Source organism: Erpetoichthys calabaricus, chromosome 18 (genome assembly GCF_900747795.2).
Source record: "Erpetoichthys calabaricus chromosome 18, fErpCal1.3, whole genome shotgun sequence".
NCBI classification, from domain to species: Eukaryota; Metazoa; Chordata; class Cladistia; order Polypteriformes; family Polypteridae; genus Erpetoichthys; species Erpetoichthys calabaricus.
In genome coordinates, this window is record NC_041411.2 from 35,881,797 (window position 1) to 35,998,090 (window position 116,294).

Below are 116,294 nucleotides of genomic sequence, written 5' to 3' on the forward strand. Positions count from 1 at the left end.
TCATGCCTAAGCCATTGTATTTTTTCCTTTAGAATAGATAGATAGATAGATAGATAGATAGATAGATAGATAGATAGATAGATAGATAGATAGATAGATAGATAGATAGATAGATAGATACTTTATTAATCCCAATGGGAAATTCACATTCTCCAGCAGCAGCATACTGATACAATAAATAATATTAAATTAAAGAAAGATAATAATGCAGGTGAAAAACAGACAATAACTTTGTATAATGTTAAATGTTAACGTTTACCCCCCCTGGGTGGAATTGAAGAGTCGCATAGTTTGGGGGAGGAACGATCTCCTCAATCTGTCAGTGGAGCAGGACATTGACAGCAGTCTGTCGCTGAAGCTGCTCTTCTGTCTGGAGATGACACTGTTCAGTGGATGCAGTGGATTCTCCATAATTGATAGGAGTCTGCTGAGCGCCCTTCACTTTGCCACGGATGTCAAACTGTCCAGCTCCATGCCTACAATAGAGCCTGCCGTCCTCACCAGTTTGTCCAGGCGTGAGGCGTCTCTCTTCTTAATGCTGCCTCCCCAGCACACCACTGCGTAGAAGAGGGCGCTCGCCACAACCGTCTGATAGAACATCTGCAGCATCTTATTGCAGATGTTGAAGGACGCCAGCCTTCTAAGGAAGTATAGTCGGCGCTGTCCTTTCTTGCACAGCGCATCAGTATTGGCAGTCCAGTCTAATTTATCATCCAGTTGCACTCCAAGATATTTATAGGTCTGCACCATCTGCACACAGTCGCCTTTGATGATCACGGGGTCTATGAGGGGTTTAGGCCTCCTAAATAGATAGAATAGATTCATTACTACAATTGTGAGGAGAACAGGGTGTTAAGTCAAATGGGTTTGTCCATCCTATTCACCATGATTGTCCATGATAACATCTAGTTGAGATCTGAGGGTCCCTAAAGTTCTACTTTCTAGCACATTACTTGATCATTTATTCCATGTGTCTGTGGTTCTCTGTGTGAAGAAAAACTTTTTTTTTAGTGCAAAAATATGCCCTAAAGTTTTCAAACGTGTTCCCATTGAAAGTTATGTTTTAAAATAACAGCTAGGATCCACTGTACTAATTCCTTTTATAATTTTAAACATTTCCATCATATCACCTCTTAATCTCTTGTTTCTTTAAACTGAAAAAATTTAACTCTTTCAGCCTCTCATCATAACTCGTACCTCTCAGTCCTAGAATCAGCCTAGTCACTCTTCTACTTTGACTTGTACTCCATCCCTTGTGCTATATAACCTAACATCTTATTAATCTAGTTGATTATTTCTGTAAACAGTCTAGATGTAGACAGTGATGAGTCCACTATGACTCCCAGGTTCTTCTCTTAAGGGGCACTATCAAGTTACAGGCTTCATATTGTTTGTTTAAATGTAACATTTCTACTGCCTGTGTGTAATATTTTACATCTACTTACATCTGCCACAAATCTGTCCAAGTCCTTCTGTAATGATTCAGTTGGTTTTAGATTATCTGCCCTTTCTCCTAGTTTTGGTATCATCTGCATACTTAACCAGCTTGCTGATTTTATTCTTGTCCAGATTGTTTATGCATATTAAAAAGAGCAATGCCCCAGTGCTGATCTTTGAGGGACCCCACTTTTAACATCACTTGATTCTGATAAAGTTCCCCTCACTTTACTCTTTGCTGCCAGTGTTTGAGACATTCTCCTACACATTGTGCCCTGAATTCCCACCTCTTTTAGTTAGTTTTATTACTAACCTTTCATGTAGTACCTTATCAAAAGCCTTCTGAAAATCAAGACAAATATTACTGTATTCACCTCTCTTATCATATACTTTTATTGTTTGAATTCCAGTATATTAGTGAAACATGATGGTCCTCTGAACCTCTATTCCTTAATAATTGCTTTTATTAAATTTACCTGTGATGTGTATTAAGCCTACTGGCCTATAGTTACTTGGATCAGCCCAATCACCTTTTTTTAGAATCTATCTTACTAACAGTTAATATATGCACGGCGGACGCACCGAGGCGCATGCGCACTGCAGCCTTGGCGCCCGCCCCAGAGTCCAATGCAGCGGCTTTCCAAAACGCGGCGGCTTCCCAGAGTCAGTAGGTGGCGCCCAAACAACACAACCTGTAAACTAGACTTGCTCTAATCCACTGTGCCAGTAATGTAGATCACATAACGGTCATTCAGTTTGGCGCCCGCCCCAGAGTCCAGAGTCAAACGCTGCGGTGTCCCAAAACGCGGCTGCGCCCGCCCCAGAGTCAAACGCAGCGACTTCCCAAAACGCGGCGGCTTCCCAGAGTCAGTAGGTGGCGCCCAAATAACACAACGTAATGCGCCGTGGCGCCCGCCCCAGAGTCAAACGCAGCGACTTCCCAAAACGCAGCCGCTTCCCAGAGTCAGTAGGTGGCGCCCAAACAACAACAACACTTGCTCTAATCCACTATGCCAGTAATATAGATCACATAACGGTCACAGACTCTAACCCAGCGGCTTCCCAGACTCAGTGGCTGGCACATGAACCCCACAACCTGTAAACTACACTTGCTGTGCTCCACTCTGCCAACAGTTGGTGTCAGCAAAGGCAACGGAATCACGTCTCCACAAAACGAGACCACTTTACTACAGATATGCTTATGTAATTAAATGACATTTCCCCAGACACACCCACCCTCCATTATATGTCATCCATCCAGATATCGGACGGAACAGAAACTGATTACCATTCTTGGATTTCCGATTAACTAGAGAATCGCGGGCTTACTTGTGAAATAATATTTGCTAGTCTCCAGAATTTCCTCAGTGTGCAGAGATTTTCAAGAAACATATGCTAAGCGTTTATATATGTACTCATTAACTTACTTAAGCACTGGAGGATAAGTGTTATGTGGACCTGATGATCTGTTAGATGTCAGCCTTTTCAATCTAAGCAATACTTCTCCCGGTAAAATTTCCAAATCATTAAGTACCTTCCTTAGTAGTCCCTTTATTTTTGGGAGGTTATCAGCTTCTTCATACATATAAACATCAATAAAGTGCAAGTTTAAAACATTTACTGTTTCATTGTCTGTATATTATAAACTCACTTTTACTATTTCTAATACTTTTCACCTCCTCCTTGACTATTCATCTTCTACTAAAATATTAAGAGAAGCTCTTTGGCTCACTTTTTCTTCAATATTTCTCTCCAACTGCCTTTAAGTCTTCCTATGCTCTCATATGCCCCATAGTTAGCAATGGACTTATCACTCTTATATGATTTAAACAGCTAATTTTCCCTTTGTAACTTCTTTTTTTTAAGCTCCTTACTTCTTCATCATAGAGTTCCCTTTAATTTTTTTATATTTAGATATAAATTTGTTCATTCTTACACTGGGGACTGGTGCTACATTCATGTTCTAAGTGGTATGAAAAAAGACCTACCATAGATTTAGCCGAGTGCCACAGAGACCTGAAATGGCCTTGTTGCTGATGCATCTCAAGGTTGAGATTCAGAACATGGAATGATCTTTACAGGTAAGGTACAGGGAAAAAAACAGTTGAGAGTCTGCTACCTTTATGGCCCCACCACCACTTTGGCCTGGATGCACAGATGCCAGTAAAATTCTGGGCTCATGGAACTGGGAAAAAGCATGACAGATTGTGTTGCCTCTGACCCCTAGGTGAGCCATGTGAAGCAGGGCTGGTGGTAAAACTGTGTAGATACTATAAAGATGAAGCAGACTGTAGCAGTATTTAAGAGCAGCAGTAGAAGGAGAGTCTCAAAGCTAAGATCCTGGCTTGGAATGATGCTTGCAGTTGTCATTTCAGTTAAAGAAAACAGCCAAGAGGCCAGTACATCTGCAGCTCCAGACAAAGAGGTTCACCTGCTCGCTTTCAGTCAACAGATCACCGCACACAAGTACAGTGTTTAGCACCGAGGCTGCACAGCATGACAGCACAGCACTCAACATTCATGCTGTGCCACCTGTCAACAAAGCGCTCACCATCCCTGCTGTTGTACTTTTCTCACCGGCCACACGAATGCACTAGAAGCAAAGACCACTTGTTATTTTAAGCAGTTGGAAGTGATTGCTGGGGGTAGTGACTTTAAAGGGAGGGTCATGTAACAGCACTGACAAGTTGTACCAGCCAGGGATCAGTCACCAAAAGTATGGGCTGGCATTTCAACTTTCAAATGAGCAGCTTCAGAGCTGCACTTCTGTAAAAGTCTCAAACAGAATTCCATCTAGTGAATCAACAGTGAGCAGTCCTTTTAAGGATAACAAGAGCCATATAAAGTGCAAGAAATCCATATTGGCACTTCATGCCGGTGCTACAATTTGTAAAACATATACCTTTAACTATAAAGGTACATACAAAAACACATAAATACTGTACCTTTAATTAGGCCCCACAAATTTAATTTGGTCAAAAGTAATAGCTTTGTAGGCTTATTTTCTAGATCAGGGGTCCCCAACCCCTGGTCTGCAGCCCACTACCGGGCCGCAGCCGACTGACAGCCGGGCGAAAAGAGAACTGCTGGCAACGGAGACTCACTCAGACTTTTCAGAACGCTTGACGGGCAGGGTTTTGCAGCGGCGCAGAGAGAGGAGAGACACCGAGGTGAGAGAGTATTACAACAAAGTATTTTTATGGTCCCGACAATTTCCCCATATGACACGAGTCTATAGAAATCTCGTTACTACGAAGTACATTCAGCAGATACATTCATTACAACGAAGTGACCTTGAAATGCTTGAATGAATCATCCACAGAGCAGTTAGATCTGTGGTCGCAGCTCAGTTGTACACATTTGCACAACGATCCCCAAACAGAAACGTTGTAAAGATAATTTTTGTCTTGTACTTTCCTGTTTTTTTTTTTTTTTTTGCTGTTTTGTTTTCTGTGATTTTCAGTGATACCTTTTGCTTATTGCTTGTCAACATTTGAAAAACATCCATTGAAATTTAACTCATTGTCACCCTTCTATAGAAACAACAGGCACAAAAAAACGGTAACAGTGTTAGTGATGTGCAATCTGTTGGAATGACAAATGCAATGCGTATGTCTTTGTTATATGCAAAAAAAAGAAGAAAAATCTCGGGTTGCAAACGTAGGCGAACTGCTGCATTTGAAGACAGTTTTTATGTGGTTCAGTGATGTTCGTTCAAGAAACATTCCTATTAATGCGGCACTCATTCAAGAAAATGTGAGGTTTCTAAACTCTCTTGGGACCTCCGTCAACAGGACAACACACCGAAGAGCACCCCGAAGTGTGATCACCACGTCTGTTTAAGATAGATAGATAGATAGATAGATAGATAGATAGATAGATACTTTATTAATCCCAAAGGGAAATTCACATGCTGGAAAGGCTGCCACTCGCGGCGGCACCTGGATTTCACGAGTTTAAGACTGTTTATCTGTTGCAGGGGCAACAGCAGGCTCACAGCTCTACTGTGAAGCAATCGCGCTTCGGGACGCACTTCAGTGTGATGTTCCTGTTGGGTGTGGGGATCCCAAAAGAGTTCAGAAACCTCACAATATTAACTGGCATTAAGGCACTAGGGCACCCCACCTTTACCCACTCTGCAGAATCTGTATCCAGCCAGGCCTGAGGAGTGCTGGAGGAGCCTGAGGAGGAAAATCTGAGGCAGCGGTGGATCAGCAGCACGTGGGGCAGAGGCAGCAGCAGATACCCGTTGTTCAAGTTGGCAGATAAAGTGGCTGCATTCAAAGCCAAACTTGATTTATGGGGCCGACAAGCGAAGATTGGAATTTTTGATATGTTTCAAACGTAAGCAGAGGTTGTTAAAGATACCCAGCCAGGGCCTTGTTTCTCCCAGCTGGTGTATGATCACCTATCTCAGCTTTCAATAGAGTTTAAGCATTATTCCCAACCACAAAAGACCCCTGAAATGGGAAGAAATGGATCTGTGACCCATTTGTGAATAAGCCAGGTAAATCAATTTTGTCTGGGCTTGAATAGTTGCAAATGATGGTGGCCTTAAAAGTATGTTTGAGACAACTTCAAATCTCCATACGTTTTGGATTAAAGTCAAGGCAGAATATCCTGAGGTTGCCACAAAAGCACTGAAAAGTCTGCTTCCATTTCCAACATCCTATCTTTGTAAGGCAGTGTTTTCTGCAGCGACAGCAACCAAAACGAGATTACGGAGTAGACTGAACATAAGCAACCCACTTCGTGTGTCACTGTCTTCCATCGTCCCCAAAGTGGGATCGTCTGGTTGCAAGAACACAAGCTCAGGGCTCCCACTGATTCTGCATTATGGTAAGTTGTATAATTTATAATACGATATTATAACTTAATAATTTTAGAAATGTAAAGTGTGTTTAAAACTGCACCTACGAACCCGCCCCTAATCCTCAACCCCTATCAAAAAAAAATTTGCTTCTAGTAAAGTTGTACTTGCTGTCAAAAAGTTTGGGGGCCACTGTTCTAGATAACAAGGCAGTTAACGGTAAGAGTTATTTTTTGTGATAATAGAAAACAAACTCAACAACGCTCGCAGCGAATCCATCGATTGACCGAGTCCGTTATTATTTTTTACATTAATAATTCTACAACGTGAAAGGTAACCCTGACGCCCCAGACAAGGCTCATAAGGGCGGCTTTGTGATCTCCGAAAAACCTCACTGGAGTCTAAAACTTCAAAAGGCATTCACTTGAGATTTCCCACTAAAAAACTCGGCTTTTCCGTCTGTCCGACTGCACGTCAACGCAGCATTACAACGGAGTCTATTCGCCGAATGTGTGTCTAAAATTACACTTAAAAACTGCGCGTTTTTCGTTTATTCGCAGACGTCAGCACAAATACTTAGCAGGCGGAGTACCATTAGTATTGAGCATGCGCGCGGCAAGCACCTTTGCGCATGTGCTTTGGGCCACCGGCATCGAGAGGGGCGGTTATCAAGACGGAATGATGTACGCATGCGCTCGGAGCGGATGGCTGATGGTCGAACCTTAGCGTCGAGTCGGTCTGTCAGGTTGAGTAGATTCTGCGGTATACAGACGGACGCGCATTGTGGCTCGTCTGCCCTCTTCCGAGGTAAGCACTTCTGCGATTTAAGGGCCTGTGCCGCAGCTAGTGGGCTGACACCGGCTGTCGTTGTCGCAGCTCCCGTTATTAGAAAACTCATTGAGTGGTGTCCCGTTGTTCAGGCCGTTTGGCAGCAGGTGCACTCCCTTGTGCTTGTGTCGAATCTGCGTATGAAAACAGCTGCACGCTGCTGGGCTCATCTATCCACGACACTGTGTAAGAAGACATTCAATGATACAAGTTCGAAATGTATATATCTTGTGGCCGGATCGACTTGCTATCACCCATGTGTGCATGTGGACAACTACGGAATGCTGCCTTTATACTTAATGCTTGATCTGAAATCATTTGAGGAAGAGAAGCCTTGTCAGTTTGTAATACATTATGCTGGGTTAAACAGTGGCTTGTTCTTATGGGAAACACCCTTCCCAGGAAGCCTAGAATATTTTGCATTGTCCAGTATGTATTATGGAGAGATTCCAGTCTGGTTTGCTTTGCATAGGATGAGGGTAAGCGCGGCTTATTTTTTTTAGATAACACTAAGATGAATATGCTTTGTTCTGGGTCCACACTAGTTTGATTTCTTGGGAGCACCTTTCACAGAATGTGTAATAGTGAGCCTAAGTCTGGTAAGCTTTGTGATCAGCACCCTTGTTTCAGCCGGGCTTGCTTGTAGGCATCATTTGTAACAATATATCTTTTCCCCTGGGGCTTTCTAATGCTTGCTTCACAGGAAATTGTGCTGTGATTTCCTCACCAGTACTTGACTGTTCTCCCTTTCTGAGTCTTTTGAAGATCCCCTAGGCACCAGCTGTTTGCTGTCACGTCATTCTGATGCAATTCGATGCTCCCAGAAAATTCGACAGCAGGTGATGCTGGTCTCTGTTAATTTGAATGTGACAACAATTTGCCAGTCAGGTGTCAGGGCCAACCTCTGAGCTGTAGTGGGACCAAGGGCTGCTGTTATGGCGGAGGCGGCTGGCTGTAGTTACTTGGCACACCGTTTCTTTCTTGGGGTTATGGCATTACTGCCTGCTTCAGGGAGCATTTTGGGTTATGTTGCTGTATGGAGATACACAAACAGATTTATGAACACGCCCTTATCTCTCCTGGGTGAATGAATGCACTAGATAATGCAAATGGAACCAATAGCAGCACATAGGAGTGAAATTAAGCAGTCTGTAACAGGATAGGGGCTAGAGTGGGAGGTTTTGCTGATCTCGGCATCTGTCTCTTGTTTTCACTGATGCACATGTACTGTAGTGTACATCATACTACCTTAGCATGTACAACATACAAACTAGATCTGCCTCTTATATTAATATTTATGTCAGACAGCAATAGTGTATGTGGAGCCAAGTGTTTTTACTCTAGCTAATAAGTGCACATTAGTAAAGAGCTCATTTTAGCAGCCTGCAACTACTCCACATCAATAGCGACCACAAAAAGATCATTGCAAAAAGCATTCTCAAGTGACTCTGGGGTTAGTAGGAGGAGTCATTTTAAAGCTGCTCAATGATGGCTTTTGTTTAAAATTTCTTCAATGCCAAATAATTGGAGGTTCATTTGACAAGGTCACCATGAAGACAAGCAGGCTTGCTCTGGCATTTTTAGAAGCACCACCCAGATGCAACAGTTGAAGGGGTGAATTATTTTACCCTGTGGAGCATATAATATTGGGTGCTGTGGTGGTGGAGGCCCTCTCACCCATTCCCCTTCTTTTTTTTCTTTAGGCCGAGTCCTGCACCAGTCTGCCTCCCACAATGTCAGTGACTGCATCTGCACGTCTGCTTCTGTGTGTGGTGGCTCTGAGCTCTTGGCTGGGCCTTGCTGAGGTGGAGAAAGGGGAGCCCTGTGAGACCTGCCGACAGCTGACTGAAAACTTCAGTAAGGTATGGAAATTGACTACTTTGTGGGGGATTGGAATGACCTGGATGGCCAGGCTGAGTTAAGGGCATTTAATCAGCTGTAGTGCGCTATAAATCTGATAATAGTTGACAGATGGGGGAAAAAAAAGTTTTCTCCAGCATTGTCCTCATTTTAATGGCCAAAGTGCAACATCACGGTTTGTGATTAGATGAAAATATGTCATTTCTGGACAAAGTATGCTTGCAGTAATCAGCTAATTTTACTATTTCAAAAGTTACAGGAATTAAAAATATCTACCCAGTCATTAAAATCTGTACTGGTGATGTTTGTTTACCAAGTTCCTTTATTTGACAAAAAAAAGTTTTACAACATATTGTTACTAGTTTAAAACATGTATAATTTTATACACTTACAGTGCATCCGGAAAGTATTCACAGCGCATCACTTTTTCCACATTTTGTTATGTTACAGCCTTATTCCAAAATGGATTAAATTCATTTTTTTCCTCAGAATTCTGCACACAACACCCCATAATGACAACGTGAAAAAAGTTTACTTGAGGTTTTTGCAAATTTATTATAAATAAAAAAACTGAGAAATCCCATGTACATAAGTATTCACAGCCTTTGCTCAATACTTTGTCGATGCACCTTTGGCAGCAATTACAGCCTCAAGTCTTGTTGAATATGATGCCACAAGCTTGGCACACCTATCCTTGGCCAGTTTCGCCCATTCCTCTTTGCAGCACCTCTCAAGCTCCATCAGGTTGGATGGGAAGCGTCGGTGCACAGCCATTTTAAGATCTCTCCAGAGATATTCAATCGGATTCAAGTCTGGGCTCTGGCTGGGCCACTCAAGGACAGTCACAGAGTTGTCCTGAAGCCACTCCTTTGATATCTTGGCTGTGTGCTTAGGGTCGTTGTCCTGCTGAAAGATGAACCGTCGCCCCAGTCTGAGGTCAAGAGCGCTCTGGAGCAGGTTTTCGTCCAGGATGTCTCTGTACATTGCTGCAGTCATCTTTCCCTTTATCCTGACTAGTCTCCCAGTCCCTGCCACTGAAAAACATCCCCACAGCATGATGCTGCCACCACCATGCTTCACTGTAGGGATGGTATTGGCCTGGTGATGAGCGGTGCCTGGTTTCCTCCAAATGTGACACCTGGCATTCACACCAAAGAGTTCAATCTTTGTCTCATCAGACCAGAGAATTTTCTTTCTCATGGTCTGAGAGTCCTTCAGGTGCGTTTTGGCAAACTCCAGGTGGGCTGCCATGTGCCTTTTACTAAGGAGTGGCTTCCGTCTGGCCACTCTACCATACAGGCCTGATTGGTGGATTGCTGCAGAAATGGTTGTCCTTCTGGAAGGTTCTCCTCTCTCCACAGAGGACCTCTGGAGCTCTGACAGAGTGACCATCGGGTTCTTGGTCACCTCCCTGACTAAGGCCCTTCTCCCCCGATCGCTCAGTTTAGATGGCCGGCCAGCTCTAGGAAGAGTCCTGGTGGTTTCGAACTTCTTCCACTTACGGATGATGGAGGCCACTGTGCTCATTGGGACCTTCAAAGCAGCAGAAATTTTTCTGTAACCTTCCCCAGATTTGTGCCTCGAGACAATCCTGTCTCGGAGGTCTACAGACAATTCCTTTGACTTCATGCTTGGTTTGTGCTCTGACATGAACTGTCAACTGTGGGACCTTATATAGACAGGTGTGTGCCTTTCCAAATCATGTCCAGTCAACTGAATTTACCACAGGTGGACTCCAATTAAGCTGCAGAAACATCTCAAAGATGATCAGGGGAAACAGGATGCACCTGAGCTCAATTTTGAGCTTCATGGCAAAGGCTGTGAATACTTATGTACATGTGCTTTCTCAATTTTTTTATTTTTAATAAATTTGCAAAAATCTCAAGTAAACTTTTTTTACGTTGTCATTATGGGGTGCTGTGTGTAGAATTCTGAGGAAAAAAATGAATTTAATCCATTTTGGAATAAGGCTGTAACATAACAAAATGTGGAAAAAGTGATGCGCTGTGAATACTTTCCGGATGCACTGTAAGTGTATAAAATTATACATGTTTTAAACTAGTAACAATATGTTGTAAAACTATTTTTTGTCAAATAAAGGAACTTAGTAAACAAACATCAGCAGTACAAATTTTAATGACTGGGTAGATATTTTTAATTCCTGTAACTTTTGAAATAGTAAAATTAGCTGATTACTGCAAGCATACTTTGTCCAGAAATGACATGTGTTCATCTAATCACAAACCGTGATGTTGCACTTTGGCCAGCAATGTTTCCCTGTGCCCCTCAAACATTCTAGGTCAGTATATTGAGCAGAGAGCATGTACTTTGGCAGTCAGTTCAGTTCAAAGTAACTTTATAGGTAAAACTAGCATCGTCATATTTTCCCAAAGCAGTATTGCTAACAAGAATGTGAGCATAAAGATGAGAATAAAAGATAACGAGGACTATAGAAGGTAATATCACAGAAAATAAAAAAGTATGCATTTATGGATGATTCATTCTATTTTGGGCCCATTTTGTTTTCTTATTTTGGTTTCTGGCTGGCAAAAATGTATCTGGTTGTTTTCTCTGCCTCTCCCCAGAAGAATGGTCAGCATAATAAAAACCGGCCAGTGCTGGGAACTCTTGATTGCTTCTGATAATGTGATGAAGCTGGAATCCCTCACTGGCCTGTATTTGGGGCACTGCATTAGGAAGTGCTGTTTGTCTCCCACCTCTCTTAATTTGCATCGCTCACACGGTCTCTGTTACCTCGGTCTCCATATTTGATGGTGATGACCAGTTTCTAAAGCCAGACTGTGGCAACTCAGCTTGTACTGGCTCAGTACCTGTCTGTCCTTGAGGTCTTTTTATTGTGACCAGGTATGGTGCCAAAGTGTAGTCCTGCTTCAGGTTCTGGTAGCATTCTAGTTTGTTTTGGTGTTGTACGTCTTGTCACTATTGGGAGATATGGCACGTTTTGTGTTTATCTGCAGCTTTTCTGATGCTGATGCCTGCAGTATTTTCCTTGACACTAGTGTGGTTCATTGCTGTGATAGCACATGGTTTCGTGTTTGACTCCTGGCTCTGTAGTGCAGAGAAGCAGTAGGGAGTGTAGGATATTTCACAGAAGGTGGCAGTATTTGTGGGCCCTCTTCTTAATTGTGCGCCACGATGCAGTATGGGCCATTTCAGCCCTGCAGCCATTGTTGGTGGCTCTCCTGCAAACACAATCTCCAGATGCACAGAACTCCAGGTGTTGGGGCTCTTGTGGACTCGTGTTTTAAAGAAAAACAAATGGGAATAAACACTATGAAATGGCATAGCTCTATGTGTGTTAGTGTGCTCAGTGACAGGTGCATATCTGTCTCCTGCTTGTTTGGCCTTTGAGTCTATCATTGGCTCCATACACCTCTGACTGTGTATCAGTAAAACAGGTTTGGAAAATGAATGAACAAATCAGTAGAAGTACAAAGCTCTTCTGTAAATCTGTTTTGAGAATAATATGGGGCATATTTATAAAGCATTAGGTTAGGATCCCCAAAACTATCATCTCTTTGTGAAGTATACAACGGTGAGCCAACACATTATGACAACACCCATCTAAAGTGAGTGACACCAGCTATCTTGTAACAGTGGCAGATGTCAAGATCAGGGATATATTAGTCAATAAGCTGACATTAGGCACTAATAGTCGACATATTGAATGTAGAAGAAATGGGCAAGTATAGAAGACAGATTGACTTTGATAATGGCCAAATCCTTATGGCTAGACCACTGGGTGAGAGTATTTCTGAAACTGCATCACTTGTCGGACGCTCACGGTTCATTGTGGTGAGTAACTACCAAAAATGGTCAGAGGAGAGAAAAAAAACTTAAGAGCCGCCAAGACTCACTGATGCATGAGGTCTATCCCATCTGGCACAAATCAGATTATTTTAATGATGGTTATGGGTGTAATGTCACTACACACAATGCATGAAATTTGTTAGGTCAGTCAGAGTGCCAATGCTAACCCATGTCCGCCATAGAAAGTGCCCACAATGGGCAGGTTGGCATCGGAACTGGACCTGTACTTCATTTACCTGTGGAGGAAATGGCACCAGGATGCACTGTGGGAGGAAAACACGCCTATGGAGGCAGTGGGATGCTTTGGGCAATATTCTTCAGGGAAAGCCTGGGTCTTCGCATTCATGTAGATGTTAATTTGACACGTACCACCTACAGTATCTAAACCAGGTACACCCCTTCATGGCAGTGGTGTTCTATCACTGAAGTGATTTCTTTCACTAGGATATTGCACCCTTCCATACTGCATAGATTACTCGGGAATGGTTTGGGGTGATGATGAAGAGTTCAAGTTGTTTCACTGGCCTCCAAATGTCGGTCCAGTTGATCCAAGGTGGTTCAACCTTGCAACTTACAGGAGTTAATACATTTTATTTATATAATGCCTTTCCCATTTGCAAAGCACATCACAGACATTCACAATAAACAACGGAGTAGAAGCAGAAAAATGATCAAATACAAAATACTATCAACATAAATTACAAAATAAAAATTAATACAGCAAACACAAAGCTTTTAATTAGAATAAGAGTTGATAAAGTAGAATAAAACAAAAATACTATAAGAAAACACTGAACAAACAACTTAATTTGTGATACAAAGGCATATAAACCTGAACACCTGGACTCAGAAAAAAGGGTTAGAATGTCAGGATAAGCTAAATGTCTTCCTGAACAAGGAAAATGAGGTTTAATTTTTTTCTTTAAAACAATAAATTGAGTTTGCTGGAAAAGATACACTGCAGCTGCAATAGCCCAGTGACTTCACCACCTTCTGACAGGTCCCACCATATCACACATAGTAATGTCGGCTGATGTTGAAGTTGTGCACTGTGGGCTAGATTATGAAATAAACCTGACCATTTACTGTTACAAACCTCTGCTATTACAATACAATACAATTTATTTTTCTATAGCCCAAAATCACACCAGAAGTGCTGCAATGGGCTTTAACAGGCCCTGCCTCTTGACAGCCCCCCAGCCTTGACTCTCTAAGAAAACAAGGAAAAACTCCCAAAAAAAGAAACCCTTGTAGGGAAAAAAAATAGAAGAAACCTCGGGAAAGGCAGTTCAAGAAGAGAGACCCCTTTCCAGGTAGGTTGGGTGTATAGTGGGTATCAAAAAGAAGGGGGTCAATACAATGCAATACATATATTGTACACAATATTAGTTCTAAGCACCTTAATGAACTGGTGTATTAATTTTATATACTCGTACTCGTCTAGTGTTGTGTTTTTTCTTTTCTTTTGTAGTTGTTTTTTTAATTCTGTGGTGTATCATTATTTCATCTTTAAAGCCACAGATGCTTGGAATGGCATTATAAAATAATTGTTTAAACATTTAAGCCGTATGTACCACCTTTTATTGTTTCCATTGTTATCTAGTACTCTTTCGTTACACAGCCTTTGTGATGGTCTTATAAAACCATTTGCATCAGCCGCCAAACTAATGCAGCAGTCTAAAAAGAGGATCGTAAGTAGTATGATGGACCCGCGTATGCAATTTGTATTTGTTTCAGTTTATTTCAAAGGTAGCCTACTATCACCAGCTGAATGCAGTATGAATTGTCATGAGAGGAAGATTGTGTTATGGTATGATGGAGGATTGGGGGCTGTTGAATCTAAAGGGTGCATCATTCCATTGTTAATTCATTAGCATTTCTCCACAGAGACCCATTAAGGTATACTTCTGGTTTGTGTCATCCTCTTAAATTGTTATTTATCTACTTTGCTGGCTCTTCTACATTACTTCAACACCTATGCTTCCTTTCAAGGGCCTTGAAAGAACAGCCAACAAGAATTTTGGTGGTGGGAATACAGCCTGGGAGGAGGAGAAGCTGGCTAAATACGAGAGAAGGTGAGTAATCCTGACTCTGCTCAGTCACTATTATTATTTATTTATTTTGCTTTTTTCCCCCTCTAAGAATATTTGTTATTCTGCTTTGTTAAATATGAGTTAATGTACTTGGTTTTGGAGTACTTTGAATCATAGTGTGAGGTTAATGTTCTTCATTCTTCTTTAGCTTTGCTTTAGCATGGTTTTACCAATTCAGAGGATTAAGCATCAGATTATTAAATCAATTGCTGACCATTTTATGTGTTGAATTTTGTCTAGTTTGTTGGTTTTACGAAAGCCGTGCCCTTATGTAGTTCATTCTGGTACCTATGCCAGTATGCACCTTACTGCAAGCGGTCAACTTTGGCTTGCTTTGTGGGTGGCATCCTTCCTTATTTATATCTTGCTTTTATCCGATCTGGCTCACTTGTTGAGCAACAATCTTGGAAAAAATGGTATGCTTTCTCGTGGAGTTCATCTTGACATGCTGTGTGGGAGGCGCCCCTTCCAGTGTGTATTTTGCTAGGGTCTAGTCCAACCCCCATTTTGTTTCCCCAAACAGTCACTCTTGTGGTATATATCAGGGGTAGGCAACGTCGGTCCTTGAGTGCCACAGTATGTGCAGGTTTTTGTTCCAACCCAGTTCCTTAACGAGAACTCAATTATTGCTGATGAAGCACATATTGCTTAAGTGACATTTTAATGCTTCATTTTAGTGGTCTCGCTTGTTAAGGTTCTCCAACCTTAATTGCTTATTTCAATCTTAAACTGCTGCATTCAGTGTTTTAATTGCTCCTTATTAGCAATAAGATGTAAAACAGGGGTAGGCAATGTCGGTCCTGGTGAGCCGCAGTGGCTACAGGTTTTCATTCCAACCCAATTGCTTAATTAGAAACCAATCATTGCCAATCTCAGACCTTATTTAATTTTATGGCTTGTTAGTCTGTGCAATGTAAGGCTTTTATATCGTAGATTTTTTTCCTTTCCAAGGATATCATCCAAATGATTTGAAGCCTAAAACAGATCATTTTCAGTCTGTCACATTTTTCTATTAAGTGTTTTATTAAATCAAACCGTGCATGATGAACACACACAGATGTAATTGGAAAAAAGCTAGCTGGAGAACTGCTGGCTGCTTTGTCTTTTACATCTTATTGCTAATAAGGAGCAATTAAAACACTGAATGCAGCAGTTTAAGATTGAAATAAGCAATTAAAGTTGGAGAACCTTAACAAGCGAGACCACTAAAATGAAGCATTAAAATGTCACTTAAGCAATATGTGCTTCATCAGCAATAATTGAGTTCTCGTTAAGGAACTGGGTTGGAACAAAAACCTGCACATACTGTGGCACTCCAGGACCGACGTTGCCTACCCCTGGTATATATAATGTGAAGGATCATTATTCATAATGTACAAGCCATTCTCCCCAGGTTCAACTTCGCTTGATTTGTCAGCAGCCTCCAGTGTTGTTCGCTACATGGCAGGATCCAGTCCCACAGCCTTTATAGCTGATTTCAAGTCCCTGCCTTGCACATCACAATTTCTTTAACTATATCTGAAAGTGCAAATCAACAACTAAAGCAAATTATTATGTTTCGTCTTGTATTCCTAAGTTATTTACTACTTCAATGTAAATTAAGATAAAACTGTTAACAGTTCAATTAATTTTAAGTTCATACTGCTAGTATTGTCAATGTCCCATTTTCTTAGTAACATACACAAACACTGATTAAGAAAGTACAAAGCTCCATTCTCTGATATGTCTTTGCCAGGGCCTAATGATGTACTGTCACGATGGACTTAATTAAAGATTCAGGCATTTGAAAGTCAATATAAAATAATTAACTGTAAAATATTAACACGGCTGAAGTGCTTGGTACTCCACAATCAGCTGAACTAAGCTTGAGTTTGAATTTTATTACCAGGCACACCGGTTACTAGGAATTGCTCTTGGCGTTACATCCACACACAAAACAAGGCAAATACAATGCATAAAACATTATAATAACGTAAAATTGCACTCTCACCTAGTAATATTTGAAGTAAGTCCTTCTAATGTAAACGGAAATTAAACAGGGAATAAAAACATAATTTAGATTGATGGAGGAGTTGAGAAATCGGGGGGGAAAATACAGAGGTGAATCAGAGACTGTGTTTAACCAGAGTGACTGTAATAGAAAGAAAACTGTGTCAATCTCTAGTAGTTCATTCCTTTAGTTACTTTTAACATTTCCTCAATGGTGATATCTAAAGAAAGTGGTTGTCCAGGCAAGTGTTGTCTTTAATTATATTCCCAGCAAGTGTCTTGACCTGTGATGTATACAAGAGTTTGATGGAGTCCAGCCATATAAGACAGTTATGGAGAAAGTGAGGATGCTTTCAATAACAGCTCCATAAAGATGTACAAGCACTTATTGGGACAGGTTTAAGTCTTTTAAGTTCACGGAGAACAACACATCCACTCCTGAGCTTTTTTTGACCAGTTATGTTTTCATCCCATTTCAGACTGTGAGTGGCAATTATGCCAAGAAATTTAAACGAGTCTACCCAGTGACACCATTTATAAGTAGGGGAGAAGAAAGTGAGGAGTATCTCCTAAAATACACAGTTAACTATAGTGGGAATCTAGCATGTGGTGCAGCCCAAATACATTGCCAAACAACATATTTGCTAGGAATTTGTCTGAGTGTTACAGTTCTGTATTTAACACCAGTAACATAAAACAATATAATTACAACATTACTGGCAGCAACAGGAAATCATAGTAGAAAGTAAATACATAGTAGGTTGTAGAATTTTACTTTTGTCTCATACTGTACAAGTTCCTATAAGTAAAGAAATGTATGTTAGTTGAGCTGAGAGCTAGAGTTAAATTGGAATTTACCAAGGGAGATACCCATTGCCTGGAATATTTCAAATTTGTGTCCTTGCCAAAGTAAAATATTTATAACAATGCTGTCTGCATTGAAAATTAAGTTTTATTGTAAAACAGATTAATGGACCATGCTGGTAGATTAAGCAAGCTTGATGTCTATAGGTTAATGCTGGCAACCTTGAGACCCTTCTTGGATCAGACACACTGGATGTTGTAGACGTTATTAGGCATATCCAAATGAATTCATCACTTCCTTTGTTTATGACCTGTCAAGATTATTGTTTCCATCACATGAGGCATTACAGTCCTGACATACAGTCTTAGGCTATTGCATAATCTCGGTGCCTATAAGATTCCCTTATCAGTGGAACCTCGGTTCACGACCATAATTCGTTCCAAAACTCTGGTCGTAAACCGATGTGGTTGTGAACCGAAGCAATTTCCCCCATAGGGTTGTATGTAAATACAATTAATCCGTTCCAGACCATACGAACAATATGTAAATATATATATTTTTTTAAGTTTTTAAGCACAAATATAGTTAATTAAACCATAGAATGCACAGCGTAATAATAAACTAAATGTAAAAACATTGAATAGCACTGAGAAAACGTTGAACAACAGAGAAAACTAACACTGCAATAGTTTGCGCTATAGCGCTACCAACCGCTGGCTAAAAACACTTTTTTAAGAGTTTTAAGCACAGGGAAAAAAATGAACATTTGAAAAATCCGTAATTTAATAAACCACCAAGAAAAGTAACATTGCAACAATGCAGGCTACGAACCGATCGCTGTGAACAGAAGTGAAAACAAAATCAAGCCCAGTGCATTCTTTAACTGCCTTCCTACCTTATGTGTCCAGCTCTCTCTCACGCTGCCTGTGTGTGTGCGCGTCTCTCTCTCACGCTGTCTGTGTGTGTGCGCGTCTCTCTCTCGCGCTGCCTGTGTGTGTGCGCGTCTCTCTCTCGCGCTGCCTGTGTGTGTGCGCGTCTCTCTCGTGCTGCCTGTGTGTGTGCGCGTCTCTCTCTCGTGCTGCCTGTGTGTGTGCGCGTCTCTCTCTCGTGCTGCCTGTGTGTGTGCGCGTCTCTCTCTCGTGCTGCCTGTGTGTGTGCGCGTCTCTCTCTCGAGCTGCCTGTGTGTGTGTGTCGCGCTCCCTCACTCTCTCTCTAGCTCGCTGCACAGGAAATGCACAGGGAGAGACTGAACATGTACAAACTGAAAAGGAAACTGGCTTGTTTGTATACCGAGTGTGTGGTCGTGAACCGAGGCAAAAGTTTGGCAAACTTTTTGGTCGTAAACTGATTTGTACGTGTACCGAGATGTTTGTGAACCGAGGTTCCTCTGTACAGTAACTGGAGAACCAATTTTGAGCACCAAGTCATGAGGCAAATGCACCGCTTCTAAAAGTTCCTACGTCGCCTTTTTGCTGAGAGTGTAGAGGTGGGTTTTGGTTTTCTTTAAACCCTTAAAAATTGGTAGGTGAATGATTTGTTCTTGCTCATGTTGTGGTGTTCAGTAGTTCTTCAATACTATTGAATTCTGCAGTCTCATTAGTCAGATGCATAGGAGGGCTTTTTACAGGCAGAGTTCTGTAGTCATTGACCACCTCCTTTATTAAAGCAGAGCCCCTAAATGTTTTGTTGCATTTGCTTCTATAGTGTTCTGATGCATGAAGAACAGTCAGAGAAACATCCTTCTTTAGTTTGGTGAGAGGTAGCTGTGTGCCAATCTCATATCTGTACCTTGAAAAAAAAATTGTCTATTTATATATTTAAAAAAAACCAAAACGAGATTGAGCTTTATTTTATAGATACAGAAAATAGATCTAATATGTAATATTCTTAAAGCTGGTTTGGGGGGTGTCAGAGGGTATGAGCATTGTTGTTTGTATCATAAAGAGTTTAATACACACTGTTTTTATTGGTATTGAATGTGGCACATAAAGGTAACAGTGGACAGAGAAAGGTGTCCTTTAATATCGGCAGCCTATGGTGACTGTCCTTCAGCTCAGGTTACGTCTGCCTCACTTATGGAGTATGAGCTATATAGGAAGCGCTCATTTTATTCATCTGTTTTCATTCTTTATCTTGCATTTATCTCAAGTATGTAGTTATCAATTGTGTGTGTGTCTGTCTGTCATGTAATACTTGGAGAGTCATCAAAGAAAAAAAAAAAAACAAGTCAAATTCATTGCATGTCAGTATACTTGCCCGATAAATCAGCCAAGAATACAGTCAAAATCAAAATCACATTTATTTCTGTTTAGATAAATGTGGGAATGTTGCAGATGGTGTACCAATGTAGTTATCGACCTCCTCCTGGATGAGAGCACAGTCCCTGAAAGTAGAGCTGGGCAATATATCAAATTTGAAATTAGATATTTAATAAAAATCAATATGCAAAAGTCATTATCACTATTTTCCACACATTTTATTTTCCACAACTTCTTTGGAATGTTAAATGCGATCCACAAAGACTCCGGTGCTCTTTTTAAGTGTATTTGTGTCAAGTCCATTCAAATTTCCTGGTGGTGATGAGCGCACAAAAATGATTTGATTTTTCCTGGAGTGACAGTTCATACAGTAGAGCATCTAAACATGTTATTGCATAAAAAATAGCTGTCCAAGCACGTGCAGCGCCTGCAATGTGCTCTTCTTCTGCCTCCTGCTTAGGAAAGTTCATAAAATGTTGCGCTCAGAAAATACTTGTACTTTGTCAGTTGTCAAACAACCACACCAATTCACATAACAACAGAAGTGAGACGTCCACGCAGCGTGAAAGCCCTCATCAGTCCATTTCATGCGTTCCCTGTTACTGAACCGTTACGAGTAGGAATAAAAACAGCCTTCATTGTTTTTGCTTTAACCCCCCTTTCAATTCTTGTGTATCAGTTATGGGGTAAATGGAATTACTGGTCATTTTATTGTCATTTTGAGTTTGTGTTTGTTTGTTTAGCAGGTGAATTAAGCTTCCTATTGACTGTGATAATGTTGGTGTTGAATGGTTTAAAGTTAAGGTGTTGTGTTGTCTCCTCCCTTTTAGTATTCTATGATGTCCTTATGCACTTACCGTTCTTTGTGTCTTTGTACTTACTTTGTCAAAGTACTTACTGCACTTTGTGTCTTTGTGTCGCATTAAGAAAACAGTGGACTGACACCTTTAACGTTTTCCACTATGTGCATCAATATTTAAGTCAAAGCATAGAGTTAAAAATTATTCTCAAAGATTAGCTAATGCGTTTATGATGTTTAGCATGGGTATCTTTATTTATGTAATGTCTCTAAACATGGTATGTGCTTGTGGCACTTTTTCGCTTCCCAAGTATCTTGTGCCTTTGCAGATTAAATACTAATTATTTTATTACAGGTTCAGTTAATTGCTAGATTTGTTTTGTAATTTTGTTTTAAGAACTGACAACTTTTTCAAAAACTCAAGCAGTCAAAAGCACTTTATTATGTTTTACTCGTCGTTTGTTATAGTTTAATTGTTACGTATCATTATTTTAGACCACACATACAAATAAAAGTCATCTGACTGGAGAATCAGATTCCTTTATTTTTAGAAAAAGGACAAGTGTGAATTTGCCATTGGGATTAATAAAGTTATCTATCTATCTATCTATCTATCTATCTATCTATCTATCTATCTATCTATCTATCTATCTATCTATCTATCTATCTATCTACAGTATTACATATACAGCCACCCTCTATGCTCTGGTCTGTGAATCTGTAACTGGAGAACAATTACAAGTAATGTAAGTCATTAAAAAAAACGTTATACACATGTACATTATGATCTGTGTGTTCCTTTGTTTTTCTTTATATAAAACAGAGAGACATGTTTATTCACTGGCTGACACAGATTCCAGCAAGGAGGGAAATACATACAATAGAACCTCAAAAATAAGTACAGGAGATGTAAAGCAAAAACTGTTGGAAAAAACAATTAAATAAAAGAAAAAAATTATTTGCTACTCCTTGATATTATTATATAGAGAAAATATACCAGGTTTTGGACTCTGTATAAAAATGTGTGTATACATTTCTATATAGTGCCGATCTTCAATCTTGAAGGTGTTTTGAGAACATACAGCATCAAGATATATTGAATATTGCATTTTGGTTCAAAATAATCACAATAACAATTTATGTTCTTATTGCTCAGCCCTACCTAAATGGTAAGGGATAAACCGACATACAGATAATTGAGCTTTATAGATATTGAGATGATTGATCAGAGTAGCTGATGTAAGGAAATATTGGCATGAAGACTAATTCTTGTTTTGAGTAACCGTGGATATTTTTTGTGAAGGTAACATCTGAAAAAATAGTTAACTGGTTAAGCAGGTGTTTGTGGTTGTTTTGTCCATTTGTTTCCTGACCCAGGATGACCTAGTGCAGTTTCACACCTACAATCCTTACTGCCAAGTCAGAAGTTATTCTTTCTTTAAAAATGTCTTCCTTTTCAGTCATTATGCTGTGTATTCATACCAATGTGTGTGTGTGTTTTTATATACAGTATAGAGATACACTAGAAGGTTCGCCCCCTGCTCGCTTCGCTCGCCAACCCCCCTGGCCTTTGCTACGCGCCAGCCACTTCACGTCTCTGCTGCTTGCATTGTAAAGAGGGGAGCTGAACGCACCCCAAGGAGATGCAGTCGCTCCTCCGAATCCCCCTCTTAAACGGTGATACAATGGGAAACAAATAGTTTTTTTTACCTCCTCTTTGCTTCGAACATTTAAAAGCCTGTACAGCAGCTATCCCACTCATTGTCTTTTATTTCTGGCCCCTGGGGTGATTAAATCTCTTGGCACAAAGTCTTGTCTTGCGGAACGTGAGTTCTTGATATTTTTTAGTTTATAAATCAATAACGGAATAAGAATCATAAAATCTAACAATATCACATTAAAGTTCGATAAACTCTGAAAAGAATGATACCAAACATATGTATGTAGGATTTAAAATACTCACAATTTAAAGTGTGACATAAAAGTCACATAAAATCGTTGCACAAAATCTCTGCACTTTTAGGCTTAGGATTTTATATATTAATATATATATTATTATATATTATTAGTATATAAAATCGTAAGCCTAAAAGTGTAGCGATTTTGTGCAACGATTTTATGTGACTTTTATTTATATATATATATATATATAGATATATAGATATATATATATATATATATATATAGATATAGATATAGATATAGATATAGATATATATATATATATATATATATATATATATATATATCTATATATATATATATATATATATATAGATATAGATATAGATATAGATATAGATATATATATATAGATATATATATATATAGAGAGAGAGTAGATTACACTACCAGTCAAAAGTTTTAGAACACCTCATTTTTTTAATTAAATGTAATCATTTGAAATGCAGTGAATGACCTAAAATGGTGCAGTTGTAAGCAGTAAATTGTCGGATGCTTAAATTTAAAGTTTAGTTTAACAAAAACTGACAAAAAGGAAATTTCAGAATGTTGCAAGTGGGACTTCTTCAAGGAACAACTAATAGGTTACAACCTACAGGTGTTCTGCAGCAATTAAAGTAAATTAAGCTTTGCAAGGTGAAGCAAACCGTTTGCACAGGTGTCCCAACTTGTGTGGATTACTTAAATCCTCTGTCTGTCTTAAAGCAGAGTGGGAACAGACCGTATTACTACACCCTCTGAAGTACTACTTGGACAAAAATTTTTTTTTTCTTTATTTTTAAACACAGTTTCTCTAAATGAAAGGCCTACACTTCTAAGGGTAATAATGCTCTGTCTCAGTTCATTTGTTAATTGCTGATATCTTGCCGTTATCACTGGAATATTGTCCAAGTAGTTGTAAATTGATATGATCTGGTGACGAGATCTGCAACTGCAGCCAGAAAGTCTGACTTATCACATGACTAGAAGTTGTTTAATGCCTCTTCGTCTCTGCCAGACTCTTGAGGGCAGATTAACTGACCAGTGAATTCACCTCCGTCTGATATAGCACATCGGATCTGTCTGATTTCAAGCCAGTCCAAGTGGTGTCATCAGCAGACCTCAGCAGTTTATAGATGAGATATTGGAGATGCTGTCATTGATAGAGAATAAGAATAGAAGTGGGAATTAAAGAAGGCTTCAGAGGGGACCTTGTGTTCAGCAACCAGAATAGTGACAGTTGTCTTCTCCACAGAAAGTCTGAGCAAGTCCGTTTGTTTAAATCTGTTGTAGTTTTGTTTGCATAGAAGTGTGTTAAACATTAAACTAATTCCACAAACAGCATTATGTTCTGTATACATGAAAAGTCTAATGCAACAGAATGTAGAATGGGAAAATAGGGAGTGATTTGTTATAATCCGGTATCGGTGTATTTTCATTGTGATATATATCATCAATACATTGAGAATCAGTATCTGTAATTAAGTTATTTTTATTTTTTACAACTTTGCGATATATGTTGGCGTAAGAATCATTGTAGCAGTGCTAATGTTTGCCTAAATTCTATTTTGGAGAGTAAATATTAGGTCAATGTTGTATCATGCTTATTGCAAATTTTTTTCATGATCTATTGGCCCATAAAGAAAACTGGTGGAGTTCAAGACTAGAAATCACTGGCAGATTTTTGATGCAGGAGAAATAGACTTTCAGATATTTTCATTATTAGAGAGAAAATAGTGCCACATAATTGTAAACATTAATGCTGGAAATATTTTGGATTTTTTTGGGCTTAACAGTTATAATTATGTATGCATTAAAACACACAGGAAGCACTGCACTGAGCTAAAGACTGATTAAAAAATGTGTGTAAACACAAAGAACTTACTTGAAAGAATGTCTCAGCCTCAAGGGAGAGGCATTATCTGGGCCACCTGCTTTACAACGTTGCATTTCACTTGCTGAGCAAATGTTTTATGATGGAGAGTTGGGTGGAGTATTTGCACCGGGTAGCATATGGACTCTAAGAAGAATAACTGATACAAATAAACCAATTTACAGTTAATGCTCAGACCATCCAGATGAGGAGATTACGTTCATTCCAGTTCAGGCAGTCTGGTTTAATGGTTAAGACTTTTGACTTCAAATCCCGCTACTGACACTGTGTGTTTCATCGGCAAATGACCTGACCTGCCTGTGTTCCAATTGGAAAGCCGAAAGAAATGTAACCAATTGCATCTTAAATATTGTAAGTCTCTTTGGATAAAGGCATCAGCCAGATAGGTAAATGTACTGTTAATGTAATGTACAGTGGAACCTTGGGTCACGAATGTCTCGCAACACGTACAAATCGGGTTACGACCAAAAAGTTTACCAAACTTTTACATCTGTTCACGACCACACACTCGGGTGACGAACAAGCCAGTTTCCCATTCGGCTTGTACGCGCTGATGATTTCCACACGTGTCCAGTCTCTCCCTGTACATTGTTCTCGGTCAGACGTGTGTGCATTCGCTGTGAACTCTTTGTACTCTATTTCGTGTGCTTTTGCATTAATTTTGCAATTAACCATGGCCTATAAGCAAGTGAAGAGTGGTAGTGTTGGTAAGAAGAAAGATTCAAAGAAAACTGAAATCGAATTAAAGAAAGAAATTATTGAAAAGTATGAGCGTGGCATTCGTGTTACTGATCTTGCCGCGGAGTACAAGAAGTCAAAATCTATGATTTCGACTATTCTAAAGCAGAAAGAGGCAATTAAAGCAGCTGATGTTGCAAAATGAGTTACAGTGTTAACCAAGCAGAGGCCTCAAGTGCTGGAAGAGGTGGAAAAACTGTTGCTAGTGTGGTTGAACGAAAAGCAACTTGCAGGGGATAGCATACGCGAGGCGATGTTATGCGAGAAAGCCAGGAAGATTCATGGCGATTTGCTGCAAAACTATCCTTCTACGAGTGGCTAGTTCTTCCTCCTCACTTCCTTCATGCCAGACCTAGACTCGTGCAAGGTTAGTTTTCTTGGTTGTTTATGGTTAGTTTTTGTATAAATTAAGGATTTTTCAAATTTTCTTTTTTTTCCCTGTGCTTAAAACTCATTTAAAAAAAGTGTTTACAGCGAGCGGTTCGTAAGGCTGTAGCGTGAACTTGCAATATTAGTTTTCTCTGTTCAAGGTTTATTCAGTGTTATTCATTGATTTTACATTTAGTTTACTATTACACTGTGCATTCTATGGTATAATTAACTACTTTTGTGCTTAAAAATCTTTAAAAAAAATATTTACCGGTACATACAGTGCGTATGGTCTGGAATGGATTCATTGTATTTACATACAATCTTATGGGGGAAATTAGTTCGGGTCATGACCAAATTGGGTTGCGACCAGAGTTTTGGAACGAATTATGGTCATGAACCTTGGAGTTTTGGAACGAATTAGATGGATAGATAGATACTTTATTAATCCCAAGGAGAAATTCATATACTCCAGCAGCACCTTACTGATACAAAAAAACAATATGTAATTAATTAATTAATTACGGTCATGACCTGAGGTTCCACTGTACTGTCATTTTGTTGCATCACTGTTGAGCAGCATGTCCTACCATACCCTTCTTTGTAGTTGCTGCAAAGATAAGATCAGTTAACTTTGAAAAGATTACACCGAGGAAGACTGTTGGCTTTATCACAGATTCAGTCAATCAGCCAAGCCATAGAAAAGCAGAACACTAAAGTGGTAGAATAATTTGTTTCTGAAGTTCACAAGTAATTGAAGCACATTCACTTTATTTTACAGTTTTACTGGACATGTGAAAGAAACATTACCAGGTAGAGATGGGTGAGAGTGATGTCTCCTGAACTGGAGAGGAGCCCTAGAAGACAATAACACATTTGACGCTACACTGTCTTCATTAAATATAACAAGCGACAGCAACAACATTTTTTTCTATTGTACATTTTCATACATGATATGTAGCTCAAAGTGTTTTACAAAAAGTCAAAAAAATAGGTAAGAATAATCATGAATAAATAACAATAATGGATTATACGCCGAGGAATTTGAAAATTGTTAGTTTAATTTTACATTGGCAGTAGCATTCTTAATGTAATTAATAGTTACATATTAAAGATGAGACATTCATTGTGTTTTTCTTCCCTCATCTTGTATGCAGTTTTCCTCTTGGTGGAGATGTGTTTTACCTACAATCATCTGCAAACTAGCTGACCCAAATGGATGTTGGCAATTATTACTCAAGTCCATAAATGTTTTGGACAGTGACACCATTTTCATAATTTTGGCTCTGTACACCACTACAATGGATTTGAAATAAAACATGCATTATGTGAATGAAGTGTAGACTTTCAGTTTTAATTTGAGGAGTTTTACCAAAAATCGTATGAGCCATTTTTCTGCATAGCCCCTCCACTTCCAGGGGCTCGAAACTACTTGGACATTTGACTGATAAGCTGTTCCATAGCCAGGTGGGAGCGGGTACATCATTATTTCATTGACTATTAAGCAAGTAAGGGGTCTAGAATTGCATTTGGAAGCTGTCACTGTGAACTCTCAATATGAGGTCCAAAGAGCTGTCCATGCAAGTAAAAACAGTCCATCATTAGACTGAGAAAGCAAAACAAACCCGCTAGAGAGATAACAGAAGCACCAGGAGTGGTCATATCAACCCATTGGTACATCCTTAAAAAGAAGGAAGGCACTGGTGAACTCCAGAAGGTCTGGAAAAGCAAAGAAGACAACTGTGCTGGAAGAACCCCTTCATAACATTTAGCCAAACCAAGAACACTCTGCAGGAGGTAGACTTATCATTGCCAAAGTCTACGATCAAGAGAAGACTTGAAAGTAAAGACTGAGGGGTTGCCACAAGGTGCAAACCACAGGTAAAACTCAAGAATAGGAAGGACAGATTAGACTTTGCCAGAAAACATTTTTTAAAAGCCTGTCCAGTTCTGCAACAATTTTCTTTTGGACAAAGGAAACAAAGATCAATACCAGAAAGATGGAAAGAGAAGAGTATGGAGAAGAGAAGAAATGACTCAGGATCTAATGAATACCACATCATTTGTGAAACATGGTGGAGGCAATGTTATGTCAGGATCACGCATGGCTGCGAATGGAAGTTGGTCACTTGTCTTTATTGGTGATATGACTGCTGGCAGAAGTGGCAGGATGAATTCTGAAGTCTAGAGGGCTTGGAGAAGGTCATGGGTTCCAGGCTTCAGGCAGTTATTAACTGTAAAGTATTTTCAACCAAATATTGAAAATGATTATATTTATGTTTATCTTATTTTGAGCCCCTGGAAGTGTGGGGGGCTATGCAAAAATATGGCTGTCATTCCTAAACGGCTTATGCAATATTTTTGGCAAACCCCATGAATTAAACCTGAAAGTCGACACTTCAATCACTTTTTTTCAAATCTATTGTGGTGGCATACAAAGCCAAAATTATGAAAATTGTGTCACTATCCAAATGCTTACAGGCCTCTCTGTAGCTAGTATCCTGACATCAGGTTCATTATTGTTCAAAAAATGCCTTCATGCCTATCTTTTGAGCTGAATGTTGATACCAGCCTGAGCACAGCACATTTGTTGTCGAGACATTTGTCTATTGCTGCATTTTTCCAGAATTTGCTATTTGCCCTCCTCTTTCATTATGACCTTCACCCTGTCAACTTGACCAAATTCAATTATCTCCAACGCTGTGTTTGCTTACATCTGTCACTTATGCGTTTCGGGAGACAACTGGTGAAAATAGATTTTAATTATGATGTTATATATCATTGTGTGCCCATATTCAGAGTTTTAGCAGAGTCTCGATCAGTGAAATGAAGCATGTTGGCTCTCTGCTCTACGGTTTACTCTGAACAGCTGTCATTTTCTCACAAACGCAAGCATGTTTACATTCAGATTAGGGAGTAGTTTCAATGTTCCAAAGTAAGTCTAAGGTTATTTTGTTCAGAGAAATATGGCTGCCAGCACGGACAGATCCATTTCTTTATTTAAAGATTACATCTAACTCTACCTTTGGGTTTTCAGGGTATTGAATGTGCTTGTATATGTATTGTGTGATGATGCTGCTGCTTTGAACACTGGCAAGAGATTTCTGGCTCTGAAACAAAAGTTTCTCTTTTGTTTTCAAAAACCTACTCTGTTTTCTGTCTCATGATTTCCTTTATCGGTTTATTTTCTTTCTCTTTCCTCTTGAACCTTTGTGAACTTTGACAGAACTTTGAACTGTTTCATGGCCCTCCCAGGAATGCCAAATAAAGGTAGGAAACTGTGAGAAGAAGAATTGATTAATTGATTGGTGTTAATCAATCTATATTACTAAACCACAGTTTTAATTTATGCGCAGATGCACCGATACGCATGCGCAGTGCGCCGCGGCACCCCAGAGTCAAACGCAGCGGCTTCCCAGAGTCAGTAGGTGGCACCCAAACACCACAACCCACAGTCAAACGCAGCGGCCTCCCAGAGTCAGTAGTATGTATGTGCCAGCAGTCTGTGTGGCATGTTTGAATCACATAACCGTAATTCAGTAACAGAGAAACAAAAACGAGAGCGCATGGATACAAACAATAAACGGAGGCACCTACCACAATTAAATGTGAATAACCATATAGCCAAAAGAGATATAGCTGTTTTTTAAATTGTTGGTCATCATTGTGCGTAATGTGTCTTGTAGCCACCGAAGTATAAGGCGAGATCAAGCTTGGGTAAAACGCGTGCCAAAAGAAATCTCTCGGTCCAAAAGTTTGTTTTAAAAATATTTAGTGAAAGTTAAAAGCAAATAATCCACACAAAAATAAAGAAAAAAGTAGTTACACATGTAGAATAAAAGGCAAAAAAAAAGGAAAAATATATCTTCTCTAAACTTAGCTTTTCTTGAGAAACTTTAGTTATTTCTGTACTTAAAAGTTCTTTACTTCTTCTTTCTATACTTAAGGATTCTTAGCTTCTTCTTCTTCTGTACGCTTTAAACGTACGGCACAGTACTTAAATAAGCACTGTTTTCTTAGAGTTATTTCACACACTCAAAGGCCCGTGGGCCCGTACGCACGGTTTAAAACCATATGCCTTCTACACCTTAGACATGGCAAGGCTGGTCACTAACTGAGAATAATATTTAGTCAGAGCTGAAAGAAATAGCTAGAATATACCAACTTTACTCAACTTATGGGGGTTATAGGAACCTCCCATAGATTATGCTTTGTCATTCTTAGTAAAATATTTATGAATCTTATATAACTAGGAAAATGGGTCTTACATGTCTTTTAATAAAATTATTATAAAATACGTTTTTAAAAAGTTCTCATTCCATACATGGAGCACATATGCTTAGAAAAAAATACCTGTTGCCCCGCAGACTCAACCATCCGGTTCTTAAAAGCTGTTTGTTGTCCTCTTGGCTTCAGGTAAGTGCCCATTTAGTTTCTGTTAAACACCCATCACCCTTTGTGTGATGGAACATCTTGTCTTGAATGACAGGCATTAATCCACTTATGTACACAAAAAAAATTTTTTTGTGAATTTTCACAAAAAATATAAAATGTCCTGTTAACCCTGCAAGCAGGTAAGTCAGAGATTCCATTTCTCCCGATATTTTTTTCTTTGTTAATAAACTGGTTAAAATGAAAGCCGTCTGCCTCTCTAAGCTCAAGGTTTGCCCACACCAGTGTGGGTTAATGGATTGTGAGACGTGCTTGATATTCACTCCATGGATGAAGGTCTGTGACGGCTCTGGCTTTTAAAATAAACAGCGTAGTTTAGCTTAGGAGATGGGGTGCAGGTGTGTGGTAGCATGGCGGAGTAGACCAGGGGCTGCAGACGAGAGAATTGGCGTGCTTGCGTTCACATATAGACACACATGGTCCAGCCAGTTTCCTCTGTAGCACTCCGTGGTGCGTAATTAAGTACTTGCACTTGGAGAGACCGGACAGTATAGGAGAAGTTTGGAGAATAAAGAACGGAAACCTCCAGGCGAGATCAGGTGACCAAGCAGGCGAGACAGGGCAGTTGGGGGCCTGCAAGGGAGCAAAGGCAATGTGAGGTTTTGCGTAAGAGCGTTCCAAGATCCAGGTAGAGCAATACAGAATATTGGATGATGGAGGGCCAGCTAGGTTCGCCTCGGGCAAAGTTAAAGCGGGCAGGTGAGACAGGAGTTGGTTGATGGCGACGGCTGCTGTTGACATCTCCTGCAGCTGAGCGGACCAACTGGGTTAAGCCGGAGAGACGGAGAGAGAGCTGTGCTTCTCTTGCTGAGGAGTTTTTTTACCTGATTCCTGGGAGTATTTCACTTTCAGATTTGAATGTATTTTTAATCTTCAAGAGAGCACTGTGTTTTTTATTGATTATTTAGTGACGTGTTTATTCCTTTTTGCACTTTATTATTCTAACTTTATTTTAATAAGCTTGCACTGTGCACTTTGACTTGTTGCTGTGCCCGTCTCGGTTATGAACTACTAGGGTGTCAAGTGGACAGTTTAATGACAGGTATGCCACCCGGACATTGACCCGTGACAGTTCATTTTATCCAGTTTTAGACAGATTCCTGTATTTTTCCTATCAAAAGTAGAGTGGGTTCAGAAAGTGTTCAGACCTCCTTAACTTTCTACATACTTTATTGTGTTAGAGATTTAATTTAAATGAATTAGCCTTGTTTGCTCATCAATCTGCACTCAGTAACCCATAATGATAAAATGAAAACATTTTCAAAATGGCTTGCCAAATTATTAAAAATCAAAAGCTGATATTGTGTTCAGGTGCACCCTGATTGTTTTAATTCTCCTTGAGATGTGTCAAGGACCTGATTGGAGTCCACTTGTGACAAACTGAATTGATTTAGAAAGGCACGTGCCCGAGTATAGGAGGTCTCACAATTCATACTGCATGTCTGGACAGAAACCAAGCCATGAAATCTATGAAACAATGTGATCAAGTTGTTGAGTATCTAAGATCAGAGCGTATGGAGTATGGAACCATTTCTAAAGCTGTGATTGTTCCTACTCTAAGCTGTGACCTTAATAATTGTGAAATAGAAGAAGTTTGGAACAACCAGGTCTCATCCTATAGTTGGCTATCTGATCAAACAGAGTAACTGGGCAAGATGAGCCTTGGCAGGTAGGTGACCAAAAACCCAAAGGTCACTCTAACTGAACTTCAGAAGCCCTCTGCTGAGATAAGAGAACCTGTTAGAATAACATCCATTTCAGCAGTGCTTCATGTCAGCCCACTTTGGAATTTGCCAGACAGCATTTAAAAGGCTCTGTGAGCATGAGGAAAAGATTATTTGGTCTGATGAGGCAAAAGGTGATCTTTTTGGGCAGAACAACAAACACTATGTCTAGGAAGACCAGGCACTGCCATCACGTACCTAATACCATTCCACAGATGAATCATTGTGGTGGCAGATCATGCTATGGGGTGATTCTCAGCAGCTGGGACACTGAGACTGAGGAAAAGATGAAAGCACCCAAATATAGAGAGGTCCTTGAAGAAAACCTACTCTGGAGTGTACACAAGCTCAGACAGTAGTTGACAATTCACCTTTCAGTATCGGAATGACCTGAAGCATATAGCCAAGACAATTCTGGAGTGGCTTTGGGACAAGTCTGTGACTGCCCATCCGTAGCCCAGACTTAAACTCCATAGAACATGTGTGGAGAGACCTGAAGATATCCGTGTGCAGACGCTTCCCTTCCATTCTAATAGAGCTTGAGAGGATCGGCCAGGAAGAATGAGATAAACTGCTCAAGTGAAGGTTTGCAGAGCTTGTAGAGACTCACCTAAGAAGACCTGAAGCTGGAATTGCTGCCAAAGGGGCTTCTACAAAGCATTGAATTAAGGGTCTGATTGCTTCCATAAGTGAGATATTTCAGTTTCTGATTTTTAATAAATTTGCAAACCTTTCTGAGAACACGTTTTCACCTTGTCATTAGGGGTTATTAAGTATAGGTTGATGGACATAAATGTCAAATTGATCAATTTAAAGTTAAATCTACAACACAGTAAAGTGTGTAGGCAGTGAAAGGGATCGGAGTATTTCCTTAGTCCACTGTAAATAATAAATTTGGTAGGAGGTTAACTGCATTTATCATGTAATAAAATGGTGGGAAAGTAATAGACGCAAGGAATACAGTGGGCAGTAACATCACATTTACATATTGCTGTGCCTAATTTCATAAATATGATTATTTTGTAATGAAATATTATTTTTGCTTCTTAGTAGACCTAGCCAGTCCGGTGAGGTCATGAGTGCTCTGCCATGTTCCTGACTCTTGAAAATTTAACAATAAGACGACTCATTTTTTTAACAATTTAACAATAAGACGACTCTTTGTTTCCCAGTGAGACGCGTCTGTTGGAGATTGTGGAGTCTTTGTGCCAGAGTTCAGATTTCAAGTGCAATCGGCTTTTGGAGCAAATTGAAGAACATGTGGAGACCTGGTGGTTTAAAAAGTGAGTATTTGAACTTGATGCATTACAGGGATGGTACTATGGTCAAGATTGAGTGGTAGGACAAATCAGCTTTTCAGCAGACAGTGTAGTCTGGTAATATGAGAACTGCACTTTTAAATATGTGGTCATTTGTAACTACTGCCAACCTGAATCACACGAAGCACAAAGCATTCAACCAGCTGAACGTGTATCTCTTGTTCTAAAAGTAATATAAGGCAATCACTATGCAAGAAGCCATATAAATGAAACCCCTTCTTTTGGGCAGTGGAGCTTTGTGCCTTAATAAATATATTTGTGGAATACATAAATAAACTTGTGGGCAAGTTGGAGTAATTGGATGTGATGCTGTAACCTTTATGAATAATGTAGAAAGGTTGGGAATAAACTTGTTCTTCCAGGTGTCCGTTTTATCAGCTAGATAGTTGCTTACTCACTCATGTGACATGATTGCAGAAAGAGATCTGACGATCACTGATGTGACTACTAAAGTCAGAGTTCCGTACTAACAAACAAACTACCACCAAAACATGAGCCTTGCACCCCATGTGATTCAGTACTTACATATTACTTACTCCTTCATTTTAAGGATCTCTAGGGGCCTTATGTGGGGCTGTGAGTAGCACCTGTGGCTCCTGGCCAGGGTGTTAGCCAACTGGACTACAATGTTAACATAAGAACATTAGGACAATTGTGACGAGCAGGGCTGGATTAAAACTCTTCAGTGCCCCGGACATCAGCACTTAATAGTGCCCACCTCCGCACACAGAGACCAATTAAATGCAAACATACTAAAACAACTAAAATGTCAAAAAACAATTAAACAAGGTAATAAGCCAAGACTTCCAAAGACAAAGAAACCTGGGCCCTGTATCCATTTTGTTCAATTCCAAATGAAGGACAATAGGATCTGTACAATTATCACTCTTAAAGATTTGTGAATCACAGTTTTGTTGTTCATACCAACATACACAAAATGTAGAATATGGGCAGACCACTGCATGAGTTTACTGTCATTCAAATTATCACCTTTGGATTTTTAAGAATTTTCTTGATCTTCCTTTTATCCAAAACAAAGAAAGCAAATAATAAAATAAACAAATAAATAAAATGTAGATTTGGCAAAACGCTGTGCAATTATATTTGAACATTGAACAATCTAGATGAGAACAGGCCATTCAGCCCAACAGAGCTCACCAGTCCTCTCCACTTAATTCTTCCAATGTAACATCAAGTCGAGTTTTGAAAGTTCCTAAAGTCCTACTGTCTACCACACTACTTGGCCACTTATTCCAAGTGTCCGTGGTTCCCTGTGTGAAGAAAAACTTCCTAACATTTGTGCAAAATTTACCCTTCGGTTTCCAACTCTGCCCCCGTGTTCTTGATGAACTCATTTTAAAGTAAGTCTTGATCCGCTGTGCTAATTCCCTTCATATAATTTTAATCACTTCAATGATGTCTCCTCTTATAGTCTTCTCTTTAAGCAAAAGAAGATTATTTTCTTTTTGAAACTGAAATCTTTTTTTAAGACTTTAAATCTTTCTTCACAATTCATCCCCTGTAGCCCCGGAATCAGCCTAGTCGCTCTTCTCTGGACCTTTTCTAGTGCTGCTATGTCCTTTTTGTAGCCTGGAGACCAAACCTGCACACAGTACTCAAGATGAGGCCTCACATGTGTGTTATAAAGCTTGAGCCGAACCTCCTTGGACTTGTACTCCACACATCAGGGCGCAATATAGCCTTCTAATATGTGCTAAAGCAGGGTAATAAAATGTGAACAAAATGCAATACAAGAAAAAGGGACATTAAATAGAAAAATAACTGTAATTATTATAATCCAAAATATAGCAAATTGGCAACATGAGGAACCGATACAAGTAATACATTTTAGCTATCTGTGCGAAAGCAGGATTATCTGTAAATCTGAACAGCGTGCAGAGCAAGAAATGACAAAATGGCCTCCTCCTGAAATGAAGACTCTTGCCCAGCAGCCACGTCCCTTATTTGCTTTGTATCTGCTCCGCATTATGCTGGGTGTACAGAAATGCTGTAAGGTTTTGCTCCTCATCTTCCTCATCATTGGCAGTGTTAGCCTCTTGCTTTTCTGTAGTTGTGTCTCTCCCATCTGTGATTGTCATAACATTAGCCAACCCAAACATGTCAAAACTGTAACTTTAGCTTCTTCACTGCTAATGTGACAGACATCCTTAATCTGATGAGGCTTCACATTTTCTAGGAGACGCCTAGTGATTTTGGACACAGAGAGTAATTTGTCTGCATTTCTTCTTCTTTTTAATATTTCTTTTAATGCACCCACTAATCCAGGGGTTTCAAACCTGTCTTTACTGAGGGCCGCCGTTCTCACTGTCCATAAGCAAAGTAGGCTGCACAATACGAAATCAACATGATTCCTTGAAAATTACACTAAATATTAGTCTTGCACATAAAATATCCCCCTGGTAATAACTTTAATATGTCTTCAATAAAAAAAACAAATCTTCATTAAGGATACCAATGAAGAAGATCACTGAACAAAGAGAACATCCATCCATTATCCAACCCACTATATCCTAACACAGGGTCACGGGGGGTCTGCTGGAGCCAATCCCAGCCAACACAGGGCACAAGCCAGGGACCAACCCCGGTCAGGGCGCCAGCCCACCACAGCAAAGAGAACACCTTCTTACAATTTGCAAGAACAAAACCAACCCCATTTATTTAAGTGATAATTAAAAAGTCCCTCTACAATTTATTTAAGCACCTATTTTTAAATAAAGTTAAACAATCTCATGTTAGTGCGCCTCCTTCTGCTGTCTCAAGGAGATGAATTCTTACAGCAGGGAGAGCGGCAACTTACGCCACAAAGTTGTGATTGCAGATTACCATGCGTGAGATGCAACTTCATTTATCACATCTCTGTTTTCTAATTAATAAATACTGAATAACTCAATAAATGGTAACTGTACTTACTGACTCGAATAAAGAAAAAAATTAAACTGGGAAGGACTTTTGTGGGAACTTTTTTGTGTTGGAATTTGATGAAAAAAGGATGACATAGAAGAGTGTTTGCACTTCCATCTTCTTTGGAGACATTCTCACAGTGTTTCAAACTGAGAAAAAGCCCACCTGAGCAAACAAGCAAAGAACCATGAGGTATAGGATGGGAAATTCCAAACCATTGGGTAATCCCAGCATGCTGTATGTCAAGGCTGGTCCTTGTGTGCAATTTCAAATTATTTGAACCCATAACTCTAGAAATTTTTGTTCAATGTGAAGCACTCATGAGGCATCGTAAAATGTTCTGATAAAATGATTTGGCAGTCACACAAATTATGACAGGGTTACAAGCCTTTACATACAGTATGGTCTGCTGTTAAACATCCGCTCAACAGAAGCATGAGGAGAAAACACAAATGATTTGAGATTGCATGGCAGGAATATCCAGGAGCCGTGCGGGCGACATGCTCAAGCGAGACAGACTGTGCCTTGAGAACTGCTGCACTAAGCTGACGCTAGTCGATTCCATGTTATCATGTGCTGCCACCACAGACTGTACAGAAAACTTCAGTTATTTATTGAGGAACTTTGGCTTTGTAATTATTTGTGAGGACTTCTGTTTTAATTTTAATTGAATTGTCGAACATGGCTGAGCAGACACAGCCATCCTGAAGAAGCTTGAATCTGGTGTTTTGTGTTTAGGTTTTCTTGCCCTCAGGTCCTGGTGCCCCTGGACATTCACCTCATTGTTAGTTAATCCAGTCTTGGTGACGAGATCAAGCCATTCTGCCCCATAAGCTTGTCCATCCTGCTCACCAACATTGTCTAAAATAACACTAATTTGAGATCTGAAGGTTCCTGAAGTCCTATTGTCCACCACACTAGTTGGTAATTTTATATTTTTGTGTGAGCTTAGCTGTTTGAAGAGTTAGTATGGACTGTGAAGCTTTAAGATGCCCCTCACCCTGCCACTGTGATGCCATAGCAGTATACTTAGATGGAGGTCATTTTCTCTGCCTTTGTCTTTATTTATTTAGCAGACATGCTAAATCTAGTTGTGCAAAAGGCTTACCAATGCTTTTTCTGCAAAACTTGTGTCTGTGTCACAACTTTTCAGCATTACTGCTTTTTTTATGTTGAGTAAAAGACAACAAAGACGAAAGAAAAAGAGTTGGAGCGAAACTGCGACCCTTTATAAAATAATTGAAAAATATTAAAGACTTTTCAGCAAAATAATGTCCCTTCGGACACAAGTCTCAGACCAGACTGGCAAAAATGATGACACTTCCTGTTAAGTACAGACCAGGCAGGAAGAGGTGGCTCCAGGGGGACGGACTCCAGAATTGACGTCAGAGGTTAATTGGGCTGTCAATCATCTCGTCTGTCAAGGGAGGAAGAGAAGAGACGTTGGTATACACCGCCACCTTGTGGCTCAGCATTGAATGACAACCACTCCGAACCTTTAAGCTGTCCGCAAGACGCACATACAGGTATATGACAATTGACTTTATCATGGAACATATTGTTGAGAAGAAAGGGCCCCCTCAGACAGTCCCCAAATTCAGTGCAATGCCAGAAGAGTCCAAAGGTAAATTTAATGAACAAATGCATATTATATAAAGAGAATTTTTGGACAGGACTTGGTCCAAACACCCATCATGCTCTTCATTATCTTCTTGCACCTAAACTTGTCTCTTCTTTCTCCTTGTACTTCTGGTTTTCTTCTACCTCCTCCTAGCCACGGAAGCCCTTGTCACCAACTTCCACCTAACTTTAAGGAACCAAATTTTATTTTAATGGGCAATCCGAGAACACCCCTGGGGTCACACCCAACTGAATGGCAGATGGTTTTGGGTGTTCCATATCCTATTGAGGGGCATGCAGCTACAGTTAGGTCCATAAATATTTGGACAGAGATAACTTTTTTCTAATTTTGGTTCTGTACATTACCACAATGAATTTTAAATGAAACAACTCAGATGCAGTTGAAGTGCAGACTTTCAGCTTTAATTCAGTGGGGTGAACAAAACGATTGCATAAAAATGTGAGGCAACTAAAGCATTTTTTAACACAATCCCTTCATTTCAGGGGCTCAGAAGTAATTGGACAAATTAAATAACTGGAAATAAAATGTTCATTTCTAATACTTGGTTGAAAACCCTTTGCTGGCAATGACAGCCTGAAGTCTTGAACTCATGGACATCACCAGATGCTGGGTTTCCTCCTTTTTAATGCTCTGCCAGGCCTTTTCTGCAGCGGCTTTCAGTTGCTGTTTGTTTGTGGGCCTTTCTGTCTGAGGTTTAGTCTTCAACAAGTGAAATGCATGCTCAATTGGGTTAAGATCAGGTGACTGACTTGAAAATTCAAGAATTTTCCCCTTCTTTGCTTTAATAAACTCCTGGGTTGCTTTGGCTGTATGTTTTGGGTCATTGTCCATCTGTATCATAAATCAATTAGACTGCATTTAGCTGATTTGAGCAGACAGTATGTCTCTGAACACCTCAGAATTCATTCGGCTGCTTCTGTCCTGTGTCACATCATCAATAAACACTAGTGTCCCAGTGCCACTGGCAGCCATGCACGCCCAAGCCATCACACTGCCTCCACCATGTTTTACAGATGATGTGGTATGCTTTGGATAATGAGCTGTTCCACGCCTTCTCCATACTTTTTTCTTGCCATCATTCTGGTAGAGGTTGATCTTGGTTTCATCTGTCCAAAGAATGTTTTTCCAGAACTGTGCTGGCTTTTTTAAATGTTCTTTAGCAAAGTCCAATCTAGCCTTTCTATTCTTGAGGCTTATGAATGGCTTGCACCTTGCAGTGCACCCTCTGTATTTATTTTCATGCAGTCTTCTCTTTATGGTAGACTTGGATATTGATACGCCTACCCCCTGGAGAGTGTTGTTCACTTGGTTGGCTGTTATGAAGGGGTTTCTCTTCACCATGGAAATGATTCTGCGATCATCCACCGCTGTTGTCTTCCGTGGACGTCCAGGTCTTTTTGCGTTGCTGAGTTCACCAGTGCTTGCTATCATTCTCAGGATGTACCAAACTGTAGATTTTGCCACTCGTAATATTGTAGCAATTTCTCGGATGGGTTTTTTCTGTTTTTGCAGCTTAAGGATGGCTTCTTTCATCTGCATGGAGAGCTCCTTTGACCGCATGTTGTCTGTTCACAGCAAAATCTTCCACATGCAAGCACCACACCTCAAATCAACTCCAGGACTTTTATCTGCTTAATTGATAATGACATAACGACGGACTTGCCCACACCTGCCCATGAAATAACCTTTGAGTCAATTGTCCATTTACTTTTGAGCCCCTGAAATGAAGGGATTGTGTTCAAAAAATGCTTTAGTTGCCTCACATTTTTATGCAATCGTTTTGTTCACCCCATGAATTAAAGCTGAAAGTCTGCACTTCAACTGCATCTGAGTTGTTTCATTTAAAATTCATTGTGGTAATGTACAGAACCAAAATTAGAAAAAAGTTGTCTCTGTCCAAATATTTATGGACCTAATTGTATGTAGCCAGTGTAAACCCGCAACCTCCTGCTGCCCCCGAGTGGCTGGGAGGACTAACTGCAGCCTTTATCTCCTTTAACATCACATCCAGAGTGTCCTCCTCCAACTCCTGGTGACACCCTGACTTCCTGTTTGGGAAGTGGTCTAACAGTGTTTCGTGAAAACTAAAGGATTTGATTTAGGAACAGTTATGATAGGTAGAATGTGATGTTTTGGCCATGAAACCCCTGCAGATTTTTTTGTCCACTCCAGCTCCTTGTCTTGTTGCTATTTATTCTTTAATATTATTGCCTAATCTTAATTTGTTTTGTCATCTTGTAAAGCACTTTGAGCTGCATTGTTGTATGACAATGTGTTATAGAAATAAATGTTGTTGGTGTATAAATGTAACGTTGGTGGGTCACAACCTGGACTGCTGCCGTTGGGTCACAGGTTGCCATCGATGGGTGTGTGAGTGGGGTGCAGTAGGTCACTTTAAGTGATTGACAAGACTGCACAATATTTATTATAATAATAATAGTAATTTATTACATTTATATAGCGCTTTTCTTATTGCTGTTTGTACCACAGATGTTTCACAAACCTGTAACCCAAGTAGTTACTTATTTTATGCATGTACTCTTCCAGTTGAAGCTGCATTAAACATTAGTATGAAATATAATTAATGCATTTATTGGAGTCTTCAGGGCTTTTTCCCAAACTCATTGGAGCTCAGTTTTCCAGGAACACATTCAGCTTATTAAGCATGGCCACCTCAACTGAACATCCTAATAAAACCAGAATGAGAGGTGTAAATGTAGGTAAGGCAACTTGGTGCATTTTGGGTGATTTCACAATAAAACTTTTGACAAACAAGATGAGACCAGTCAGTCCATCAGGTTTGCTTGGTTAGATAGACTGACAGACATGCTGCTTACCATCCAAACTGATACCCTGCCACAGAAGTTTTAATGAACTTCTGAAGAGCTTTAGGAGGACAATCCTCTTAAAATGTGCTATATAAAATAATAAGTGATTGATACAGAGGGGGTGAGTCAGTCATTTTCTAATCTGCTTAGTCCTGAACAGGGTGCTGGGGGTTCTGCAGGAGCCTATTCCAGCTACCATTGGGCACAAAGGAGGAGCAAACCCTGGACAGGGTGCCAGTGCATCGCAGGACAAACACACACACCCCATCCACACACTAGGGCCAGTTTAGGATTGTCAGTTCACCTAACTTGCATGTCTTTGGGCAGTGACAGGAAACCGGAGCACCCAGTGAAAATCCACACAGACACGGGGCGAACATGCAAACTCCGTGCAGGGAAGACCCAGAATGTGGACCCTGCTCTCCTTACTGCAAGGCAGCAGCACTACCACCGCACCACCCTGATACAGAGGGGCCCAACTCTGATTTTTTTTTCCCTCTATGTTAACAGGCAGCAGGAGGCCCCTGACTTGTTCCACTGGCTCTGCATTGACACAGTCAGAGTGTGTTGCCCCCCTGGAACTTTTGGCCCTGAATGTGCAGGTGAGTGTTCCCATATACAGTAGACTGGCAAGGAGATAAACAACATAAGAAGTGGCAGCAATCTGCTGGACTGGAAAGCTTTCTGTCTAAAGTAGATGAAGAATGGAAGTGAAAAGAATCTACACTTATGGGCCCTTTCATGCAGACACTGCGTTCTCCCGTGTCTTTTGTCAGTTTGTTTCTACTTCTACATGGGCCTTGGGCTGTGTGAGTGGTGCTCTTGTCTCCTCACATTTTGGCTTTTGTTTCAGCATGTCCAGGGGATCCATCAATGGTGTGTGGGGGACTGGGAACCTGTGATGGGGAAGGCACACGCTCTGGAAGTGGTCGGTGCCTATGTAACAATGGCTACTCAGGTCCGCTCTGTCAGGATTGTGCCATTGGCTATTTCAGGGGGTCATCAAGCAATCAGACCCAACATTCAGTGTGCACAGGTAGGTATTTTACTGTGTTGAAGCACCCTGCAGTTAGTCTATGGTAATCTCAATATTTGGTTCAACAATGGGCATGTCATGCCTGGCGTAAGCTAATGTTCCTGCCAGTTCTACAGTGGGCAGCACCTTTTGAGCACCACAGAATCTTGATCTCATTTTTTATTTCTAGCTTGTTACCATGCATGTAGCCGCTGCATTGGACCCAAAGAAGATCAGTGCTTGGCATGTAAGAAAGGCTGGCAGATCCACAATCACAAGTGCATAGGTGAGCTCCCCATAAGGCAGGTCTGATGTGATGAGAGGTTGATTGCCATCATAAAGCCTCAAATTTTTTTTTTTTGGTTTGCTCCCAGATGTAGATGAGTGTGGCACTGAACTTGGTCGATGTCCAGCGAACACCTTTTGCTTGAACACTGAGGGCTCATATGAGTGTCGAGGTAAAGATTGGAAATGTGTTTCTTTTTTACAGAATAACTGTACACCCCCAGTGTAAGAGGAGCAGAGGGAATGTGATTCAGAGGAAATGTGTTTAAAACTGTTTTTTAGGAATATCTAGCAGCTACAGTACAAAAGAACCAATTATTGTTACACTTGTTAAAACATTACAACACTAGAGAAGTTGTGACGAGGACAGGCCATTCAGCCCAACAAGTTCGTCCATCCTGTTCTCCTAGATTGTCTAAAATAACATGAAGTCAAGATTTAAAGATCCTTAAAGTCCTGCTGGTGATGGTGTGGGTTGGCTTCACACTACCAGTTGCATCTTGGGATCCTCTTGAACCCGCCACCATCTGTAACGTAACCATAGCTCATACCTCTCAGTCCAAGAATCAGTCGCACTCCTCTGGTCCTTCTCCAGAGACGCTATGTCTCTTCTGTAATATGGAGACCAAAACTGCATGCAGTGATCCAGATGAGGCCTCACTAGTACGTTATAAAGCTTCAGCAGAACCTCCTTGAACTTGTAGTCCACACTTCATGATTTATAACCTAACATCCTGTTAGCCTTCTTGATTGCTTCTGTCCACTGTCTGGATGTAGATAGTGATGAGTCAACTATGACTTCCAAGTCATTCTCATAAGGGGTTCTTTCAAGTTTTAGACCTCCCATGGGGCTAGTCCCAGTGATACTGGAACCTTGACTTGTCTTTAACATTTTATTTTTTTTAAATAAGGATGTGATAAAGCATGTGTTGGCTGCATGGGGAGTGGGCCAAGCCGTTGCAAGAAATGTTCCAAAGGCTACAAGATGGTGGGAGCAAAGTGCTTGGGTAAGAGCAAGTATAACCCATTTTGTTTTGAGGATGAGACCAAAAGAATCCCAGAATGATGACAAGTTCTTCTTCCTCTCTCTGACAGATGTAGATGAGTGCAGCCAAAGTGAACGTAGTCCCTGTCCCGGTCTGAATGAGGCATGTGTCAATGAAGAAGGCAGTTTCCGTTGTGTGTGTGCAGATGGCTTTATGCGGAAAGACCAGATCTGTGTGGAGAACCACCCGCCATGTAAGTCTATGTAGGGGTTTTCTTTTTGTCCCAGTTTCTTCTGTCCCTTTACATTCTCCTCTGTTGCCAGGCTATAATCTGGCAACTTTTTACCAATTCAGTGTATCACCACAGGGACTTGTTTAGTTTAATTATTTAATTAGATAGAATATAGTAAATGCAGCAGTTGGACCTTTGCTCCCATTCACAAGCCTGTATATCTTCTGAAGACAATTATTTCCATTCTTGCTGTATACGTTTTTGTCCTTATTGGAGCTTCAAGGGTAGTAGATTTAGCAGGCTAATGTGTCCTGGAATTCCTCTTGTGTTATCACATCTGGTATATCTCCCACATAACGATTCCAAACTGTCTCAGCTAGCCCTCCTGGTCTTAAGCAGCTGTGACATCCTCCCTGATTGTCAAACTCCTCATCCTGTCATGAAGTGTGATCCTCACAACCCTGCAAATCTCTCTTTCTCTAATTTTGGCTCCTTGTACTCATATTCCTAGTTTTTTTTGGGGTTTTTTTCCCCCTTCCCAAAGCTCATGACCACAGGCAACAACAGGAATGTAGATTGGCTGTGAATCTGCAGGCTTCATCCTAGAACTTCGCTTCTGATCTCTTTGTACCTCCACAGGCGCATAACATGCAAAGCGCTACCACTACTGTAAAATCTGTTCATCACAGTCGTCTGGGCTCCACTTAAAGTGCTTAAATGAGTAATTACAACTGGTAGAAAAGGGGATCCTGCCTACTGTCCACCCATTGGGCAACTCAAAAGATGTCCTTGAAGGCCGTATTGGCTGCAGGTTTCCATTGCTGCCAATATCAGAATTGGATATCATTTCACATCTTTTTCTGTCCTCCTGGTTGAGTCCACGTCTAGAACATTTGGTTTAGTTCACCAAGGTAACACAAAATAAGTTATTGTGGTGACAGATGCCATTTAAAATATTTCTAAATAATGGGCTCAATCAGAAGGGCAGACATAGCTGCAAAGTACTTTGCTGTAGAAGAGTAACTGTTTATTACACCAGTGCTTCTTCAGCCTACATTATGTGCATTTTATTAGACAGATAAAACTTTATTTGTCCCCTGGGGGAAATTTGGCTTTTTACAGAAGCTCTTTAAATAAATACATAAATAAGTCGATAAAAAAATATTTATACACACACACTAAGGTCTGAGCACACACCAGAATGACTAAAAAGGAAGAAAACTTCGAACTTGGCTGTCACAGTACCACCGTGTCATTGCTCCTCTACCCATAAATTATAAATAAGTTAAACTTTCATCCCCAAAATAAAACGACTAAAATTAAATGAAGCTGAAGTATTAGAATTGGCATTAAACATTTACTCATAATCCTGTTTATTGCATCCTCAATAAATATGCAAATAAGGCATCATCACCATCCAATCAGTGGATGACATTATAGATCAACTGGGGAGAACTGTTCACTGTGCCAGAGTGCAAACGGTTAATGCACGTTTTAATGTCAGCGCATTTTACGGATGGTTATACTTTGACTGAAATCGGCCTTTAGCAGCGCTCCTCTCCCTCTTTTCCTTTTCTTCTTTCCTCTGTTCCAGCCTCAATAGAGAAAGGACTTTTTGATGACATCACAGACGATGAGGTGCTCGTCCTGCAGCAAATGTTCTTTGGAGTTGTCATCTGTGCGCTGGCAACGCTTGCAGCAAAAGGCGACATGGTATTCACGGCAATCTTCATCGGGGCCATTGCGGCTATGGCTGGCTACTGGCTGTCTGAGAAAGGCGACCGGCTGCTGGATAGCTTCCTGAAGGGGCGCTAGAGAGTCAGAAGTGCAGGAAGGAAGCATTCATCACAAGGAGGATGGACACTGGGAATTTACTTTTGGTTGGGGTGCAGCTTATAATGACGAGACATCAGTTCATTTTTGGGAGAAGTCCTGCACCTGCGAGGACCTCCTTGTCAAACCTAATTTAAGCTGCCTTTTCACTACAGGAGAAGATGGCTGCGTTGCAAGCACCCTAAGGACCTCCGTCCATCCACAACTGTATAGACTGTTTAGTTAATAATAAAGTGTAGGTGACAGCAGGCAATCAGTCTGAAGGCAGGAGCACAAGATCACCTCATCGCTACCCCCCAACCCCGAGAAGCTTAACAGCACAAAAGCTGGCGTCTGAACCTGAGGACTCGCGGCTTTGTCACCCACTGTCTGTACAGCAGTCCGACGCCAGGTTCCTGCACTCTTCCTTGGGACTACTGGTGAAAAATGGAGAAAAGTGCTGCACCTTTCTGCCAGGAGGTGGTGCTCCTGTTCAGTGACTGGAATATACGGACTGAAAATTCAGAGCTAAAGGATGTTTGTCGTTTTTTTGTTTCTTCTTTATTTTTTGATGACCCTGGGTGCATGGACTTGGTTGTGTATCGTCTAGTCTGCATGTTTGTTTCCTCTTTTTTTTTTTCTTTTTCGTTTCTGTTCCAAAGAACATATCGTATGTTGTTGATTGGATGACCACCGCCACATCCACTGACCCCTCTCTGCTGTCCAGACTAAATATTTGGCCTTGTGCTGTTTTTGGCGCATGTAACCTCAGGAAGGATGAAAAGCAGGTTGCAGTGAGACAGAGCAGATGTTCAGAATTGGGTTTTCAGGACCCCCGACCCAACTTTAACCAGGTGTCAGAGGATTTTGGTGGGCTTTCTCACATGTTCACTTATAAGCCGACTGTAGCGTAAGTCACAGTGCTGTCTGGTAACCCAACGAATGACAAAAGTTTATCTTTAATTATGAGGATGGCACCGTGATGAATATTTTGGCCTGCAATGGCTCACTTCGAGTAGTCTGTGGTGGAACACTGTCATTTTATTATTTATATTGCGCCTTTGTCCCAGGGTGTAGCCCACTTCTCACACTGTGGTGCCCATGTAAGAAGGAAAATGCTTCTTCCCTGAGTGACCGGGTCGGGCTGTGTTTTCTCACAGAGGTGAAGAGGGGGACCCAACGTTGTAGAGTGTTCACGGTGAGCTTTCTTCAGAATGCTACTCAATGTCACCGAGAGCCTGTCAGAAACCGACTTGCTGCTCTCCTACTTGTGCGCTCCTGACTTGGCTGACAAGTGAGACGGAGCTGGGCACTGGTAAGTAAGGTAGCAGAAGCCATCACTGTTTTCAAACTGGAGGCCGTAAACGCCATTCTGCATGTCTCACAGTTTCCTGCTCTTTATTCGCAGCAGCGTGTAAGACCCTTGCACTGCTTTTAATTAAAAATAACATTGAAGAACGGCTTGTGTTGTTCTTACTGAGCTGGAAGGGAACACAAGGTTCATTTTGGTTTTTTTTATCCCCAGATCTGCGCCAGAATCGGCTTTTCTCTTCTGCTCCGCCACAAGGTAACTTACAAGACAGTGAAAAGAGAGCTGAAGCCAGGATGCTTCTTAGTGAACAGATACTGTAATTCACACTCCTTGCACAGAAAAGATGCATCACAACAAAATTCACCCCATAAAAAAATAACGCACTGAAGTATCAGTTCTCATTACTGCTCTTTTGGCACCCGTCGAAAAACATGTTGGCAAAAAAGGAAGAAAAAGCGCACACTCGTCATCTGTGACTCCTCTTTGATCAGGGTGTGTGGATGTGTACTGTGATTCACGGATTCTGGCACACGATGCATTGTTGGTTCTCCATAACCTCAAATACTAGGAAAGTGAAGAACAGTAATACTTCGACTTAGACAGTTGGCACCGCTCTATAAATGCCCGCATATTCGCTTCTTTACTTGTCTTCTATCATAGTTATATGGAAAAAGCATGTAAGTAACTACAGTGTATTAGTTACATATAGTAAATAAAATTTGAAAATGACAGTTATTGATTGGCACAGTTCAGCTTTAACCCAATGGGGCTGCAGCTCCGCGTGCCCACTCATGGTCACTAGTTTTGGTTTGTGGCACATGAAGGAAATAGTATTGGCCACTCAGACGTATATGCCAGTTTCAGTAGTGTGCTAGGCTCTAACCCAGGGGTCCCCAACTCCAGGCCTGGAGGGCCTCAGCGGCTGCAGGTTTCCATTCTAGCCTTTTCTTAATTGGTGACCTGTTTTTGCTGCTAATTAACTTCTTTCCCTTTCATTTTAATTGACTTGTTTTTTTAAGATTTGTTCCCCTGAATTTCTTCATTTCCTTCCTTAAAAGGCGCCCAAATATGAAGTGAGTGAGCCAACAGAAGACCAACTAAGTCAGGGCCTCAAACTCCAACCAGTTTCACTCCAAGCAGTTGCTTAATCAGGCGCAGAGTCTTGTTGTTATTTAAACCTGTTCTTTAAGTCCATTACTTGTTTCTGCTCTCATTGTGCAATAGCAGACATTTCCAAAATTGTTGGTTTTCTCTTTTCTGAGAGCGCTGATAAAATGTTTTATGGACCTGAGCAGATTAACATTCCTGAGACCTTCACCTTTCTTAATTTTCAGATATTGTATGATGGACACAGTTTTCTGCTCAAGTTTTGGCTCATTTTGTATCTCATTATTGTTTGGCTGCTAATTAAGGAAAAAGAAACAATGATGGGGTCTGAGTCTTCAAGAGCAAGTCAAATAAAATGAATTAAAAAGAAGTTAATTAGCATCAAAGAAAGGGTCACTACTTAAGAAAAGGGTTACAATGAAAACCTGCAGCCACTGCGGCCCTCACAAGCAGTAGAGACTTTCCTAGCTGCCTGATGAGTGTTGTCAAGTTGGGCATACGGTCCACCTCGATGGTCATGGGCCACAGAGCTTAGATGGCAAAAGGTGTTACACGACCCCTGTGGATACTGCATCGCACCTCAGAAAGACTGGGCTTGCCTCCATCTGAAAAGCAGGGGCTGTGGTTGACTATTAGATATCAGTGGTAGATATATTGTGTTGCGGTGGGTTGGCACCCTGCCCGGGATTGGTTCCTGCCTTGTGCCCTGTGTTGGCTGGGATTGGCTCCAGCAGACCCCTGTGACCCTGTGTTCAGAATCAGCGGGTTGGAAAATGGATGGATGGACATATTGTGTGTGTGTGTTAATTAATGTAAGGCTGCTGCATTCTGGTGCCATGTCATCTATTTCAGGATGCCGCGCCAGTTGAGGGGGTTGTACTGCAGCAATTCTCTTTCCCTTGTGGTCTCCTGTGCGAGACAGGCTCCTCTGGTGCCTTATCTGCTCCATGAGCTGCAAAGAAGAACAAAAAGGGAGACCATGAAGAGAAGCAACGACTGCGCTGAACCCCACTCTCTCCCAACTCATGAACTCTTTTGTTTTCATCCCGAAAGGTGCGGAGTATTTGCGCGTGCGCGACATTCTGCTAAAGATCGCGGCTCAGGGCCAGACAGTCCGCTTCTTGCGCTTCTTCCGCCTCTCTCGACAAGCTGCTCCGTAGTTGTCTCTGCTGCTCCCATTTCTCTAGCATCTGTCTTTTAAGGAGATCTCATATTTCCTTCCTGTGAACAACATTGAGGTACACATTGACACCACGTTTCCAAACACCAACGAGACAGCGACAAGATACTTACCGATACTCCTCCTTTTCTGCCCGTGAACCATAAAAAGGTCTCTGCCAGCTCTGGTGATACCTGAGCACACAAAGGTCAAGCTGTCAGTTACACAGAACCAGATCCACAGAGAACAGCCGAGTCAGCACAAGTGTAATAAAAATAAAAGAATAAATCTTAAGAGCAGACATAACGTGCAAAACAAAAAAAAAAAAGATGATGGGGCTTTCAGGGCAAATTAAACATTAAGCTCTCTTCAGTCATGCAAGTTGATTCTACTACTAAATATTTTTAAATGGGTGCAAGTAAACTCAAGACAAAGTCCTGCAAAATAAGAAACTAAAAATGTGTGTCAGAACAAAACTATAAAAATGAAGGATGCCCCTTCTCACCACTGCTATTTGCAATCGCCATTGAACCACTGGCAGTTCACTGTCGAAATATGCTTGGGATTTTCAGAGAAGGACTTGAACAGAAATTTTCTCTATATGCAGATATGCTAATGTATATATCAGACCCACAAAATACTGTGCCTGTGGTCCTAACAGCACTTACAGAATTTCAAAAGATCTCTGGTCTCAGAATTAATCTGATTAAAAGTGTACTCTTTCCAGTGAATTCTCAAGCATACAATATTAGATTGGACACCTTCCCTTTCATCATTGCAGATCAATTTAAATATCTAGGGGGTAAATATCACAAGTAAACATAAAGCCTTTTATCAACAAAATTTTGCCGTCTGTATGGAAAAAAGTAAGCAAGACTTGCATAGATGGTCAACCCTTCATCTCAGTCTAGCTGGAAGAATGAAAATTGTTAAGATGAATATCCTTCCTAAGCTTCTCTTTTTATTTTGAAACATTCTAATATACATCAATAAATCATTTTTAAGCAATTAGATTCAAAATAACCTCATTTATTTGGAACTCAAAACATCCGCGTATCTAAAGAGCGACCCTACAAAGACCTAAAGCAGAAGGTGGCGTGGCTTTACCTAACTTTCAGTTTCATTACTGGGCAGCAAACATACAAGCTATAATAACCTGGACACAAACATAAATAGATGAACATACACAGGCTTGGTCCGCAGTAGAAATAAACTCCTGCAGTACTTCTTTATATTCCCTGCTTTGTGCCCCAATAAATGCAAGTTAACGCCGATATACTAACAACCCAATTGTGCTTCACTAACTCAGAATATGGAACCAATGTAGAAAGCATTTTAAGATGGGGAAGCTTTTATCTGTGGCACCTCTGCAAGAGAACCACCTTTTTCAGCCCTCGCAAACATATGCAGTTTTTAATATGTGGAAAACATTTGGGATTAAGTTGCTTAGAGATCATTATATAGACAACATCTTCGCATCCTATAAACAATTACATTCCAAATTTAACTTTCCAGCAACACATTTCTTTCACTATCTTCAAATTAGGAACTTTGTTAAACAGAACCTGCCCGATTTCCCCCATCTCGCACCTTCCTCTATGCTGGAAAAAATAATGCTCAGTTTCGAGGACTCGGACAGCATTTCTGCAATATATAAAAATATTTTACAGTCCCTCCCTTTCAAAGATCCAAGAGGACAATGGGAAAAGGATCTCTCACTCAACATATCAGAAAAGGAGTAGCAATGCAGAGAATTCACTCGAACTCCATATAGATAGATAGATAGATAGATAGATACTTTATTAATCCCAATGGGAAATTCACATTCAAAGTAGAAAAATATGAGCAAAGCATACAATTATTCAATTCAAAAATATATATCGAGCACATCTGTCTCGCTTAAAACTGTCCAAAACGTTTCCAGGGCAAGATCCAACCTGCGAACATTGCAATCGAGCTCTAGCCTCACTGGGTCACATGTTTTGGGCCTGCGCCAAATTAACATCATTCTGGACCAAAATTTTTAAGTGCCTTTCAGACAGCCTTGGTGTCACAATCCCACCTAACCCTTTAACAGTTGTGTTTGGTGTTCTTCCAGATGGGTTTAAAGTGGAGAAGTTCAAACAAACTGTGATGGCCTTCACTACACTATTGGCACGCAGACTTATTTTGCTCAACTGGAAGAATCCTAACTCTCCTCTTTTAAGTCAGTGGGTAACTGATGTTTTATACTATTTGAAATTGGAAAAAATCAAATTCTCACTTAGAGGATCTGTGCAGAACTTTTTCAAAACCTGGCAGGATCTAAACAATAACATTTTAGAATAAGCTCTTAAAGATTCTCTTCCCATTTTTTTTTTATCTGCCTATTAAACTTATCAATCTATTTATTTTGACCAGCTTTAAGATTTACTCCTCTGACCGTGCTCTCTTTCTCAGGGGTAGGGGTTGGGGTGATTTGTTTTCAATCCTATTTTTTGTTAAAATTTGATCTATCTGTATGCAATGAGGGCGGCACGGTGGCGCAGTGGGTAGTGCTGCTGCCTCGCAGTTGGGAGATCTGGGGACCTGGGTTCGCTTCCCGGGTCCTCCCTGCGTGGAGTTTGCATGTTCTCCCCGTGTCCGCATGGGTTTCCTCCGGGCGCTCCGGTTTCCGCCCACAGTCCAAAGACATGCAGGTTAGGTGGATTGGCGATTCTAAATTGGCCCTAGTGTGTGCTTGGTGTGTGGGTGTGTTTGTGTGTGTCCAGCGGTGGGTTGGCACCCTGCCCAGGATTGGTTCCCTGCCTTGTGCCCTGTGTTGGCTGGGATTGGCTCCAGCTGACCCCCGTGACCCTGTGTTCGGATTCAGCGGGTTGGAAAATGGATGGATGGCTGTATGCAATGATTACAGTAAAATCAATAAAGTTGAAAAAAAAAAAGAATTCCTAAGTGCACTGAATGCTTCATGTTGTGCGTGTCTCGGTCCTCCTTCTCTCTTTCCTCTTTGGATTCAGGCTCTTGACTCGGTTAACTCCTTCTGCCTTAAATTAAAATGTTCTGCATAAGTCAGGTGTATTTTCCTGCTTCTCGCTTTATTCTGTTAACTCAGAAAAGTCGACACACACACATTATATGCACCACAAAATTTAATAAGCAAATGTTACTAAAGCTCAGCGGTAGTTTTTGGACTTCATTATTGTTTTGTTTTTTTCAAATTGGCCTGCACTTGCAAAAATAACAATGCGTGCCTTATGATGGTGCTAGCAAATATTGAAAAAGGACTACGTGACCACACCACACGAGTAAAACCTCCTCCCTGTCTGGAGTCTCTCACTCTGTATATGACAGAAGAAATGAGCGGCCACATCAAGCAGGATGTTTACTTAAAGCTCACATTGGCCGGCCTCCAAAATCGGAGACTTGTGCGGCTGTAAAAGCCGTCCACTCTGTTTTATGAAATCCTTACCTGTTGTACTCTTTCTGTTGCATGACTACAGTCCTCTGTTGATTAAAATGGTGAGCTGCCAAGGTCTCCAGGCTCACTGAAGAAGGACGAAGGGGATTCACTCGGGCACCACACTGAGGGAATTGCAAAGAACACATCAGCCGATGTCCTCACAGTGACTGTAAAAGCCCACGGCGGATTAAAAGGTTTACCTGATTAACGGACAATGGGATCACCGCTGGGCACACAGCTGGCAGGGCCAGGGGGGTGACGGCATACTGGCGTCGAGGTGGCGCTGCAGCCAGAGATGCCACCCCTGAGATTGGTGTACTGGGTAGAGACACCCCAGCTGCAGAAATAAAAGCAGAATGCAAGGAGGGGTTTATTGATAAGAGTGCATCAAACAAACGTGGAGAAGTGAAGCTGGACAGAGCTGATATATATTTTTCATATGTGCAAATTATCATTTCATTCGCAAGACTCAATAATTATTTTGTTAAGCACTTGTGTTAAACACCTTCATTTAAATATTTTCTGGGGTGACATGACATATAGCTTAAGGTGTAGAGGACTACAGCCATTATGTTCAGGCATCCAGTTTAGAACATCACAGCCAATATCTGTGCTAACTGGACTAGTGCTCTGAGATTTAAGGAGGTCTTTGTACGTGAAGAGGGTCTGCATAATGAACTCTCAGAGAAGTGCGACAAGGACCAAGTCTCATTACACTCACAGACACACACACCCTTTTCTACACAAACATTTCTCCAAGACTGGCTCTTACTTAAGCGCATGTTGAAGTGTGGTCTGCAGCCCGTCTCAAAGACGTCTCTTGGAGCTTAAGACAGGAAAACAACAACCCCTTGAAGAGAAAGAAAAAAGTATGGCTTAGTTATTATGTTTATACATAAGCATTACAAAAGAGTGATTAGCACCTTCTTCAAAACAGAGCAGAATCAAAGGCCCGCTCTGCTGCCCATGTTGTTAGTAACTCAGCACCATGTCATCAGCGTCAGACCTGGTATTCAGGAACTGTGACTTTCTTGCTGGCGGTGCTTTTAATCTTTAAACAAAATCTCCCACCTTGTAAATGATGGAAGAATGTGACAAAGGAAAGCATCACTTTATGCCTCTTACCTGTAGCTGAGCAGTCCATGTGAGGATGTGCAAACAAATAGCGTTGATCACAGAAAAAGTGAATAACAAAATAAGTTCAGTACCCAGAAGCGAGATTCAGTATTGTCCTGTCTTTGTATTGTGTGATATGTTCGACATGCACTTACCCCTCATCTCTCATCGACCAACTGCCTGGCACCAAGCTGATCAGTGACTCTCTGTACAGCTCTTTGTATTCTGTGTATTATTAAAAACTAGACAAAGAGCCCGTTTCGACAACGTAAGATGAAACGGGCACGAGTGGAATAGTATAATATATAAGAAGTATAAGCACCACAAACCTGATATAAGTGTATTGAATGAATGCGTAATTAGGCCTCGAGCTGTAGTCGAAATCACCTTTCAGGCCTCTAGAGCTTTAATCGAAGTCGCCTTTCTCTTTGAATTTTCGTGGCCGTAAATCCGCCGCCTGCCGTATTCGGCTTCGGATGGGCGTGAGTGAGTGAGGAGACTGGCGAATTATGTATTAAGGTGTGATCACATACAAATGTTCTTACCATATTGGTCATCAAATCCAAATTAGCAGGACCACCAGCAGATTTTCATTCAGAACATAGCGGGTTCATTTGTAGCAAATCCAATTACCTTTCCTATTTTAGTCCTTGCATTTTTAAATCTACTTTTAACATGAAGTGTGGCCCTTTTGAAAGGTGAAATGGACCACAAGCATTGGATGATTTGACTGCTCATTTGCCTTCACACGGATTAGTAATTACGATGCCCTACTTGTGTAGTAATAAGGGCCTTCTTACACTTACTACAATCAGCACAGATATTATGGTTTCAGTTGCATGGCAAAAGAAAGATATAGTTGGTTACGTTACAATTTAAAAGGCAGTGCTACTGTTTAGCTACGAGTTAGTGGATGAGGAGTTACCAATATGGAAGTCGTGTCAGAGATTCACGGGATCTTGACCAGTCTACAGTTAACTCATCTACATGAAACATTCAGCGAGCTAATTCATATTGTCACGGCAGATCTAAAGTGACTTTTTACACATATACAGGTGCAGATGAAAATGCCAGAATTAAGGAATTGTTAAATGTGTACAGAAGATAGTGTGTGTGAGGGTACTGTAACAGGGAGATATTTTATGGTTTTGTTTTCATTTATTTATTTATATATATGTCTTTAATGAGTACTGTGTAGTAAAGTGTACGCTTGCATAATTTAACAAGCTGCTACCTTATGGTTTCTCGCACAGCATGTGTATGATGACAGATGGAAATAAGCCATCATCTGTCAGCGGTGGTCTTTGTACACAGGTCTGTGCTTTGGGAAGAGTTGGATTTCATTATAAAGTGTTTTCTTGTATGCACATTTAGTAACGTGACAGATTAGCCAGTGAATATCCATCCTCCTACAGTGGTTTTCTTCACATCCAGAACAAACGTGCTAATACAGATCTTGCCCTGATGACAAAACCAACATCTTGCTAAGAGCTGACCTTTCATGAATTAGGAGATACCCGGTGAATCTATTACTGTATCTGGATTTCTCTCATGCATCAGACAGCTTCTTAATTTTTGGTCTCATTATCTTCAGCATCTCCTACACTCCCATCTTTGCTTAGACTTCTGCCCCAATGACTCAGACCAGATTGGCTGCAGAAAATGAAATAATGGATGGATCATTTTATCACAGAAAAAGTGAAGGAATTTTCACAGTCTGCAGTGATCAGGTCAGATGCAGGCTGACGTAATTTATTAGCCACAGATATGGACGACATGGATGGCTGTGCTCTTATGGCTAACACACACACGTAAAACACTCTGGGGCTAACGTAGTGTCGCCAGGTCACCTAACCTGCACGTCTTTGGACATTGCGAGGAAACCGGAGCACCCGGAGCAATGCACGGGAAGAACAGGCACAGTACTGTCTTGTGAGCACGGATGACACGTTATAAAATGTTAATATCAGAACTAGGAAACATAATATCAGCTTTTAAAACGCTATAAAAACAATTTGAATTTTGATATCATTAAATTCTGAAAAGGCTTCCCATACGCGTAGATAGCGCTGGCAATACCAGCGGCAGAAGACTGGCGGCCATCTCCACCTCCTCTAAATCCTATTGGATAGTCGTAGCAGCCTATCGGGTTCAAGTGCTGGGCGGTGCCGCCCCGTCCCCTCTTCGCCCATTGGGTGCAGTCAGACTCAGTTGAAAATTAGTGGAAAACGGGCTCACCTGTGCGAGGGGCGTCGCCTTCGGCCTTTCACACTGACCGGTCACACGAAACGCTGGGAGTTATTTTATGTTTTTCCTAAGAACTTTAGTGGTTTTATTAAACAATTAAAGTTTAGTTGAGGCGAGGCGGCCGGGACCTGCTTACGTTCCTAATTTTTAAACCTAAGCCAGAAGCAAGAAGAGTTCTGTTCACGTCAGCAACGCGAAACAGGTAATTGTTATTATTATTATTATTATTTGTATTATTACAGTAAGTGAGTCAGATGGAATTCTGCATCATCGCCTGCACTACTGTGGTTGTTGAAGCTAAAAGAAGCGGCTCATCCGAATGAGCCGACAGCACAGAAGATAAGGTGACAGGTAACAGCCAACGCAGAGCTGCTGCTGAGCATAAAAATGTAAAACTGGAACAAATGGACAAATGTCGAGTCTTCTGACTGGCACGCATTGTTTCAGTTACTCGGACGTATGTGATGTGCATGGCAGGCATGTTGTTTAGTTATGAAGTGAAGAGTCTGCGCATTCATTGTGTTACTAAGAAAGGCTTCTTTTTGGCAATGAAGCCGATGCAGGGGTTTTAAATTTTAAGTTATAATAGTGATGGCGCTGTCCAGAAGACAGGGGTGTGTCAGTGGACAGGTCGAGCTGTTAGATCCCGAGTTGTGTTTTGGAAGTGATCTTCAGAGATTCCAGTAAACCCTGATCTGCTGTACGAGACACTGAAGGTGGGTTTCTACCCACACTTCCCAATTTGGCAGACTCCACTCGGATCACACGGTGTGTTCGAGGGAAGACCCTCGGAGCTCTGCCTCCTTCGAGATGCCCTGGACTTGTTTCTGTTCAAGTTCCTCCGCCACGTTAGGAGCTTTAAATAACGGGACTCTTTAGAATGTTAATATGTCTAAGTGACTGTTTTATTTGAATGGGTCTCATGGATGGGAAACGATGTTTATAATGCCGCATGTTCATGATCACCTGTTATTAAAATAAAATACAGTTTTATAGCCCCCTTTTGAAGCTATAGTACCTTTGTTGTCCTGTAGCAGAGCGAACTAAATGTGATAACAAGGAGGAGCGGATTGAGAAGTAGCGAGCTGGATCTTCTATTTTGTTAATTAATTGTATAGAAGATAAGAACGAGAAATTTGACAAACGATAGGGGAACACTCAGTCCATCAAGCGCGTTTGTTTAGCTAATAGCTTTTTTACTTTTTTCCAGTATTTATATTTATTTAGTGTTTTATGTGAATATAATTTTGTATCTAATATTATATTCCTTGTTGCTTTTTTCGAATTCCTTTATCGATCTTTGAGCATGGGAAAGGCGCTATATAATTAAAATGCACAATTATCTTTTTGTATTTCTTACTGTTTACCATGCTTTAAAAATGCATAATGTTCAGTTTGCTTATTATGATTATTAAAAGTAAGTATTGGTTTCTGTTTTCCTTTACAGGTCAGATTTCCTCCTGCTGATGGTAAGAGGAGGATTCGAACCCGCCGCCTGTTCTTGGCCGGTGGGTTGTCGGTGTTTATCCTGCTGAGCTACTCTTTGAGTCCTTTTCGCCGTCGAGCGTCAGCATATTTGACAACTGATCTCCTCTCCATTGACACATCCAGTAAAAGAGTATTCTTTTTGGGTCGTCATTCTTGCGGGCCCTCAGCTACTCGGGGCGCCCAGGTTCGGGTCACTCTTCATCGCGGGGCCGACTCGGTTGTCGGTCTCGCACGCTCTTGGTCGCCCTGTCCTGGGCGGCTCGCTCTTGGCTACCGGGGTGGTCTCGATCGCGGGGCCGACTCGGTTTTGGCAGCCGTGGTCGACTGCTTGTTTCGCTGTGCCACCGAGGGGGTCCCCTTTAGAAGAAGGGTGTAGAAATCATTTATACCGTTAACTCCTCGGTGGCCCCAGCAAATAAAGAGCTTGCCATTTATTTCAGTTGCTGCTATGATTTGGAGGGAGACGCGAACCCGCACTCCTCTACGCTCCATGAGTGGTCCACCCGGTTGAGCTACCGAGTCTGCCTGTTGAGTTAGCTGATCAGACACATTTAATGTTAACGAACGGATTTTAATTTAATGTAAAGAAGTAGGTGGGCCTCTTATCACGACTGGAGAGGACGGGGCTCGAACCCCGCACCTCTGCACTTTACTGGGAGGACTGAATCGGCTCGTCTACCTCGGTGAGCTACTCCTCCGCGTGGAAATTACAAGAAATCTTTCATATCATTGACAGAATGGAGGGCGCTACAACTAAACGGACACTTTGTGTGTTGTGAATACTATGGGATGGATGGTGGGCTTGAGCTCAGGGCCTCCTGTGACCGGGGTGGTCGGTCTGTTTCCAGCTCTTTTCACGGTGTTGCCCTGCCGGCCCCTTTAGCGGTGTAGTCTATAAATTATTTTAACCTTCAACCCCACCACATAAAGAGACTACTCGTGACGGGACTCGAACTCGTAGACCCCGGGCAGTGGTCGGGTAATAGCGGGGGTCTACCGGCTGAGCTACCGCAGCGGACACAACACCCTGCCGGCCTGTCGTGCTTTATACCAGCGACAGCTCAGTGGACCCCCTAAATAAACGAGTTCCTTATTACGACTGGACGGGTCGGCATTGGAGCGGGCGGTTGAATTGGCCCGTTTACCGGGTGAGCTAATCCTCTGCTGTGAAGTGCAAGATTATCGTAAGATGGAGGACACGGCATGTAAACTGGTAATTAAATAACTTGACGTAAATCCTATAACGCGGGTATGGGGTCTCGAACCCGGGGCTTCTGTCCAGAAAGGGGCGCTTATCCTCCTGAGCTACTCGCCGACCCTTTGGTAACGTTAACGGCTCTCAAGTGATGTGCGACTCAACGGGGACTCGGCAGGCGACGCGGGGACGAAATCCGCTCGTTAGAATCTGCTCAAGTAAAGCGAACAGCGACAGCAGGCCGAGGTGAACGTTTGTCAAATCCTAGCGCTTTGCTTTCTAAAGGGGTCTGTAAAAGTCGCCTCGGATAAAGGGGTCCGTCAAATAAGAACTAATAACACAGCCGTTGTGGTGTTGTGTGTACAGAATCCCACTTTGATATTCCATCCCTGTGGCTGTGTGAGCGCAAATCCCCCCAGTAATACGGTGGGACCCCCAGAGAGAGAATTCAACTGCTTGTGCTGCACATGAAAGGAAGAAAAAGAGCGCATTGGGTGAAGGAGTTGAGTAAACATTCATAATCAGCGACTGAGGATGAAGTGAAGAAGAGCGAGCTGACTGAGGAGTAGCAGGCCGGGCCTTCTGTTTAATGAATCGTTCATCTTTGTGTTTCTTATATTTATGTTTATTTAGTGTTTATGTGGATGTTGTTTTGTACCCCATGTTGGATATTTCCTGTTGTTTATTCTGTAAAGCACTTTGAGCATGGGAACGGCACTATATACATAAAATGTATTCTTATTATTATTACATTTGTGTAATTGTTAGCATTTGCTTACTTTTAAAAATACAGAATAGCATGTTATCTTTATTATTATTAAAAGTAATTCTAATTATTAAAAGCAAGCTATTGGTGTCTGTTCTTTCTTCCAAAAGCAGCTTTTCTCTTGCTGAGGCTAAGAGGTGAGAACTCCATTGCAGGTCCAGCTCATTGTGGGGGTCCTTCTGTCAAAGCCTTAACCCCTACGCCACCAGACCGCAGCTCAACCCGCGTAAAGACTCCCGAATTCGGATCTCCTTTTAGGTGACGCACTTCACGCGGACCCCCAGGACCCTCTTCTTTTAACAGGCCAGTTCAGGGTTCTGACAAAAGTGTTGTCGCTCCTTGTGACGTGTTATTGTTGATTTATTATGAGATAGTGGATGGCTGATTAATGACGAGGGTGAGTGTATCACGAGCTGTAAAGCGGGTCCTGCATGCTAATGGGGTCCTGTCACAGATTTTTACTTTTAGTACCCCATCCTACCCTGTGGTGGTCCTGTTCCCTATGCTTGCTGGGATCGTCTCCAGCTCCTCTGGCCAGAATAAAGCAGGTGTAGACGATGGATGGATGGATGGGTGGTCCCGTTCTTCTCTTTGGTTCCCACCTTCTCTCTCTCGGTCTTTTATCGCAGTACTTTGAACGGGCAAAGATGTTAACGTCAGACTGGTTGGCGACACCAGCAAGAATGGGAACCAAGAAGACTTTGTTTTAGCTACCCATTGGCAGCAGTAAGATCACCGCACACATAAACTCTTATTTTAAATTTCTTTTTGATATCTCCTGATGTTGACTCTACTTCATCTCTCCATTCTGAAATATAAAGTGTGTTTTTTCAGGGACGTCTTGCTTTGCTTATTTTTTTTTAATATTGAAGTCACTACTTGAACTGTGTTAATAACAAAAACAGCAGAAATAAAGAGAACAGTTTTTCCACACTGCATCTCTACAACCACAGCAGGTACATAAAATACCGAAAATCTGTTACTGGTACGGCGAGTCAATGAGAGAGACGGACAGCGGGCTTGGACCACAGGCGCATCTTCAATAGAAGAGATAAGCATTTATGGGCTGCAGTTTTATATATCTACCACAGGAGGGCGACAAGATGGCAGTTTTGCCTTTTGTTGTTTCTCATCATCGTTTACATTTACTCTCGTTTCTTTCTTACTTTCTGTCTTTTTCATTTCATATAGCGCCTTTGATAGATGACAGTGTTATATACTACTTCATGAAGGTCTAGTCGTTCTCTTTTTTCCTTTATATAGACTTGTGGCCGATTTTAAGTTGTTTTTTCCTTCTCTTTAGAAAAAGAAGACATTTCATTTATGTAGAACTTTTCAAGATACTTAAAGTGTTTTATACAGACAGAGGGGAGCCACTTCAACCTTCACCAATGTGTAGAACCCATTATATATATATATATATATATATATATATATATCTCTGAGTACAGGTCAGATGAGTGTTCCAAAGTACACCATCAGACTGATGTATGCGAGGTTTTCTCAGCCCTAAATGATGGTACATTGAGGAGCTTCACCTTGAGTGTACCAGAACCGTTTGTCCATAAAGTGAACATTAACCAAATGACAAGGTACCAGAAGGTTGTAAAAATGAATAACCAAACAGTAGTATGACAGCTGGAATGAGATCTGGGCCATCATGTCAATGAACAATGCAGAGAGCAAACACTGAAGTGGTGCTGGAGATGATAACGTTAGGCAGCACCAGTCTGCTGATTTAATTTGACAGCAGAGAATGGCTACTTGTTTAATGGTGAACAAACACATAAGTAAGAGCTTCACTGTACTGTGGACAAATGACAATACGACTACTACTGCCTCCTGCTACTGGATATGAGAACCTAACGTAACAGAAAATGCAAAAAATAAATACATAAATAAAACAAGGCCGAAAACTTCAAACGGAGCCTCAGGCTTTCCTACTTGTAGACAGCAACTTCACAATACCTAAATGAGGCCTTCACTCCTATTTCTAGCCTCAGGCTTCCCTTAGGCCTCCTCCCACTCTGTAAGACACAAAATGGGAAAGACAAGATTTAAAACAATCCTTAAGAAATATTCAAAAGGAGGCTAGGAAACCTGAAAAATTCTGGTTCAAAAGTTAATGAAATATAGATCTTTGAAAGTATTCAACGTTTATTACAAAAAAAAAAAAAATGTAAAAAAATGAGCAAAAAGAGGATGTGACAAAAGGGCAACCCCACCAAACAAAACGAGTCCAAGTCTGAAAAACAAACAAATACCACAAGACTAGCAAAAAAATGAAGAAGACCACAAATATCAAACGCTTACAAATGCAGACTACAAAACCAAACGCCACGCCAGTCTGTGTCTGGAAATAGACAGGCAGGGGCACTCCTCTAGTTGAAATGCCGTGGTGCCCCCACCACCCTGAGACAAGGCACATAACTAAACAAACTAAAACATAATACACAAATAATAAACAAACCAACAATCAAAACATAACATACATGAGGACAAAAAGCATAATCAGTGACAAAATATACATAATAGTAATATTTAAAGATTACCAACCAGATCACAGATGATTCAAGTCCACCTAAAGCAGGGCTGAGACCCTGGATGCCATCAGGCAGGCCACAACAAGTGGGGCATCAAGTGGGCAGCAGGTCACCTGAGCAGCGTGGAAAGCTCCTGCCTCCCAGCAATGACTGCATGCCAAGGAATCAGAATCCTAAAATCAAAGGTGCTGCTCCTCTAGTTTGTGGGACTGTGGAGATTAAAAACTCCTCAGCCCCGTCCCATGTGGAGTAATATTTTAATAGTTGGTCTCTTTATTTACGAGTGTGAAGACATTCAAAGAAATGTCCTCATAGTCCCTAAATCTGACCACTTACCTTAACTGGGCCCATTCTTTATCAAACCCCCCCAAGCATTTTAAACCTGACACTCGGTCAAGTTTCATCAAATATTAGCAATTAATTAAATGATCAAAATGAAATTGAAGCCTACGCTCCAAACAGAAATAATCAGATTATTTTATTTTAGCAATTCCTTCATAACGGTGTGCCCTGTTGGCCGATGTGTTTCTTCTTTATCTTCACTTTTCTTCCACTCTTTTATGTTTGATTAGTTTTCGGTGCTCAGCCTTCCATTTCCATGAACTCCACTGAAGACCAGCCTGGAGTGCAGCTCTGAGAAGTGGAAAACCCAACCGTGATGTGACCTCATAGTCCACAGTGAAGTCAGATCAGGTCTTCTGACAGTGAGCAGAGTCCTCCTGGTGGAGGAGAAGTTCCACCACGTGTTCAGCTGCCTGAGGAGAAGCAAAGCACCAAAGCCAGACTGGCACTCCGGACTTGGCATCCGCAGAAAGTGATCAAACAGTGGGGCATTAGCAACACCACCATTTGGTCAATGCGCCATTTTTCACACACTGAAGCTCATATTTGCAGATCAGTTTATAAAGCTACACTCTCATTTACTAAATATCTTGAAAAATGTGAGCCATTTATTTTGGAAAATTCTTTAGAGAACCAATTGTAATAAAACACATTTTAATTCTGGTGATCATTTGGAGTTACGCAGGTTAGGATCAATCACTAAAATGTCTTCCCTGTCATAAGCCCCATTTTACTTTACTATGGTAGCCCACCTTGAAATGTCACAGTAATTTCAATATATCATATTATTATAAAACGGTAAAACAAGTACACAGTGTAGACCCCTTTGACTTCGCTCTGGTTGGGGAGATGCTGCCCGAGGGTCTGTTACAATGCGATGGAGTGTCTCGGACCTCGAGAAGGTGACACTCAGTGACAGGACGGAGTATTCTGGTCATGGCTTTGTAGTGTTAACCCACAATCCTGAGCCCTGACCCCCGGTGTGACCCCGAGTGACTCACTCCACATTCGACTTCTCAGAAACATGAAACCAGAACATTGACAAACCGGTTTAATCCTGTTCTGGGTTGTGGGTGCTGGAGCTGACCCCACCAGCACTGGGCACAGGGCCCACTCACACACACACACACACAGGGCTAACTCAGAATGGACACTTAACACAACATGCAGATCTTGGGGTTCCACTTGTGCTTTCCAAATTCAATTTGCTGACCATTGTGTTAAATGACGTGCCATACTTGCCAGCCAACTGCAACAACGGCTGTGGGGACACAAACCTGTGCAGTGTGTCCTTCATGCAGGAACAGGCCAGAGCTTCTCCAGGCTGTGTCCCCTAGAATGTCAAGTCACCACATGCAAACAGAAATGCAAAAAGGCAACGTTTATAGAAGTTAGAGAATAAAGTCATTCATTATATTATTTCTGATGAGGTGTTAATGTAATTAGATTTTTTATTTACTTTGTTACGTTTTACTTGTACTTTTTTTGTTTACTATGTTTTATTATTCATTGGTATTTCAAATAGACAGTAGTAGTGAAATACTCAAGTATTTCTCTCAATAATAACTAAGAACCAAACCGTTTTCCTCTCTTTAAATACAAATGGAGGAGCGCCCTGACACCCTTCAAGTGGCTCCGCCATGAAGCCCAAGGGGGTTGGCAAGCGAAACAAGCAGAGGGAACAGCCCCCTAGTTATTTTAAATATAATTATTACTTAACAAAAAGTAGTCACTTGGCAGTTTATTCCCCCCCCCTTATAATCCTCTGAAGGAGTGTCACTCTGGTTTGTGTGATGGAAGCTCTCCGCATGTTCATCAGAGACCGCTCCCATGTTCTTGGGTTTGGGGGAATCCAAACAAGATTCTTGGACATGGATTGTTAAATACACGTTGTGCCCAAGTTCTAGGTAGGAAGAGAAGCTCCTCAGCTAGGTCCTGCTAGCGGTTTGCCTTTGTTTTCCCCAATGGTACACTGGCACAGCTTTTCTTATTTTGTCCCCAGTAATGGGCAGGGGTTCATTCTTTTACTGTTTGCTTACCTGCCACCTGGTCAAGACAACAGATGGAAGAATGTGATCTTGCATATTTTTATAAAAACCATCTAAACAATGACCTCTCTCTCTCTTCAGGACAATAAAGATGTAACGGCCGACCCCTTACCCACACCGGCCACTACACTACCAAGACTTATTCCTTGGATTAACTGAGGTTTCTTGATCTAACAACAAGCCGTACTCCTTGCAAGTTGTCTCACTTTTCCCGTCACGACGAAATAACCAGAAAACAGTAACAGATACGTACAATCAAACACGTACATATTGTAAATTGAAAAGACAAATATTCAATAATACAGTATATATTGAAATTGAAAATGTGATGAGAAATGAGTCCAAAATAAAGTCCGGCGGTCATGAAACTGGCTGTAGTGATATTGTGCTCCTTCACGAAAACACAACGACCTCACCGTGAAAAGTCCTGGCAATGGCTGGAATGAACTCGAACCCCTGGGTTTGTCAGCTCCGGCTGTCGTGATGTCCAATCAGCTGTAGAAAAGCAAGCAGAGGAATGAAGCAATAAACGGCCGTGATGACTTTGTATGATCTCTCTCTCTCTCTCTCTCTCTCTCTCTCCGCCTTCGCTCCTCTGTTTTTAAATGCTGCAAAATGTCCCGGATGTAACAGGTGGATCCAACAGGTGATTTCCGTCTCGGACCTGCGGCCTCCCTCTGCACTTACGGGGACAACATTCACTGACGCACACATAACGGACAGTAAACGGGACGATGGAAACAAAACGCACACAGCACTGACATTGAACATACTATTATTATGTAGCCCCGCTACAACGGAGTATCTTCAAACCTTCTAAATTTAAATTCCTAGCTAGTCTGAAGGAATAAGAAGAGATGAGATACTGATCGAGAGTAAAAAAAAACAAAAAAACTGTGTAGCAAATTTCTGATTTTGAGTCGTTTCCACCTCAAATAACATTAACTACTGTATTAGGAAGACATTTTTTCAGCTCAGACTATGCTTCAAATAATATTAGAGCATAAAAATAATTATGCCATAAAAGAAATGTAACATTTAAAAGAAAATCAAGTTTTTTTTTCTCCCTCAAAAAGCCTTTTTTTTTCACTAACCCAGATGTCTCTTGGAATCGGTTTGTGGGAGAGAAATTCCAATTTCAGAAATGGACTGAGCGCACTAAGTTTTGCTTTTGCGCAGTAGAATTTTGGTGCAGGCCGGGATTATTCTAGAGGGTCAAATGGTGAATCTGAGTCAGTGTTTGAGATTTCCTCTTGAAGTAGTGGGCAAGAAGGCAAATGTTGGGGTCTTCCACTTTTTCTTTCTGTGTGTCTTTGAGGGAGGTGGTGGTTGTTGTTTGTTATAATACTTAATAGTAATAATTAATTACATTTATATACTGCTGTTTCTCACTATTCAAAGTGCTCGCCACACATTGAGGACCGGAGATGCAAACCCCTGATCTCCTTACTGCGAGGCAGCAGCGTACCACTGGACCACCTGTGTCCGCGTTTATCTGCAGACACCTAAATGCCCCCTTGGGACACACACAGTTCTGTCTGTCTGTCCATTTTGTTTTTTTCCTTTGACTTGTACTGCACCTCCCATGGGTGGCACGTCTCTATTGTGACCAGCGCCGTAGAGGAACTTCAGTTGACCTCTGTAATTAGTTTGGCTGCAGTGCTGCCATGCATCCTGTAGACGTTTTGTTTGCCCAAGTTTGACCTCTCAGTCTGCCTGCCTGTAAGTGTTTGTCTTTGCTGGTGGTTAATTAACATGAAGCGTTTGTCAGTGTTTAACAACTCATCAGTGTTGAGGTTTTGATGGTTTATAAAAGTATTGTGCTGAGTGTATTACGTACTTTAACAGGACATTTCCCATTTTACTGTAGAGGCAACTGAGTCGTTTCCACAATTAATAAAGATTTAAATATAGACTGACTTATGGGTTATACTAATTAGGGTAATAGAATTATACCTATAGGGATATGATTTCAAATTTCAGAGAAATATAAATGGCAGAATTGAATTACAATGCTTAATATTTTGCAAAATATAAATGGTGGTTTTACTACACAGTCTACCATTTCGATGAATTAGACAGTCGCATAGGACTGCAAAATGTGGAGGGGCGACATTTAATACAGACCTTTGTCTGACTTCCCATTAACACAATTGTCATGTTTTACATTATTTTCTCACATACTAGTGAAGACTGATTTAACATTTGTCCACCTACATGCGCCCTTTACAAGTGGTCTGTTGGGACTGTGCCCCCTATGCAGCCCCTTAAATCACCCATCCATGGGCCCCGGTGGAGCTGAAGCCTATCTGAGCAGTCATTGGGCACAAGGCGTGAACAACAGCTGGACAAGATGCCAGTCCATCACGTGGTGCACACACATGTAGGGCCAGTTCAGCATTGCCAGTCTAACTAACCTGTGCGACTTCACACTGTGGGGGTGGCGAGGTTGGGGGGGACTGGAGCGCCCAGAGGAAATCTATGAGGACACGGAGAAAACATGCAAACTCCACACGAGACAAGCATCCGGAACGCGGATCCCGGTCTCCTTATTGAAAGGCAGCAACGTTACCACCGTGTCATTGCTCCTCTACCCATAAATGATAAATAAGTTAAATTTAGATCCCCAAAATAAAACGACTAAAATTAAATTAGAATTGGCATTAAACATTTACCCATAATCCTGTTTATTGCATCCTCAATAAATATGCAAATAAGGCACCATCACCATCCAATCAGTGGATGACATTATAGATCAACTGGGGAGAACTGTTCACTGTGCCAGAGTGCAAACGGTTAATGCACGTTTTAATGTCAGCGCATTTTACGGATGGTTATACTTTGACTGAATCGGCCTTTAGCAGCGCTCCTCTCCCTCTGTTCCTTTTCTTCTTTCCTCTGTTCCAGCCTCCCTAGAGAAAGGACTTTTTGATGACATCACAGACGATGAGGTGCTCGTCCTGCAGCAAATGTTCTTTGGAGTTGTCATCTGTGCGCTGGCAACGCTTGCAGCAAAAGGCGACATGGTATTCACGGCAATCTTCATCGTTCATTTTTGGGAGAAGTCCTGCACCTGCGAGGACCTCCTTGTCAAACCTAATTAAGCTGCCTTTTCACTACAGGAGAAGATGGCTGCGTTGCAAGCAGCCTAAGGACCTCCGTCCATCCACAGCTGTATAGACTGTTTAGTTAATAATAAAGTGTAGGTGACAGCAGGCAATCAGTCTGAAGGCAGGAGCACAAGATCAGCTAACAGAAGCTTTAACAGCACAAAAGCTGGCGTCTGAACCTGAGGACTCGCGGCTTTGTCACCCACTGTCTGTACAGCAGTCCGACGCCAGGTTCCTGCACTCTTCCTTGGGACTACTGGTGAAAAATGGAGAAAAGTGCTGCGCCTTTCTGCCAGGAGGTGGTGCTCCTGTTCAGTGACTGGAATATACGGACTGAAAATTCAGAGCTAAAGGATGTTTGTCGTTTTTTTGTTTCTTCTTTATTTTTTGATGACCCTGGGTGCATGTACTTGGTTGTGTATCGTCTAGTCTGCATGTTTGTTTCCTCTTTTTTTTCTTTTTCGTTTCTGCTCCAAAGAACATATCGTATGTTGTCGATTGGATGACCACCGCCACATCCACTGACCCCTCTCTGCTGTCCAGACTAAATATTTGGCCTTGTGCTGTTTTTGGCGCATGTAACCTCAGGAAGGATGAAAAGCAGGTTGCAGTGAGACAGAGCAGATATTCAGAATTGGGTTTTCAGGACCCCCGACCCAACTTTAACCAGGTGTCAGAGGATTTTGGTGGGCTTTCTCACATGTTCACTTATAAGCCGACTGTAGCGTAAGTCACAGTGCTGTCTGGTAACCCAACGAATGACAAAAGTTGATCTTTAATTATCAGGATGGCACCGTGATGAACATTTTGGCCTGCAATGGCTCACTTCGAGTAGTCTGTGGTGGAACACTGTCATTTTATTATTTATATTGCGCCTTTGTCCCAGGGTGTAGCCCACTTCTCACACTGTGGTGCCCATGTAAGAAGGAAAGTGCTTCTTCCCTGAGTGACCGGGTCGGGCTGTGTTTTCTCACAGAGCTGAAGAGGGGGACCCAACGTCGTAGAGTGTTCACGGTGAGCTTTCTTCAGAATGCTACTCAATGTCACCAAGAGCCTGTCAGAAACTGACTTGCTGCTCTCCTACTTGTGCGCTCCTGACTTGGCTGACAAGTGAGACGGAGCTGGGCACTGGTAAGTAAGGTAGCAGAAGCCATCACTGTTTTCAAACTGGAGGCCGTAAACGCCATTCTGCATGTCTCACAGTTTCCTGCTCTTTATTCGCAGCAGCGTGTAAGACCCTTGCACTGCTTTTAATTAAAAATAACATTGAAGAACGGCTTGTGTTGTTCTTACTGAGCTGGAAGGGAACACAAGGTTCATTTTGGTTTTTTTTATCCCCAGATCTGCGCCAGAATCGGCTTTTCTCTTCTGCTCCGCCACAAGGTAACTTACAAGACCGTGAAAAGAGAGCTGATGCCAGGATGGTTCTTAGTGAACAGATACTGTAATTCACACTCCTTGCACAGAAAAGATGCATCACAACAAAATTCACCCCATAAAAAAATAACGCACTGAAGTATCAGTTCTCATTACTGCTATTTTGGCACCCGTCGAAAAACATGTTGGCAAAAAAGGAAGAAAAAGCGCACACTCGTCATCTGTGACTCCTCTTTGATCAGGGTGTGTGGATGTGTACTGTGATTCACGGATTCTGGCACATGATGCATTGTTGGTTCTCCATAACCTCAAATACTAGGAAAGTGAAGAACAGTAATACTTCGACTTAGACAGTTGGCACCGCTCTATAAATGCCCGCATATTCGCTTCTTTACTTGTCTTCTATCATAGTTATATGGAAAAAGCATGTAAGTAACTACAGTGTATTAGTTACATATAGTAAATAAAATTTGAAAATGACAGTTATTGATTGGCACAGTTCAGTTTTAACCCAATGGGGCTGCAGCTCCGCGTGCCCACTCATGGTCACTGGTTTTGGTTTGTGGCACATGAAGGAAATAGTTTTGGCCATTCAGACGTACATGCCAGTTTCAGTAGTGGGCTAGGCTCTAACCCAGGGGTCCCCAACTCCGGTCCTGGAGGGCCTCAGTGGCTGCAGGTTTCCATTCTAACCTTTTCTTAATTAGTGACCTGTTTTTGCTGCTAATTAACTTCTTTCCCTTTCATTTTAATTGACTTGTTTTTTTAAGATTTGTTCCCCTGAATTTCTTCATTTCCTTCCTTAAAAGGCACCCAAATATGAAGTGAGTGAGCCAACAGAAGACCAACTAAGTCAGGGCCTCAAACTCCAACCAGTTTCACTCCAAGCAGTTGCTTAATCAGGCGCAGAGTCTTGTTGTTATTTAAACCTGTTCTTTAATTCCATGACTTGTTTCTGCTCTCATTGTGCAATAGCAGACATTTCCAAAATTGTTGGTTTTCTCTTTTCTGAGAGCGCTGATAAAATGTTTTATGGACCTGAGCAGATTAACATTCCTGAGACCTTCACCTTTCTTAATTTTCAGATATTGTATGATGGACACAGTTTGCTGCTCAAGTTTTGGCTCATTTTGTATCTCATTATTGTTTGGCTGCTAATTAAGGAAAAAGAAACAATGATGGGGTCTGAGTCTTCAAGAGCAAGTCAAATAAAATGAATTCAAAAGAAGTTAATTAGCATCAAAGAAAGGGTCACTAATTAAGAAAAGGGTTACAATGAAAACCTGCAGCCACTGCGGCCCTCACAAGCAGTAGAGTCTTTCCTAGCTGCCTGATGAGTGTTGTCAAGTTGGGCATATGGTCCACCTCGATGGTCATGGGCCACAGAGCTTAGATGGCAAAAGGTGTTACACGACCCCTGTGGATACTGCATCGCACCTCAGAAAGACTGGGCTTGCCTCCATCTGAAAAGCAGGGGCTGTGGTTGACTTCATTAGATATCAGTGGTAGATATATTGTGTTGCGGTGGGTTGGCACCCTGCCCGGGATTGGTTCCTGCCTTGTGCCCTGTGTTGGCTAGGATTGGCTCCAGCAGACCCCCGTGACCCTGTGTTCGGATTCAGCTGGTTGGAAAATGGATGGATGGATATATTGTGTGTGTTAATTAATGTAAGGCTGCTGCAGTCTGGTGCCATGTCGTCTATTTGAGTGTGCCGCTCCAGTTGAGGGGGTTGTACTGCAGCAATTCTCTTTCCCTTGTGGTCTCCTGTAAGCGAGACAGGCTCCTCTGGTGCCTTATCTGCTCCATGAGCTGCAAAGAAGAACAAAAAGGGAGACCATGAAGAGAAGCAACGACTGCGCTGAACCCCACTCTCTCCCAACTCATGAACTCTTTTGTTTTCATCCCGAAAGGTGCGGAGTATTTGCACGTGCGTGACATTCTGCTGAAAATCGCGGCTCAGGGCCAGACGGTCCGCTTCTTGCGCTTCTTCCGCCTCTCTTGACAATCTGCTCCGTAGTTGTCTCTGCTGCTCCCATTTCTCTAGCATCTGTCTTTTAAGGAGATCTCATATTTCCTTCCTGTGAACAACATTGAGGTACACATTGACACCACGTTTCCAAACACCAACGAGACAGCGACAAGATACTTACCGATACTCCTCCTTTTCTGCCCGTGAACCATAAAAAGGTCTCTGCCAGCTCTGGTGATACCTGAGCACACAAAGGTCAAGCTGTCAGTTACACAGAACCAGATCCACAGAGAACAGCCGAGTCAGCACAAGTGTAATAAAAATAAAAGAATAAATCTTAAGAGCAGACATAACGTGCAAAACAAAAAAAAAAAAGATGATGGGGCTTTCAGGGCAAATTAAACATTAAGCTCTCTTCAGTCATGCAAGTTGATTCTACTACTAAATATTTTTAAATGGGTGCAAGTAAACTCAAGACAAAGTCCTGCAAAATAAGAAACTAAAAATGTGTGTCAGAACAAAACTATAAAAATGAAGGATGCCCCTTCTCACCACTGCTATTTGCAATCGCCATTGAACCACTGGCAGTTCACTGTCGAAATATGCTTGGGATTTTCAGAGAAGGACTTGAACAGAAATTTTCTCTATATGCAGATATGCTAATGTATATATCAGACCCACAAAATACTGTGCCTGTGGTCCTAACAGCACTTACAGAATTTCAAAAGATCTCTGGTCTCAGAATTAATCTGATTAAAAGTGTACTCTTTCCAGTGAATTCTCAAGCATACAATATTAGATTGGACACCTTCCCTTTCATCATTGCAGATCAATTTAAATATCTAGGGGGTAAATATCACAAGTAAACATAAAGCCTTTTATCAACAAAATTTTGCCGTCTGTATGGAAAAAAGTAAGCAAGACTTGCATAGATGGTCAACCCTTCATCTCACTCTAGCTGGAAGAATTAAAATTGTTAAGATGAATATCCTTCCTAAGCTTCTCTTTTTATTTTGAAACATTCTAATATACATCAATAAATCATTTTTAAGCAATTAGATTCAACAATAACCTCATTTATTTGGAACTCAAAACATCCACGTATCTAAAGAGCGACCCTACAAAGACCTAAAGCAGAAGGTGGCATGGCTTTACCTAACTTTCAGTTTCATTACTGGGCAGCAAACATACAAGCTATAATAACCTGGACACAAACATAAATAGATGAACATACACAGGCTTGGTCCGCAGTAGAAATAAACTCCTGCAGTACTTCTTTATATTCCCTGCTTTGTGCCCCAATAAATGCAAGTTAACGCCGATATACTAACAACCCAATTGTGCTTCACTAACTCAGAATATGGAACCAATGTAGAAAGCATTTTAAGATGGGGAAGCTTTTATCTGTGGCACCTCTGCAAGAGAACCACCTTTTTCAGCCCTCGCAAACATATGCAGTTTTTAATATGTGGAAAACATTTGGGATTAAGTTGCTTAGAGATCATTATATAGACAACATCTTCGCATCCTATAAACAATTACATTCCAAATTTAACTTTCCAGCAACACATTTCTTTCACTATCTTCAAATTAGGAACTTTGTTAAACAGAACCTGCCCGATTTCCCCCATCTCGCACCTTCCTCTATGCTGGAAAAAATAATGCTCAGTTTCGAGGACTCGGACAGCATTTCTGCAATATATAAAAATATTTTACAGTCCCTCCCTTTCAAAGATCCAAGAGGACAATGGGAAAAGGATCTCTCACTCAACATATCAGAAAAGGACTAGCAATGCAGAGAATTCACTCGAACTCCATATGAGCAAAGCATACAATTATTCAATTCAAAAATATATATCGAGCACATCTGTCTCGCTTAAAACTGTCCAAAACGTTTCCAGGGCAAGATCCAACCTGCGAACATTGCAATCGAGCTCTAGCCTCACTGGGTCACATGTTTTGGGCCTGCGCCAAATTAACATCATTCTGGACCAAAATTTTTAAGTGCCTTTCAGACAGCCTTGGTGTCACAATCCCACCTAACCCTTTAACAGTTGTGTTTGGTGTTCTTCCAGATGGGTTTAAAGTGGAGAAGTTCAAACAAACTGTGATGGCCTTCACTACACTATTGGCACGCAGACTTATTTTGCTCAACTGGAAGAATCCTAACTCTCCTCTTTTAAGTCAGTGGGTAACTGATGTTTTATACTATTTGAAATTGGAAAAAATCAAATTCTCACTTAGAGGATCTGTGCAGAACTTTTTCAAAACCTGGCAGGATCTAAACAATAACATTTTAGAATAAGCTCTTAAAGATTCTCTTCCCATTTTTTTTTTATCTGCCTATTAAACTTATCAATCTATTTATTTTGACCAGCTTTAAGATTTACTCCTCTGACCGTGCTCTCTTTCTCAGGGGTAGGGGTTGGGGTGATTTGTTTTCAATCCTATTTTTTGTTAAAATTTGATCTATCTGTATGCAATGAGGGCGGCACGGTGGCGCAGTGGGTAGTGCTGCTGCCTCGCAGTTGGGAGATCTGGGGACCTGGGTTCGCTTCCCGGGTCCTCCCTGCGTGGAGTTTGCATGTTCTCCCCGTGTCCGCATGGGTTTCCTCCGGGCGCTCCGGTTTCCGCCCACAGTCCAAAGACATGCAGGTTAGGTGGATTGGCGATTCTAAATTGGCCCTAGTGTGTGCTTGGTGTGTGGGTGTGTTTGTGTGTGTCCAGCGGTGGGTTGGCACCCTGCCCAGGATTGGTTCCCTGCCTTGTGCCCTGTGTTGGCTGGGATTGGCTCCAGCTGACCCCCGTGACCCTGTGTTCGGATTCAGCGGGTTGGAAAATGGATGGATGGCTGTATGCAATGATTACAGTAAAATCAATAAAGTTGAAAAAAAAAAAAAAATTCCTAAGTGCACTGAATGCTTCATGTCGTGCGTGTCTCGGTCCTCCTTCTCTCTTTCCTCTTTGGATTCAGGCTCTTGACTCGGTTAACTCCTTCTGCCTTAAATTAAAATGTTCTGCATAAGTCAAGTGTATTTTCCTGCTTCTCGCTTTATTCTGTTAACTCAGAAAAGTCGACACACACACATTATATGCACCACAAAATTTAATAAGCGAATGTTACTAAAGCTCAGCGGTAGTTTTTGGACTTCATTATTGTTTTGTTTTTTTCAAATTGGCCTGCACTTGCAAAAATAACAATGCGTGCCTTATGATGGTGCTAGCAAATATTGAAAAAGGACTACGTGACCACACCACACGAGTAAAACCTCCTCCCTGTCTGGAGTCTCTCACTCTGTACATGACAGAAGAAATGAGCGGCCACATCAAGCAGGATGTTCACTTAAAGCTCACATTGGCCGGCCTCCAAAATCGGAGACTTGTGCGGCTGTAAAAGCCGTCCACTCTGTTTTATGAAATCCTTACCTGTTGTACTCTTTCTGTTGCATGACTACAGTCCTCTGTTGATTAAAATGGTGAGCTGCTAAGGTCTCCAGGCTCACTGAAGAAGGACGAAGGGGATTCATTCGGGCACCACACTGAGGGAATTGCAAAGAACACATCAGCCGATGTCCTCACAGTGACTGTAAAAGCCCACGGCGGATTAAAAGGTTTACCTGATTAACGGACAATGGGATCACCGCTGGGCACACAGCTGGCAGGGCCAGGGGGGTGACGGCATACTGGCGTCGAGGTGGCGCTGCAGCCAGAGATGCCACCCCTGAAACTGGTGTACTGGGAAGAGACACCCCAGCTGCAGAAATAAAAGCAGAATGCAAGGAGGGGTTTATTGATAAGAGTGCATCAAACAAACGTGGAGAAGTGAAGCTGGACAGAGCTGATATATATTTTTCATATGTGCAAATTATCATTTCATTCGCAAGACTCAATAATTATTTTGTTAAGCACTTGTGTTAAACACCTTCATTTAAATATTTTCTGGGGTGACATGACATATAGCTTAAGGTGTAGAGGACTACAGCCATTATGTTCAGGCATCCAGTTTAGAACATCACAGCCAATATCTGTGCTAACTGGACTAGTGCTCTGAGATTTAATGAGGTCTTTGTACGTGAAGAGGTTCTGCATAATGAACTCTCAGAGAAGTGCGACAAGGACCAAGTCTCATCACACTCACAGACACACACACCCTTTTCTACACAAACATTTCTCCAAGACTGGCTCTTACTTAAGCGCATGTTGAAGTGTGGTCTGCAGCCCGTCTCAAAGACGTCTCTTGGAGCTTAAGACAGGAAAAAAACAACCCCTTGAAGAGAAAGAAAAAAGTATGGCCTAGTTATTATGTTTATACATAAGCATTACAAAAGAGTGATTAGCACCTTCTTCAAAACAGAGCAGAATCAAAGGCCCGCTCTGCTGCCCATGTTGTTGGTAACTCAGCACCATGTAATCAACATCAGACCTGGTATTCAGGAACTGTGACTTTCTTGCTGGCGGTGCTTTTAATCTTTAAACAAAATCTCCCACCTTGTAAATGATGGAAGAATGTGACAAAGGAAAGCATCACTTTATGCCTCTTACCTGTAGCTGAGCAGTCCATGTGAAGATGTGCAAACAAATAGCGTTGATCACAGAAAAAGTGAATAACAAAATAAGTTCAGTACCCAGAAGCGAGATTCAGTATTGTCCTGTCTTTGTATTGTGTGATATGTTCGACATGCACTTACCCCTCATCTCTCATCGACCAACTGCCTGGCACCAAGCTGATCAGTGACTCTCTCTATAGCTCTTTGTATTCTGTGTATTATTAAAAACTAGACAAAGAGCCCGTTTCGACAACGTAAGATGAAACGGGCACGAGTGGAATAGTATAATATATAATAAGTATAAGCACCACAAACCTGATATAAGTGTATTGAATGAATGCGTAATTAGGCCTCGAGCTGTAGTCGAAATCACCTTTCAGGCCTCTAGAGCTTTAATCGAAGTCGCCTTTCTCTTTGAATTTTCGTGGCCGTAAATCCTACGCCTGCCGTATTCGGCTTCGGATGGGCGTGAGTGAGTGAGTGAGTGAGGAGACTGGCGAATTATGTATTAAGGTGTGATCACATACAAATGTTCTTACCATATTGGTCATCAAATCCAAATTAGCAGGACCACCAGCAGATTTTCATTCAGAACATAGCGGGTTCATTTGTAGCAAATCCAATTACCTTTCCTATTTTAGTCCTTGCATTTTTAAATCTACTTTTAACATGAAGTGTGGCCCTTTTGAAAGGTGAAATGGACCACAAGCATTGGATGATTTGACTGCTCATTTGCCTTCACACGGATTAGTAATTATGATGCCCTACTTGTGTAGTAATAAGGGCCTTCTTACACTTACTACAATCAGCACAGATATTATGGTTTCAGTTGCATGGCAAAAGAAAGATATAGTTGGTTACGTTACGATTTAAAAGGCAGTGCTACTGTTTAGCTACGAGTTAGTGGATGAGGAGTTACCAATATGGAAGTTGTGTCAGAGATTCACGGGATCTTGACCAGTCTACAGTTAACTCATCTACATGAAACATTCAGTGAGCTAATTCATATTGTCACGGCAGATCTAAAGTGACTTTTTACACATATACAGGTGCAGATGAAAATGCCAGAATTAAGGAATTGTTAAATGTGTACAGAAGATAGTGTGTGTGAGGGTACTGTAACAGGGAGATATTTTATGGTTTTGTTTTCATTTATTTATTTATATATATGTCTTTAATGAGTACTGTGTAGTAAAGTGTACGCTTGCATAATTTAACAAGCTGCTACCTTATGGTTTCTCACACAGCATGTGTGTGATGACAGATGGAAATAAGCCATCATCTGTCAGCGGTGGTCTTTGTACACAGGTCTGTGCTTTGGGAAGAGTTGGATTTCATTATAAAGTGTTTTCTTGTATGCACATTTAGTAACGTGACAGATTATCCAGTGAATATCCATCCTCCTACAGTGGTTTTCTTCACATCCAGAACAAACGTGCTAATTCAGATCTTGCCCTGATGACAAAACCAACATCTTGCTAAGAGCTGACCTTTCATGAATTAGGAGATACCCGGTGAATCTATTACTGTATTTGGATTTCTCTCATGCATCAGACAGCTTCTTAATTTTTGGTCTCATTATCTTCAGCATCTCCTACACTCCCATCTTTGCTTAGACTTCTGCCCCAATGACTCAGACCAGATTGGCTGCAGAAAATGAAATAATGGATGGATCATTTTATCAAAGAAAAAGTGAATTTTCACAGTCTGCAGTGATCAGGTCAGATGCAGGCTGACGTAATTTATTAACCACAGATATGGACGACATGGATGGCTGTGCTCTTATGGCTAACACACACACGTAAAACACTCTGGGGCTAACGTAGTGTCGCCAGGTCACCTAACCTGCATGTCTTTGGACATTGCGAGGAAACCGGAGCACCCGGAGCAATGCACGGGAAGAACAGGCACAGTGCTGTCTTGTGAGCCCGGATGACACGTTTTAAAATGTTAATATCAGAATTAGGAAACATAATATCAACTTTTAAAACGCTATAAAAACAATTTGAATTTTGATATCATTAAATTCTGAAAAGGCTTCCCATACGCGTAGATAGCGTTGGCAATACCAGCGGCAGAAGACTGGCGGCCATCTCCACCTCCTCTAAATCCTATTGGATAGTCGTAGCAGCCTATCGGGTTCAAGTGCTGGGCGGTGCCGCACCGTCCCCTCTTCGCCCATTGGGTGCAGTCAGACTCAGTTGAAAATTAGTGGAAAACGGGCTCACCTGTGCGAGGGGCGTCGCCTTCGGCCTTTCACACTGACCGGTCAGACGAAACGCTGGGAGTTATTTCATGTTTTTCCTAAGAACTTTAGTGGTTTTATTAAACAATTAAAGTTTAGTTGAGGCGAGGCGGCCGGGACCAGCTTACGTTCCTAATTTTTAAACCTAAGCCAGAAGCAAGAAGAGTTCTGTTCACGTCAGCAACGCGAAACAGGTAATTGTTATTATTATTATTATTTGTATTATTACAGTAAGTGAGTCAGATGGAATTCTGCATCATCGCCTGCGCTACTGTGGTTGTTGAAGCTAAAAGAAGCGGCTCATCCGAATGAGCCGACTGCACAGAAGATAAGGTGACAGGTAACAGCCAACGCAGAGCTGCGACTGAGCATAAAAATGTAAAACTGGAACAAATGGACAAATGTCGAGTCTTCTGACTGGCACGCATTGTTTCAGTTACTCGGACGTATGTGATGTGCATGGCAGGCATGTTGTTTAGTTATGAAGTGAGGAGTCTGCGCATTCATTGTGTTACTAAGAAAGGCTTCTTTTTGGTAATGAAGCCGATGCAGGGGTTTTAAATTTTAAGTTATAATAGTGATGGCGCTGTCCAGAAGACAGGGGTGTGTCAGTGGACAGGTCGAGCTGTTAGACCCCGAGTTGTGTTTTGGAAGTGATCTTCAGAGATTCCAGTAAACCCTGATCTGCTGTACGAGACACTGAAGGTGGGTTTCTACCCACACTTCCCAATTTGGCAGACTCCACTCGGATCACACGGTGTGTTCGAGGGAAGACCCTCGGAGCTCTGCCTCCTTCGAGATGCCCTGGACTTGTTTCTGTTCAAGTTCCTCCGCCACGTTAGGAGCTTTAAATAACGGGACTCTTTAGAATGTTAATATGTCTAAGTGACTGTTTTATTTGAATGGTTCTCATAGATGGGAAACGATGTTTATAATGCCGCATGTTCATGATCACCTGTTATTAAAATAAAATACAGTTTTATAGCCCCCTTTTGAAGCTATAGTACCTTTGTTGTCCTGTAGCAGAGCGAACTAAATGTGATAACAAGGAGGAGCGGATTGAGAAGTAGCGAGCTGGATCTTCTATTTTGTTAATTAATTGTATAGAAGATAAGAACGAGAAATTTGACACACGATAGGGGAACACTCAGTCCATCAAGCGCGTTTGTTTAGCTAATAGCTTTTTTACTTTTTTCCAGTATTTATATTTATTTAGTGTTTTATGTGAATATAATTTTGTATCTAATATTATATTCCTTGTTGCTTTTTTCGAATTCCTTTATCGATCTTTGAGCATGGGAAAGGCGCTATATAATTAAAATGTACAATTATTATCTTTTTGTATTTCTTACTGTTTACCATGCTTTAAAAATGCATAATGTTCAGTTTGCTTATTAAAGGTAAGTATTAGTTTCTGTTTTCCTTTACAGGTCAGATTTCCTCCTGCTGATGGTAAGAGGAGGATTCGAACCCGCCGCCTGTTCCATCCTGGCCGGTGGGTTGTCGGTGTTTATCCTGCTGAGCTACTCTTTGAGTCCCTGTCACCGTCGAGCGTCAGCATATTTGACAACTGATCTCCTCTCCATTGACACATCCAGTAAAAGAGTATTTCTTTGGATCGTCATTCTTGCGGGCCCTCAGCTACTCGGGGCGCCCAGGTTCGGGTCACTCTTCATCGCGGGGCCGACTCGGTTGTCGGTCTTGCAAGCTCTTGGTCGCCCTGTCCTGGGCGGCTCGCTCTTGGCTACCGGGGTGGTCTCGATCGCGGGGCCGACTCGGTTTTGGCAGCCGGGGTCGACTGCTTGTCTCGCTGTGCCACCGAGGGGGTTCCCTTTAGAAGAAGGGTGTAGAAATCATTTATACCGTTAACTCCTCGGTGGCCCCAGCAAATAAAGAGCCTGCCGTTTATTTCAGTTGCTGCTATGATTTGGAGGGAGACGCGAACCCGCACTCCTCTACGCTCCATGAGTGGTCCACCCGGTTGAGCTACCGAGTCTGCCTGTTGAGTTAGCTGATCAGACGCATTTAATGTTAACGAACGGGTTTTAATTTAATGTAAAGAAATGGGTGGCCTCTTTTCACGATTGGAGAGGACGGGGCTCGAACCCCGCACCTCTGCTCTTTACTGGGAGGACTGAATCGGCTCGTCTACCTCGGTGAGCTACTCCTCCGCGTGGAAATTACAAGAAATCTTTCATATCACTGACAGAATGGAGGGCGCTACAACTAAACGGACACTTTGTGTGTTGTGAATACTATGGGATAGATGGTGGGCTTGAGCTCAGGGCCTACTGTGACCGGGGTGGTCGGTCTGTTTCCAGCTCGGCTCCTGCTCTTTTCACGGTGTTGCCCTGCCGGCCCCTTTAGCGGTGTAGTCTATAAATTATTTTAACCTTCAACCCCACCACATAAAGAGACTACTCGTGACGGGACTCGAACTCGTAGACCCCGGGCAGTGGTCGGGTAATAGCGGGGGTCTACCGGCTGAGCTACCGCAGCGGACACAACACCCTGCCGGCCTTTATACCAGCGACAGCTCAGTGGACCCCCTAAATAAAGGAGTTCCTTATTACGACTGGACGGGTCGGCATTGGAGCGGGCGGTTGAATTGGCCCGTTTACCGGGTGAGCTAATCCTCTGCTGTGAAGTCTTAAATATTATTGTAAGATGGAGGACACTGCATGTAAACTGGTAATTAAATAACTTGACGTAAATCCTATAACGCGGGTATGGGGTCTCGAACCCGGGGCTTCTCTCCAGAAAGGGGCGCTTATCCTCCTGAGCTACTCGCCGACCCTCTCGTAACTTTAACGGCTCTCAAGTGATGTGCGACACCGGGCGACTCAAAGGGGACTCGGCAGACGACGCGGGGACGAAATCTGCTCAAGTAAAGCGAACAGCGACAGCAGGCCGAGGTGAACGTTTGTCAAATCCTAGCGCTTTGCTTTCTAAAGGGGTCTGTAAAAGTCGCCTCGGATAAAGGGGTCCGTCAAATAAGAACTAATAACACAGCCGTTGTGGTGTTGTGCGTACAGAATCCCACTTTGATATTCCATCCCTGTGGCTGTGTGAGCGCAAATCCCCCCAGTAATACGGTGGGACCCCCAGAGAGAGAATTCAACTGCTTGTGCTGCACATGAAAGGAAGAAAAAGAGCGCATTGGGTGAAGGAGTTGAGTAAACATTCATAATCAGCGACTGAGGATGAAGTGAAGAAGAGCGAGCTGACTGAGGAGTAGCAGGCCGGGCCTTCTGTTTAATGAATCGTTCATCTTTGTGTTTCTTATATTTATGTTTATTTAGTGTTTATGTGGATGTTGTTTTGTACCCCATGTTGGATATTTCCTGTTGTTTATTCTGTAAAGCACTTTGAGCATGGGAACGGCGCTATATAAATAAAATGTATTCTTATTATCATTACATTTGTGTAATTGTTAGCATTTGCTTCCTTTTAAAAATACAGAATAGCATGTTATCTTTATTATTATTAAAAGTATTTCTAACTATTAAAAGCAAGCTGTTGGTGTCTGTTCTTTCTTCCAAAAGCAGCCTTTCTCTTGCTGAGGCTAAGAGGTGAGAACTCCATTGCAGGTCCAGCTCATTGTGGGGGTCCTTCTGTCAAAGCCTTAACCCCTACGCCACCAGACCGCAGCTGAACCCGCGTAAAGACTCCCGAATTCGGATCTCCTTTTAGGTGACGCACTTCACGCGGACCCCCAGGACCCTCTTCTTTTAACAGGCCAGTTTAGGGTTCTGACAAAAGTGTTGTCGCTCCTTGTGACGTGTTATTGTTGATTTATTATGAGATATTGGATGGCTGATTAATGACGAGGGTGAGTGTATCACGAGCTGTAAAGCGGGTCCTACATCCTAATGGGGTCCTGTCACAGATTTTTACTTTTAGTACCCCATCCTACCCTGTGATGGTCCTGTTCCCTATGCTTGCTGGGATCGTCTCGAGCTCCTCTGGCCAGAATAAAGCAGGTGTAGACGATGGATGGATGGATGGGTGGTCCCGTTCTTCTCTTTGGTTCCCACCTTCTCTCTCTCGGTCTTTTATCGCAGTACTTTGAACTGGCAAAGATGTTAACGTCAGACTGGTTGGCGACACCAGCAAGAATGGGAACCAAGAAGACTTTGTTTTAGCTACCCATTGGCAGCAGTAAGATCACCGCACACATAAACTCTTATTTTAAATTTCTTTTTGATATCTCCTGATGTTGACTCTACTTCATCTCTCCATTCTGAAACTATAAACTGTGTTTTTTCAGGGACGTCTTGCTTTGCTTATTTTTTTTTAATATTGAAGTCACTACTTGAACTGTGTTAATAACAATAACAGCAGAAATAAAGAGAACAGTTTTTCCACACTGCATCTCTACAACCACAGCAGGTACATAAAATACCGAAAATCTGAGACTGGTGCGGCGAGTCAATGAGAGAGACGGACAGCGGGCTTGGACCACAGGCGCATCTTCAATAGAAGAGAAAAAGTATTTATGGGCTGCAGTTTTATATATCTACCACAGGAGGGCGACAAGATGGCAGTTTTGCCTTTTGTTGTTTCTCATCATCATTTACATTTACTCTCGTTTCTTTCTTACTTTCTGTCTTTTTCATTTCATATAGCGCCTTTCATAGATGACAGTGTTATATACTACTTCATGAAGGTCTAGTCGTTCTCTTTTTTTCCTTTATATAGACTTGTGGCCGATTTTAAGTTGTTTTTTCCTTCTCTTTAGAAAAAGAAGACATTTCATTTATGTAGAACTTTTCAAGATACTTAAAGTGCTTTATACAGACAGAGGGGAGCCACTTCAACCTTCACCAATGTGTAGAACCCATTATTATATATATATATATATATATATCTATCTGAGTACAGGTCAGATGAGTGTTCCAAAGTACACCATCAGACTGATGTATGCGAGGTTTTCTCAGCCCTAAATGATGGTACATTGAGGAGCTTCACCTTGAGTGTAGCAGAACCGTTTGTCCATAAAGTGAACATTAACCAAATGACAAGGTACCAGAAGGTTATAAAAATGAATAACCAAACAGTAGTATGACAGCTGGAATGAGATCTGGGCCATCATGTCAATGAACAATGCAGAGAGCGAACACTGAAGTGGTGCTGGAGATGATAACGTTAGGCAGCACCAGTCTGCTGATTTAATTTGACAGCAGAGAATGGCTACTTGGTTAATGGTGAACAAACACATAAGTAAGAGCTTCACTGTACTGTGGACAAATAACAATACGACTACTACTGCCTCCTGCTACTGAATATGTGAACCTAACGTAACAGAAAATGGAAAAAATAAATACATAAATAAAACAAGGCCGAAAACTTCAAACGGAGCCTCGGGCTTTCCTACTTGTAGACACCAACTTCACAATACCTAAATGAGGCCTTCACTCCTATTTCTAGCCTCAGCCTTCCCTTAGGCCTCCTCCCACTCTGTAAGACACAAAATGGGAAAGACAAGATTTAAAACAATCCTTAAGAAATATTCAAAAGGAGGCTAGGAAACCTGAAAAATTCTGGTTCAAAAGTTAATGAAATATTAGATCTTTGAAAGTATTCAACGTTTATTACAAAAAAAAAAAAAAATGTAAAAAAATTTGCAAAAATAGGATGTGACAAAAGGGCAACCCCACCAAACAAAATGAGTCCAAGTCTGAAAAACAAACAAATACCACAAGACTAGCAAAAAAATGAAGAAAACCACAAATATCAAACGCTTACAAATGCAGACTACAAAACCAAACGCCACGCCAGTCTGTGTCTGGAAATAGACAGGCGGGGGGCACTCCTCTAGTTGAAATGCTGTGGTGCCCCCACCACCCTGAGACAAGGCACATAACTAAACAAACTAAAACATAATACACAAATAATAAACAAACCAACATTCAAAACTTAACATACATGAGGACAAAAAGCATAATCAGTGACAAAATATACATAATAGTAATATTTAAAGATTAACAACCAGATCACAGATGATTCAACTCCACCTAAAGCAGGGCTGAGTCCCTGGATGCCATCAGGCAGGCCACAACAAGTGGGGCATCAAGTGGGCAGCAGGTCACCTGAGCAGCGTGGAAAGCTCCTGCCTCCCAGCAATGACTGCATGCCAAGGAATCAGAATCCTAAAATCAAAGGTGCTGCTCCTCTAGTTTGTGGGACTGTGGAGATTAAAAACTCCTCAGCCCCGTCCCATGTGGAGTAATATTTTAATAGTTGGTCTCTTTATTTACGAGTGTGAAGACATTCAAAGAAATGTCCTCATAGTCCCTAAATCTGACCACTTACCTTAACTGGGCCCATTCTTTATCAAACCCCCCCAAGCATTTTAAACCTGACACTCGGTCAAGTTTCATTAAATATTAGCAATAAATTAAATGATCAAAATGAAATTGAAGCCTACGCTCCAAACAGAAATAATCAGATTATTTTATTTTAGCAATTCCTTCATAACGGTGTGTCCTGTTGGCCGATGTGTTTCTTCTTTATCTTCACTTTTCTTCCACTCTTTTATGTTTGATTAGTTTTCGGTGCTCAGCCTTCCATTTCCATGAACTCCACTGAAGACCAGCCTGGAGTGCAGCTCTGAGAAGTGGAAACCCCAACCGTGATGTGACCTCATAGTCCACAGTGAAGTCAGATCAGGTCTTCTGACAGTGAGCAGAGTCCTCCTGGTGGAGCAGAAGTACCACCACGTGTTCAGCTGCCTGAGGAGAAGCAAAGCACCAAAGCCAGACTGGCACTCCGGACTTGGCATCCGCAGAAAGTGATCAAACAGTGGGGCATTAGCAACACCACCATTTGGTCAATGCGCCATTTTTCACACACTGAAGCTCATATTTGCAGATCAGTTTATAAAGCTACACTCTCATTTACTAAATATCTTGAAAAATGTGAGCCATTTATTTTGGAAAATTCTTTAGAAAACCAATTGTAATAAAACACATTTTAATTCTGGTGATCATTTGGAGTTATGCAGGTTAGGATCAATCACTAAAATGTCTTCCCTGTCATGAGCCCCATTTTACTTTACTATGGTAGCCCACCTTGAAATGTCACAGTAATTTCAATATATCATATTATTATAAAACGGTAAAACAAGTACACAGTGTAGACCCCTTTGATTTCGCTCTGGTTGGGGAGATGCTGCCCGAGGGTCTGTTACAATGCGATGGAGTGTCTCGGACCTCGAGAAGGTGACACTCAGTGACAGGACGGAGTCTTCTGGTCATGGCTTTGTAGTGTTAACCCACAATGCTGAGCCCTGACCCCCGGTGTGACCCCGAGTGACTCACTCCACACTCGACTTCTCAGAAACATGAAACCAGAACATTGACAAACCGGTTTAATCCTGTTCTGGGTTGTGGGTGCTGGAGCTGACCCCACCATCACTGGGCACAGGGCCCACTCACACACACACACACAGGGCTAACTCAGAATGGACACTTAACACAACATGCAGATCTTGGGGTTCCACTTGTGCTTTCCAAATTCAATTTGCTGACCATTGTGTTAAATGACGTGCCATACTTGCCAGCCAACTGCAACAACGGCTGTGGGGACACAAACCTGTGCAGTGTGTCCTTCATGCAGGAACAGGCCAGAGCTTCTCCAGGCTGTGTCCCCTAGAATGTCAAGTCACCACATGCAAACAGAAATGCAAAAAGGCAACGTTTATAGAAGTTAGAGAATAAAGTCATTCATTATATTATTTCTGATGAGGTGTTAATGTAATTAGATTTTTTATTTACTTTGTTACGTTTTACTTCTACTTTTTTTGTTTACTATGTTTTATTATTCATTGGTATTTCAAATAGACAGTAGTAGTGAAATACTCAAGTAACTGATTTTTCTCTCTATAATAACTAAGAACCAAACCGTTTTCCTCTCTTTAAATACAAATGGAGGAGCGCCCTGACACCCTTCAAGTGGCTCCGCCATGAAGCCCAAGGGGGTTGGCAAGCGAAACAAGCAGAGGGCACGGCCCCCTAGTTGTCTGAAATATAATTATTACTTAACAAAAAGTAGTCACTTGGCAGTTTTTTCCCCCCATCATATAATCCTCTGAAGGAGTGTCACTCTGGTTTGTGTGATGGAACCTCTCCGCATGTTCATCAGAGACCGCTCCCATGTTTTGGGTTTGGGGAAATCCAAACAAGATTCTTGGACATGGATTGTTAAATACACGTTGTGCCCAAGTTCTAGGTAGGAATAGAGAAGCTCCTCAGCTAGGTCCTGCTAGCGGTTTGCCTTTGTTTTTCCCAATGGTACACTGGCACAGCTTTTCTTTTTTTTGTCTCCAGTAACGGGCAGGGGTTCATTCTTTTACTGTTTGCTTACCTGCCACCTGGTCAAGACAACAGATGGAAGAATGTGATCTTGCATATTTTATAAAAACCATCTAAACAATGACCTCTCTCTCTCTTCAGGACAATAAAGATGTAACGGCCGACCCCTTACCCACACCGGCCACTACACTACCAAGACTTATTCCTTGGATTAACTGAGGTTTCTTGATCTAACAACAAGCCGTACTCCTTACAAGTTGTCTCACTTTTCCCGTCACGACGAAATAACCAGAAAACAGTAACAGATACGTACAATCAAACACGTACATGTTGTAAATTGAAAAGACAAATATTCAATAATATATATTGAAATTGAAAATGTGGTGAGAAATGAGTCCAAAATAAAGTCCGGCGGTCATGAAACTGGCTGTAGTGATATTGTGCTCCTTCACGAAAACACAACGACCTCACCGTGAAAAGTCCTGGCAATGGCTGGAATGAACTCGAACCCCTGGGTTTGTCAGCTCCGGCTGTCGTGATGTTCAATCAGCTGTAGAAAAGCAAGCAGAGGAATGAAGCAATAAACGGCCGTGATGACTTTGTATGATCTCTCTCTCTCTCTCTCTCTCTCTCTCTCCGCCTTCGCTCCTCTGTTTTTAAATGCTGCAAAATGTCCCGGATGTAACAGGTGGATCCAACAGGTGATTTCCGTCTCGGACCTGCGGCCTCCCTCTGCACTTACGGGGACAACATTCACTGACGCACACATAACGGACAGTAAACGGGACGATGGAAACAAAACGCACACAGCACTGACATTGAACATACTATTATTATGTAGCCCCGCTACAACGGAGTATCTTCAAACCTTCTAAATTTAAATTCCTAGCTAGTCTGAAGGAATAAGAAGAGATGAGATACTGATCGAGAGTAAAAAAAAAACAAAAAAACTGTGTAGCAAATTTCTGATTTTGAGTCGTTTCCACCTCAAATAACATTAACTAGTGTATTAGGAAGACATTTTTTCAGCTCAGACTATGCTTCAAATAATATTAGAACATAAAAATAATTATGCCATAAAAGAAATGTAACATTTAAAAGAAAATCAAGTTTTTTTTTCTCCCTCAAAAAGCCATTTTTTTCACTAACCCAGATGTCTCTTGGAATCGGTTTGTGGGAGAGAAATTCCAATTTCAGAAATGGACTGAGCGCACTAAGTTTTGCTTTTGCGCAGTAGAATTTTGGTGCTGGCCTGGATTATTCTAGAGGGTCAAATGGTGAATCTGAGTCAGAGTTTGAGATTTCCTCTTGAAGTAGTGGGCAAGAAGGAAAATGTTGGGGTGTTCCACTTTTTCTTTCTGTGTGTCTTTGAGGGAGGTGGTGGTTGTTGTTTGTTATAATACTTAATAGTAATAATTAATTACATTTATATACTGCTGTTTCTCACTATTCAAAGTGCTCGCCACACATTGAGGACCGGAGATGCAAACCCCTGATCTCCTTACTGTGAGGCAGCAGCGTACCACTGGACCACCTGTGTCCGCGTTTATCTGCAGAGACCTAAATGCCCCCCTTGGGACACACACAGTTCTGTCTGTCTGTCCATTTTGTTTTTTTCCTTTGACTTGTACTGCACCTCCCATGGGTGGCACGTCTCTATTGTGACCAGCGCCGTAGAGGAACTTCAGTTGACCTCTGTAATTAGTTTGGCTGCAGTGCTGCCATGCATCCTGTAGACGTTTTGTTTGCCCAAGTTTGACCTCTCAGTCTGCCTGCCTGTAAGTGTTTGTCCTTGCTGGTGGTTAATTAACATGAAGCGTTTGTCAGTGTTTAACAACTCATCAGTGTTGAGGTTTTGATGGTTTATAAAAGTATCGTGCTGAGTGTATTACGTACTTTAACAGGACATTTCCCATTTTACTGTAGAGGCAACTTAGTTGTTTCCACAATTAATAAAGATTTAAATATAGACTGACTTATGGGTTATACTAATTAGGGTAATAGAATTATACCTATAGGGATATGATTTCAAATTTCAGAGAAATATAAATGGCAGAATTGAATTACAATGCTTAATATTTTGCAAAATATAAATGGTGGTTTTACTACACAGTCTACCATTTCGATGAATTAGACAGTCGCATAGGACTGCAAAATGTGGAGGGGCGACATTTAATACAGACCCTTGTCTGACTTCTCATTAACACAATTGTCATGTTTTACATTATTTTTTCACATACTAGTGAAGACTGATTTAACATTTGTCCACCTACATGCGCCCTTTACAAGTGGTCTGTTGGGACTGTGCCCCCTATGCAGCCCCTTAAATCACCCATCCATGGGCCCCGGTGGAGCTGAAGCCCATCTGAGCAGTCATTGGGCACAAGGCGTGAACAACAGCAGGACAAGATGCCAGTCCATCACGTGGTGCACACACATGTAGGGCCAGTTCAGCATTGCCAGTCTAACTAACCTGTGCGACTTCACACTGTGGGGGTGGCGAGGTTGGGGGGGACTGGAGCACCCAGAGGAAATCTATGAGGACACGGAGAAAACATGCAAACTCCACACGAGACAAGCATCCGGAACGCGGATCCCGGTCTCCTTATTGAAAGGCAGCAACGTTACCACCGTGTCATTGCTCCTCTACCCATAAATGATAAATAAGTTAAATTTAGATCCCCAAAATAAAACGACTAAAATTAAATTAGAATTGGCATTAAACATTTACCCATAATCCTGTTTATTGCATCCTCAATAAATATGCAAATAAGGCACCATCACCATCCAATCAGTGGATGACATTATAGATCAACTGGGGAGAACTGTTCACTGTGCCAGAGTGCAAACGGTTAATGCACGTTTTAATGTCAGCGCATTTTACGGATGGTTATACTTTGACTGAATCGGCCTTTAGCAGCGCTCCTCTCCCTCTGTTCCTTTTCTTCTTTCCTCTGTTCCAGCCTCCCTAGAGAAAGGACTTTTTGATGACATCACAGACGATGAGGTGCTCGTCCTGCAGCAAATGTTCTTTGGAGTTATCATCTGTGCGCTGGCAACGCTTGCAGCAAAAGGCGACATGGTATTCACGGCAATCTTCATCGTTCATTTTTGGGAGAAGTCCTGCACCTGCGAGGACCTCCTTGTCAAACCTAATTTAAGCTGCCTTTTCACTACAGGAGAAGATGGCTGCGTTGCAAGCAGCCTAAGGACCTCCGTCCATCCACAGCTGTATAGACTGTTTAGTTAATAATAAAGTGTAGGTGACAGCAGGCAATCAGTCTGAAGGCAGGAGCACAAGATCAGCTAACAGAAGCTTTAACAGCACAAAAGCTGGCGTCTGAACCTGAGGACTCGCGGCTTTGTCACCCACTGTCTGTACAGAAAGTCCGACGCCAGGTTCCTGCACTCTTCCTTGGGACTACTGGTGAAAAATGGAGAAAAGTGCTGCGCCTTTCTGCCAGGAGGTGGTGCTCCTGTTCAGTGACTGGAATATACGGACTGAAAATTCAGAGCTAAAGAATGTTTGTCGTTTTTTTGTTTCTTCTTTATTTTTTGATGACCCTGGGTGCATGTACTTGGTTGTGTATCGTCTAGTCTGCATGTTTGTTTCCTCTTTTTTTTCTTTTTCGTTTCTGTTCCAAAGAACATATCGTATGTTGTCGATTGGATGACCACCGCCACATCCACTGACCCCTCTCTGCTGTCCAGACTAAATATTTGGCCTTGTGCTGTTTTTGGCGCATGTAACCTCAGGAAGGATGAAAAGCAGGTTGCAGTGAGACAGAGCAGATGTTCAGAATTGGGTTTTCAGGACCCCCGACCCAACTTTAACCAGGTGTCAGAGGATTTTGGTGGGCTTTCTCACATGTTCACTTATAAGCCGACTGTAGCGTAAGTCACAGTGCTGTCTGGTAACCCAACGAATGACAAAAGTTGATCTTTAATTATCAGGATGGCACCGTGATGAACATTTTGGCCTGCAATGGCTCACTTCGAGTAGTCTGTGGTGGAACACTGTCATTTTATTATTTATATTGCGCCTTTGTCCCAGGGTGTAGCCCACTTCTCACACTGTGGTGCCCATGTAAGAAGGAAAATGCTTCTTCCCTGAGTGACCGGGTCGGACTGTGTTTTCTCACAGAGGTGAAGAGGGGGACCCAACGTTGTAGAGTGTTCACGGTGAGCTTTCTTCAGAATGCTACTCAATGTCACCGAGAGCCTGTCAGAAACCGACTTGCTGCTCTCCTACTTGTGCGCTCCTGACTTGGCTGACAAGTGAGACGGAGCTGGGCACTGGTAAGTAAGGTAGCAGAAGCCATCACTGTTTTCAAACTGGAGGCCATAAACGCCATTCTGCATGTCTCACAGTTTCCTGCTCTTTATTCGCAGCAGCGTGTAAGACCCTTGCACTGCTTTTAATTAAAAATAACATTGAAGAACGGCTTGTGTTGTTCTTACTGAGCTGGAAGGGAACACAAGGTTCATTTTGGTTTTTTTTTAATCCCCAGATCTGCGCCAGAATCGGCTTTTCTCTTCTACTCTGCCACAAGGTAACTTACAAGACAGTGAAAAGAGAGCTGAAGCCAGGATGCTTCTTAGTGAACAGATACTGTAATTCACACTCCTTGCACAGAAAAGATGCATCACAACAAAATTCACCCCATAAAAAAATAACGCACTGAAGTATCAGTTCTCATTACTGCTGTTTTGGCACCCGTCGAAAAACATGTTGGCAAAAAAGGAAGAAAAAGCGCACACTCGTCATCTGTGACTCCTCTTTGATCAGGGTGTGTGGATGTGTACTGTGATTCACGGATTCTGGCACATGATGCATTGTTGGTTCTCCATAACCTCAAATACTAGGAAAGTGAAGAACAGTAATACTTCGACTTAGACAGTTGGCACCGCTCTATAAATGCCCGCATATTCGCTTCTTTACTTGTCTTCTATCATAGTTATATGGAAAAAGCATGTAAGTAACTACAGTGTATTAGTTACATATAGTAAATAAAATTTGAAAATGACAGTTATTGATTGGCACAGTTCAGCTTTAACCCAATGGGGCTGCAGCTCCGCGTGCCCACTCATGGTCACTGGTTTTGGTTTGTGGCACATGAAGGAAATAGTATTGGCCACTCAGACGTATATGCCAGTTTCAGTAGTGGGCTAGGCTCTAACCCAGGGGTCCCCAACTCCGGTCCTGGAGGGCCTCAGCGGCTGCAGGTTTTAAAACAAGTCAATTAAAACAAATTTAAAAGAGAAGCAAAAATAGGTCACTAATTAAGAAAAGGGTTAGAATGAAAACCTGCAAGCATTGTGGCCCTCCAGGACCAGAGTTGGGGTCCCCTGCTCTAACCCTTCAGTGTTCATTAAGTTGTAATTTAACTATATGTGATGAAATAGTTTGTTCTACTCAGGTGAACTAAAACTGTATGTCGATTCTCTCTTTGATATTAATGTCAGCCTTCACGAGTTGTTTTGTAATCCTACATTAGCTACTGAAGCATCAGCAGGGAATCAGCCATGCAAATGTAAAAAGGTGAAAGGTGCCGATTTATCTATCATGTAAAGATGATCTGTGTGAATGGAAAGAAAAGAGGCTTTTGAAGAAAGCAAGTATCCCACAAGCCGTAGGGCCTTTCCTAGCTGCCTGGTGAGTGTTGTCAAGTTGGGCATACGGTCCACCTCGATGGTCATGGGCCACAGAGCTTAGAAGGCAAAAGGTGTTACACGACCCCTGTGGATACTGCATCGCACCTCAGAAAGACTGGGCTTGCCTCCATCTGAAAAGCAGGAGCCGTGGTTGACTTCATTAGATATCAGTGGTAGATATATTGTGTGTGTGTGTGTGTGTTAATCAATGTAAGGCTGATGCAGTCTGGTGCCATGTTGTCTATTTGAGTGTGCCGCTCCAGTTGAGGGGGTTGTACTGCAGCAATTCTCTTTCCCTTGTGGTCTCCTGTAAGCGAGACAGACTCCTCTGGTGCCATATCTGCTCCATGAGCTGCAAAGAAGAACAAAAAGGGAGACCATGAAGAGACGCAACGACTGCGCTGAACCCCACTCTCTCCCAGCTCGTGAACTCAGCCTTACTCTTTTGTTTTCATCCCGAAAGGTGCGGAGTATTTGCGCGTGCGCGACATTCTGCTGAAAATCGCGGCTCAGGGCCAGACGGTCCGCTTCTTGCGCTTCTTCCGCCTCTCTCGACAAGCTGCTCCGTAGTTGTCTCTGCTGCTCCCATTTCTCTAGCATCTGTCTTTTAAGGAGATCTCGTATTTCCTTCCTGTGAACAACATTGAGACACACATTGACACCACGTTTCCAAACACCAACGAGACAGCGACAAGATACTTACCGATACTCCTCCTTTTCTGCCCGTGAACCATAAAAAGGTCTCTGCCAGCCCTGGTGATACCTGAGCACACAAAGGTCAAGCTGTCAGTTACACAGAACCAGATCCACAGAGAACAGCCGAGTCAGCACAAGTGTAATAAAATAAAAATAAAAGAATAAATCCTAGTAGCAGACATAACGTGCAAAAAAAGAGGATGGGGCTTTCAGGGCAAATTAAACATTAAGCTCTCTTCAGTCATGCAATATGATTCTACTACTTAATATTTTTACGTGGGTAAGTAAAAATCTTGCAAAATAAGAAACTAAAAATGTGTGTCAGAACAAAATTATAAAAATGATGAATTCCTAAGTGCACTGAATGCTTCATGTTGTGCGTGTCTCGGTCCTCCTTCTCTCTTTCCTCTTTGGATTCAGGCTCTTGACTCGGTTAACTCCTTCTGCCTTAAATTAGAATGTTCTGCATAAGTCAAGTGTATTTTCCTGCTTCTCGCTTTATTCTGTTAACTCAGAAAAGTCGACACACACACATTATATGCACCACAAAATTTAATAAGCGAATGTTACTAAAGCTCAGCGGTAGTTTTTGGACTTTATTATTGTTATTTTGGCCTGCACTTGCAAAAATAACAATGCGTGTCTTAAGATGGTGCTAGCAAATATTGAAAAAGGACTACGTGACCACACCACACGAGTAAAACCTCCTCCCTGTCTGGAGTCTCTCACTCTGTACATGACAGAAGAAATGAGCGGCCACATCAAGCAGGATGTTCACTTAAAGCTCACATTGGCCGGCCTCCAAAATCGGAGACTTGTGCGGCTGTAAAAGCCGTCCACTCTGTTTTATGAAATCCTTACCTGTTGTACTCTTTCTGTTGCATGACTACAGTCCTCTGTTGATTAAAATGGTGAGCTGCTAAGGTCTCCAGGCTCACTGTCCTCCTCTTCCCTGAAGAAGGACGAAGGGGATTCATTCGGGCACCACACTGAGGGAATTGCAAAGAACACATCAGCCGATGTCCTCACAGTGACTGTAAAAGCCCACGGCGGATTAAAAGGTTTACCTGATTAACGGACAATGGGATCACCGCTGGGCACACAGCTGGCAGGGCCAGGGGGGTGACGGCATACTGGCGTCGAGGTGGCACTGCAGCCAGAGATGCCACCCCTGAAATTGGTGTACTGGGAAGGGACACCCCAGCTGCAGAAATAAAAGCAGAATGCAAGGAGGGGTTTATTGATAAGAGTGCATCAAACAAACACACAAGCCATTCCTGCATGTGGAGAAGTGAAGCTGGACAGAGCTATATATTACTACCAAAATTGAAAAAATACAGAAAATTGCGCACACACAAACATGGGCAGGAGTGAGATGTTGATCGATCGTGTTAAAGCTCTGTTTTCACAGTTGGCACTGTTACAACAACCTTTACACAGTGGAATAGATGTATGGAACTGGACAAAGTATAAGCAAGGTTTAATTCACTGTTCTTCCTCTTTTGATTTCTAATTACGATTTCATCCTATACATCACATTCAGCACTAACCCAACCAGTGAGTCTGTAAAGGATGACAAAGGAAGCCGTTTGAGTTCCACAAATGTTCCAGGTTCAGTGCTTGGAAGTGCACAGTAGAAAGGCAGTACTGGTTAAGGCACCATTGCAATTCCACAATGGCAAAAATATGCATAACAACAAAATAAATACTAATTTCATGCTTAGCAATAGCATGTATTAAATAATGACATCAGCCTCTGCCAGGAGAGCTCAGTTGATTATTGCAAAGAATTATTATTATTATTATTGGTATGGTGAATGTTGCTTTGACAGTTGGCATGCTTGCCATTTCTTTCTCTCTGTTAGCTGAGGTGCCCTAGCTGCTATCTTCTCCAGGTGTTGTTGACGCACACAGAAATTTGGAGGAAAGAAAGATATGGAAGCGATGTAATTCAAGAGTCACAGGTTTGAGCAAGTCAGAGGCTGTGGTGCTCCAGTGTGTCTAGGCTTCAGAGGCTTTGGAGTTCTCAGATGCCAGGGTGCAGTAGCACTTTTTATAAGTTTAAAATAATATTGTTTTGATACAATAAACCAATCCTTGTTTAACTCTTTTGAGGTGGGTGTCGACTTATAACGGCATATTTGTAGTGTCTTCACGCAGCTGCCGGCCGCTACTCGAACGCATTCAGCACTACGATCAGCTGATGCTGGTGCATCGCTTTCGTTTTTGATCTCCAAATCACTGGCATCAAAATCGGAGCAGAATAAGTCAGAGTCCGACTCAGCAATAATATGCAAAATGTTGCCTATGGAGTATTTTACTTTGCGCGTTCGCCGTTAGTGACTGGTGTCCTGCGCCAGCGGCCGGTAGCTGCTCTGCTGCGCATTCCTACAGGCTGCCGAAAAAATATTCAGTCCTAGAAGCTTTGTCTCCTTTTCCTAGCATTCTGGCAAAGGCCAAGAAATACTTACTCACTTACATGGAACATCATAACAGTGAAAAGAAAAAGCAACAATTTATTAAAAAAAAAAAAAAACAAGCAATGAAAAATATTAATAATAGGTAGAAATTAAATATATACCGTATGTGACAGAATAGGTCTCAATATGAGGGGGGACCCAGAAATTCCCAGAATCAGTCAATAGCACAGGAGTTGGGTATGATTATCAAATATGAGGCTAGTCTGCTTAATTAGTGTGCTGAGCTGATCGAGTGTGTTTTTCTGGTGTTTATTCTACAATTGTGTTGGTGACTTTGGCAATTTTTTTCTCTAAGATACCATGGAAGATTTGAAAGAGACAGCGATGGCTGCATTTTTTGACACTGACAGCGTTGTTCATAAAAATTTTGTTCCTCTTGAAAAGATTGTTAATCAGAGAAATTCCATTGAACTGCTGAGACAGCTACAGGAAATAATTTTGAAAAAAACATCTGGAGAAGTGGCACGCCTAAAACTGCATTTTGTACAGTGACAGTAAACCTGCACATACTGTCTTTTTGACCAAACACAATGTAGGTGTTGCTTCGCCCCACCTTTATTTTCTAGATCTTGCACTCTATGGTTTGTTTTTGTTCCTGAAATTAAAATTTGAGACTGAAGGCAAGAAGATTTGCTACTAGGAAAAACTGCAAGAGGCTTTAAACATGGTAACAAAAGATAAGGAAATGTTCACAGGAATGAGAGAAATACTGGCACAAGTGAATTGCATCTCAAGGAGAGGATTTTAAAGGCCTAAAAGGGCGTTGTGGTAAATTTTATGAAAAAAAAGTTGTAATGTTTCTGTGAATTTTTGTGCCAGCCTCATATATGACTGCGATGACTGAATACTGATCCAACTTCACTGCTGCCTACATTGCTATACAGTGAATAACAATTAGCAAAGAAAGAGTTTTTGCCTTACACCCTGTCTATGATACAACAGTGCTATCATGCCTTCAATATCTTTCGACTGGATATCACTATTCAATGGTCTGCCTACTTTCAGGATGAACTAGAACAAGCTCAAAGTCCTGCTGCCCTGTTCCCCTCAATTGCTTAATCAATTCTCTGCTTTAAAACCTTGTTCCTGACCTAAACGTGTGTGAGAGTCAACATTTCCTAGTATAACCATAACCCACCCACAAAGGCACATCCTCCTTTATGAATACTTCTCAGTGGAACTCCCTCCCTCTTTCTTTCTCCTTGTGGGTCAGTTCTGAAGCCTCTGTAGGATATAACAGTCCATTTGAAACTGAAGCCCCCCTTTTAGTTTTTCTAATTTTCTATCTATTTTGTAACCTATTTATCTAGTTTAGATTCGTGGGAGGAATAAAAGACTATTCCAGCAATACTGTGTGCAAGGTGAAAATGGGTTTGGAGCCGGCCTGTTACATGGCACAAACCCATACCAGACCAACTGGGAGCTGCCCATTAACATATATCTTTGAGATGTGGGAGGAAAATGAGGGTACAGTAGAGCTTTATCTTCTGCACAAGATGCTTACCTAGGCACCACATACATTGGAAAATCATGAAGAGTGAAATGAGAGAGAGAGAGAACTTGTAGTATTTCTAAACTACAACCAGCTCCATTTTACCTGTACTTATTAACACCTAAAGCACAGTATATATACATCAATAGCTTCAAATCAAGTGTAGCTGATACCATTTAATATAAAGATTTATAATACTTTTTATTTATATAGCACCTTTCTCATGCTCAAAGTGATTAAATATGTTGAACTCATGCATATTAATGTTATTTTACAGGAAATTAAGGCTCTCTGCACAAGCAGAGGAAGACATCCCACCCCCCCATGTGTAAATGGATTACAGCCCAAGTTAGAATTGAGCACTGCAATAAAATAATCACATCTAGCAAAGCAGTACCTACACATGAGAAGATACAGTACATGTGGTGAGTGGCACTACTACAGGTGTATGTCTTGCTTCTTCTCACTCGGCCATAGGTGAAACAGAGCAGGAGTATATGTGTGGTACATGTCTCCCCATTTCTCATGTCATGCAGTGGTGAGTGTGAGAAAGGTAGAGTACAGCTGGCACCCATCTCCATCTCTCTCATGCCACCACATGCCAGATCAAGTGAGACAGAGTACAAAAACACAGAGGAGCATGTTTTGTTTCTTTTAGCGTGTTTTGCTCATTTTCATGTCATCACATGCTGCGGTGAATGAGACAGAGTGAGAGTGTTAAGAGGCCACTTCAGGGGGCATATGCTGCCACATACCATCCCACTTTTAATTTTGCATTCTTTTCCTCCATTTTTACCTTCCATAGCCTGTTTGAATATAGCTGAATTTGCCTGAGTTTAATTTGACCAAGCTAAGGTTCTTCTGCATTTCAAAGAAAATCTACAAACTCCAGAAGGACAATGTACTAACTACTGTGCATTCCTTTTTCAGATTTTTTTTAAGCAAAAAAAAAAACAAAAAACTGTAGAATTGATTTTTTAATCGTCTCTATTCTACAGGAGATTTTGTTAATTTTTGTAAAAAGTAAATATTGTACAGTAGGTATTTCTAATAGCAGAATTCTTGTAAAAAGTAGAATATGGCATCCTCATTAACTACACAAAATGATTTCTTAGTATGTAATGGGTCTCAGTAAAAGCCTGAGTCCCCGTGAACCCTCTGGGCTAGTGGGGAGCCGACAATAATTACTCAACACTCACAGATAAGCAGGAATGCTGCTGCTTGGAACAATTATTGGAAATCTGGGACACGATGCGAAGATGTTGCAAAGTGCACCGTGGTCCTGAATTTAGTGAAGAAGGCCAAGCCAAACACACGTTTCACAGCAGGTATAATGTGAGTGCAGCTACTTTTACACCCTTTGGTGCAAAAGCTAAATCATAGCACGTGTGAATTTACATGTATAAAGTTTACATTGGCTGCCACAGTATAAAAAAAGTAATACAAATAATTTGGTTATGTGCACAAAAGACTGCTGCTAGAATCTTCACAAAACCCAAAGTCTACGACCGCCTCACCTTACGATATCTGTACTAAATTGTTTTCCAACTTTTGAGCTTGATTCGGAACGGCTTCTTTACAAATTTCAATCTTCAGAGTTGCTGTGTGTTTGTTACAGATAAGGCTAACTCCATCTCAGATCTCTACCCCCTCTTCTGTGTTCCCCTTCAAGAGCTAGGTAAACTTGGCCTGCATTCCGATTCATGGACATGAACAGTAAATCAACCAAGTTAAACAGGTTCTTAGGAACACTTAAGGTCTTAGTCAAAGCAGCCTCCGACAACCTAAAACCTAAACTGGATTAAGCAGGTTTGAAAAATCGGATTGCTTGAACCTAGAAAAGAACACAAAGAGTGAAAATCAAGGATATCTGTAATTACTCAAAACACCTCCAGGTGAATTACAGGTAATTACAATTGCCAGGCAACTGTAGGATTTGCATTCAATGTATAACTATCGTAGGCCACACAGCCAATGGTGTGCGTGAAAGCAAGACATAACAGTTGAAAACGTTTACCATGTATATTATATGAACATTATTAAGCACGTTCTGATGACTGCCTTTTCTCATTAACCCCATCCAGTCTTCATCAGTAAGCCCTGTGGTACCCCTTTCTGACCCAAAATCTGAAATTTGCACACTATTCTTATCCAGTTTGAAATTTCATCTTTTTAGTTATAACCACCCCTTTCTCTCCTATCAACAATAGTCTGACTTTGCCATACCCTGTTAAACACTTGTGTTAAACATTTTGATTTAAATATTTTCTGGGGTGACATGGCATATAGTTTAATGTTTACAGCCTGGGTCACCAACTCCGGTTGTGGAGGACCACCGTGGCTACAGGTTTTCATTCGAACCCTTATCTTAATGAGTGACCTGTTTTTGCTGCTATTTAACTTCTTTTGAACTAATTTTATCTGACTTGCTCTTGAAGACTCAGAACCCTTAATTGTTTCTTTTTCCTTAAATTAGCAGCCAAACAATAACGAGATACAAAATGAGCCAAAACAACTGTGTCCATCCTATAGTATCTGAAAATAAAGAAAGATGAAGGTCTCAGGAGCTCTTAGAAAAAAGAAAATCAGCAATTTCGGAAATGTCTGCTATTGCATAATGAAAGAAGCAACAAGGCACAGAATTAAAGAACGGGTTTAGTTAACGATAAGAATCGGCACCTCATTAAGCAGCTGGTTGGAGTGAAATTGGTTGCAGTTTGAGGCCCTGACTTAGTTGGTCTTCTGTTGGCTCACTCACTTCACATTTCATTTCTGCTTTGGGTGCCGTTTAAGGAAATAAATGAAGCAATTCAGAGGAACGATGAAGAAATTCAGGGGAACCAATCTTAAAAAACAAGTCAATTAAAATGAATTCAAAAGAAGTTAATTAGCAGCACAAACAAAGCACTGTTTAAAAAAAGAGGATTAGAATGAAAACCTGCAGCCACAGTGGTCCTACAGGACCAGAGTTGGCGACCCCTGGATTTAATGAGCAAGTAGCTTTTTGTAAGTGAAGAGGGTCTGCATAATGAACTCTCAGAGAAGTGCGACAGGGACCAAGTCTCATTACACTCACAGACACACACACCCTTTTATACACAAACATTTCTCCAAGACTGGCTCTTACTTAAGCGCATGTTGAAGTGTGGTCTGAAGCCCGTCTCAAAGACGTCTCTTGGAGCTTAAGACAGGAAAAAAACAACCCCTTAAAGAGAAAGAAAAAAGTATGGCTTAGTTATTATGTTTATACATAAGCATTACAAAAGACTGATTAGCACCTTCTTCAAAACAGAGCAGAATCAAAGGCCCGCTCTGCTGCCCATGTTGTTAGTAACTCAGCACCATGTAATCAACGTCAGACCTGGTATTCAGGAACTGTGACTTTCTTACTGGCGGTGCTTTTAATCTTTAAACAAAATCTCCCACCTTGTAAATGATGGAAGAATGTGACAAAGGAAAGCATCACTTTATGCCTCTTACCTGTAGCTGAGCAGTCCATGTGAGGATGTCCAAACAAATAGCGTTGATCACAGAAAAAGTGAATAACAAAATAAGTTCAGTACCGAGAAGCGAGATTCAGTATTGTCCTGTCTTTGTATTGTGTGATATGTTCGACATGCACTTACCCCTCATCTCTCATCGACCAACTGCCTGGCACCAAGCTGATCAGTGACTCTCTCTATAGCTCTTTGTATTCTGTGTATTATTAAAAATGAGATCACATAAAAATGTTCTTACTATATTGGTCATCAAATCCAAATTAGCAGGACCACCAGCAGATTTTCATTCAGAACATAGCGGGTTCATTTGTAGCAAATCCAATTACCTTTCCTATTTTAGTCTTTGCATTTTTATATCTACTTTTAACATGAAGTGTGGCCCTTTTGAAAGGTGAAATGGACCACAAGCATTGGATGATTTGACTGCTCATTTGCCTTCACACGGATTAGTAATTATGATGCCCTACTTGTGTAGTAATAAGGGCGTTCTTAAACTTACTACAATCAGCACAGATATCGTTACTTGTCTGTATTATGTTTTCAGTTGCATGGGAAGAGAAAGATATAGTTGGTTACGTTACGATTTAAAAGGCAGTGCTACTGTTTAGCTACGAGTTAGTGGATGGGGAGTTACCAATATGGAAGTTGTGTCAGAGATTCACAGGATTTTGACCAGTCTACAGTTAACTCATCTACATGAAACATTCAGCAAGGTAATTCATATTGTCACGGCAGATCTAAAGTGACTTTTTACACATATACAGGTGCAGATGAAAATGCCAGAATTAAGAAATTGTTAAATTCGTACAGAAGATAGTGTGTGTGAGGGTACTGTAACAGGGAGATATTTTATGGTTTTGTTTTCATTTATTTATTTATATATTTATCTTTAATGAGTACTGTGTAGTAAAGTGTACGCTTGCATAATTTAACAAGCTGCTACCTTATGGATATAAGCCATCATCTGTCAGCGGTGGTCTTTATACACAGGTCTGTGCTTTGGGAAGAGTTGGATTTCATTATAACGTGTTTTCTTGTATGCACATTTAGTAACGTGACAGATTATCCAGTGAATATCCATCCTCCTACAGTGGTTTTGTTCACATCCAGAACAATCTTTCTAATACAGATCTTGCCCTGATGACAAAACCAACATCTTGCTAAGAGCTGGCCTTTCATGAATTAGGAGATACCCGGTGAATCTATTCTCTGGATTTCTCTCATGCATCAGACAGCTTCTTAATTTTTGGTCTCATTATCTTTAGCATCTCCTACACTCACATCTTCACACAAAGGCCTTGTTGGTATTGATTATTATTACTCCATTTATTGATGTAAGTACTTTATGTTCTCTAGGACACTTACTTAGAGTACATATTGATATTTGTCTAATGTAATTGTTGCTAAAAGTGTGGGTGAAATTACTTTATTGCATTTGATTATTTCCTTCAAAATTATTGGGATATCGGAATCAGGGCCATCTTAACAGCATTATAGGCCCTCTGGGCAAAGCAGTGCACTGGGGCCCCCTACCTACACAACCAGGCAACTGCCCAGCATGCCCATGCGTTAAGACAGCCCTGATCTGAATGTGTGTCATATCACTGTACACTGTAGCAACTTTGGTTATTTATTGTATATTCACTTCTTAGACTATAGCAGTAGCCAGCATTGTTTTATAGGAGTTACTGTCTCACAGTTCCAAGGACAGAGTTCCATTGTCAACTCACTTACTCCATGTGCAAATTGAGCATTCTTGCTATGTTCACATTAGCTATATTTTTAGATCTGTATTCATACCCATATAATGAATCAGCAATCACAGTTATAACACAGTTTCAGAAGCACTCTCTGTAAATCCATTAAAATATCTTGGTACTAATGAGCTCCCAGATGGTGAGCTCTTTCACAATTTTGTTCCACACAGGCTCTACCTGGCCTCACAGATTTTGTAGCACCATGCCAGAAGCAGCACAGCGTTGTCCCTGAAAAACAGACTTGACAAAAAGAGATAGGAAGAAAAGGCACAGCAATTTGGGCAGCAAACCTGAAACGTTTCTGTAACAGCAAGGTCTCTAGCTAAGTTCCCAAAGAAGCACAGTTGACTACATGTTCTCACGACAACTACACACGTAACATGTTAACTTCAGGTAAGTCCCTGATGTTGAATAACCTTTTCATTTATTTACCAATCTTGTCCTAGCAATTTCCCTGTAATCTCATAAACTAGTAACAGACATTGTTTTGCCCACTGTCCATTTGTTGAACCTACTTTTCCAGTACCAGCATGTAAGGAGCCAGAGCTTATTCAAGCAAACAAGGTTCAAGGCTGTAAGCAAGTCCTGACTGCACACCATTTTATGGTACTAGCTTACCTTACTCATACTAGGCTATGTAAGATTAAATTAAGATAACAAGCACATTTTCATGGTGTGGGGAGAGGCTTTATTATGCAGAGAAACCACAGAGAGGATTAGAAAACTCCACACAGACAGTACATACTGCTATCCGTTTACCTTCACAGATTACAACTGTGTACACTGTACAACTTTAAAGGTCATGATTATTGTGTGTGTTAATTGTTCGCATATCTGGAAAATTTAGTTCTATCCGTTTTCTATTTACACAAGTTATTCCACTATACAGCAAATCCGTGAGTGGGTAAAACGTGGGTACCGCATCATGTCTTCACGGAAACAATAGCTAATGTCAAACGTGGAACGAAAAGAAGCACACAGCTCACAGGGGAAGCTCATCTTTTATGCTTTCCTTCTTTTATTTTACTCTCTTTGTTTCTTAAGAAGATTTGTTAAATGCTAGGCAAGGATGATTCAAACCTTCACCCTGTGGGTTTCCTGGTTATTTCTGCATGTCATTTACATTTAACAACACCACCATCCTGCTAAAAGCCATCTTACACTCCACGTTCATTTGTTTAAACTTTGTATGTATTAAAGTCCTAGTTACAGCTCTTACCTGCTGCAGTCTCTTCGCTTTAGCGTTGTTGCTGTTTGTCGTTGCCAAAGCAACGCTGAGTTCCTCTGACCTTTGCGTGTTTAATTCCGGTTTTGGCGCGTAGTCCCGCTGCACTCGTATTTCACGCATGCGTACCTGACAGCCGCTTCTGGTTTAGGAAGGCTCGTCAACAGCCCCGACATCTTGGAGCGGTCAATTTTCCATTTAAAAGACGCATAAGAAATTTCGACTTGCAGTTATAGAATAGATAAAATGTCTATTAAGCTATTAGAATTGCATACATAGGCATTATTGACATGGAAGATTATTTACAAGTACATTTTGTTTCTCCTCAGAATTATTGTATTTGGAATAATGGGAATATTTTGCACAAAAATAAGTGGTATTTTCCTAAAGAGTTTGTAGGTCAGGTGTTGAACACTCTCATGAGTTATACTGAATTTACCAGTTATTTAAATTTTGCTGTTACAGCTAAGGAATTTGCCTTTGTAATGATAGCTAGGTGATTTTGCATAAGGCTGTTTCTTACCCTAATGTTGTTTCTTCAGTTAATCCTATTGACACAGCTTATGCAACAACTTCTTTTTCACAGTCCTTATTAGCAATAACCAAGCTACCCGATCTCTGTTACAAATGAGGTTGTTTCTGAAATTTTTTAACGTCGTGTCGGTCCAAGTTTGTTAATATTACCTCAAAAATATTTTATTACAACCAAAGAAAGGATTTTTTTAAGACTATGCATAAGCTTTACCTTGGTAAGTACTTTGTTTCAGAAATTCAAAAAAGAAGTTGACGTCCTTTTTGCAGAATTCAACTAGAAATGGTGCTCCATCACTTATGGCATTGTCAGTACACTAAAAAGCTATGGCAAGACATCTTGAAGTTTATTACTTATAAATTGTATAGTGACTTTAATTTGTTCTATTAATATAAATATTGAAAGTCAGGAATGTGTAGCCATAAATATAAACCAATCAGGTACAACATTAAAGCCTCCTGCTTAATATTGTGCAGGTCCCCCTCATACCACCCAAAAGCTCTGACCCATCAAGGCATGGACTCCACAAGATCTCTGAAGGTGTCCTGTGGTGTCTGGAGCCAAGACGTTAGGAACAGATCCTTTGAGTCCTGTAAATTGTGAGGTGGGACCTCCATGGATCAGACTTCCAGCACATCCCGTAGATACCCATTTGGACTGAGATCTGGGGAATCTGGAAGCTAAATGAGGACCTTGACCCCTTTGTCATGTTCCTCAAACCATTCTTGAACATTTTTTCTAGTTTGGCAGGGCGTATTAATTTACTGAAAGAGGCCATTGCCATCAGGGAATACTGTTGCCATGAAAGGATGTACTGGTACATGGCCTGCAACAGTCTTTAGGTTGGTGGCACATGAATGCCAGGACCCAAAGTTTCCCAGCAGTTGCCTCCTTACCGTTGTGCATGTTGCTTTCATCTCTTCCCCAGGTGAATGATACACACGCTCCTGGCCTTCTACATGATCTAAAAGAAAACATGATTCAACCGTCCAGGCCACCTTCTTCTATTCGCTACATGGTCCTGTTTTAACACTCACATGCCCATTGCAGGCACATTCGTCAGTGGACAGAAGGCAGCATGGGCATTCTGACTGGTCTGCAGCTACACAGCCCCATACGCGGAAAGCTGTGATGGTATTGTGTGTTTTGACATCTTTCTTTCAAAGCCAGCATTACGTTTTTCAACAATTTGGGCTACAGTAGCTCTACTGTGGGATCGTACCGGATGGGCTAGCCTTCTCTCTCCATGTGCATCAATAAGACTTGGGCACCTATGAACCCGTCGCCAGTTCACTTTTGGTAGGCACTAACCACTGCATACACTCCACAAGACCTGCCATTTTGGAGATGCTTTGAGCCAGCCAGTCTAGCCATCACAATTTGGCTCTTGTCAAAATCGTTCAGATCCTTATGCTTGCCCATTTTTTTCAACTTTCAACACACTTGCCATCCAATATATGCCACCCCTTAACAGGTACCATTTGTAATAAGATGACCAATGTGATTAACTTTACCTGTCAGGGTTTTGGTGTTGTGGCTGATCAGTGTGTATTGTTAAACTAATACAGTATTGGCCAAATATTATGTACTTCAGTGTAGATTTGTTTGCTACGGTATGTTTTTTTGTCTGGAATGTGAAATTGTATATGAAAACTTTGCCAAAAATAGAAGCCTTAAAAACTATACAAGATTGTAATGAATTCAAGGCTTTGAGAGTCATGTGAAGAATGTACTTGTGTTTATCACAAAGTTTGTCAGGCAACTCATGAGAAAGCTGTCACGTGACCCGTAAAGAAATACTTTGATGTCTAATGCTGTACCACCATCGTTTCATGATAGTTACTAGATCTTGACCTTAAACATAATGGGGGCCTGATGATACTATCACAAGGAACTGTGTAGGTGATCAGCTCCACAGAGCATTACATTCAATGGACCAGCAACATTTTATCAGGAGTACATCAGTGCAGCACGTCTCTCGTTAACTAAACACCGAGGTCATCGGAGGAATCTTTTGTCTTTAAGAGCGTATTAATGAAACTCAATATGTCACTGATAATCATCTGCTTTGCCTCATCACCTTAGCTGTCAGCAGCTTCTACAAGTTAAGGCAATACCACACTGCCAGACTGCACCTTGTACAACTGTAGTCTGGCGGTTTAAGAAAGACGCTATGCGAAATGAGATTGTTTTGAGCATATCCATACTTTTGAGTTTGGATTGAATTGTATTTGCTCTGTCTGCCAAGTATTTTTAGTCAATTGTCAGATTAATCTTTATTACTTCATTCAGTAATAGCAGTTACAAATATATATTTAAACGAAATTCAGTAAATCAGACACCAGAAAGTGCTTTGTTATATTTAATTGTTGTGTGCAAAATACTTGAGTCACTAGTTGATAATATTTGGATAACTTCTCTGCAAATGTAAGGGTTCTGGGTTTTAATTGCATTTTATTATCATCATCAAAGCGTTTCCAAGAAGTCTGTAGTATTTGTCTGACGATGTTTTAAGATGTGTTGCATTTCAAAATCTCCTTTTATGTAAGCTAAACAGGAGTGCTGCCCCACACGCTACGTGCCATGGGATGGCTTTGGGACCCTTGACCAGCCAGTTCTCCTTCTACCTTAATCTGTGCACTCTCAAAAAAATATGATATGAGTTGTTGCTGGCACAAATATGGCACCCATGCCAGAGGTACACTTGTCTAGCCCATGAGGCTCATTCAGTTTCCAGTAAAATGAAATGGAATTTGCAAATTCTAAACAGATCTTTTACGACATTGAGATATTTTAATGTACAGGGGGTCCTCGGGTTGGGGCACAGTTCCGTTCCTACAATGGTTATGTAACCTGAATTTTGGTGTAAGTCGAAACACACCCTAGCCTAAGTCATTTAACTATCCTAACACATTTGCAAAATCATAATCTAGAACATAAAAACACAACTTTTCCAAGTCCACAAAACACATGTAGACTGGTTGGGCAAACTCCCATGCACCCTCCAGGACCCTGCCAAGGGTGTAGAGCTGGTCCACTGTTCCACGACTAGGACGAAAACCACACTGTTCCTCCTGAATCTGAGATTTGACTATCTGACAGACCCTCCTCTCCAGGACCCCCGAATAGACTTTTCCAGGGAGGCTGAGGAGTGTGATCCCTCTGTAGTTGGAACACACCCTCTGGTCCCCCTTCTTAAAGAGGATGAGGATATTCATGCCTAATGCTCTTCTATTATTTCATCTAGTTGTCTGCCAAAAAATGCCCCCATTTCATATTGGCCACACTCAGCAAGGTAATTGGTATCCAAATCCATATCTCTTTATATTTTACTTTGCTTGTAATCTATTTTATGATGGCCTTTTTTGTCCATGTGCTAGAGATAAGACTCCCCTGGCTGACTTCCATTAAAACCTCTCTCAGTTTTTCCGTAATGCTATCAAAGAAGGTTGAGTCAAAGTATTTTGAGGGGTCATCTTTCTCTTGGCCATTGCTTTAGTACTCTTCATTATGGCTTCCTCCACTTCTTCTTGCTCTGCTCTTCCTTTAACTCATTTTCATGGGCGTCCCATTAGGACTCATTTTCCCATTTCTTTATTTTTTACTTCTATACGGTTATGCATAAAATTTTCTTACCATCTCTTTGTTTTCTTTTCCTTCAATCAGTTCTTTATCTCCATAATGTCCAAGTTCAGTCCTGGGGACCCCTGTGGCTGTAGGCTTTTGTCCCAACCCAACCAATATTCCAGTTAGGGAGCCAATTTACAGTCCATGTGATGCATCTCTTGGCATATTTGGCTGCTGTTTTTTTTCTTACCTATTTCTAACTTTCTAAAAGAGCAGTGGTGTGAGATTTACATTCATAAGAAATTTAGAAATACATTTTTTTTAAGTTCGAAGTTCTTAACTCTCTTTTGCCATTTTCTAATTAATTCTTTTTTCCTTTGACATTTACTCCCTAATTGTATCCTAATAACGACAATTAACGGTGAGCTGAGTAGACACCCCAGCAAACGACACAATATGATGAAACTTCAAAACTGGGCTTGTTAAATTTAATTGCATTTCTATGTGCAAAATGGTGATAACTTAGGTCTTTTAATCTTGGATTTTAAGTTTTTCATCACCTTCATCATTAAGATTTTCATTTTGATTTCCAGATGTTCTGGTTATTTAAGCTGTTATTTACTAATAGGCACCAGCGTAGTTGTGGCCTTTTAGATTTCGTGTCGTTTGCCCCGTGTACACTTCACACATTGTTAAATGTCATTTTTAAGATACAATCAAGGGAGCAAATTATACAGAAAAAAGTTGAAGCGATAGGAAACTGATGAAAGAGAGCTAAGAGCTTAAAACTATTGCAAAAATATCTCCACATTTTTTATGAAAGGAAAATTTTACTCCACTACTTATATCTAAATGAAGAAAAAGACCAGCTAAAAAAACAAGGAGATCAGTTTGGGATGAGAAGGATCTGTTTAATTGCAAAACTGTTTGTAACAGGAACGTACAGCCACAGGGGTCCCCCAGTTCTAACCTTGGAGTCTGCTCACTTTTTAAAAATATTGCATTTCTCTCTGTAGCTGTAGAAAATATAGCTTTTCCTCCTTCTTTCAATTAATTAAAAAAAGGCACTTTTTTCATTTTCCTCTAATTCTTATACCCCACTAAGGAATTTTATTTTTTCCGCTGCTTTTTTGTGCTAGCTTTCTAAGTCTTTTAATTACTTTTAGCTGTATTTCCTTATCTGCCCCTTTTCCTTTCTTGAGTATTCAGGCTTTCTAACTACTTTTATAATGTTATCAGCTTGTGTTTTTTCCTTTTTCCTGAAAATACATTGGTTTTATGTTTCACTAGATCCAAACACTTAGCAGTTGTCTCCTAACAGTCTTTCAGTAATATCCGGTGTATGTAACATCTCTCGATTTTATGAATGTCTTTTAACAAATTAATTATATTCCTTTTTTTTCCATTTTTTTTACTTCTGTTCCTATTAAGTGGTGGTCTGAGAAGACATTTATCTGGCGTTTGTTTTTCCTTTTCTTCCCTTTTGTGTTTAATCTTATCCATACTTTCTCTCTTGTTTACTGTTCATCAGTTTATCACCTTGTATTATTTGCCCTGAGTTTATTGGCATGTGTGTAAATTTTATTTGTCCTTTTATTCTTACTATTATCAATTACATAATTCAAATTCCCTACTATAATTAGAGTGAAGTCGGGGATGAAATCATATTTTGAATTGTATTAATTCCGGAAATAAGGCTTCCCTTTTTCTAATGCTTTTTTGTAGTCTTCATATAAGTTGTTTGTGAAGATCTCACATTCTGGTAAAGCACCTCTATTTGCCTTTACTCGTTTTTCAAACCTATATATCATGTTCCTGTGATACAGTTATGGATGAAATTATCAGTCCCCCAATAGAAATGGAATAAAATCATTAGCTTGACCAAGGAGGTGACCAGTACCAAAAGTGTTTACAGAATTAATACTTCTAAGGGAATAAAGATAAACCTCCCAGAAATGTTTGAAGAAGATATTTTACCAATGCAATGAGCTGAAACAAGAAAAAACAAAAATGGCAAGACCAAAGTTACTAGCCATCTGAGAGTTAATAGTCAATTTTGCACCCTTTCTGACTCACAACCTTCTTCTGCAGTTTCTACAAAGATGTCTCTTGAGGGATCATCACTCATTCCTCCATGGCAAACTGCTGCAGCGCAACCAAATAATATGTGGGTTTCAAGCTTGGCCCCTTAACCTTGAGCTCCCACCAAAGATTCTCAATACGACTGAGATCTGGGCTTTGAGAAGGCCACTCCAGGATTTGCATTTTCTTGTTCTTTACAAGTTCTGGACCAACTCAAGATGTGTGGTTCAGATCAGTATCTTGCTGGAAGACCCAATAGCAACCTAAACCACACTGGCAGTAGACTTCTTCACAATATCCTTTGAAGTGACAACATAATGTTTCTTCTTTGTAATCCCATGTCCCTGAACAAGGTTTCCTGAAGGAAAAAAAAAATGTCCCCCCAGCATTATGATCCCACCTGGTAAAAGAGCTACATCTATATTACAAAGACTCCAGAAACTCCTTATTGTCCGCAAAAAGAAAAAGCTGCATAGACTGCAAGAGAAAGCTGGTCACTTAATAGCAAAAAACAAAGAGCAACAGACGTGCATTGTTAATCTCTGCTCATACACACCAAATGAAACAGAGATTTCAGTACTTAAAATGTAACACATTACAGCATGGTTTAAATAGAGACAAGAGTTTTATGGCCAGATATGAGGATGGTTTGCATCTCTCGGATTGACACAGACAACCTGACTACAGACCCACATTGTAAGAAACTTCAAAAGACTTTGTTGGACAACTAGTTAGTTATCTTATCCAAAGATCTTGACTAGACATTGTTCTCCTCTCTTGCTAAATTAATCTTATCCTGGAGAGGTCTATTAATTTTTTACATCTAAGATGTCTCACCTAAAGTTTCTCCAATGCTGTATCTGTCCTAGTGTCTATATAACAGTGGTGGGCCGTCAGGGCCTGCAAGGCCTTCTCTGCTGGCCTAAAAAAATATCTGAATCACAAACTTATGTTAATTATATTTTGTCCATGAATACTTATTAAATAATTCCAAATAGTCTGCCTGCTTCCTTTCATCGCTTTTCCGATGGTTGTGCTGCACCCGCTTCCAGACATGTATTTTCGTATTAAAGCATTTAACCAATCACATTTCAGCCATCATTTGTTGCCAGGCAGGGTCAAAGTCAAAGAAGTCTGCCCGGAGGCCTTCACAATCCGTTCTGCAGGCCCTCTAATAAATGTCGATTATACTGTTGCTTCAACCAATCAGATTTTGAGTTGGTTTCACTAGGGCCCTCTAGCAGGCGTACGGCAACGTCACCGTATTCAGACCCGTTGATTGGATAGGATGGTGTAATAGAAAAATCTGAATGAGAGCGTGGGGCAGCTATACACATTGGTATGTTTGGCGGTGACCATTCCCGTATCCACTGCTTCTGTCGAGTGGACATTTTCAGCCCTAAAACGAATTAAAACTTATGCCAGAAATACGACAGGGCAGGTTCGACTTTCAGCATTAGCTTCGATGGCGATAAAAAGGGACTTCGTGATAGAACTGAAGTGCACGGATAATCTGTATGACAGAGTAATTGAACTGTTTTTGAGGAAAGAGAGGAGGATGGATTTTGTTTACAAATAATCCAAATTTTTGGTGAGTAAAATGTTGCGATTTTCCTAAATTAATATTGCAAGTTTATGAGTTATTATTGATGTTTTCAATGTGTGTCGCGGCTGTAGCTGTAGTAGAACTTGTTCACCCCTGGTTTGTCTATTCAATAAAGGCATTTATTGTGGCTACAGGAGTTATCTATCTGCGATGCAACAGCTCTTTATACTGTATTTCTGCATATTAAGATGGTTTTTATAACCATAAATTAGTTTTTGAGGGGCGGGTTGATCCAGACGGAGCACTACTGAAGGCCTAGGTGTGAAATGCACGGTCCGCCACTGCAATATAAGCATGGGGAACTCCAGTTTCTGTATTACATCTTGCCTGAAAAAGTTGCTTCAAAAGCTTGCATATTGTAATCTTTTTAGTTAACCAATAAAATGTGTCATTTTGCTTGAATTCTCACTGTTTAATTGTGGTAACTGAATTTTTACAGTTTTTACAAAAGTGACATCCTTATGTCTAAATAGCTCCAGTTTTGTCTCATCAGACCAAAGGTCAGACTTCTAAAACTCATCCCCGAATTTCAAATGGTCCTGGGCAAAGTTCAGCCTGGGTTTCATGTGTTGTTGTGAGAGCAATGGAGTTTTCCTTAGGCAACGACCTCCAAGCTCACCACGATGAAGAGACTCCACAACAGAATTGTTCAGTGACAATTATCTTTGCAGAGTTCTTGGGGTTCCTGGTGATGTCTCTGACTTTCCTCTCAAGTCTTTGATTCCTTACACTTGCCGCCATGCCCAGGTTGGTTTCTAATAGAATGCGTCTCCTTGTACTTTGCAATGATGTAACCTGCAGCTGTTCTAGACCTATGAAGCGCTTGGCAATAACCTTATAGCCTTCCCCCTTAAGATGGACACCCAGTATCTTCTTTCTGAAGTCTACACTTCTCTCTTTGGTTATTGGCGTGATGAAGTTACTTGTTACGAAGAATGTAAGAGTGGTGCCTCTCAGTCTGGCCTTCCGGTGCCACTAGCCCTGCTCATGTTAGTCCATTTAGTCGAGTTCAGTACCGATTGATTGGGGCTATCGAGTCCTATGGTTTGAAACTTGAAAACTTCAATTTGCTGAGGAATTCACATGTGGGCTAATAATCTTGACTGCCCCAATTTTCAATTAATTTGTATACAGCAATGTAATACTGGCTTGTATGGCTGTAATATGCGTCACTGTATTGTATACCTTTAATTTCCTCTCGCAGTAATACTGGTTTGTATTTCCGTAAAACGCCTCTAACTTTCTCTGACAGTAATATCACGCATAGCACCGTGCCACGCGCATGCGCACTTCACCAGAAGACACCCACACACGGACACCTGGCCACACATAGGGATTTTATATATATAGATTTTTAAAGTGCGTCTCTCACGCTCTGAGAGTTGAACCTTAGTATTATGATGAGAGAGGGACTGAATAGGCTACACAAAATGTTTCATAGTTTTTTGTTTACTAAATGTATTCTTTTAAAAATGCTTGACAGAATTCTGTGGCACTAAGACATTTTTTGAGTCTTTTGTCTATTGAAGAAATCCAAAGTGGTGGATTTCAAACTTTATGGAAGGGTATTCAGCATCACCATCCAGACACTGCCATTCCAGACTCACAGTTGAAACTGCACACATAATCTGTGCAATTGTGGATTCCACTGACAACTAATTTTTGTGGTTTAGTGCTTTTGTCACATCTTTTTTGATATAAATATAATAGAACTACATGGTGTATTTATTTATGAAGTGTTGTTCCACACTTTATCAGAGGTTGTCTTGAGATTAAAATTTAAGAGTGAAATGTATGTGTAAAAGCTGAACCTACTGTCTCCTCCATCCATCCATCCATTTTCCAACCCGCTGAATCCAAACACAGGGTCACGGGGGTCTGCTGGAGCCAATCCCAGCCAACACAGGGCACAAGGCAGGAACCAATCCCAGGCAGGGTGCCAACCCACTGCAGGACACACACAAACACCAAGCATACACTAGGGCCAATTTAGAATCGCCAATCCACCTAACCAGCATGTCTTTGGACTGTGGGAGGAAACCGGAGCGCCCGGAGGAAACCCACACAGACACAGGGAGAACATGCAAACTCCACGCAGGGAGGACCTGGGAAGCGAACCTGGGTCCCCAGGTCTCCCAACTGCGAGGCAGCAGCGCTACCCACTGCGCCACCGTGCCGCCCTACTGTCTCCTCATTCATCCAAATTCCAAGGCAAAATGGTGTTTGTTGGTTTTTGAGTCTGTGCCTGTACTGTACAAGAAAACTGATGTATATCATGTGGCCTGCTGGGATACGCTTGGGATTCCTGGCCTGAATGAGCTTCCCCGTCCAGCCCTGCTGGCAGCTCACACTTTCTACAGACCTTTAGTTGTCCCAGACAGACTCTAAGACATCTTTGTGCCCACAGTAGGATAGTCAGGGTTAAGTGTTTTACATTATTTACACTCACCTCTTTGGAAAATATTGCTACATTAACCATTTCAAAATGTTGGAATCAGGAAAACAAACTTCTCTGACACCGGGTCTTTTTTTTATATGTCCACTGTGAGGACCACCTCTAAAGTAATGAATAAAGAGACAGAAATCTCTGACAATCCTGCATGTTTAAACAAATATATATATAAAAGCAAATACTTAATAGACTGAGCCAATTATTATGAACAGCAGGGCTCCTGCTTATCTGTGCAATTTTCTAATCAGGCAGTTGTGTGGTAGCAATCATACGAAGCTTCAGTTAACGTTCACATCAAACATCAGAACAGGGAATAAAATGTGATCTCAATGCTTTTGACTGTGGCATGATGGGCTGGTTTGAATATTTCTGGAATTGTTGATCTCCTGGGGTTCTTTCAGAATGGTGCGAGAAACAAGAAACATCCAGTGAGTGGCAGTTCCGTGAATTAAGACACCTTGTTGATGAGAGAGGTCAGCGGAGAATGGCCAAACTGGCTCGAGCTGACAAAAAGCCTTCAGTAACTGAAATGATCACTTCGTACAACTGGGGTGAGCAGAAAAGCATCTCCGAATGCACAATATGTTTGAACCTTGAGACTGATGGGCTACAACAGCAGAAGATCATGTCTGGTTTCACTCCAGTCAGCCAAGAACTGAAAGCACAGGCTCATCAAACCTGGGCAGCTGAAGAATGGAAAAACGCAGCCTGGTCTGATGAAGCTCGATTTTTGCAGAGGCACACAGATAGCAGTGTCAGAACATGAATCCATGGTACCCAAGCCTGCCTTGTGTCAAGAGTCCAGGCTGATCGTTGTAGTGTAATAGCATAGAGTATGTTTTCTTGGCACACTTTGTGCCTGTTAACCAGTCATCACTTCAATGCCACAGCCTATCGGAGTACCGTTGTTATCCATCTGCATCCCTTCCTAGCCACAATTTACTCATCTTCTAATGGCTAATTCCAGCATGATAATGCACCATGTCACAAAGCAAAAGTCATCTCAAACTGCTTTCATGAACATAACAATGGGTTTAGTGTTCCCGGTCACCAGGTCTGAATCCAATAGAGCAGCTTTGGGATTTGGTAGAACGGGAGATTCACAGCATGAATGTCCAACTGACAAATCTGCAGAAATTGTGTGGTGCAATCATGTCAATGTGGAGCAGAATCTCAATTAAAGATTTCCAACATATTGTGGAATCCATGCCACAAAGAATTGAGGCTGTTTTGAGGGCAAAAGGAGGTCCTACCCAGTGTTAGTATAGTGGTCCTAATAATTTGCTCACGGAGTGTATATTTGGTGGTGTACAACTAACCAGAGTTCAACTAAAAACCGCCAATGACCTCCAGTTATGAAACATGAATAGGTCCTTTAGTCTCTGTAGCCTCCTGGGTCTGAGATAAACAAGCTGTGTTTTAAGAGGCTCGAGGGGGACGCTGCTGTGTAGGTGTGCGGTGGCACCCACATGAAGTCATACTCAGGGAAAATGCACGTCACAATTGTTGTATTTACTGAGCAGACATCAGCACTCGATGCTCAGCATTCTCCCCCACTCTCTGGCGCACAGTGCTTGAGCCCGCAGGTTTGAGTAGATGTGAAAGGCTCAAGCCAACAGAAGACGAGAGCTGCTGGTGTATTCTTTGAAGGAATATGGCCAGGCAAAAATAGCGCAACTATCCAAGAAGAGGACTAGAAGAGGATGTGGTCAGGTAAGACCTGAGTGATTACTGAATATAAGGAACCCACTTAAACATAACAGCCAGTAGATGGCAAGTTTTGGGGGGGGGGGGGGGATGGGGTAATACGATTAAACCAAAATCAGGTGGGAGGTGTGACAGCATGTCATTTATTGTTTGACAAGGGGTACTGCTGGTGTGTCGATTGAGCAGTTACTCATGGAGTCCCAAATGAGGCACATTACCGGCATTGTGAGGGAGCGTCAGTTATGGCGCTACGGTCATGTGGCTTGATTCCCCCGAGGGTGATCCGACTCACAGGATCCCCATTGTTGAGGACTCAAGTGGCTGGCCCAGGCCAAGGGGATGCCCACATAACACCTGATAGAGGATCTTTTCCGGAGGGTTGAACTGGGCCATATATCTGCCTGAGGGGATGCCAACCGGAATCCAAAGTTGTTTTGTACCAGTGCATGCTCCCCAAGCTGGCCTCACCTGACCAGACCTGATCGTTGAATGGTGGTAGAAGGCAATGGTTGCCCCAGTGTGTGGAGGAGCAAACTGTCAGGATGAAGTTAGGTTAGGGGGTTCATTCTTGCTTTCAATCAAGGGCATTGCCTTTACCCTCCACCCAGTGGGAGTACACAGCAACCCTCAGTGAGTCAGTGCTGGGAATCTGTCCATCTTAATGATAGATAGGCTGAATCTTGTGTTTAAACTGTGCCAGAACCTTCCTGGTAGTGCTACACTCAGGACACATCCTTAAGTTTGGTGGCAACGCTCAGCTGGAAGCACCTTAAACTGAACTCCGGTATTGGAGAACAGCACATTTGTTATGTTCAAGGCGGCTCATCAGAGGCCTGTCTGTCTGAGACACTCAAAGAAATATGAAGTGTCGCGGGAATTGCTGACCATTTTATAAAGGTCTGTAATTGAAACTGCACTGATTGTCTCCTCACAGTTTGGTGTAACAGTCTCTCCTGCCAAGGGCAGCTACAAAAAGAGACGGAAACCTCATCTAAAATGTTTGATTGCCCCTGCTGCCTATCAAGTTTTGAAGACTGAACTGTAAAGCCTTTAAGAACTTAAAATGATCATTGTTATGGCAATAAATGTTGTGTTTCTTCTTTGCTAGTCTTCCACTGTGCAATTTGACTTTATCAGGGGGGGGTGTGGGCTCTAATGACGTCACTTCTGGTCCCGGGACCTCTGATGATGTCACTTCCAGTTCCGGACTAGATGACATCATTTCCTTCCCCAACCCTTAAAACCGCCATCTTACTTCTAAATAATGAGTTCTGTTTTGGACTCAGTCTTGTGAACATCTCTGTTCAAATATTTCAAAAACTTTTGCAGCTGGAAAATCATAAAGGTTTGGGGCAGCCACCCGTATATTATGTCTGGAGACTCATTCCTATTACAATTTTTATAATAAAAATAATGAACTTATCCATATTATGTTAGTGAAGAACCAGGTTAGTGAAGAAATAACTTTTGACATATATATGTGAAAAGTTATTTCTTCACTAACATGGTATGATATGCATTTGCCACATGAAATTGTGTTCTAAAGTTAAGCATTTCCTATAAAATTTAAAAGAATATATTGCCTACTCTGGCGCTTTACAGTCGAGGGTATGTGGTACAGAGGAACTTTTAACCAAATACATCCATTTTTCAAGCCAAAAGCAGGTCTGACCTCATCCTACTGCCTGCTACAACCCTGGTATTGACAGCAGCAGCTTTGTAACATTTTAATTTCCCCTTTTGAACAAATACAGTATAATCTATTTTAGTCTATATTTATTATATTCTATTGTGGTGATATTTGAAATTCAGAACTCGTTGTTTAGTTGAGATTTACACACATTCTCAAAAACTGAAAAAATGTGGTGGCGAAATATCCGATTTGTTTTTGTGTTGTGCCATCTCTTCCTGATGAGTTCATTAGTAATAAAATGCTAAGGGTGTCCTCACCATTTCACCCCTCAATAATATTTGACCACATGAACTCTTGAATGCGTCCGCTCTTTCAAAGGCACACTAACAGAAGGGAATTGTGCATCCAGTTAAATCATTAATAGATATCAGTTACATGGCATTAGTACAGGGCGAGTCAAAATTATGTTAACATTTGAATGGCGGGAACAATTTATACACAAAACATACTTCATATGTGCAACATGATTTACAGGAATGTCTCGTGTTTAACACGTGTACCATATGTGGCACATAAATTGTCCACAAACATTGTATATAAGTATACAGTATACATAGCAGTACCATTACTGTAAATGTAATTTTGACTCACCCTGTATTTTCATACTTGGTACCACTTCAATTAAAAAAGCAAATACAAGCATATATATTTATTT

The 116,294-nt window shown here is 41.3% G+C and overlaps 2 protein-coding genes across 5 annotated transcripts; one reads left to right on the forward strand and one right to left on the reverse strand.

Moving 5' to 3' along the window:
* The first annotated feature begins 6,911 nt into the window (after window positions 1-6,911).
* On the forward strand, window positions 6,912-88,484 carry LOC114668364 (protein disulfide isomerase Creld1). Of its 2 annotated transcripts, none has more exons than XM_051921301.1 (11): window positions 6,912-7,054; window positions 8,779-8,937; window positions 14,759-14,841; window positions 33,001-33,111; window positions 41,050-41,141; window positions 41,393-41,575; window positions 41,745-41,840; window positions 41,929-42,012; window positions 42,751-42,846; window positions 42,935-43,078; window positions 88,159-88,484. In XM_051921301.1, exons 2-11 carry the CDS (start codon window positions 8,809-8,811, stop codon window positions 88,443-88,445), a joined length of 1,305 nt encoding a protein of 434 aa, XP_051777261.1. In that variant the 5' UTR covers window positions 6,912-7,054; window positions 8,779-8,808; the 3' UTR covers window positions 88,446-88,484. The 2 variants fall into 2 exon arrangements, with proteins under 2 accessions (XP_051777261.1, XP_028679907.1); XM_028824074.2 differs by lacking the exon at window positions 88,159-88,484 and adding an exon at window positions 44,652-45,382.
* On the reverse strand, window positions 47,723-102,046 carry LOC127526254 (uncharacterized). 3 transcript variants are annotated; one of them, XR_007933914.1, is made up of 7 exons: window positions 98,646-98,862; window positions 92,614-92,750; window positions 92,408-92,535; window positions 91,554-91,613; window positions 91,292-91,481; window positions 90,884-91,202; window positions 47,723-47,795 (listed from the first exon to the last, which is right to left on the reverse strand). XR_007933914.1 is itself a non-coding variant. In XM_051921302.1 (7 exons), exons 2-7 carry the CDS (start codon window positions 98,653-98,655, stop codon window positions 91,092-91,094), a joined length of 636 nt encoding a protein of 211 aa, XP_051777262.1. In that variant the 5' UTR covers window positions 98,656-98,723; window positions 101,995-102,046; the 3' UTR covers window positions 89,791-91,091. The 3 variants fall into 3 exon arrangements, 2 of the variants coding, with proteins under 2 accessions (XP_051777263.1, XP_051777262.1); XM_051921302.1 differs by lacking the exon at window positions 47,723-47,795 and adding an exon at window positions 101,995-102,046 and having other exon boundaries at window positions 89,791-91,202; window positions 98,646-98,723; XM_051921303.1 differs by lacking the exons at window positions 47,723-47,795; window positions 90,884-91,202 and adding an exon at window positions 69,760-69,928 and having other exon boundaries at window positions 98,646-98,670.
* Between the last annotated feature and the right edge of the window lie 14,248 nt (window positions 102,047-116,294).

Bases quoted from the DNA above. Each gene is read 5' to 3' on its own strand.
- LOC114668364 (XM_051921301.1), top strand. From the start codon at position 8,809: ATGTCAGTGACTGCATCTGCACGTCTGCTTCTGTGTGTGGTGGCTCTG. The intron at 41,142-41,392 runs GTGAGTGTTCCC...CTTTTGTTTCAG, and splicing joins TTTTGGCCCTGAATGTGCAG to CATGTCCAGGGGATCCATCA. The intron at 43,079-88,158 runs GTAAGTCTATGT...CCTCTGTTCCAG, and splicing joins TGTGGAGAACCACCCGCCAT to CCTCCCTAGAGAAAGGACTT.
- LOC127526254 (XM_051921303.1), bottom strand. The intron at 91,614-92,407 runs GTAAGGATTTCA...TTGTGTGCTCAG, and splicing joins CAACAGAAAGAGTACAACAG to GTATCACCAGGGCTGGCAGA. The intron at 91,482-91,553 runs GTAAGTATCTTG...TGTTGTTCACAG, and splicing joins GCAGAAAAGGAGGAGTATCG to GAAGGAAATACGAGATCTCC.